Here is a 144,179-nt window from a genome sequence, read left to right as displayed (position 1 = left end):
TTTAAATGATTCAATAGTTATTTTTATAGTTTGGATTGTCATCTTTCACATAGTTTTTGAATCACTTTAATCCAACGCCTATAACTTGAGATACATCCATTTCTTGAATCTGCCCATTAATAATTAATGGTGGTGGGCATAAGGATGGTAGTAGTAGAGGGGGAGGTGGGGTGGAAGAAGATAGGGACGGAGGGGTAAAATTGGATTTGTAAGTGAGGTGGCATGCCACATAATATTTATTTTATTAAAATAATAATACCATGTAGGATTGGGTCAACTTTAACTGTGAAGGGGTGTATTAACTCAAAGTATAACGGCAGGGGGTATATTTAGACCCAAAGTATAACGAAAGGTATATTTGACTCTTTTTCGATAGCACAGGGATATATTTGACCCTTTTCCGTAACTAGAATAATGATGTTTTTGAATCTGAACTTTCACCTTAACGTGACTAGTGGCTGAAGTAGTGGGCCTGACCTACTAATTTAGTCTTAATTAGTTCACCATCTAAAATATTATATCATATAGATAATATTGTCAACAATCAATATATACATACATACTATATGGATATAACTAGTACCTGCTATGATATGAAACTCGTTACAACTAGTAAGATATAATTAAAGAAGTAACTTTAAAATTCACTTAGCAGGCGTTTGGCCATCAATTTTCAAACCATGGTTTCAAACCAGCGTTTTGTCACGACCCGCCTAGAGGGACGCGACGGGTACCCGGAGCTAGATACCGAGCACTATACATCATACCACTATCGTCTTAACGTGTGTTCATATAAGCTTCATAAACATGTACACATATCCACACATACAAGCATTCATGACAGCAAAAGAATAACGTACAGAATCTACATCGAGGGACACTTGACAACTGCTACCCACATACAAATATCTACGAGCCTCTAACTAAAACTCTGAGGTCATGACGATGGGACAGGACCCCATCATATCTAAATATGTACACAAAAGAATATATCAAAGACGGTACCTCCGGTCTATGGAAGTGCTTTGGTCCAATCTGGTCCGACTCCTAGGAGGTGCAGGTCGTCTCCCCGTGTCCACCGTAGCATACGCATCCAAAAAAGGAAAGGATGTCGGTACGAACAATGTCTCTTGAGTATGTAAGGCATATATGCGTAAAGTAACGGAAAGAACGATGGGAAGGCAAGACAAAGATGAAGAGATAGGCGGTAACCGCTTGCCTCTTAAGGCGAGCCATGCGTACATACGCGTAACATATCATATCATGTATTCACGCGGAACGTGCAGCCCGATCCATATATTGCCGTGGAACGTACGGCCCGATCCATTATCCATATAGCCCGCGTCCGGACATCCCGCGTCCGGGAGGATATTATAATAGGCTAGCTGATGAGGTGGCTGTGCATCTATAGCATATATATAATATACGTAGCATGCATAAGAGCCCAAATAAAAGTGCGCCCTCTCGGAGTGACATAAGGTCGTAAACCTCCGAGTGCGTTATGCCATCATCATTATTAGATCGTGTCACAGGTGATCCATGACGTAACCTACGGCCATATGTAATATAGCTCAGACGTAAGCTGAAGCCATATGCTTTATAGCCTGGGGCCATATGTAATATAGCTCACTTAGACACGAGCAGTGGCCATATGCTTTATAGCCCACTCAGTTGCGTCAGGAAGTCATTTAGAATGTTAAGCTTGAAAATCTTTCAAATTGGAGCCATTGTAAGATTCTTTAGGAACTATAAGCTTTTGGCATTTCTGGGAGTGAAAATATAGAGAATAACATATACAAAATCAACATATAGGGGTCATGCCTTTGAAAGAAGAAGGGGATAGCCTCACATACCTTTGTATCTCCTTAACGACGTCGACTAAAAGCTCTCCTTCCGACTTACAACTCTACATATAAGAGGGTTCGTACGAAGGTTAGATTGTTGAGGGCATACTTACGTTTAAATTAAAGAGACTAAAGCTAACGAAAATTGGGCAGCATTTCGTTTGTTTCGACAACTTTTCCTCATATAACCAAACAGCTCCCAAACAACACAGCAACATCCATAATATCATAATACGCAATTTACCCTCAAGTTAAACATTATTCCATCTCAAAACTCATGTCCGGAATCCTCCATAACCATTACTAGAATACAACTTCTTACTTATTTGTAATTCGAGTTCTTCAACTACTCAACACCCTTACTATCATAAAATAATTGTAATGCTCACCTTGATTACGTAAAGATGATCTTTGGATAAAAAATACTCCTTGAGAAGAACTCCACTTGACTACCAAGGGAGATTTTCAACCTCTATCAATCTTTGGAAGCATTTACACCCTTGATTCTACTAACTTTTGGTGTTTGATCCTTTAATTTCCTACTGGATGTGTATTAATGTGATATGGAGAAAATTCTAGAGGTTTGGAGAGTGTTTGAAACGTGAAATGAGAAAGAAGGAAAACCGTGCCTTTATAAAAATAGAATTTGGACCCGATCCGGAATATACGATACAATATACGGTCCGTACAATTTATACGATCCGTATATTAGACCGTATGTTCCTTCCAGAATCTCCAGAAATTTCACCCTTCACTGAGAAGGTTCTCTCGCCGGATATACGGGCCGTATAAAATATACGGTCCGTACATTGGACCGTATAATCCCCAGTTTTTTCGATTTCGCTCTCGTCGCTTCGTTTGATCTCGAATCCTTATGGGACCTTCTTGGTACTTGTGCAACACCCCCTTAACGATCTAATGGACATTATAACTTATCCTTAAATCCTTGCTAAACATTACTTATACTTCACTTTCACGACGAGCCTAGTTTCGCCAAGTCCGATAACCTAAGAAGCTTATCGTATATACATTAAGGTTGCCAATCACCCCCTTGTAATCGTGAAGGTCTCGTGTCCACCTTGACCGATGTTAGTCCATTCACGACACAACATCACGAAATTACTGAGGTATAACATTCTCCCCCCTTAAGAACATTCGTCCTCGAATGTTAACTTCTCGGGAATCATGTGAAAATTTCGCCAGAGTTTCCCCTGTAATTTGGCACTACCGTCCTGTCACAGCAACCCAAAATAACATCGCCACACAAGGCTACAACACCAGCAATAAGAAATATGGCCACACACGGCTCAGAAGTAATAAAGTAAGGCATTTCATACCTGCGAACACTGGTGTTTCATCTTGAGTCTCCGTTGGGGGTGGAAATAAATGCGGATACTTGATCTTCATAGCTTCTTCTACTTCCCAAGTCATTTCCTCTCTGTTATCTTTCCTCCATAATACCTTGACTGAAGCGACCTCTTTATTTCTGAGCTTCCGCACTTGTCTATCTAGTATAGCAACAAGAATTTCTTCATAGGTCAGTCTTTCAGTGACTTGAACGTCACTTACGGGTACTATTTTGGTCGGATCTCCAATGCACTTGCGAAGCATTGATACATGAAAAGGCTTGAATGGTCCGATTTCGGCTACGGGGGTAAGTCCAACTCATACGCTACTTGGCCCACTCTACGTACAATCTTGTACGGCCCAATGTATCGAGGACTAAGCTTACCTTTCTTACCAAACCTCATTATTCCCTTCATTGGCGATACTTTCAAAAATACCCAATCATCGACATGAAATTCCAAATTCCTACGGCGATTGTCGGTATAAGATTTTTGGCGGCTCTGAGCTGTCGCCAACCGGTCTTGGATAAGCTTAACCTTCTCAACCGCTTGTTGGATCAACTCTAGACCGATTAGCCGTGCCTCTTCCACTTCAAACCATCCAATAGGGGACCTATACTTCCTCCCATATAGGGCCTCATAAGGAGCCATTTGAATGCTGGCGTGGTAACTGTTGTTGTAGGCAAACTCAATAATGTGGCGTGGTAACTGTTGTTGTAGGCAAACTCAATAACTGTTGACGTACCGACGACGAAGAACTTTCTTTGAACTGTAGGCTAGGCCTCATCTCGGCCCGCTCACTCGGCTGGACAATCGCGCATAATGTGGCCAGCACCACCACGGGCATGGCTTGCATGCGAGCCTCGGCGACCGGCCGAATGCTGTGTAATTGACTGCACCACCCGCAGGTAGTGCCGGCGGTCGCCTGCGGCTAGAATCGCCACGGTGCGGGAACACAGGCTCACCGAGCCCTTTGACTCGGCCCACGAATAGGTGGGACGATCAAACTTCTCAACCGCAAATCGAGGAGGAGTGCACTAGAAACGGACGCACAGATATCTAGAATCACATTTGCAACTCTGTGTGCTCGCTAGCACCCGGCCCAGTCTCGTCCTCTTCGTGTCCCACATCCATAGCCGCTCTCCCCGCCAGCGAGTACATTGTTTTTCTTCGAGTTCGTGCGCTTGAATGCAGCGAGATATCCATTCATCCCGATGTGAGGTGATAGCAGTCAGCAAGCCAGTGTGGTCCCAGGCCTCTGCATCGCCTTGGGTGTGCAGGTCACACGTATCACACTACAGCTGGCAGAAACACGTCTAGCGATGAATTGAATCGGAAGCTATATTCAGGGCTTTCCCTTCTTCCTTGTAATTAGAGGAATCTGCTCTGTGTAGTCCCGACGAACCTCGGGGGAAATAATGCGAGATAAACGCATCCACGGACTCTTGCCATTTTGGGGAAGGTGCATTTTCCCTCTTGAAGAAATTCAATTATTATGCCATAAAACGAAGCTACGTCCGGAGTCTATACGAAGCCAACTCCACGAACTCGGTATATCGAGAAGCATGGATAATCCTCGAAAACGTCCTCAACACCTCGTCAATAAAGCCTGCGATTCTTCATTTGGTTTTCGACCCGAAGAATTTTGGAGGATTTAAACTTATAAAATCACGGGCTCGGACGCGGTCGCCCTATCAACGAACCCACACTGCTGCCGGCCCCGAGCACAGCGCGGCTAATTAGTCGGCTTAAGCGGAACCGCATCCCGTAGATCCACGATGCGAAATGTGGGGGTAGGAGGGCGGAGCCCTCTCATGCTCCTGCGCTAGAGGAATAGGAGTGGGAGCGATGCGGAGGAGTGGCACTCTCCGCCTCGCCATGTCCCGACTCAGGCGGAGGCTCTCAGCGGGTGCCTTGCCCGGCGGCATCTAATATGGTGCGGATTTTTCTTCCTTCTCGTCGCGCCGGGAAATCATAACGCATGGTTAGGATGAGAAAACCTTACATTATGGCTCTATCGCACGATCTATGAGAAGAAAGACGGTCATTACTCCTAGATGTCCCGCAGCCTCTAGTTTATAAGTGTGTCTGGCTTCACACCCATAAACAAGACTCTACCGGACACGGCTCGGAGACACGTCCTAGGACAGTGACTGCTACGATACCACTTTTGTCACGACCCGCCTAGAGGGCCGCGATGGGTACCCGGAGCTAGATACCGAGCACCATACGTCATGCCTCTATCGTCTTGCACGTGTTCATATAAGCTTCGTAAACGTACACACATATCCCACACATACAAGCATTCATGACGACAAAAGAATAACGTACGATCTACATCGAGGACACTTGACAAACGCTGCCCACATACAAGTATCTACGAACCTCCCTAGCGAAACTTTACGAGGTCATGACGATGGGACGGGACCCCGTTATATCTAAATATGTACACAAAAAGAATATATCAAAGACGGCACCTCCGGTCTGTGGAAGTGCTGCGGTGCAATCTGGTCCGACTCCTAGGAGGTGGGGTCGATCTCCTTTTGTCTACCGGCATAAGCACAGCATCCAAAAGGAAAGGATGTCAGTACGAACAATGTACTGAGTATGTAAGGCATATATCGTAAAGTAACAGAAGAACAGGAAGGCAAGACAAAGATGAAGAGATAGCTGGTAACCGCTTGCCTCTTAAGGCGGAGCCATGCATGCATACGCGTAACATATCATATCATGTATTCTTCTTGAAACGTGCAGCCGATCCATATATTGCCGTGGAACGTACGGCCCGATCCATTATCCGTATAGCCCGCGTCCCGGACATCCCGCGTCCGGGAGGATATTATAATAGGCCGGCTGATCGGTGTTTGTGCATCTATAGCATATATATAATATACGTAGCATGCGCGGGAAACCCCGAATAAAAGTGCGCCCTCTCGGAGTGACATAAGGTCGTAAACCTCCGAGTGCGTTATGCCATCATCATCATTAGATCGTGTGCGGTGATCCATGACGTAACCTACGGCCATATGTAATATAGCTCGGACGTAGTGAAGCCATATGCTTTATAACGGGGCCATATATAATATAGCTCACTTAGACACGAGCGGTATATGCTTTATAGCCCACTCAGTTGCGTCAGGAAGTCATTTAGAATGTTAAGCTTGAAAATGCTTGAAAATCTTTCAGATTGGGTCCATTGTAAGATTCTTTAGGAACTATAAGCTTTTGGCATTTCTGGGAGTGAAAATATAGAGAATAACATATACAAAATCAACATATAGGGGTCATGCCTTTGAAGAAGAGGGGATAACCTCACATACCTTTGTATCTCCTTAACGACGTCGATTAAAAGCTCTCCTTCCGACTTACAACTCTACATATAAGAGGGTTAGTACGAAGGTTAGATTGTTGAGGGCATACTTACATTTAAATTAAGGCGACTAAAGCTAACGAAAATTGGGCAGCATTTCGTTTGTTTCGACAACTTTTCCTCGTATAACCAAACAGCTCCCAAACAACACAGCAACATCCATAATATCATAATACGCAATTTCCCCTCAAGTTAAACATTATTCCATCTCTAAACTCATGTCCGGAATCCTTCATAACCATTACTAGAATACAACTTCTTACTTATTTGTAATTCGAGCTCTTCAACTACTCAACACCCGTACTATCATAAAATAATTGTAATACTCACCTTGATTACGTAAAGATGATCTTTGGATAAAAAATACTCCACTTGAGAAGAACTCCACTTGACTACCAAGGAGATTTTCAACCTCTATCAATCTTTCGGAAGCATTTACACCCTTGATTCTACTAACTTTTGGTGTTTGATCCTTTAATTTCCCTACTTGGATGTGTATTAATGTGATATGGAGAAAATTCTAGAGGTTTAGAGAGTGTTTGAAACGTGGGAAATGAGAGAAAGAAGGGAAAACCGTGCCTTATAAAAATAGAATTTGGACCCGACCCGGAATATACGGTACAATATACGGTCCGTACAATTTATACGGTCCGTATATTGGACCGTATGTTCCTTCCAGAATCTCCAGAAATTTCACCCTTCACTGGAAGGGTTCTACGGCCAGATATACGGGCCATATAAAATATACGATCCATACATCGGACCATATAATCCCCAGTTTTTCCGATTTCGTTCTCGTCGCTTCGTTTGATCTCAAATCCTTATGGGGCCTTCTTGGTACTTGTGCAACACCTCCTTAACGATCTAATGGACATTATAACTCGTCCTTTAAATCCTTGCTAAACATTACTTATACTTCACTTTCACGACGAGCCTAGTTTCGCCAAGTCCGATAACCTAAGAAGCTTATCGTATATACATTAAGGTTGCCAATCACTCCCTTGTAATCGTGAAGGTCTCGTGTCCACCTTGACCGACGTTAGTCCATTCACGACACAACATCACGAAATTATCGAGGTATAACACGTTTGGTCATCAATTTTCAATCATGATTTGAAACCAGGTTTGAAACCATGGTTTGAACCCAAATCATCCAAAAAGCATGGTTTCAATTTTTTTAAATACACATTTAACCCATAAGTTAATATTTTATAAAAAAAGACCCATAAGTTAGTAGATATTTTTAACAATTACCCCCATCAATCATTTACCAATCTCATTAACTTCCACCAACCTTTATTTATGTCTACCAACCTTTAATTTATGTGGGAAGATTATATTAAATAGTAGTTACATTACTATTCATGTTAAATTTTCGATTTTATTGAAGTAAAGTTTGATTAATTGATGTTGCATTTTTTTAAAAAGTCTTCTAGTAGTGTACTAATTTTGTTATAAACATGATTTGCTCATTTGGTAAGATTGTATAAGAATTGAGAATGTTTTGATAGTTTTCACAATTTATGGGGATTTTTTTATAAAAAATCATATTAAAATATCCAATTTTATTTCCAAAATTATTTCAAATTTTTCCAAACGGGAGCCTAAATTTGGAAAATGATAGGTGGGTAGGTCCCATTTTAGCTCTTTCAAACTTTGAAAGAAAGGGATGAACTTTTTGTGAGGATGATATGGGATTCGCCTTATGTCTTTAGAATGAGTTCAGCAATACGTCATTGTGTGAGATTTTTTTTTAATTTGGATTCATGACTTAGGCAAGTAATTTGGATAAATAAAGAAAAAAGTGTTATTTAGAGCAAAAATAAGTTGGGGTAGTCCCTTATTTTTTTTTTTAAGATTAAGTATTTAATAAGATAAATGTAAAATCATATAAGAAGAAAGATTTTTTATTTTAAGACAAAATGGTTTTTAGTAAGATAAAAAACTCAAAAAAAAGAAAATATTTTAAAGCAACTTATAAGTTTTATCCAAGATTGGCTCTTAAAAGCTTATTAAATTAGCTTAAGAGTGTAATTCGTATGAAGAAAAGTGTTTTTCACGAAAAATATTTTAAAAAATAAGTGAGTTTCTAACTTGTTTCTAATTAATGTTTGGTAGATAAAAAGAAATATTATTTCAAAAATATTTTATATAACCTGGTGTATATATGGGGGGAGGGTAGAAGTAGGGGCGGACCCACATGTGTTCAAGAGGATTCAAATGAACCCACTTGACGGAAAATTTCGTTATATATTTGTTTATTATACGTTACAAAATTAAATTTCGCCAACATTTAGAACATTTGAATCCACTTGACACAATATAAATACTTGGCAGAGTGGTCAAGTGGGTTCATTTTTGGTCGAGCGGGTACATTTGTTTGGGCAGTCTTCTTACGCCAGTGCCTTTTTATATGCTGCTTGCTTCTACAGTCAAATGCTCACTAATTTCTCATGAGGCCCTTTTGTATTCAATTTATATTTCAAAATAGGAATTCTTTACTCAGATCCAATAAAAAAATATTCTAAAGTCTTTTTTACGGCAAAAATTAAAACTTCCAACAAAGTTTATTTGTTTCCCTCCTTCGTGACCTTTGCTAAACTATCCAAGTGTATTAATTTGTTCCTGTTAGATTTTTTCTTTTTTGCATATAGGTTGAAATTGTTAGTTTATTTTATAAGTTCTCTTTCTTTAATAATTTGATTCGTTTCGTTTCCTTAATTACTCCTTATTTTTTGTTGTGCTCCGTAATTTGTATATAACAACTTTTTATTTTTACACAGGAGAAAGAGTTTAAATTTCTTATATTTTTTAGTTTAATAAATTTGTAAGTTGGTTAAATAAATTTTTGTTAAAGTTTAAATAAATGTTAAATTTATTGAAATAAAATTTGTTGAAATAAATAGATATATCGGTATTAGAAATAACTAGATTTACTGTAAAATTCTCAAAATTTTCCGACTTCTTTTAAAGAAAAAAAAATAGTCAACTCCAAAATGTCTTTCACTGAGGTCGCGTTATGAAAAAAAAAAAAAAAAAAAAATATTATTGTATTAACATTGCGAACCCACTCACGTTGTTGGAAGTGTAGAGGTTTTGATGATGTAGGGGTGTTCATGGTTCGGTTTATAAATAACCAAACATTTAGTTGGATTTAACATATGTTTGTACAAGTAAAATAATAACCACCGGGGTGAACCCACTTATTTTTCAAACTAAAATTCTCTCTCTCTACATTCTTATATTATGTATACAACTTTGCTGTATTAAGGGAAAGACATGCTAATGGCATATGTAAAATAAAAGAGATAGTAGGGTTTTTACTTTTTACCCTTATGGGGTTGGGGATCGTTGGACTTGACATATTCTTTTAAGACATGGGCCTTAAAAATAAGTAGACCAAAATTAAATTAATAATTAAAAGGTATAAAATATCTTTAATTATTTATGAAAAGTTAATATTATACATATAAATAATTATAAATTTTATGTATATAATTTGATTTATTCGGTTATTAATGTCGAAACCAAATGTCGGTTTTTTTATTCTTTGGTTAAATTTTTGGAACTTATTTTCCCTATTGTTCATGTCGAATGTCACTTAAAATCATTTTCATAAGGGAAATCATTTTCTCATTTTTAAGGAACTTGCTTTCCTTTAAAAAAAAAAAAAAAAAAATATTTTGACCAACCAATCTTGGAAAAGTTGAAAAACATCTTCTCCATTCCAAACACACCCTAAGATACTTTTTTATTTATTTTGGTATTCTATTATGGCAAGCGAGAGTTACATTAGCACACCAATTGTGAGTAGCTATTCTGATGAATGATTAATACTATTACTCAAATTCAAACTAAGGCCCCGTTTGGACATGGTTTGAACATACAATTTGGATATTTTAAGTTGTATTTTCTCTTATAAACATAAAAACCCCACAAAATTGTGAAAACTATCAAAACATTCTCAATTCTTATACAATCTTACCAAATGAGCAAATCATAGTTTATAACAAAATTAGTACTACTAGAAGGCTTTTCTAAAAATGCAATATCAATTAATCAAACTTTACTTCAATAAAATCGAAAATTTAACATGAATAGTAATGTAACTACTATTTAATATAATCTTCCCACATAAATTAAAGGTTGGTAGACATAAATAAAGGTTGGTGGAAGTTAATGAAATTGGTAAATGATTGATGGGGATAATTGTTAAAAATAGTTACCAACTTGTGGGTCTTTTTTTACAAAATATTAACTTATGGGTTAAATTTTGTATTTAAAAAAGTTGAAACCATGGTTTCAAACCCCAAACCATGCTTTTTGGATGATTTGGGTTCAAACCAGGTTTCAAACCCTGACTGAAAATTGATGACCAAACGCTGGTTTGAAACCATGATTTGAAAATTGATGGCCAAATGCCTACTGATTGAATGCAGTACCTTGCGCATAGCCCTTTCTCACAAGCCTTTATCAAAGCATAACTGTAGAATGGATATTCTTAATATGACTTGCTAATGACATTTTTAATATTGGATGCTTGTAATTGTTAAAGGATTTTCTATTTTGCACTATTTAAGCACCCTATTTTTTATTTTTTATTTTTTTTGTTACAAGTTTTAGTCAATTATTACTTATTTATATGTTTTTATTTATAGATAATGGTGAAAAACACACCTAAAGTATCATTTTTTTGCGAGTTTCTACCTGAACTTCATGTGCTTGCTTTTCTCACTTGAATTATCAATAACTATTTATCAAAAAATACATCGAAATTAATGAGTCAGCTGCCATGTGGACTGAGAAGAACTTTGTTGTATGTCTACATTTTATATACATCAAGCACTTACCAATACATTGAATCTACCTATTTTTGGTAAGTAGATTTGTCTACATTTTATATACATCAAGCACTTACCAATACATTGAATCTACCTATTTTTGGTAAGTAGATTTGTCTCTTCATGTGAAAAATACACTTCTCTTTTATGTTGTAAGACATCAATCAACCATAAGATCTGACAAAAAGATGCAAATTGCTGTAGTGTAATTTATGTTCTTAATTAGATAAAGCTGTATAAACATTTCTCTTGCATTTTCTTATACACTAGTTTCTGGACACGTGCTTTGCACGTATATATCCTAAATTATCTGGTACATGATTTGCAATAATCACATAAGATATTAAAATATTTCCTTGAATTCTGAAAAATAAAAATTAAAGAATGCAGTACAAGTCTTTGAAAATGATGAATATGATTGTTGCCTAACCCAGACCCCACTTGTGAGATTACACTGATATGTTGTATGATTGTTACCTAATCACAAACTATATTTGACAGTAATCTAGATATAATATAAAGTTAGGTATAGACAAGGTGATGTGGCACCTCTCTATAACCTAGAGTCATATTTATCTTTTTTCTCCTTTTTTTGGCTTTTTCTCTCATTGTTGTTATTTATTTTATTTTAAAAAACCATCTCCATAACTCAAATCCATTAGTCTTTATAACTTCTATTTTTAATTAATATAATATAATTAGTGGTATTCATAACTCCCAAGCCTTTCATGTTATAACCCCAAATGACTTAATGTGCAAATTTATGAGCACTTTCATGGTCATCTAACGTTGGAAAATGTTACTTCATGTCTTCTGACATTCTTTGTTTATTAGAAAACTCATCTCAATTGGTATCTCTTTCCATTCCCTATAATTAATTGTTATTAATAGGTATTAATATTGAGGTATTAATGTTGCACTACTTAAATTCTTGCACTCAGTAAAATCCTAGAGGCTTAGACACAAACAGATGTTCACAAACAATTATATACAGTTCCATTCTTACAAGGAGAGAAGCTCACTCTAAGAACACTGGTGGATCATTCAATCGTGGAAAGCATTGCACAAGGTGGAAGGGCAGCTATCACATCAACAGTATATCCAACAAAAGCAATATATGAAGATGCTAAGCTCTACTTATTCGACAAGGCTACAGATGTTAGCATTACTACCACAGTCAAGATTTGGCAAATGAATTCTGCAAATATACAATCTACTTGAATTTAATTAGTTCCTCCCATATTTACAATGTATCCATTTCTTGATACTTCTTAATTTTTTATTTTTGACCATGTATTGTTATGTGGCATTTTTTTATTTTTTACTTTCCTTTTTATTGTAATTTCATCCTTTTCATTTTTCCTTTTCTTCTCCCCAACTATATATGTATTTCATGTATCTTCATTAGTGATACAGAAATAATGAAGAAGAAAAAAGGATCTGAAAGGTTGCGCAACTAAGCAACTGTTGATAAACTCATGACATTACATTCCATCGGGTAATTTTAAATTATCTTTACTGGATAATTTCATTGACATATTTTCTTGCACAAATCAAAGTTGTTATATTGTTCAGCACGGAACCCGCAAATACTATCATTCCAAGCAAAACTCTCAAACCGTCAATAATCCAGGTATAATGTTGAAAATTTCATATTATATATAATTTACTGTAAATCAATTAATTTTTTAGATCTATTATATCTCTTAGTATCATGCATTCATGCTAACTATTTAGACTTATTATGACATCTTCTGTGGCACCCTAAATCTGTTCTAGATGTATTCTGGTTTAATTAATCAGCTACTCATAATTTTCTAGTTAGTTAGAATGAACCTTACTAAATTTGTTCTAGATGTCTGGTTTAATTAATCAGCTACTCATAATTTTTTGGTTAGTTCGAATGAACCTTATTTAACAATCAGATTCTGGTTAAAGACGGATCGATTGGATTGATTATGTGATTTCTTATTGTGTACATTGAATCATCTTGGTACAAGGAAAAAAGAAAATAAAATTGTAGATTAGATGGTAGGTAATTAGTTTTTATTTAATTTTTAAAATTTAGACAAATTAGTTCTTTCATTTGAGTTTCAGAGAAGATCAGTAACAATGTTTAGAATTTTTTTACCTTTTTGTTTCACAGCGAAGTTCATTCTTTTATCCCATAAAACTCCAGTAATACTAATTTGTTTCTCATCTTTTATTAGTGTTTTTGTGAAGTATGAATATTGATATAAAAAAACTACTTTGCACCTTCTTTTTTTTGGCTTTTAAAAAAAAAAAATTAACTCACTTTATTCTAAAAATTCCATAGATATTTATTATTTTGATACTTTTCTCTTTCCATCCTTACATATTCCATGTTAATCAAAGGGAGGTGCTCTTCAATCCCCCATGTTAGATTATTCCTCCTGGTTAAATGCTCATAATAATTATGCAACGTTTAGCTTCCTCTTTTTTCCTCAACCATTTAAATGTTTTTAGAACTTATTAACTTTCATTGTTCATAATAATTTCCTCCCGTTGATCTTCTTTTTCTTTAATTTGCAAGTGGTTATAAACGTATAGTAACATAAATAACATGGATAAATTCAAGTAAAAACTATCAGAGAGATACAGTACAAGGGAATTAATAATTCTTGAGAGATAAACAACATAGATTTTTATGAGGAAAGGTATATAAAAATTATTATCAGTTTTCCTATTTTGTTCTCTAGAGTTATTTTCTTATTATTTTATTACAATGATAATTCATTTTTTTGCAATTACAATTAAATAAATATTGATTTATGTCATGTTGAAACCGATAGATTTTTTTACCTTAATTGGAGAGAAGCTGGTATTACCAAAATAAGAGAAAATTTTGACGTATATACATACACTCTTAACGCCATATTTTGCTCGAGCAGAACCTTAATGGAGCATTGCATAGAAATTCAAGGGGATTTCATATTTAGTTTAATGCTCAGAAATTCAAGGGGATTGCATATTTAGTTGATTTTTTTTAATTTAAAAAATATTGCATAAAAAAATGTAGGTAATAAATAGGGTACGATTCTTGAGTGATGTATATACATATATATTATAGGTTACTATTGTTATTATGACGACTCACATTTTTAAGCTCTATTCTGATAACTCTTTTTTGTGATTTAATCTACGTATAGAATTAAATTTTGCATGCATATATATGAAAAAGATCATCTCTTATATCTCAATTAGATTTCTTTTTATAATTGATGATATGGACAAATTCACTAGTCAGTAATAATATGAATAAAAGACTTGCTCTCTGTAATCAATCAAATGTGTAACTTGTATGTATAAGAATCATTTTATATTACATTCAATTGATCAAGATGCACGACGGAAATCTTGTTTGACGTTCCTTATCTTCTGAATTTATATAATGAGCTTTACAAGCATGCTTAATAAATTTCCAGATTTTGCATGATGATAAAAGACATAAAGACTGTGAGAAGTTCAATAAAGAAGAACCTTAGGGTAAGAACTGTAGGATTATGGTCCGCCAACATAGTTCATTGGTAACTGTAAGTAGCTCTTTATATATGTATCAATTTATTGTATAGAATTTGCAGTCTGAGTTAATCCCTCTTAATTTTTTTCGAGATTAAAATCTTCTTCTTTTTTTCTTTTTGGTGAATATGCACTTCCAATCTCTGACCAAGTTTCGAGCGAAGATATACAAAAATATTAGCAACTACAATATGACCAGATAATTAAAGAATGATAATTGTTGAACATAGTAATACTATATATAGATCAGCAGAAATTTGAATTGTGTGTTCTGAAATGCAAGAAGTATATATGTGTTGTCAAATAATTAAATTATCGACTCAAAGAAAAATAGAAAGAAACAAAAAATTAATTATGAAATTATGAACAAAACACACACGTCCAGATCATAACACATATAACAACCATATCATGAAGATGGATAGAGGTGAAGAGACAATATACCAATTGATTCTTGAATAAGGGAAGTGGGTGGCAGAACAAAGCTTGTAAAAGGTATTGATTGTAACTAATTGGACGAATGCAGGCATTGTCGATGTTAGAATGAGATCTGCTTATCCAAACTCCCCTTATATATATGAGCTACTTCTACATCACCAAATAGCAGACATTGCATATAGATGCAAATTAATTGCTAATGAATTAAGAGTGTACAAATAATGTCGTCGTACCAATTAAGAAGACACTACAAGAAAGTATAGAAATCGCAACAAAAAAATTATATTTGGCAACAACTTAATTTTATTGTTGGCAAATGATTTTTTTATTGCCAAAGAATTTAATTTTGTTGTCATATTATTGATTATTGTTCAAAAGTGCTTTTGGCAAACAAAAAAAAGTTAGTTGTTGCAATAACAGTCGTTGGGAAGAGTTCATGCAACAAAATATTTTTTTTTGTTGCCAAAAGTACTTTTTGCAACAATAATTAGTCTATGGCAACAAAAAAAAAATGTTGCCAAATATATTTTTTCTTGTAGTGAGAGCGAGAGTTCCGGATAAAAAATTGAACGATCAGTTAATGTAATTATTAAGATTCAATGGGAGAATAGGGATGGTTTTGTCGTTGGAGTTATTAGTATTTAAAAGACAAGGTTAATCTGTAATAAAATAACGAATGTCTATTGAAAGGGCGAAAACTCCTAGCATCAGTTTTTAAGAGTTTCAATGCATGGAAAATGCAATAAATTTTGTAATTAATTTTTTTTAACGCTTCATTAATGGGTAGACGGAACAAATTCTCCATATTCACCCAATTCAATTGTAATAATTGTGTAATGCATTTAGACACTTCAAGAATTTTTAAAATAGGTTAAATTGTAAATAAATGAGGAAAAAAGAATTTTTAAAATAGATTTTTTTTTTCAAGGATTATAAAGGGCATTTTCGTAATCCAACTTTTAACTTGGGAGCTTCCCACTTTAGTATACTATATGATGATTATTGAAAATCTAGTCAATAAAAAATAGGACAACGTTTGCATTACCAACTTATAAGTACTTTTTGACTTATCTACCGAGGCATTATGTAATCCGGAACATGAAAAGTGTCATTGAGCCAAAGGTAATTACCGAAAAAAATGGAATTTGAGAGGCTCATAAACTCAACATAATCTCAACAATCACAACTTAAAACAATGATATAACCATCCAAGAACACCACTGGCGGAAACTGGATTGCAATAGGTTTATAGTCAGACAGGAAAATTGATCATCGAGCCCAGTACCAATCGCCAATGGAGTGGGTAAACGGAACAAAATTAGGATATGTAAAACAAATATGCAGGAAGCCACAAAAATTCTTATTCCACAATAGATCATTCATTCTTTCAAGAATTAGACTATTATAAGTTTCTTGACTGGGATCAAAAGCACATAGTTGGTATAAGATCCAACTAGTTCACCTATTTTCCTGAAACAATAGAAGCAGCCATTCGTCGTTTTGAGATTTTAAAGATACTAGGGAATTGAAATCAAGCACAATAACCAAATTTGGTATCCAACAACCAAAGTTCTTCTTAACACTATTAAGGGTCATTATTTTATTACAATAGAGTTAAGATAAATATTGATATGTCATGTTGAAAGCAAATTTTTTACCTTAATTAAATTACACCATGTTTGGTTTGAGTTATTAATTAGTACAGGTACAAAATTATACCATAAATTGGGATAATATCATCCCCTTTTCTAGTTGGTATAACTAATACCTTCAAACCTAATATATCTTGGGATAACTTTATTAAATGACCATCTATGACCCTTAATCTATTTCATATATACGTATTACGTTGTTCTAGAATATCCCTTTCTGATCTTCACTTCTCCCACCAGAGCTGATATGGTTAAATTCACTAGGAGATTGATAAAAGACTCCAAGAAATCCAAATGATTGATACTCCAAGAAATCCATCTCTGTAAGTTTGTCCTTTTATTTTCTTCTCCTTTTCTGTTACGTTACCATGTATCTATTATCATAAAAAATTAAAAAAAATTAAAAAATAAAAAACTCTTTACCATTCTACTTACAAATTGATAAGTTTTTAGTATACGTACAAATCCTCTCCCTTTTTTCATGTTTTCCTCCTTTTTCTCAATATTTCCTCTTCTTGTAAATTTTTATTTTTTATTAATTATTTTTTCAATTTTTTATGTTGATTGATCATTGAATAAAGTAGTAGGTCTTATTGTTTAGTTTGAACAAAACACACGTCTTCAGTAACACCATGCAAATCATATTCCTCTAGATTTCTTCCTTCACATCTCTTATTTAGAAACATGCCTTTTAAATCAGCACCGACATCACCAATGGTGAAAATGCCAAAGTTAACTTTTTTGAACGCTAGAGGAAGATCCATATTTTTTGTAAATTGAGACGAGACACCAATGTTGGGGTTTGATTTTTATTTTCTTGGATTTTGATTTTTTTTGTTGAAGCTTCAATTTTTTGATGTTATTTTTATGTTACTAATGGAGATTGAGCGGGATATTGACGATTTTTTTTTTGTTCTTTTGATGTAATGATTCAACTAGAACTATTGTGTTTATAGATGAGTATACTATTTCTAATTGTCATCGGTTATAAAAGAGGAGTATTGCGGTGAAGAACGTAACTCTTTTTGAAACTTATTTGTTCTAGTGACCAATGGTGACAATGGTGAAATTTATTTGTACATGAGAAGAAACAAGAACTTAGTTTTATATTATGTAATATATATGTTTCAAAACATATATACTTTTTCAGAATAATGATTTTGCAATTTTCAAATGACAAATAGGTGTCTAGGATCCTCAACAATTGTGATGAGAATCAATGAATGCTTTATCATCCTTAAAAGATTACGGTGCATTCATATGTTGTCTTTATTTGTCTTTTTATGGCTATTTATAGCATAATTTTAAGAAGACAATCTATAAATAGACGGGTCACTCGATATAGCACTGGTGCTAGAATTCCTAAAATCATGTCTCATCTAAATTCTATCATTCACGACAGTGATATTGCATGTATTGATAAGATTTGGATGGATAGAAAGGCCTTTCAATTTTTGATTTAGCCACGAATATTGGAGGATTGACGGACACTAACAATATGTCAACAATCGGTGTAGCAATGCTCTTAAATATTTTGGCTCATCACGAATAAGAACGACTAATTAAAGTTGATTATATTAGATCGGGGTGGAGGAAGTCCCTGTGTTTAATGAATGTCTAAGAGCTATTCTCAAAACTAACTCCATTAGATGTACTTGTTAGTCTATCTAGTGGCCTTAAAAATGAGCGCCTTATGATCGATGGAAATGGTTTAAGGTAGGTGAATTCAATATAACATTTGATTTACTATAGAAAGATTTAAAACATTATCATGTAAGCATTTTGTTAATTTATTTTATAGGGTTGTCTAGGTGCGTTGGATGAGGGGACATGTCTAGGTGCTGATGATGGTACTTCACATTCCATTAGAGTTCGAACAAACAATAAGCTTGATACGTGTACCGGAAAAGGAGATATAGCAACTATAATCTGATATTTTGCTTCTCAAAGAAGCCATTTTTTTCAAACAAAAAGTTTAAAATGCTACCATTTTTTTGCATTTTTGCCCAGATCATTTTTGCACGGTTGCATTTTTTGGCTTCGATTTTGCATTTTTTTGCACAGTTTCTGCATTTTCTGCATCATTTCTTTTATTCCGCATCATTTTTGCAGGAGGAGCATTTTCTGTTTTCTTACATTTTTTGGCTTGAGATTGCATTTTTCGGCCATATTTTGATTCATTTTAATCATTTCTGCACAATTTACGCATGTTTTGACTTCGTTTTTGTATTTTCTCATGTAGTCTGTTTTTGCATTTTTATTTATAGTTTACAATGGGAGAATTTTGCACACTTTTTGCATTTTTGAAATTTCCAGATTTTTCTATATGAGTTTAGTAAAATCATCGTTATGCACAATTTTTGCATTTCCGTATTAGTTTCGCTTTTCTTTTTCTTTTTTTTTTGGTTTCTAGGCAATCAATTTTCCAGCTTGAGTGACTAACCAAAGTTATAAGAAGAAAAAAAAAAAAAAAAAAAGGAAACAAACTAGTGAGAGTTCATTATATTGGGTAATTTATAACCGATGCACCAGGCAAGATCTCTTGCATGTTTTTGCACTTATGCGCAACATAATCTCAATAATCACATTAAATATCAAGGTTAAAATCCAAATGAAACTTTATCCAGGTTTATCCAACTTCAAACCAAACACATGCTTTGGATTATACATGTATCCCACCTTAATCCAATAGATCCAAACAAAGGACTAGTACTAAATAATCCAGGGTATAAGATTATTTATTTTCCTGAAACTATAATCCCAAGATAAAATATTTGTCCGCATACCAAATGACCACTTAGGGCTCACAATAAAGTTAAAGCGGACAAGAGAAAGCAACACAGTAGCTAAACTGAACAAAACATTAGACATTCGACAGGACAAGATATGGTAAAGGAACACAAGTTCTTAGAATTCTCTAGTACCTAATCAATCCAAGAGGGAAAAATAAACATTAAGCATTGCACCTTCAAACCTACAAACCTGAACTCCCTACTTAAACAATTGAGTACCAATAGAGCAGATAAACACTCCCAATTTCCAAATGAAGCAATGTAACTGATTAATTCAGAGTGTGGACAGTAGGCGTCTACTGATAGATTCAATCGCTTGCAAAGCTGCAGTCTTCCGCTCAATTTCCTTCTTAGCTGTTTTAGCTGCCTCCACTTGGGAGCCAACTTGTTGGCAAGGTTTTAAACACTCAATAGTATTTGAATCTCTTCTTCTACCTTCTCAATTTCTCTCTTCAGTCCACCTCTTCAAAAATCTCCTTTCCTTTTTGATCGAACAACAACCTCTTCATATTTGCTCTCCAGTTCTGAAAAGACGAATATATTTCTTAAAAATCAAATCCTTTTGATAAAACCGAACCGAAAATTCAACATGGTGAAAGCACCAACAGCCCATGTCCCACCTAGTTCTGATAACAACTTTAACATTTATGCTTCAAACTTTCTCTTTGGATAAGATTAAGACCATTATTCTTAAACTTGTTCCGGAGCATTTGAGCTTTTTGTGGGACTGTCACATTAACTTTGAATATTAGAATCTCTTAAATCTCCAACTAACAGTCCTAAAGCAGTTTCATCAATGTAAGCATCAAAAGATTTCTGGAACAAGGTAAAGTATAACCACTAGATAAGTCCACGTCCTATTGACTATAACCACTAGGTCTCCTATTGAATAACCTTGACTCATATTATTGGATTAAGACTGAATGTGCTACGGAAAACTGTGTTAAAAATATTCTGAAATGGAAGGAACTTCTTTAGATGTAGTAATTTCTAGGGCTATTGAATTTAAAATGATGTACTTTCACTTCAGTAACAATACTTGTATAACTTCAATTAGATACATCAAATGGGAGCTTACTGATAAAAATTTCTATAAATTTATTATTGTTGGGGCCTCAATGGAAAATTCGAAAAGGGAGGCATTGGTAGAATTCATTCAGATGTGTAAAGAACAAAAAAATCTTGTAACCAACAAAGATGAAATAGTGCTTAAAGAAGCCAAAGACAAGCAAAAAGTGCTACAACAATAATAATATTTTATTGAAGCGATAAATCTGAAAAGACAAATTTTGCCAATCTTTCTTTTATCTCGGGAGAAATACGATCTGGAGGAACTAATTCAAACCCCTCTAATTTAGAGATCGATCATTATCGTAACTGGATAATTGGATATAACCAGACAATTCATGTTATCACCAATTTGCCTGCTGATTTAAGAGCTTTACATGCAGGACTTACATAGCTATACAAAATAACCTTACTCAACTAATAATTGAAACAGACTAAAGAAAAAATCATCAGTATTAATCACTTTATATTAGTATTAATATACTACTATCTATTCTACCCCAAAAAAATTACTGCATACTACAAAGACTTCTAAACAAGGGAAGAAAATGTATGTTTATGTAGGAAAACTTACTGCGTATCACACGGACTTTCTTGGAATTCCTTTTTTACCTATTATAACGACCTTTGACGTTGTGTGTGACCTTGTTGCTACCATGTTCTTATATTTTTCTTCAAACCTCCAATTCTTTAATTTCTTTCTTTCTGTTGTGTTTTATTAGTAGTATGTTAGGACTGAAGTTGATTTCAAAATAGGAATAGTTTCCACTGAATGAGATCAATTGTATAAAATATTTTCTTTTAATTTGTCATGCCACTTTGTTTTTACCTTTCTTTTCTGTTGTCCTTTCTTCTTTGTACTTGCCATGCATGAAAAGGTGCCAAATTGCTAATAAAGCACCAAATGGGTGCTATAATTTCTTCATGCTTATAAAACTTTCTCATGTCAACTAGTCAAGTTAGGGACATAAATGTCTAAGCATCGTGTTAAAGTTAGGGACATTGACATATATATACCAGTGCTAATAACTATTGGCAAGGTTTTAGCCAAATATTTGACTTAGCAACTATAGCCCAACCAAAAAATGGCAGCGGATAGCAAAATCCTAATTTTTAACAATACTGCACGATGTATCCACCAACTACCGCGGCTGATATAATTATTTCAATTTCTCTTAAAGTTACTGGTTCAGTTAAACTTGGGAGTCTGGTAGCTACACTCGCTCGCCCCTGAAAGGAAAAGCTCTATGCTACTTAATGTTTGATGAAAAGTGGCGATTTCAAATCCATAATTGCTTCAAAATTCAACCCCTAAAATATTTTTCATATTCCAAAAATTTTACACAGAATCAGAGTGCCAAAGAGCTAAAATAAGATAATAACCGGTCCTAAAATCAAATGTTCATTTGGACTATTGACAAAAATTACTCTACTTCACCTGTATCGGATCCTCGAAAATACACTACTTTTTAAAAAAACATCTTAATATTTTTGAAGAATCTGAGAAAATAGGCAAAAATAAGATAATAACCGGTCCTTCCATATTTTTTGCAAATGTAGTGTTGTCATTTATCAAATGAAGGACTATTGACAAAAATTAAATCCTCCTTCCTCTGCTGTAAAATCACTCATTATCCATTCACATTTAACTAAAACTACTACATAATCAACCCGACTACTCAACAATTCACCACACTGTTGGGTATGCGAATAAAAAAGTACAGACTTGGTAGGCCGAAAAGAAAAATGAACTATTAACAAAAATTTGGATACTCAAAGATGTGTGTATGGGGGAGATATATATTTAGGGAATCAGGAGACAATATGTGTGTGTTAAGAGTATCTTTGGGCCGTTAATAACCCAAAAACTTTGTGTGTAACTTGAAGTCTTTGGCGGGACGAGTGATGAAGATGGCGGAATGTTTTAGCATTATGTGATACTATTTTCCCATAGTTATTGTGTCTTATTTTCCTTTGCCGATCCCTTTCTTATAGTATATTTATATAAGACGCATACACGGCCTTTGGTTTCGGTGTTGAATATGCGAATAAAAACACATATATATTCGAAGACGCATACACAGCCTTTGGGGTTCCGTGTTGGGTGTGCTACCTCGGGGTCACCATTGGGGAAGCAGGGTATACATAAGATGTTAATATATATATACTAATTTTTATGTATCCATTATAAATCGTAGGGATTTTTAGCATTGAAACTACAATATCACATCAACCCGTACTCTTTAACAATTAGCACCAACACTTCCAGGGGATGTTATCCGGATAAGTTTAGGCTTTAATCCGTGGAAATCGCCTCATTACAAAGTTATCTGTCTCTGAATTTCTGAACTGGAACCTGAGAACGACCAAATTGAGGTTTACTTATCCAAAACTAAGAAATGGAGTGCCTTTGGTCCACCTTTTCCTATACAACACCATATAAGTTTCAACCACGGACTAGTTTACTGGAATGGAACCATTTATGTGTCATTTAACAAACGTTTCAACACGGAACACGAAAAGTTTGAAGAAATTCCCATTTGACCAACTTAGAAGTACTTTTTGACTTATCTTGTGACAATTGTGATAGTTTAAACTTCAGCTTGAAGTATATTACTTAACATGAATTCTTTTTGTCATTAACAAAATATGGAACTGAGAGATTATTCATTCTTTGAAGTAAAAGAGCTAGTGTGCTACAAAAACTTCTAAGAATACAGTAAAAAAATTAATTTGACAAAAGATTATTCATTCTAGTAGACAAAAATCAATGACTATTGTAAATAGTTGAGTAGTACCAGATCCAACTTACCTATTTTTCTGAAACAAGAAAAGCCGATATTCCTCTTCTTTGAAATACTAATCCAAGGAAAAACTGAATTCAGTCAACTTAACCAATTTTGGCATCCAGCCACCAAAATTTCATGTCAACGCCATGACCCATGAGGGTTCATTTGTCCTTTGACATTTGGTTTGTATTTTATCAATCTATGATTTCATTATCAGCTTGTCACGCTAGTTGCTTATCATAATTGTAGATATTCCCTTGTCGTTTTCCTTCTTTTTCATTCGATGTCCGTATCCACGTTAGGGCCTCGATTAATTTGGATTTGCATCGCATAAAGTCCTTTAAAAATAAAAGCACTCACTACTACGATTTTTTTCATACGCAAAACTCCAAACCAAGACCTCTAGTTGAGGCTCTGGCTAGAAATACCCCATTCTCTGTCAAAGGAGCTTTTCTTTGTCCGCGTTTTTGCAGATACATTTTAAATATTTTAAATTACTAATTATTGTTACGCTTAAACATACTTTTACATAATTTTCAATATATAAATTTTACTTCAAAGACTTTGAAGATTCTATATCCGAATTTTACATAGAAAATTAGTTAATATACTTCGAACTATGTCACAGGTTAAACTTTTATAGGCTATTTTGGAGACATGAGAAAGACCGGAGAAAAGGTATCTAGATGTAATTCCTGATATGAAGTCTAAACTCACCATTAATTCTTTAATTATGTCACTTGTATCGCCCCTGGATTGACAAGAGAAATTGAATAAAAGATTTTTGTGTAAACATTGACAATTCGACTTTTTATAGACAGCCAATAGTCAACAAATTGCTGGCCACATCCACTGTGTTCAAAGTCATATATAGATATTAAAAGGAATTCCTAATAATGTTAAAATGTTTCTTTGTCTTAAACTCACCATTAATTCTTTAATTATGTCACTTCAAATTTTCAAATAATTTTTTACTCACTAAAATAACTCAATCCTGGTACGTCGATTTTTTTTTTTTGGAAAATTTCGGTTAATTGAATTATTTTTATATTTTTTGTGTTAAAGTATTATTTTGACAAAAAAGCAAGTTCGATTTTTTAGTAGTAAAAAATTATTTGAGGGTAAAATAATTTTGAAGGGCTTGATGACAGCCAATGGCTGACAAAGTTATTCGAAGCACAAAATGAAATTAACATTTTAATGATAATGTGTCATAATTGGACATAAAACATAGCTTGACACATCCACTGTGTTCAAGTCAGCTTTTGGCATATATAGATATAGAATGAGTATTAAAAGAGAGAGATACTCCAACAAGTAGTAGTAAACTAGTAAAATAACTGTTAAAATGTTTCTTAATCTTGCAAATTGAAATACTCATTTGCATAATGCGGTTCTAGTCCCTAGACCAGCTCAAAGTTTATCTACATAAATTGATCAAGAAAATCCATCATTAACTATACCAACATCTTGCACAAATTTGCTAAAGAAAGAAAAAATACTGAGTGAAAAATGGCAGAGAGTGCTGTAACGTTTCTGGTACGTCGACTTTCCACCTTACTTAATGGTGGACAGAAATTTCTTGAAGGAATTCAACAAGAGATTGTGTATATCAGAGATGAATTTGAAAAAATGAGGGCTTTCTCTAGAATAGCTGATGCAAAAGAAGAAGATGATGATGACGTACAAGCATGGATCAAGCAAGTAGAAGATCTTGTTCATGATGTCCAGGACATTCTTGAAAAACATGTTGTCATTATGTGCAACAATTTTCAAGAAAAAGGACCATGGTCATGGAAAAAATCCCATCATTCGTCGATGTCTGAAAAGTTATTCGAAGCTCAAAATGATAACATTTTAATGATGTTGGAAGGTGTCAATGCCCGAACTATTGTCATTTCTCAAGGACAAGAAACATTTCTTGAGAAATATGATGTTATAACAAGTAATACATGGTGTAATAACCATGAAGAAGTAGTTCTTGATGATGATGCAGATCTTGTAGGCGTTGAAAATCATAAATCAGCGCTTGTCGATTGGTTACTTTCTGATGATCCCAAATGGAAATTGCATTGTGTAGTTGGAACTAGAGGAATAGGGAAAACCGCCCTAGTCGAGAAAATCTTTCATGATCCAGAGGTGAACAAGAATTTCAGTCATGCAATATGGTTTGAGATTTTGCGGTTTACCAATCTTGAGGAGCTAATGATGAGCTTTATTGATCTAAAAAATGACAGTACCTCTCGAGCAATTGAAGCCATGGATGCTAATACGTTGGCACAGAGGGTCCAACAATTCTTCGAGTCAACAAGGTACTTAGTTGTCCTTGATGATGTCCCTGATATTGCCACATGGAGGACGCTCAAATGTTTATTTCCTATTAAAATTCGTGGCTGCAGGGTTATCACCATCAAGACTTGATGTTTACACAAAATGCACAAACAAGTACATGACAACTTTTAGCATCTTTATAGTATGAATAAATAATTGTTCTTAACTTTGGATAACGCATGGTTAATACCTCAACTTATGAAATAACATGTATACAAGTCATCAAAGAACCCTACATGACAATTCGCCTGGAGATACCTTCACCTCACGCGAGTTAGAGCTCAAATCAGAAGGGTCCCCAACAATAAAAACAAAATTAAGAAATGACCATTATACCCTTAATGAACCCCTCCTAAATTTATCCCCAATTCTCAAATCAAATTTCTACCTAAACCTAATCCCCTTATTTCTCCATCAACACTCTTTCTTCCCCATTCTGCAAATTTCTCCCAATTCATAAAATACATATGAGTGTAAAAACTTCACGTATTTTTTCAACATCGCATTACAACCTTTCCTATGTAGTGAAATATTTCACGTGAAAATGAAAGAGGAGAATCACCCCTTATCCCAAAAACTGAGTTCCGATCAGTGAAGTTTTAGTGCGAAATAAGGATGGTGAAGAACTTGAACGGAAGCAATTTTTACTCACCCAAAAACTTCTTTTCTTCATCAAATTTATTCAAAAATAATAATAAAAAAAAAAAAAAAAAAAAAAAACCTTTCTTTTATTCTTTAATCTTCGTGTAAAATAGTTGGCAGCCTCTAAATGGGTCACTAATCCACTTAGGAGCCGACGTAATTCATGCCCGTGACCTACCAAAAACTCAGTTATACGTGTTGAATTTTAGCTGAGATAGATTAAAGGTGGAAGACTACTTTTGGTCGCTTCAATTGCGCGAAGTTGGAAGTCATACTTTGAGCTTTGAGTAAGCTTAAATCTTTCACTGGAGACACTGAAAAGTTTTTATATATTATGTCATTTTCTTTTAGAGAGACATGATATGCTAATATTATTTTTTAGCCTATATTTATTACTAATATTTTTCAACAGTTGTACCTTATGCCAAATGGATAAATTATACATATTCAACAACACGATTGAAATGCTTCGGATATACCTCTTAGCAACTAAATAGGTTCAAGTATGCCCCCACATCACTTACGTCGTTGGTGCGAGGGTATTTTTAAACTTTTTTAATTTTTAATGGGTATAGGCTTGAACTAACTATTGACCTAATGGTAAGTGCATTTATGATCTAATACGTAAACGAGGGATATTTTAGCCCCAAGCCAATAGATCGGGGGCAGGTCCTTTTCTTATTAACTTATAAGTTGTGGCGTATTGGGAGAGAGGGTGAAGGGGGGGGGGGGGGGGGGGGGCTTCATGAATTCAAGTGAATCCATGCTCCCCTCGTAGATCTACCTCTTCGTAATAGGGTATTCATTTTTTCGAAATCTTGAATTTGTTGATGCTTATAGTTAGATGAGTGAAGGTTCATTTAATTGACTACGAACTGGAACAAAGTATGTCATTTAACTAATTTTGCAATCAACAGAGAGAAATTCAAAAGATGTTTGCTTGATTTGTAATCAATTAATGTGCAATGAATATAATAGTGTGTTAAAATATAATCGATAAAATTCTATGAAGCAAATGAATGATATAAATGATTCAAATTATAATAACCCTCTAAACCTAACTGTCTAACAAATTTATCAAAATAATAAAGAAACTAGGAGAAAAAAAGACAATTTCTAAGGTTGTTCTTGGGATGAAATAGTTTTTGATCTATGGAGTTCGCCTCAATTACAAATGTGGTTTGATCTTTTTGGTATTAGTGAATTTCACTACCCGATAAATTTAGACGCGTATCATGCCGTTTGGCCATAAGAATATTTTACTTTTTTTCATAAATTTTTTCACTTTATTTGAAAATCAGCGTTTGGCCATGAAAATTTCAAATACAAATTGAAGTTGTATTTGAAATTTGAAAAACACCTAAAACCCTATTTTCACTTTCAGTACATTCAAACAACCAAATATTCTTTGCAAAAACTATAATCGTGTTCAAACACAAGTTGAGGTACCTCCATCTTCAACTCTAAAACCCGTACTAAAGTGAAAAAATATTTGATTTTCAATTACTTACTAAGAAATTATTTATTTTCAAAACTAAAAATGGAATACCTCTAATGAAGAGTGGATGAATCCAATCATTCTAACATATCCTTTAATAGTATAATTACGATACTTAGTTGTAACAAGGAATTGATTGGTCTAAAAACAAGTTATGCAAAAATTGTAATACATGAATTAATAATGTAATGTAAATGAGATAAGAAACGACAAGGGGCCCCACCGCATCACTTTTTTTTTTTTATGAGAATTATTTACTTTTCCCGGAATAATATTTCATTATGAAAATATCATCTTTAGTTCTAGTTTGTGTTAAAACACACCTATTATTCTTGAATGGTATGTAGTTATGCACATTTAACCTTTTATTAAAAATGTTGTGAAGTTTAGTCCTTCCTACGAACCCAATAAATAATTGTTAAAATTAATGAGGCAATTCAGTACATGGAAATTTAAAAAAAAAAACTATTTGTTTTAAAAATCAAAGTAAAAAAATATCAAAAATTATAGAAAATAAAAAAAATAGTTTAAAAAATGGAAAAGTTATTTTTTTTTTTTAAAAAAAAAAAAGAAAACTGATTATTTAGTTTTCACATTTTGTTAAAAAATAAAATTTTCCATTTTTTAAATCTTTTTTTTTTCTTCTGATTTTCTAAATTTTTTGATATTTTTATACAAAAAAAAAATTTCCATATTTTTTTTAAAAATCCAGATTTTATTTTTTAACAAAAATGCTGATCTTTTAAAAAAAATAATGTAGTTTTTTTTTAAAAATATACATTTTTTTAATAAAAAATATTATTTTTTAATTTTCAACTCCATTTGTTTGACGGTTTTTGAATATTTTTTTTCCGGATTCACAATTTTAGTTCCTGTGTTTTGCAAATTAGTGATAGGGGTTGTTTTCAACCTTTTCAATTTTGTGAAAAAAGTGAATTAGGGTGTGTTTTTTTACCCTTATCTCTAATGTAAATATTAAGAAACGCCCCCCACCTTCCTTTCAAACGGGTCAACATCTGCAAGAATGTTAGGAAAAAGTAAAGAGAAAAAGATCCCAACAAAACAAGCAAAAATGATTGCAGAAAAAAGAAACGTTCTTTTGCTTTTCTCCTTTAATCTAATGATGTTGTGTTAGCCATTCCTCATGTTTTACCCTTTTTTGTGAAAATTCATAATTGGGTGACGCCTTTATTTCTCTCTTCTTTTTTTTTCATCACTGTTAAAAATCTAGAAAAATAAGTGGATCTTGCAACGACCCTCCAGCATAGTTTCATAAAAAGTTCTTTTTTTTTTTTTTTTTTTTTTTTGCCCCATTTATTTGAAGTTGGATATTTTTGTTGGAATTTTATTGATGAATTTGAGGTTCATCTTTGCATTATCCATATTTAGGGTTTGAAATTTCGTTATTTGATTTAAGCCTTTTTTTTTTAGGTTTAATTAAATTGAATCCTATTTTAGTGCAGAGGTTGACCCTTTTGAAGGAGGAAGAAGATAAAAAATGGTTTGGGGTCCACATTGAAATTAATAGAGTAATTACCAAATTGCCCTCTCTAATATTTAACCGGATTATTTGGATTTTTCGATTCATGTTGATTTCAATTTAAAATGACATGAAATCGCATGTTTTTAAAGTTTTATTATTTCATAATTGAAGGTAAAAAAACCAGTTGTAAAACTATCAAAACTTTCCTAGGAATTCTTATAAATTTTACTAAAAGTGTTATTTCCCCTTCACTTTATTTTAAAATTAGTGTTTCGTTATAAAATTTTCAAATCCAACTTGAAATTGGATTCCAATTTGAAAAAAGTGTTTTAAACCTATTTTCGAACTTTAAGTTCCAAATAAAATTTCTTCTAATATAATTAAAAAAAATAACTCCAACTTCATAAAGGACCAAAATAGAAAAAAAAATTTCGTAATCTCCAAACACCTACTAATAATGTAAGAATTGTAATATAAAACTATTTTTTGTCCAACGTTTAGTTAATAATGTCCTTGAATCTGTAATACAAAGTTCTTTGTCCATTTGTTCTTGTTCTTTTATATATTTAGGGGTCGTTAGGGATCTTTCCTTGGAGACTAAGTTTTCAACAATTTTCCGTTTTCACATCAAATGAAAAATACTGAACTTCAACTAGTGACAACTGACAAGTGATCCCTTGGAGACCAAGGTTTCAACAGTTCTCTCCACATCACTGAAAAATCACACTCATACAATTTCACTAGTGATATATTGGATCGTATTTAGAGAACATCAAAAAATCACTATAATGTAGGATATATTGGATCGTATATTTAGAGTCATTGTTATAGTAACGCGTTCGGCAAAAAATATAGTAATTTGAGTTCAAATTTGTATTCGAATTAATAACATCATCCAATATACTTGGATGATAGTATATCGTAACTAAAGAACCAAAAAAAATATATATATGGTCTAGAACTCACTAATTAAAAATCCTGAATCCACAGTTATTGATAACCAAAGGCAAAGTGTGCCGTTTATAAACTTTGTACAACACGAATTTAAATTAATTGAGCTAGTAAATTTCAAATACAAGATGATTATAATTTTTTCCTAAAAAAAAAAGATCTATAAGTTGTTAGACGTCATTTTCGTCAAGAACAACAGTATCTTTCCTTTTTTCATTTTTGCCGTAGAACAATTGAATACTTTTTTTCTCTGTTTCTCCTCGAAGACTTACATGACACTGAAGAACATTCCAAAAAATTAATGTTATTTTTGTAATGAGTGTGTAACTATTTAATTGTCTATATTAAATAAATGAATGTAATGATATTTGCATCCTCTTTTCTTGCTTAGAACCAAGATAAACAAATTTCAAATTTGTAAAATAAAAAAAAATTCAAATGGTTATTAGAACATTGATAATAACATTGTAAAAAAGCCAATACAGTCAAACCTCTTTATAATTGTCATTCATTATAACATTTCACTATAACAATCTGATTTTCTCCAGAACCAATTTTTCATGTTATATTTTACTTCACTATAACAAAGATTTTACCTATAATAGTAGTGACATTCATTAGAGCGGTACACTTTTTGTAAAATTACTTCTCTATAAAGCATACTCAAATATTTTGTAAGAAATATATGATGTATAAAAATAAAATATTAAAATATTTATTATAATCATCATTAATGTCACATACATAGTGCAATAATGTCTCCTTTTCTTCTTAATTTGATTGAGTAAAGTAGTGAAGTAGTTTTTGGAGTAAATTTCACGGATGGTCATGCAGCTATTGTTTTTTTTTCACAAAAGTCACTTAACTAACTTTTCTAACACAAAAGTTACTAAACCATTTTTCGGTATCACTAAACCACTTTCCGATGAATAACTCATTTTTTTTAAAAAAAAAATTAATTAAAAAGGTTCAATCCAACCCGACCCAAAACTCAAAACTCATATTAAAAAATGCACTAACTAAGAAAGCAAAGTTTTAGGATGAATTGATATAGCTTTTTTATGATTCAATTTGAGGGAACTGATCAAAAAGGAAATTGGTTTAGCTGGGAATTGAGAATTTAGTAATTATAGTTTCAACTGTAATTTTGATTATTGTAGGAAGTGGGTAACGTAGATATGTCCAATTGATGTTTTTTTTAATGCTTCGAAGAGTAGAATTTTAGCTTTTCATTTTGTTATCCGTTGATTAACTAAGTCAAGATTTTTTCAGGCAAATTGTCTGATAACTTATTCTTAGTTTCAATCATTCAAGATATGTGGATTAAGATAATGCTTTAGTGTATGAGATAAGCTACAAAGTAAAAAGGAAAAAGTAATTTTTTCATGCTTCTACTGGAAATTTTGATCTTGGATCAATATCTGAGTTATTATGCCATCTCTGGACTTTAGGTACATCATTGACATGATGAGATTTTACTGCTATATACCAAGTTGCAATGTGTAATGGGTTTTGAGTTTTGAACCAGGTTGGGTTGGATCTTTTTAATTAAATTTTTATTTATTATATTTTTTATTATTCACTAGAAAGTGGTTTAGTGACACCGGAAAGTGATTTAGTGACTTTTGTGTTACTATACTCAAAGTTTACTGACTTTTGTGTTAGAAAAGATAGTTAAGAGACTTTTGTGAAAAAAGGTTTTAGTTAAGTAATCATATGTGAAATTTACCCGTAATTTTTTGTGTGTGTGTTTTTCTTTTCTTTTTCTAAATGTTTAGATGAAGTGAACTGATATTTCATGCAAAATATAACAACTTTCACATTTAAAGGCGTATTCAACTACCTATCCATCCATATTAAGTAATAAGTTATTGTGGAGTGTAAATATGGTTCCATTCTTCAGTTAGACATCTTTTTAAAAAAAAATAATAATAAAGGCCTGAGGGCTAATTTCTTCACTATAGAAAATGAGTAGTTTTGAGCTCTGGAATAAAATTGCCTTTGATATAAAAAGCTCTATTGCTAAAGTGGAACTTCTCGACTCGAATCCAAATTAATCTGATTTTAAAATTAATGTTGTGCATCAGGTGGGAAACCAAAAAAAAAAAAAAAAAACTCATAATTAGTGCTTAAATTTAAAAATAAAATTGCAAAGAAAATTTAAAACGAACTTCTTTTTCTGGGTTTTATCATCTGGAATTCGAGATTAGCATGACCAATCCAAATTGGAATCGCATAGGATCCATTTAAGAGAAAACGCTTCCTATTAGGAAATTTATGTATTATAGGGTGCAAACTCGCGATATTGGACTAAAAAGTCACTTATTTTAGTGGTTAAAAGAACTTCAAATTGTCACATTATCTACACTAGAAAAAAAGACTTTCGCATTCCATGAAACCCGATTTCGAATTCATCAAAAACATTTTATTGGGTTGCAAACTCGTGAGTCCAATGTTTAAAATTTAGTTTTAAGAAATTAAAATTTTATTTTTAAAAAAATAACTAGTTAATTCTCAGTGTCACTTTATATGAAAAAATTGGCACGTATAAACATAAGTGCATGAAAATATCGGCACATGTAAACAAAGGTGCTCTCTCATTTGAATTTTAAATATCTAATGACTCGGCATTGGTAACCATTGTTCTCTTTTAAATGACATTGGTTAAACTACCATTCCTCATAAGTAATACGGTATAGAATCCATGGAGAGAATACATTAATTTGGAAAATAATTCTATATTATTGATTCTAGGATTTAACGTCTTCTGATCAGTGTCTAGGATTTAATGCCTTCTGATTAGTGATTCTAGGACTTAACTCCTTATGATCAATGATTCTAGGATTTAACGCCTCTTATCAGTGTCTAGGATTTAACTCCTTCTGATCGGTGTCTAGGATTTAACGCCTTTTGATATGTGATTCTAGAATTTAAAGCTTTCGGATCTGTGGTTCTAGAATTTAACGTCTTCCTGATTAATGATTCTAGAATTTAATGCTTTCTGATTACTGATTTTAAAATTTAACACCTTCTGGTAAGTGTTTCTCCTATTCATTTCCAAGATTCACGAACCACGTTGAAAGCCCAAAAGACTTATATGCATTTAGATTTGAGCGAACAAAGAACAAATATAAGAGGTTTAATTACTCCTACATATTAGTGCTACATATTTATTGTCATTGACTTTGTGATAGTATAATTAATTCTCAATCCTTTTAAACTGACAATATATTTACTTTAACATAGCGTATTCTAAATGATATTTTTCCTCTGTAAAAACAAAAATAATAGTAATGTCTTCTTTTCTTCTTAATGTGATTGAGTAAAATAGCTTTTGTGTATGTTGTGTGTGTGTGTGTTTTTTTTTTTAATGTTTGGGTGAAGTGAACTGCTATTTCATGCAATTTTTGATGAATTCAAGTAGATATATAACAACTTTCACATTTAAAGGCGTACTGAACTACCTACCATCCATACTAGTATTAAGTTATTGTGGAGGGGTAAATATCGTTTCATTTTGAATTAGAGGTCCTTTTTTTTTTTTTTTTTTTTTTTTTTTTTTTTTTTTTGAAAAAAAATAGAAGCCACGAGGGCTAATTTTATTAACTCAAATTAAGTCTTCACACATAAAAGGTATAGTTTTGAGCTCTAACAATAAAATTGTCTTTGATATAAAACGCTTTATCGCTAAAGTGGAACTTCTTGACTCCAAATTAATCTGATTTTAAAATTGATGTTGTACATCAAATGAAAAAAAAAAAGACATGTAATTAGTGCTTAAAGTTTAAAATGAAATTGCATAGAAAATTTAAAACACACTTCTTTTTCCGAGTTTTATCATTTGGTTTTCGAGATTCTTTAGCATGACTGATCCATATTGACATCGCATGGGATTCATTTAAGAGGAAACACTTCATATTAGGATATATATGTATTATTGGGATCAAACTCGTGATATTAGACTAAACAGTCACTTGTTTTGGTGGTTAAAAGAACTTCAAATTGTCACACTATTTGTACTAGGGAAAAAAATTTCGCATTCCATGCAACCTGATTTCAACTTTTATCACATTTTATTGGGTTGCAAACTCGTGAATCCAATTTTTTATATTTAATTTTAAGAAACTAACATTTTGTTTTTTAAAAAAGGTAACTAGTTAATTCTCAGAATCACTTTATATGAAATATTGGCACGTATAAACACAAGTGCATGAAAATATCAGCATGCGCAAACAAAGGTGCTCTCTCATTAGAATTATAAATATCTAATGACTCGGAATTGGTAACCGTTGATATCTTTTACATGACATTGTTTAAATTAGCATTCCTCATGAGTAATCCGATATAGAATCCATTGACATGATATATTCCATTTTGTTCTTTCAGAAATACAATAACTTGCTTACCACCCGACATAAACTTGGAAAATAATCTTATATTATTGTATTTTTATGGGGAGTCATTCAGGCAAAGGATCAAAAAGCACTCAAATAAATTTAATTTTGTTAAATCTTCATTCTTTCTTTTTCACAAGAAACCAATTTTATTTTAAACGTTTAATCTTTGATCTCTTTGAATGACATTATTTAGATTCGCATTCCTTATAAGTAATACGATATAGGCTTTTCAAAAATATAGTAACTTGCTTACCTCCCGACATAAATTTGGAAAATAATCCTATATTATTGTATTTTTTTTATGGGGAAGTCATTCATGCAAAGGATCAAAAACCACTCAAATAAATTTAATTTTGTTAATTCTTCTCTTCTTTTTTTTTTTTCCACAAGAAACCAATTTTATTTTAAACTCTCAATCGCATTCCTTGTAAGTAGTACAATATAGAATCTATCGACAGAATGCATTCTGTTTTTTTTTTCTTTTTTCAGAAATATAATAACTCACTTACCTCCCGACATTAATTTGGAAAACAATCTCATATTATTATATTTTTATGGGGAAGTCATTCATGCAAAGGACCCAAATTAATTTATAACCACATAAAATATATGTGACTCATTTTAAATCATAAGTTCAAAAGTCTTCTGTTTTTTCTTAAAATCCGTGTCCAATCAAATGAGTTCACATAAATTGAAAGTGTATACAATATGAAGGGAAATATGGACCTTTTTAATTCTTTAGGGGTATATTTGGATCATTTCAATTGTTCAACGGTATGCTTGGAGTCACACTGTTGATGAATGTATGTATAGTTTAGATACCTACTTTGACTGAGAAAATAAAACACGTGAAGCTAATAAAGTAAAGATTAAATCTATTTGAAACGCATTCACTTAAGCCCTGCTTGGACATGATTTGGAATCATGATATGAAATCAGTGATTTGAAATCATGATATGAAATCGTGATTTGAAATCAGAATAATTTGAAGTTGAAGTTTTGTTTAGACATGCAATTTGAATTTCTTAAGTTGTATTTTTTCTCATAAACATAAAAAACCCACAAGTTGTGAAAACCATAAAAAAAAAATCAATTCTTATACAATCTTACCAAATGAGCAAATCATTGTTCAGAACAAAGTTAATACGCTAATAGAAGACCTTTCTAAAAATAGAAAATTTATTGATGAAACCTTAGTTTAATTTTAAAAAAAAATGGACATGAATTGTAGTATAACTATTCTTTAAATGAGTTGGTAAATGATAGATAAGAGTAAATTTGTTATAAATATACTACCAACTTGCAGATCATTTTTAATATTTGATATAAATAGCTGGTATTCATATAAATATATCTACCAACTTATGAGTCCTTTTTACAAAATATAAACTTATGGTCAAGTTTTACATTTTAAAAAATTTTAAATCATGATTTGAATCCCAAATTATGCCTTTTTGGAGAATTTGATATTTGAAATCATGATATGAAGTTGAAGTTGAAATTTTTGCGCATATTTCATAAATAAACGTTTATTTGAAATCAAACTATGAAATCGTGATTTCATATCGCGTGGTCAAACGCCTACTTATTTTACGGTTCTAGGGTCAGACTGTGAACCCTGCGTGTCGAAGGTGTCCATGGGGTGATCTCGTAGTTTAGATGGGGTTTTGGTCTATGATTCTATTCCATGTCTTACTATTTTAATCTTGTTGGACATAATATTCTTTGGCATAATGCATAAATAGGGCCTACAATTGGGCTTCAGCTGGCAATGATGAAGTCCAATTTTGAATGTGCACAAGTAGATGTCTCAACTTGTCTAAAATTGAACACGTGTCCTACATGGCAATTCACGCGAGATACATCCGAACTCACGCGAGTTAGAGCTCAAATCTGCGGTCCCTAGCAGTTAAAAAGCTGAGAAATGACCATTATATCCTTAATGAAACCCTCCTGAATTTACCCCCAATTCAAATCAAATTTTCACCTAAACCTAATCCCTTATTTCTCCATTATGGAGCACTCTTTCCGTCACGACCCAACCCCGTAGGCCGTGACTAGTGCCCGACTTGGGCACCCAAGCGCACCTATCAAATAGAGTCACACACGGGTGGCTTATACAAACACTATTATCAAACACTTCCAGATATATAACAGAAGCCGACAAGGCTGTGTTTCAAATATATACAAATTTCTAGAAAAATTTCGGCGCATTTCCTTTGTTTTACGGACTATCCAAAATCACCCCGCACGCAAAAAATACCAACAAAGGCCACACAAAATCCAACAAAACAACATATATACATATGCGGCCGACACATTACGAATGGAATCGCCCAACACAACATATACAAACACAACCGTACATGTAAGTAGGCACAACCCACAAACATGTCCACGTACTTTTACGTACACGAATCACATTACGGGACGTGGCCCCGCCGTACCCCCGAATAAATATGTACAATGCAACGAACGAATATATACCAAAAGCAGTTTTTTTCAAAAATGAGGGTATCCTAAACGTCATTTCCTCAAGTCTCCGTACCGGGCATGAAACGCTAAAAAGGGGGTCGCACGGAATATGTACCGAGCATGTAAAGGTGAAATACACAGGCGTAATCGTACTTTAAATAAGGAGGGAGCCATGGATACGTATAGAAACCACAAAACTTACCTTCGTACCATAATTCATACATGTTCATATCATATACCAATCGACAATCACATGCGTATACATATAGCGTGTCCCGGCCTCTAGCGAGAGACCTCGGTAAGTAAGATCATATCATCATCTCATATATACATACATATAGCAGTGTCCCGCCCCTAGCAGGACTCGGTGTATAGCGTGTCCCGGCCCCTTAGTAGGGTCTCTTGTATAGAATCATGTCATCATCATATCATCATATACATAAAATGTCCCGGCCCTCTAGTGAGGGTCTCGGTGTATAGAATCATCATATCATCCTATTATCACATATCATATTTTTCGAACCCATGGTTACGTACCAAAATCATATGCATAGAAATCTTCATGTCAAACTCGACAACGCTTAAGTAATCATGCTCGGGGGTTGAAATCATAGCCCCATGAAGTTCTTTTAAAAATAGGTCGTTGGAATCAAACATAGAAAGGTCGCGGGACCCACGGACGAGCGTCAACCCAATCCGTGCCCGCCTGTGAAATCTAAGGTCATCATATGTTATCGAATCATTATTATAAACTCAAAAGACAAGTAACCCGTGCTTGAAATCGGGATAATAGTCACATCAAGTTTTCCTCCGAACGTCACTCGGGAATTATCAAATAGAATTTTGAAATCATAGTTACGTATAAAAATCATATGCATAAAATCATTGTCATAATCCAAAATATAAGTAAAATAGTCATATTTGAAATCGGAATAATAATTACAACATTTCCTTTCAAAAGTTGTCGAAATTATATAAAAAAGGCGTCGCGGGACCCACAGACGGGTATAGATCCGAGCTGGGCCCGCCTATGAAAAACATACTCGTCTACCATCATACAATCTCCTACGAAAATTTCAAGGCAATCCGAGCTTTTCTGTGAAAGTTATGAGCGTTTGAAATTTTGGAATCGCTAAAGAATAATCTTTAAAACAAAAATCAGCTTTCATGTAATCTTTATAACTTATGAATTCCAAGAACATAAGGATCAATGTTTTGTCATGACAAGGCAAGGATGCCAAAGAACAAATGCGATTCATAAACATGCTCGATTACGAGAATAGAGTTTCCTCGAGGCTTATATCATAGCCTATTTTAACTAAGGCATCTTAATTGTAGAAGGAAGGTTACTTTACATACCTCAAACGCTCTCCAATATGATCCAACTCAAGCTAAATCCAATCTATGATTCGGGCTGCCCACAATCTATAAATAAGTCATAAAATGCCAAACATTAGCTAAAGACTTTTGGGCATTAAATTCCAATTTCGCCTTAATTCTACGTAAATTTAGATTTCCCCCTTTTGTAAATAGGCCACCCCGAGAATTTAACTCGGCCATATCAATCAACAACAACAACAACAACCAACTTAGCAACATTAATAATCAATCCGAAAGGCAAAACAACAATAATAGCTGTTTCCATCATTCAACAACTTTCATAAATTCACTTCGACGACTTGCATTCAAGCCAACATCGACGTTTATACATTCACATACTAACCCGAACCCATACCAACAATATTTAAAGACCTTCTAAGCAATTCATACAACATTTCGAACAACCCAAATTTTTCTCCAACATGGCCGAATTCAGCAAACCGAGAACCTCACTTTAACCCGTTCCTTATTTTCAATTCATGATTTGTATCCACAATTCACATTCTAACAATGCTATTCTCGTCAATATATAATTTACATTAAATATACAACAACCTCCAAATCAGTCCGCAACATTTACAACATCAATTTGAGTCAATAAACATTCATTTCCAATATAGAATTCATAGCGACGACGACTAAAATATTAAGCGATATTAATTCGTTCATTGTCATATAATGTGACCCATTTCGACCAACACTACACATATACATATATGGATGATTCTCAATCGTTCTTCACCTTACAATGATCATAATAAACTAACTAGGCATTAATTCATAATTTCAACACAACACAACAACCACCCATTTGCACGGCTCCAACACCACACACACAACTCACTTCCAACATTCCATATTTCATGATTTTCCTCCATTATAACATACTACAACAAGCATACAACCTTTATAACATACAAAACATAATGAATTCTTACCATTCTTCTTCCACTTTCCAATAGCCTAGGGTTTCCAATGGATGAAAAATAATAGGTTGATCGCTCCAACGACACCTCCACGCTACTTAGGAACCTCAATATAGTGGGTTTACACCAAGGAACAAATTTTGGAAGAGCTTGAAATGGGGATTTTTTTTTTCTATGGTCGGCAAAAATCTTCAATATTTTTTTTTCTAAGTGTTATGGATGAAATGAAGTGAAGTGGTCATCTTTTGATACTTAAATGAATTGTACACTTGCCCCTTGGCCTACACTAATGTGTTGTCCCAATTAAAAGATGACACAAAAATTGTGTGGGCCACTCCACATTACACGGCCACCAATGGAAATGGACGATTTTTTTTTTTAACTTCCAATTTTATCACTTTTGGTCCCAAATTCTCCTAATTATTCCATACCAACAAATTCATGAACGATTTATGTCTTAAAAAAAAATCGAAGGTCAAAAATCCCGACTTTGTATCCCGGAATAGTTTTGTCCTTAACTTATCATAATTAATCCGGATTGTTCCAATGTACAAAAATACGGGTTCTAACACTTTCTTCCCCATTCTACAAATTTCCCCCAATTCATAAAATACATATGAGTTTAAATTTTCACGTATTTGTTCGATATCTCACTACATCCTTTCCTATGTAGCGAAACATGTCCCCTGAAAATGAAATAGGAGAATTGTACACTTAATTGTACAAAATTTACCCAACCCACACCCATTTCATCAAAAGTTCAATCTCTAAAATGCAATTCTGCAATTTCTAAGAAAACCTACAAGCGTCAACCCATTTTCCTCAAATTTATCAAATACTCTCTACTTCGTTGCGCATCAATCACATTGACTCAAAGGCAACTTAGATGACTCAGCTAGTTTGACTCAGTGAAGTTTTAGTGTGAAATGAGGAAGGTGAAGAACTTGAACGGAAGAAAAACGACATAAATGATCCCTTAACTATGAGTAGGTTCAAAATAGTCTCTTAATTATGCACTTAACAATTTTGGTCCTTTAAGTTTGGCACAATTTAATAAAAATGGTCCCTTAACTATCAAAGTAGGTTAGAACTAGTGCCTGAAGTATGCACTTAATAGCTTTGGTCCTTTAAGTTTGCCAAAAGTTAATACTTTTAGTCTCCAACAAAATATTCATCGAACTTTATTTGTTAGATTTGACAAAAAACTATGAAAAAAAAGGGAAAATTAGCGAGAACTCATATTTAGAGATACTCAAAATCTAACTTATGCTTAGAGAGGCATAAGTTCTTTAATGACGCAGACATAACTTCGATATATATGATGCGTAACTTATATCCTCGGGACATTAGTTTGATTAAGAAGATGAAAAATTAAAAACCAACCCATATGGAGGCCAAAAATTAAAGACCAGCACAAAGTAGGGACTGAAGTGCAAATGACCCAACAAAAAATCAACTAGGAAGCAGTGCTCTTTGGAGCAGGTAAAAAGGAAGGCCAGTTGATTAAAAAGCGACACCACATATATACAAGAACGTGTTACATAGCTTAGTAGTAGTCTAGTATTTGCTCACACCAAGAAATCAGAACTGATCCACCTACTTGATTGACCATATATACTGGGTTGAGGCTTAAAACATCCTCCATTTATCTATTGGACCAAAAGTATCCTCACTGGTATCCAAGGCGGAGCTAAGTCAGCCAAGGGAATTTATCCGAATCTCCTTTAACAAAAAATTACACCGTATATCCAAGGTTAAAATAATTTTTTTATGTATATATAGTAGTTGTCGAATTCCTTTGACTTTTTTGTGTGATTACTTTTTTATTTTTTTAACCCCTTAATAGAAATTCTAACTCTGTCCCTGTGGGTATCTTCTAGTTCAATTTTTTTTTTAATCATTAAGAAAGTCAAAAAATGTCCCTCACACTAATTACAGAAGGCATGTGGGGGTATATTTGGACCACGGGGGGTGAGGGTGCAATATCTACACAAAAATATTATATGAATCTGTTGAGTGATTTTGTAGGTGAAATGACAATAGTAAGAGTGATTTTTCTATTACAAAACAAAGAAAAGGGACTTTATGAAATAATTATCTTTAGTTGAGTGACCATCTAAGAAATTAACTCATGGAAGTTGCCTTACAGAGATATACTTATCTCTTAGCTCATCTAATAATACATATAATACTTTTTCTTTTTCCTATTTGATCTTCTGGGATTCGTAATTGATAGCCCGATTAATTTAGACGCGCATCAGGTAGGGCCTCTAAAGCGGGTGAAAATTAAGTTGTCAACTGCTTCAGTTTGAGAGCTCAAATTCTTCATAAGTCATTATACTTAACAATGGATTGTTTGATTTGAAAAAAAAATTATGCAAAATTTATAATATAAGAATTAATCGTGCAGACATTAATATAAGAATTGTAATTATACATTAATTTTTATCGGACGTTTGGTTAGTAATGTCCTTTTCAGTATGTAATATAGAAAGTTCTTTGTCCATTTGTTTTTGTTTCCCCACACACGGAGCTTTCCTTGGAGACTAAGTTTTCAACAGTTTCCCTTTCCACATCAACAGAAAAATATTGTACTTCAACTAGTGACAAAGTGAATTCTTGGAGACCAAGGTTTCAACAGTTCTCTCCACATCACTGAAATAAAGTAATACTTACACTATTTCACTTTTTTTTTTTTTTGAGGGGTTTTACATTCGATGCTTGATGTTTGGGAAATTCGAATTCGTACCGAAAAGTCTCACATTGAGGGGTAAAGGGCTCCCTTCCTTAGAAAGGGATTAGAGGTATTGGATCCATATTTAGAGAACTAAAGAATTCTCGTAAGGTAGGGGCGAAGTCATTGTTATAGTTACCAGTTTGGCAAAAATTAGAATTTGAATTCAATTTTTTTTGTTTTGTATTAAAAAATATCATTCGGTATATTTAGATAATATATCATAACCTAATAAGCAAAAAAATTGTGATCCAGCAATAAATTAAAAATCCTAAATCCACCTCCATTGATATGCAAAGTGTCCGTTTATAGAATTTGTACAACACGAATCTCAATTAATCGAGCTAGTAAATCTCACATATGGTATGATTTAAACAAAACAAAAAAAATAATAGAAAAAGGGTCCTATAAGTTGTTAGACGTCATTTTCGTCGAGATCAATAGTATCTTTCCTTTTCCCTTTTTGCCATAGAACAGTCGAGAATGCTCTAGAACAATTGAGAATGCTTTGTTCCCTGTTTCTCCTCAAATACTTGTATAGTTGTATGACACTCAACGACATTCAAAAAATTGATGTAATTTTTGTAATATTATCTGTATTAAATAAATGAATGTAATGATATTTTCATCCTCATCTCTTACTCTTAGAACCAAGATCAAAAAATTCAAATTTGTAAAATTAAAAAAAGTTCAAATGGTTATTAGAACATTAATAATAACATTGTAAGAAAAAAAATATTATACTATTATTTTTTCTAGGTTTAGAGGCGCTTAAATGTAGCTTTCTAAATATATATGTAGTTGAATTCTCTTTCACAAACAAATGTATGGAAGAATACCGGCATCATTATTTCAACAAAGCCATATAAAGTAGCATTTGAAAACGTTAACTTCATAGTCTTGATTTGATTGGATTTAACGCCTTATTATCACTATTCTAGAATTTAATGTCTTTTGATCAGTGATTCTAAAATTTAACGTCTTCTGATCAGTGATTCTAGGATTTAACGCCTGCTGTTTAGGACTTAACGCCTTCTGAACAGTGTCTAGGATTTAACGCTTTCTGATGAGCGATTCTAAGATTTAACGCCTTCTGATCAGTTCTAAGATTTCACGCCTTCTAATCAGTGTCTAGGATTTATCGCCTTTTCATATGTGATTCTAAAATTTAACGTCTTTCTGATCAATGATTCTAGAATTTAACGCTTTTTAATCACTGATTTTAAAATATAACGCCTTTGGATAAATGTTTCTCCTATTCATTTCCAAGATTCATGAACCACTTTGAAAACCCAAAAGACCTTTTGATATGTGATTCTAGAATTTAACTATTTTATCAATGAGAGATTAGATAAAATAATACCAAGCTAGATGAGATAATATGAGTTATCCAAGATTAAATTTGGAATAAGTTTTATATGTTATTTGATTGAAGGTATAAATTTATATTTTTATCCAAATAAGATATAAATTTTATCCCAAATTTAATTTCGAATCCACTTTGAAAACCCAAAAGACTTAAAAGTATTTAGATTTGAGCGAACAAAGAACAAATATAAGAGGATTAATTACTCCTAGATATTAGTGTTACATATTTATTGTCATTGACTTTGTGATAGTATAATTAATTCTCAAACCTTTTAAGCTGGCAATATATTTACTTTAACATAGAGTATTCAAGATGATATCTTTCCTCTGTAAAAACCAAAAGAATAGTAATGTCTCCTTTTCTTCTTAATGTGATTCAGAAAAATAGTTTTTGTGTATGTTGTGTTTTTTTTTTTTTTTTTTTTTTTTTTTTTTTTTTTTTAATGTTTGGGTGAAGTGAACTGCTATTTCATGCAATTTTGATGGATTCAAGTAGATATGTAACAACTTTCACATTTAAAGGTGTACTCAACTACCTACCCATCCATATTGTTAAGTTATTGTGGAGGGGTAAATATCGTTTCATTTTGAGTTAGAGGCCTCTTTTTGAAAGAAAAAAAGAAAAAAATAGAAGCCACGAGGGCTAATTTTATTAACTCAAATTAAGTCTTAACGCATAAAAGGTATAGTTTTGAACTTCTTGACTCGAATAAAATTGTAATTTGATATAAAATTGATGTTAAAGTAACATCAAATGAAAAAAAAAAAGGACGTGTAATTAGTGCTTAAAGTTTAAAATGAAATTGCATATAAAATTTAAAACACACTTCTTTTTTCGAGTTTTATCATTTGGTTTTCAAGATTCTCTAGCATGACTGATCCAGATTAGCATCACATAGGACCCATTTAAGAGGAAACACTTCATATTAGGACATTTATGTATTATTGGGTTCAAACTCGTGATATTAAACTAAACAGTCACTTGTTTTTGTGGTTAAAACAACTTCAAATTGTCACACTATTTGTACTAGGAAAAAAGAATTTCACATTCCATGCAACCTGATTTCAACTTTATCAAAAACGTTTTATTGGGTTGCAGACTCGTGAATCCAATTTTAAAATTTAATTTTAAGAAATTAAAATTTTGTTTTTTAGAAAGTAACTAGTTAATTCTCAGTGTCACCTTATATGAAAATATTGACACGTATAAACACAAGTGCATGAAAATATCAGCACGTGTAAACAAAGGTGCTCTCTCATTAGAATTATAAATATATAATGACTCGGTATTGGTAACCGTTGATTTCTTTTAAATGACATTGTTTAAATTAGCATTCCTCATGAGTAATCCGATATAGAATCCATTGACAGAATACATTTCGTTTTATTCTTTTCATAAATACAATAACTTGCTTACCGCCTGACATAAATTTGAAAAATAATCCTATATTATTGTATTTTTTATGGGGAAGTCATTCATGCAAGGGATCAAAAAGCACTCAAATAAATTTAATTTTGTTAGTTCTTCTTTTTTCTTTTTCACAAGAAACCAATCTTATTTTAAACTTTTAATCTTTCATCTCTTTGAATGGCATTGTTTAGATTCGCATTCCTTATAAGTAATACAATATAGTCTTTTCAGAAATATAATAACTTGCTTACCTCTCGACATAAATTTGGAAAACAATCCTATATTATTGTATTTTTTTTATTTTTTATGGGGAAGTCATTCATGCAAATGATCAAAAACCACTCAAATAAATTTAATTTTGTTAATTCTTCTCTCTCTCTTTTTTTCCACAAGAAACCAATTTTATTTTAAACTTTCAATCGCATTCCTTATAAGTAATACGATAAAGAATCTATCGACAGAATACATTCCGCTTTTTTCTTTTCAGAAATATAATAACTCACTTACCTCCCGACATTAATTTGGAAAGCAATCTTATATTTTTTTATGGGAAAGTCATTCACGCAAAGGATCAAAAACCACTCAAATTAATTTAATTTTATTAATTCCTTTTTTTGCCCAGAAGAAATCAATTTTATTTTAAACTTTAAATCATATTCCTCATAAGTAATACAATATGGAGTAGAATCTATCGCCAGAATACATTCCGCTTTGTACTTTTCAGAAATATAATAACTCGCTTGCCTCCCCACATAAATTTGGAAAACAATGTCATATTATTGTATTTTTTATGGGGAAGCCATTTATACAAATCATCAAAACCCATTCAAATAAATTTAATTTTGTAATTTTTTTTTTTTTGCCGACAAGAAACCAATTTTATTTTAAAATTTTAATCACACTCCTTATAAGTAATACGATATAGAATCTATCGTCATAATACATTCCACTTTTTTCGTTATAGAAATATAATAACTCGCTTACCTCCCGACATAAAATTAGAAAAGAATCCTAAATTATTGTATTTTTTACGGGGAAGCCATTTATGAAAAGGATCAAAACCACTCAAATAAATTTAATTTATTAGTTCTTCTATTTTCTTCTTTTTTGTTTTTCATAAGAAACCAATTTTATTTTGAATTTTTAAAATGTTTAATATTTTTTATTTTTTTATTTCTTGCTCACGTGCTGGGCACACTGAGGTGACATTGATGAGAACTAGAATCCCTGGTCCATATTCTTATGTTAAATGACATAAATATCCTTGTTCTTTATCACAATTTCCATCTGTGCAATAAGAAGTTGAATTGTCATTAAATAAATTATCATGGCTAGTATAGGAGAAAAATAACAAATGTATTATATGGAGTGTTTTTCTCCCCTAGAAATTCAAAACAGAACAGTACAAAACCTATATAGCAGGCCAAAAAGATTCTGTCTTTTCATCACTCTCTCTCTTTTTTTGGAAAAATAAAATAAATAAAAATAAAAATTTATTAATTTGATCAAAAATTGTACTTGTGCTATTTCTTGTAACCTCTATATATAGTCCTTTTATATCTCTCTTTTTTATTCACTCAACACTCAAAAAAAACTACTTGAAAATACCATCTTCAAAGTTTTTGCTATTCAACTCTAGCCAGTGAGTTTTTTCCATACTAAACTTGTGTGTTTTTCTTTATAAAAAGGTTACTCTTTTATGCATTTTTTTTTGTGTGTGTTTATAATGGTGGTTTAATCTTTGATTATATGTGCTTAACTTACAAAATCTTGAATTTTTTCTGGTTAGATTCTTAGTGGGCGTTTGGCCATAAAAATTATTCATTTTTTTCGGATTTTTTTTTCATTTTTTTTACTTTTAGCGTTTGGCCATAAAAATTATTCACTTTTTCCGGAGTTGTATTCCGAAATATTAAAAACAAAAAAAAAAACTTATTTTTTAAAAATTTTCAACTTTTTTCACTACATTTCACCAAAAACTACAATTTCAAAAAATTATTTTTTCTTCTAACTCTAACTTCAAAAATTCCAAAAAAAAAATAAAAAAAGATTGGTATTTATGGCCAAACGGGCCCTTATACTTTTCTTGAATTTTTACAAATGTGTACTTTTTTTGGAGCCCATCTTGTCCTAAGATTGTCCTATTTTCTACGGTTAAAGCTACACTAATAGATATAATTGTATTAGAGGTGCCATTGTATTTTTTCTTCAATTGTATTTTCCTATATATTAGGCAAAAAGATTCTGTCTTTTCATTTTAATCACCCTCTTTCTTATATTGATTTGGAGCCCGTTTGGATTAACCGAAAAAAAAATGATTTTTAAAAATGTTTTCGATATAGCGATTGACCTTATTGAAATTAACGAAAAAAGATTAATTTAATATAAGAAGGAATAAAATTATTATTGGTCAAATCAAAATAAATTTTAAATAAAAAATAAATTGGAGCTGAGCAATTTTTTAATTTTGACTTATTTTAAGTATTTTTTAACTTAATTTCAGCTATTTTTTATTTTTATCAAATACCTAAATAAATTAGAAATAGTTTATAAGCTAGTTTGATTCACTTATAAGCCTCGATCTTAAACTGTAGTGCTACTATTTTTGTTTTTTTCCCTTGGGGGGGTGGGGGTAGAGGCGTGGGTTGGGGGTATTCTTCCCTTGTCATAGAAGCTTAAAATTTAAAACCTCTACATATAGTCCCAGTGTATCTCTCTTTACACTCACTCTTTCTTATTCATTCTCTCACTGAAAAAAAAAAAAAAACTGTTGGAAACATTCTCTTCAAAGATTTTGCAATACAACTCTAGCCAGTGAGATTTCCTAACTACTTTTGTGTTCTTTTTCATAGATATGGGTGTTTATAATGGGGGTTAAATCTTTGATTATATGTGGTTTTACTTACAAAATCTTGTTTTTTTCTCTTGGATTTTGGTTTTTCTTTGTGTTTGTTTAAAATGGTAAAAAGGGTATGTAGATAAATAGGTTGCTTTATGTGTGATCACATGGTTGTCATTTTCTTGGAGTGTTTTATATTTCATTTTTATAACTTTGTTGGTGTCTTTATGTTTGTTTGGTCCTATGTTAATGTACATAACAATCAATGGGGTGTTTCTTTTTCACAAAGATTACTCTTTTATGCATTTTTTTTTTGATTTGGGTGTTTATATGTGCTTTTACTTACAAAATGTTGTTTTTTTCTGGTTTGATTAGTATATTTCTCTTGGATTTTGGATTTTGGTTTTTCTTTGTGTTTGTTTAAAATAGGTTGCTTTATGTATGATCACCTGGTTGTCATTTTCTTGGAGTGTTTATATTTCATTTTTATAACTTTGTTGGTGTCTTTATGTTAGTTTGGTCCTATGTTAATGTAGATAACAATAATTTTAAATCTGTGTTTATATGTGCTTTTACTTACAAAATGTTGTTTTTTTTCTGGTTTGATTAGTATATTTTTCTTGGATTTTGGTTTTTCTTTGTGTTTGTTAAAAATAGGTTGCTTTATGTATGATCACCTGGTTGTCATTTTCTTGGAGTGTTTTATATTTCATTTTAATAACTTTGTTGGTGTCTTTATGTTTGTTTGGTCCTATGGAGTGTTTATTTTTCACAAAGATTACTCTTTTAAGCATTTTTTTTTTTTTGATATGGGTGTTTATAATGGGGGTTAAATCTGTGTTTATATGTACTTTTACTTACAAAATGTTGTTTTTCTCTAGTTTGATTAGTATATTTCTCTTGGATTTTGGGTTTAAAATAGGTTGCTTTATGTATGATCACCTGGTTGTCATTTTCTTGGAGTGTTTTATGTTTCATCATTGTTGTTATGTTGGTGTCTTTATGTTTGTTTGGTCCAGTGTTGATGTAGGCAACTATAAATGGAGCCAGCTGACTATATCTGTGTTTGTTTTTCATAAAGATTACTCTTTTATGCATTTTGTTTTGAAATGGGTGTTTTACTTGGGGGTTAAATCTTTGATTATATGTGCTTTAACTTACAAAATCCTGTTTTTTTCCTGGTTTGATTAGTATATTTCTCTTGGATTATGGTTTTCCTTTGTGTTTCTTTTAAATGGTAAAAAGGGTGTGTTTCTTTTTCACAAAGATTACTCTTTTATGCAATTTGAAATGGATGTCTTACATGAGTTAAATCTTTAACTTACAAAATCCTGTTTTTTTTTTTCTGGTTTGATTCATGTACTTTTCTTGGATTATGGTTTTTCTTTGTGTTTGTTTGAAATGGTAAACTGACTGTGTTTCTTTTTCATAAAGATTACTCTTTTATGCATTTCTTTAAATGGATGTTTACCAGGGGGTTAAATCTTTCATTGTATGTGCTTTACTTACAAAATCTTGTCTTTTTCTGGTTTGATTCGTATACTTCCCTTGAATATTGTTTTTTTTATTGTGTTTCCTTGAAATGGTAAAAGGTCTTTCTGTCCTTCCCAAGGTAGGTGTAGGTTTCTTCTTCCCTGTTACACTTTTTTTATTTTTTATGGTAACTAATCACTTTGTATTAATCACTAAGTTTGAACAGTTAAGCACCACAGCTAAGCCACATCCCAGCTTGCTGTTCATGAATACAATATCACCTAAACATCAAACCTCATAAAGCTATGTTGTTGTTGTTGGTGTGTAGATAAATAGATTGCTTTATGTATGATCACCTGGTTGTAATTTTCTTGGAGAGTTTTTTCATTTCGTTTATATTACTTAGTTGGTGTCTTATGTTTGTTTGGTCTAATGTTAATGTAGATAAAAATCCATGGAGCCAGCTGATGTTGAAGTCTCGGAAAACCAACAGCTCTCCGCTGACCCTCTGCCTTTTGCAAGAAGGTTGGCATTTTACATTGATTTTCTAATGGAGTTAGAAAAAACATTAAAAAAAAATGAGCTTTTGTAATATATGTGTTCTCTATGTATGATATTGTTATGCAGTTATCAGTTGGAAGCCCTGGAGACTTCACTAAAGCAGAACACCATTGTTTACTTGGAGACTGGTTCAGGAAAGACCCTAATAGCGATAATGCTTCTTAGAAGCTACGCGTACCTTCTTCGAAAGCCATCTCCGTACATAGCTGTTTTCTTGGTCCCGACTGTTGTTCTGGTGACTCAGGTAGTACTTCTAGCTTCTCAATCTAGTCCCTAACATTTTTACGGATTGATGTATCCACTTAAATTAATATCCTGTCTAAAGATTGTAGAGCTGTTTGTTTCCCATTAGTTTTCTCATGTTTTGCAGTTTGATAATACTCTTTGAGGTTACATGCTTTTAGGTTGAAAATTGTCTATTTGACTTGTTCTAATGTTGTTGATCTTGTGATTTGATAATTACAAGCAAGGAGATTCTATCAGTATGCATACTGACTTAAAAGTCGGAACATATTGGGGTGAAATGGGTGTTGATTACTGGAATGCTGCGACGTGGCAACAAGAAGTGGAAGACCATGAGGTGTGTATGAACTATGTTTTATCTTCAGTGATAAATTATTAAAAGTTGCTTAAGTAATCACCGGAGGGTTTCGTCTTTCAGGTACTTGTTATGACACCAGCGATACTACTTGCTGCTTTGAGGCATAGCTTTCTAAAAATAGAAATGATAAAGGTTATAATATTTGATGAGTGCCACAATGCACGAGGCAGACACTCCTATGCCTGCATAATGAAGGTACGTTGTTCGTGGTAATTGTTGGTTATATTTTATCAAGTGCAATTTCTTCACCGGGATGATGCTGTTATGTAATACGTGTCACTCTCTCGGTTCCAAAATACTTGACTAAATTTGGTTATCGCGTATCCAAAGCAAATTGTTTGAATACATTATTATTATTATTATGATGGAGTTCCGTAAGTAAGTGTGTTTGCTGAAATGAGTTGATATATTCTCAAATAGTGTAAGTTTTATGTCTGAGTTATCAACTGGAAATATTACATGCTAGAAAAGAGTTTAACTATAAAAACTTATAATGTCAACAATTAGCAAAAAACTGTCAACCAGGTGATGCTATTCATAAAGCAGAAAGAATAAAGCAGCATTATATCAACAACATTTGATTTCTTTGTTAATGGATATTCATTACTATTTTATAGTTACTACTTACTACCACTTTAACAATATCTTATTTTAGTACATTTGATCACTTGATTTTATTTGTCACATGTCTGATACCACTTGTGAAAAGTTGACCAAAATGAGATATCAAGAGGATATGTACATTTACCTGATGTGGAGTCCTTATGGGCACACCGTTGCTTCTTTTGTACATACGTACCCTACATAAGAAAAGACTAACTAGAATCCGGCTTGATAAGACTTAGTATGGTACTTGAACAATTCTTGTCTTAGAGGATTGATTTTCTTTCAGGAATTTTATCATCGGCAATTAACCTGTGTGAGAGCGCACAACTTCCAAGAATATTCGGGATGACTGCTTCCCCTATAAAGTCTAAAGGTTGGTGTGATTTGATTTTATAGCTTTGGACATCTTTTGATATATTTCCACATCATACTGTTAAGAAACTGGTTTCTCTCTTTCTGTGGATTCTCATGTTTATACCTTTTATGCAGGTTCTGGCACGGCAGATAGTTATTGGCAAAAGATTCGTGACCTCGAGAATCTTATGCATTCCAAGGTTCTCGCAATTAATCTTCTCCATTTATCTGTTTTTGTCATGCACTCTGTGCTTCAGCGTATTTCAGAGAAGAGAACCATGTTGTTTCCCTTTCTTTAAATTTTGTTAGTGATGACATCAGCATGATTTTTGCAAGTGTTTCTTTTTGTACTTCGAGTTCATATTTGTGCTGTGCAAGCATTTAACTTTTAGCTTTTGGATGTTTGTCATCAAAACATTGCACTTACTTTCTTGCTGTCATATCTCTTGTATAAGCTGAAAGGCATAAAGACATTTATATACATACATATATACATATATATATATATATATATATATATATTCGGTTCCTCTTATTATGATCTTCCTTTGTAAATGAAGGTATACACGTGCGTAAGTGAATCGGTTTTGGCGGAGTATATCCCATTCTCAAATACGAAGCTGAAGATATATCAAAATGTGAATATTTCTTGCACATTGTTTCATAGTTTAGCTCATGACCTTAAAAGGTTGAAAGAAAAGGTAAACATCTATTCTTTAGCCAATGGATTTTGTCTTTCTACTTTACATATGGGTCAGACATTTTTGCTCTTCCAATTTTAGTTGTTTTAACCTTTTTCTTATCATTGCAGCATGAATGCTCGATTTCAAAGTCAAATCTGTCTTATATGAGTGCTGGATCTGCAACAAGAAGATTAACAAAACTTTATTCGGCTTTCCTATTTTGTCTGAGTGAGATGGGTGCTTGGCTGGCTTTCAAGGTAAATTTTGTTCCTTGCTGGTGCATAAAAAAATTAAACGGTTTGTTTGATCATTTTCCTAACATGGCTTTTGTTTTGAATCAGGCAGCTGAGTTTTTGTCCTGTGCAGAAAATGAATTCTTTTCATGGGGAGAACTAGATGTATGTGCCCAAACAATTGTTAGAGATTTCAGTTTGGGTGCATCTAAGGTTTTCTTGGCTCGCTTACCATCTGGTATATCGTAGTTAGCAATATCCTTTTTCTTTTCTCCCTGAGCTGTGAGCATGTTTTTCGATTTCTTTCTGACCTCTCTTCCCTGTTAACATAGGGTCACGTTGGTCAATTGGTGGTGATATTCAGGCAAATACGGATGCTGGATATTTGACATCCAAAGTTACTTGTCTTATAGAGTCTCTTCTCGAGTACAGGTGAGAGCGTTTGGATATTCAATCTATCAATTAGTCAAAAGCTTTAATGTCAATTCAATCTAATGGGAAGTTTGTAGAATAACTGGAAAAAAGAGAAGTGGTCAGTTATATTCTCTTAACTTTTTGTGGCTCTTTGGTTTCACTTATTTTAATTGATTGTCTTTCACTTATTGGCCCAAAAATTATGTATAGTAGAGAACATACTTTTCTGAAGCCTTTCTTTTCTTTCCCCTAGTTATATTCCCATAATTTGGATTGTTTGCACAGGATCCAAATTATTTTCCCGGAATCTCGAGTTTGAAACTTTTTTGGCATTCGGTTTGTGGATTTTATTTATTACTTGATTATATTGTGTGTATTGTTCTAGAGCCTACTTTGGATTGATCAATAGCTGTATGAACTATTCCTTTTATGTACATGTTGGCACTTGCCCTGGGATTTAATTGGTCAGTGACTGAGATTATCCATTATGTCGTTGGGAAATATGATTATATATTTAGTGATTTACTGACCCACAAACTTCGTTTTTAATCCGATAGGGACCTGAAGGATTTGAGATGCATCATATTTGTTGAGAGAATTATTACAGCAATTGTTCTTCGGTCTCTATTGAATGAGTTGCTTCCGGAACTAACTGGTTGGAGAACTGAGTACACAGCAGGGCATACTTCTGTGGTGCAGTCACAGAGTAGGAAAACCCAAAATAAAATTGTCGAAGAATTTCGCAAGGGTCTGGTAAGTCAATTTTTTTTTTTTTTTTTGCTTTCTATATAATTTCTGAAGATTTAAAGTATGGTATCCATGCAAAACGCTGCAGGTGAACATTATTGTAGCGACATCTATTCTTGAAGAGGGCTTGGATGTCCAAAGTTGCAACCTTGTCGTTCGGTTTGATCCCTCAACTACTGTTTGTAGCTTTATACAATCTCGTGGACGAGCTCGAATGCAAAACTCCGACTTTCTTCTGATGATCGGAAGGTATATTTTGTCCATCCATTCTAATTGATACTATGATTGTTTTTCAGATTTCTGTCATGATTGTTTTTGGTGTATTATTTACTTAAACATTCTATTTCTTATCTGGTTAATTACTTTAGCTCTTGGCATTTTGTGCATTTATCATTGATAAAATTTGGAAGATTTAGTTGTAACAATGGACTGATCATTCTCATTTTTGGCTCAAATCCTAGTGGGGATTCTTCAACCCTCACTCGCATGCAAAACTATATGGCTAGTGGGGAGATAATGCGGCAAGAATCATTACGTCATGCTTCTATTCCATGTTCACCTCTAGACGATGAATTGCTTGTTGAACCTTGCTACAAAGTTGAAAGCACCGGAGCAGTTGTCACCCTCAGTTCTAGCGTGTCATTGTTATACTTCTACTGCTCTAGGCTACCTTCAGATGGGTTTGTACTTCATATTTCTTGCTATCTTTTGAGTATTTTACGTGTTAAATTTTTTTTTTTTTTCGTTTTTGGCCCGTCGGCCGGAATTAATTACGGGCGCTAGCCAAAATATACAAAACATAGTATATACTCCTTCCGTTTCAATTTTATGTGTTTTAGTTTTGACTGGCATGGAGTTCAAGAAAGTAAAGAACATTTTTGAATCTTGTGATCGTAAAGTAAAGATATGTTTAATGTCCCAAAATGCCCTTTAATCTTGTGGTCTTAAACATGCCGAATGAATGTCAGAGTTAAAGATTTGCCAAATTAGGAAAGAGGCATAGTTTTTTGAAACAGAGTAAGTAGGCGTTTGGCCATAGGATTTGGGGCTTTAATGCGGTTTATTAATGCGACGCCTTAGGATATTCCTATGCCTTGCTTATGAATTATGGTTTGCTCATTTGATAGGATGTTAAGAGTTGGGGAAGTTTTGATAGTTTTCACAAATTATGGGATTTTCATGTTTATGTTAATACAATTTTATGATGTCCAAATTTTAACTACACAAATTATGGGATTTTAATGTTTATGATAAATAATACAATTTTAGAAATTCAAGTTGCATGTCCGAATAAAATTTCAACTTCATATCAACCCGATTTCAAATCATGTCCAAACGGGCCCTAAGAACAGACAAATTGAAACGGAGGGAGTAATTTGTATATTTATGTATATTATATGTATATATATATACTTAATATATACAAAACATATATATTTTCCGGCTATTATTTTTAGGACGGCCGGAAAAGGTAAGCATCCCTTAAATATTGCATTACTGACTGACATTCAATTCATTTGTAGGTACTTTAAGCCCAATCCTAGGTGTGTGATTGATAATGAAACAGAAACCTGCACCTTACATCTTCCCAAAAGTTGCCCACTACAAAGAACTATAAGTGTACAGGGGAATGCCAAAATATTGAAGCAACTTGCATGCCTGGAAGCTTGTAAAGAACTTCATCACATGGGTGCCTTGACTGACAATCTTGTTCCTGATATTGTGGAGGAAGAAGCCATCAACAAAGAATTGGGTAACTCTACCCTCTTTTATATAAGGGGCTTTGTTTTAGACTGTGGTACTTGAGTTCTAACCTATTATATTGTGCAGAATGTCAAATCCATACTGTTGAAGAATCAAAATACTTTCCACCAGAATTGGTTAGCCATTGCGGCAATGATTCAGAAGCGGTGTACTACTGCTACCTGGTTGAGTTGGAACATGAGTCTTACAACGATTTCCCGCTTCATGGGATAATACTTGCTGTTAGGAAAAGGCTCATGTTTGATGATGAAATATTGGCTTTTGACTTAGACGTTGATAGGGGACGACGCTTGCAAGTACAATTAAATTATAGTAAAGTTGTTACGCTTACTTCTGAAGAGGTGACTATAATTTTATGGCTTTTATCATCTCTTTACTTGCCACCTGTAAAAATGGTTGGTGATACTTTTTATATAGGGATTTATCATTTTTGGCTTGTCAGCCGAAATTAATTACGGACGCTAATCAAAATGTACAAAACGCATACACTGTTTATGTACATATGTATAAAATATGTTTATCATATGTATATTTATACTTGATAAACAATACCTATACGTTTGTGGACTCTTATTATTTTAGCGGTCCATAAATTTACTTATCCCTTTTATATATCTATCTCTTTCTCTCCAGATTCGACGGTGTCAGAGTTTTCAAGTCAGTGTCTTCAGAATTCTTCTTGACCGTGATCTGAGTAAAGTGCAGGGCGCTTTGGCTGCTGCAGTTCAGTCGCCTATTGGTTCTGCAGTTTCTGATTATCTTTTGCTTCCATCTTTGGGTTCAACCCCTGAAATAAATTGGAAATGTGTGAATTCTTTGCTGTTTCCTTCTCATGTTCTTGTGGATAAGCATATGGATTGCTGTTCTACACAAGGTAGCAAGCGCAGTGTGAACACCAAAACTGGGGTGGTATGTAGCTGCATGTTGGAGAACTCATTGGTCTGTACACCTCATAACGGCCATATATACTGCATTACCGGTTTTTTGGATAATTTGGATTGCAACTCATTGTTGGATATGAGAACTGGAGAATCCTTTACCTACAAAGAATACTACAAAAAACGGTTTGTACAATTAGCTACTGATTTTCCTGGTGCTCCTTTTCCATATATCATCTTTTAGTTTAAAAATATTAAGTAATTTGCGGTTTACAGGCATGGGATCAAGATATGCTTTGAAGGAGAACCACTTCTTCGGGGGAAGCATATTTCTAAAGTGCACAATTACCTTCAGAGATGTAGAGCTCAGAAGGCTAAAGGTCTGATCAAATGGTTCTCCTTTTTATATAATGCTTATATATGAAAATTCACCATTTCATTTTGTTTGACCTCTTTGGCCTCCTTTGCAGATTCAACTGATTCATCCGTTGAGTTGCCTCCTGAACTTTGTTCCCTCATCATGTCTCCTGTCTCTATTTTTACCCTTCATACCTATGCATATGTTCCTTCGATCATGCATCGGATTGAGTCCTTGGTTATGGCCTCAAATTTGAAAAGAATGCATTTGGATGACTGCACTCTAAATGTTTTTATCCCAACCGCTAAAGTATGTGCTGCTATGATCTCATCTCAGATCTTTGTTCTAATTAAATCAGTCTTTCCATCAGTTGACTAGCGTTCTTGCAACTTACTCCTTGTTTTGTTATTTTAGGTTTTGGAAGCAATGACAACAAAGAAATGCCTCGAGAAGTTTCATTTGGAATCACTTGAGACACTTGGAGACTCTTTTCTCAAATATGCTGCCAGTATACAGCTGTTCAAGACTTATGAAAATCATCACGAGGGTCTTTTAACCGTTAAGAAAAACAAAATCATTTCCAATGCTGCACTCTGCAGGCTTGCAATTGCTCGTAAAATACCGGTAGGTATTTCTTGGTGATAATTTTTTTTTTTGGTCCTTCTGATATGTCTCACTGAAGTTTAAGGACAACCAGGGGATATTTGCATGTCACTTTAATCAATGATCCGATATTGACTGTTTGTTTAATGGGAATTAGTAGTTATTTTCCGTTGTTTATTCATATCTGTAAAACATGCATATTCCGTCAGTGCATCAATTGGAGTGCGTTTATTTTGGGACATGTCAATTTTGAGCAACTGCTTTTGGATCCTTGAATAAGTTAATATCCAGTGTAGTCTTAGAGAGTTACTAGGGTCTTTATATTTTGTTTGTTTAACTGCATATTGCTGGATGCAAATGCTATCTGAAATTCTGACTTCTTTTTCCTTTTTCTTCTTTTGGTGTCCCCTTCAATAAAAACTGTGATTACAGGGATTTATCCGTAATGAACCATTCGATCTTAAAACATGGCTCATTCCTGGAGATAATTCTCAAGTTCACAAATTCGACGAAGAATTCCTGATGCCGTCAGTAAAAATGTATAGTAGGGGAAAACTGAAGATTAAAAGCAAGAGAGTAGCTGATGTGGTTGAGGCTCTAATAGGTGCCTACCTCAGCTCGGGCGGGGAAGTAGCGGCTTTATCATTTATGAAATGGCTTGGGCTGGACATTGATTTTGTTGATGCACCTATGCCCAGGCACTTCCCCATGAATGCTGAGAAGCTAGTCAATGTCAGATACTTGGAATCCATGCTACATTACAAGTTCAATGATCCTTCTTTGCTTGTTGAAGCGCTAACTCACGGATCTTACATGCTTCCTGAGATTCCACGATGCTATCAGGTTATTCTCGCAATTAAATATTATCTATCTTATTGTTGTTAAATAGTTGGATCTATATTTTGCAGTTTGATTACTAAAATATATTGCTGCCTATGTGAACCTGCACATTACATTATCTATCTTATTGTTGTGAAATAGTTGGATCTATATTTTGCAGTTTGATTACTAAAATATATTGCTGCCTAGTTTGGGAAAGTTGTGAACCTGCCCATTTACATTAACCAAAGGCTGCATAGTATTTGATGGTTCTTCATACAGCTGCTAGTGATGATGAAATATTTATTCATTCAAGGAAGTTCCATGCTTTTATATATGATATGATAATATGAATCCTGTCTCGCTCTCTTTGCATCTTATATTAAGTTCAATATTCATTTCCCTGTTCTGTTTGATGGTAATGTTCTTATAATGGTATGAGATCTCCCATAAACTTATTCTATTTAAGCTCAAAATGCGTATCTCACATTTGGACCAATCTTTGTATGAGCTCAGGATGTGTAATAATAATAATGATTGCATAAAAGCAAATGATTTACAGCCACACAAATATCTAAGTTGTTTTGGACACATTTCAAAAATCTTCCTTTATTTCTTAAACTTTGTGCACGTTCCCTTTTTCCCTTTTGACTTCTGTCTTCCATTGGGAATCTTTTTGTATGGGGCTTTTAGGACACCTGAGAAAGAAATGAACGCAAGTGGAAGTTCTTTGTGAACATCTACATTGTCGATATCGCTAAATGAATGGAGATGCTTAAATGGTTGAAACAGTGTCGAGATTGAGAAAGTTAATTTTGGCCTTTCCTAAATAGATGTTATATAATGGAAGAAAATCATTTTCTGCTGCATCGTGGTTTCTTTGCGGTATACTGAGCCTTCCTTGCATACTGACAATATAGATTCGCATTTGAATTGATTTATATTAAGTGCTTATATTCATAGTTTGTTCTTTTAAGAACATTAGTTGTGGCTTTTTAACTTTATTGATTCAAATGGTGATGATCACCTGGCTATGATGCAGCGCTTGGAATTTCTTGGAGATGCAGTGTTAGATTATGTTGTTACAGCACATCTCTATTTCAAATATCCGGGACTGACTCCAGGACTCATTACTGATTTGAGGTCTGCCTCTGTAAACAATGAATGCTATGCTCATTCTGCAGTTAAGGCAGGCCTGCACAAGCATATTCTTCATGCCTCACAAGAGTTGCAGAGGCAGATATTTGGTACTGTTGAGGATTTCGAGAAATTGGATCTTGTGTCCACATTTGGATGGGAGGCTGAAACTACTTTCCCAAAGGTATTGCATACTTGCCTCGGAGTTAAGACATAACACTTTATCCGAACAAAATTAAGATACAAAAGAAAAAGTTACTAAGTCATTTTTTTTTTTGGGTTCGCTATAGGTGCTTGGAGATGTTATTGAGTTTTAATCATTTATTCTTTTGGGTTCGCTATAGGTGCTTGGAGATGCGATCTTTGTTGATTCTAGCTTCAACAAAGATATTACATTTCAGAGCATACGACCTCTTCTGGAACCGTTGATTACACCTCAGACAATAAAGCTCCATCCTGTAAGAGAGTTAAGTGAACTATGTGACCAGAAAGGTTATATAAAGAAGAAGAATGTCGTCTCTCGTGAGAATGGTGTGGCATATATTACAGTTGAGGTTGAAGCAAATGGTGTTGTTTACAAGAGCACGTGCTCGGGGCGAGACAAAATAATAGCCAAGAAGGTGGCTAGCAAAAATGTGCTCAAGTCTCTAAAGGAATGTGCATCCAATGCATAGCAACAATTGCTTTTTTGCACAACTTCAATTTACAAAATTTCCAGAATTGCTTAAATGCTTGAAGAAGTTTCATTAATATATCATTAATAGAGATTCTTCATTTTTAGCCCAAAGCATTTAGCTTATGTCCTTTGATAAATTCTCTAATACCATGCTTGTTCAAAACAGTAATGCTTTTTTATAGTTTGGTAGTTGACCATTTATTTGATGTACAATGTTCTCTATTATATCATCAATCGTAATGTACAAGAAGATTACAAATAGTTGGTGGGGCACTCATTAAGAGAACCCTCTAAAGCGTAGTTTAGCTGTCCAATCAGCTCTGCAAGCTGCTGGAACTAAAGTGAGCTGCGCACGAAGCTTATTGACGTTTCCCAATTGAACACACAAATTTTAATAATCATGTCTAGTGGAAGTATTAAAATAACCAGTAAATATGTATCCACAGGTAGTGTGTGGATCATCCAAGTGCCTTGAACATAGCCTTGACAACATTGACTCTAAAACTTCTCATTTTTATTTTTAATGAGATGAAATCAAGAACGATGAGCATGTTTCGGATCATAAATAGGTTTAATAAGTTTGCAAACATGTTGATGATAGTCATAATGAACAAAATAACAAAATAAGGCTTCATAAAAAGTTTATAACGATACCATGTAAAATTGCATTTTAACATCTAATTAACAAATTGCCAAGGGTCGTGCATAGGCTAGCGGCACGGACAACAACACTAAAGGTCTCAATAGTTTGCTTAAAATATATTTATTGTAATAAACGCATTTACAACCGACTAAGTTAATTTAAGACTTATAAGGAACGAGGACCTGTGTTTGATTAGAAAATAAGGCGTTTCAAATTATTTATCGTGCTTTATAAAAATAATTGTTTCAATTTATTTGTCATTTTAGAAGTTCAAGATAAAATTCATTATTTTTTCCATTTTGCCCTCAATAATACTGTTATTGAAGACTACAAACACCTCAATTATGGAAAGAGGACACATAAATAAAGTAAATAATAAATGAAGAGAAATTATATCTTAAGATATAAATAAGATAAAATAGTCAATAAAATAGTCAAAATCTCTTCTAACTAATATTTTCTTAAAAGGATGTAAAAGAGAAATACAAATAATTTGAGACAAAGGGAGTAGTCAGTGGCGTACGCAGGATTTTCATAAGCGATGTAGATATTTTGTAGAAGAGACAACAAAAATATTAATATCACATATGCAGGTACGAGATAGCCTTGATCGTTGAGTTATATTTTAAGCTACAAGGTCGTGGGTTCGATACTATATAACCACAATTTTTAGCCACAGAGGTCATGTTTTCCAAAAATATGCTTAGGTTTGGGTTCAAACTTGCAAGCTCGGACAACAAATTCTTGCTCTGAACCAACATTGCAAGTGACTCTCAATGTTAAGGGTTGTCATTTTCTTTCTATATATCAGTTTATGCTCAGTACTAATATATATAATAAAATTTTCTGACGAAGCGGTGTCACTTGAGACCCCTTGCTTCAACGTGGTCAAGCCCTGGGTGTAGTAACTTGTTATGATCAATATATCTAGTCATTTGTTTCATTTTTTTAGTTCAGAAAGTTGTAGAATTCTTTGACTCTAAATTGGCAAAATGACGTTTGCTTTTGGTGATGGTACGTTCGTATATTATATCTAGAAATAATGATAGTTATCCATTTCTTTTATTTGGTCTATATTATTGGGGGCAATTCGCCCTTCTTTTGGGGTGGTCTTTAAATTTTCTTTCATATTTGCGTCTAAATTTTGCCCTTCAATTTTGGTCTTTAAGTTTTGCCCTTAGCTTGGATACCGAGGTTTTGGGTTCGAATCCTCGCTTAAGCATAAAATAAAGAATAATTTGGATTGCGCCCCTCCCAAGATAACTTCCTTAAGGAAAAATTAAAGTTATGCGAAACATTGCAAGCTTATGAGCAACAACTAAAAGTGTGCCTTGAAAAGTTTAAAAAAAAAAAAAATGTCTCAAGGCGAAGTTTGAAACTTCAACTAAAGTTTTTAGTTTTGAAAACTTTTCAGAAAAGTGTGCCTTGAAAAGTTAAAAAAAAAAAAAAAATTCTATATTATCTATAATTTAGTTTTGCCTTATGGGGCAAAATTTTTCCTTACTAATATATTTTAATTAAGGCATAACCAAAAGTATGCCTTAACTAAAAGTGTGCTTTTAAAAGTTTAAAAAAAAAAAAAATGTCTCAAGCAAGTCTGCCCTCCTAACTTCCTTAAAAAACTAAAGTTATGCGGAGGGCATAACTTTTCCTCAAGGCATAATTTAGTTTTGCCTTATGGGGCAAAATTTTTCCTTAAGGAACTGGGTCAATTAAGGCATAACCAAAAGCCTTAACTAAAGGTGTGTAAAAGTTTTTTTTTTAAAAAAAAAATATCTCAAGGCAAAGTCCGCCCTAACTTGTTATGATCAATATACACTCTAGTCATTTATTTTTTTTTTTTTATGTTCAGAAAGTTCGAGAATTCCTTATCCACTCTAAATTGACAAAATGACGTTTGCTTTTGGTGATGGTACGTTCGTATATTATATCTAGAAATAATGATAGTTATCCATTTCTTTTATTTGGTCTTATATTATTGGTTGCTTGCGGGACTTTATTTCATTGAAAGTGTCTTGTGCTTCTTTCAACGTGTCACATTTTATCCAAATCTATGCGATTCAAATTCTTTAAAATAACAAAAAGGAATTAAAAGTAACTCAAAAACCATATTTGAATAAATATTCTTGGAGAGATGTTTTTAAAAAGACTGTGATCACTTTCGGAAGCCTTTTTTTAATCGAAGGTCCTTTATTCTAAGAGCTTTTTCTGAAAATATATCAATAACGTAAACAAAAAAAGGAAAATAAGGTCAAGCAAAAAAAATATAGGAAAGTAATTTTCAATTATTTTTGGGAAAGATTCCATGCAGACACCTAAAAAATTCATTGCAAAACTATAAATTTATAAGGCTTGTTTGTTTTTCTAATTCTCTATAATTAAAGGCAATAACACATACACTGAAAAAAGAAAGAATGTTAAATATTTTTCAAAAATATTGAAATAATTAATTTTGTTGTAAGACTATCTTCTTCATTTTTTCCCTTCTTCTTTATGTAGAATAAATTTAGTTTCTCATTTGAGAGATAATTCTAAAAAAGATTGTACTTTTTTTTGGCTATTATTAAAAGACATTTTATTAATTACCAAAGCAAGCTACATACGAGGAGCAACCTAACCAAACTAGCCCCTCCTTATTTCGGATCCTACAGTGCAACACAATGACCAAAGACAGACTCCAAACACCATCAAACTACAACTAACAAATGAACTCAAACAACATATTGATATCCCTACTCGAAAACATAAACTAATTTTTACACTATGTAGTAGTTCGTCCATGCTCTGAGCCTTGTTTTGGAACACCCTTAAGTTCCTTTCAACCGAGTTCCTTTCAATCCACAAAGTATGAATTACAGCAGCTAAACCAGCCTTCAGAATCATTCCTTTGGCTCTTCTGCCTTTGGTTTGCTGAATCACAAATATTGTACTATCAAAGGTATAGTGAAATGATAAAAATTCTTCACTTTTAATTAAAGATCTCAAATTTTACTAATGAGAACCAAATCCTCTTAACTCTTGAGTCTTGATAAAGTGCACTAAAATTTTGTAATAATTTTTTTACAACATAAATTTAAATTAATTATTATTTTTGATACAAAATGAATGGAAAAAAAAAAAAGAGAAACAAAAAATGCGTAGTTCACACTTGTCATTATTTTATTTTAAGATATATACGAGGTGCTTTCTATTTATCCAAAAAAAAAAAAAAAAAGGGTCCCATTTCCCTGTTCTTTTCCACCTTGTTTCTTACGTATACTCCATTTTTCACGTTATTTTATACTTTCTTGCCAAAGAAAAACTGAATTTGACTAAATTTTGCCAACAAACTTTGACAAAATCCCCAATTTTTTAGCTTTCTCCTTTATGCTTTCTCCTTTATCCAGTACACGTGTGGGTATTAATGACCTTTGCTTTATTTATATGAATATCCATCATTGGTAAGTTTGGTTAGACTTACTAATAATACTAGTCAAGTATTATATAAATTACATACAAATTTAAAAATCACAACAGGGGACCTCAACATCCAAGCCTCGTAACATAATCCTACATCTCTAATCTTTAAAAGTGATGTAACACATATTATAATTTTCTATAACAACGCATGCTTAAATTTTATCATTTTATTCTATACATAAGAACACAAAATAAATGTTAAGACTTTTTTTTGACATATTTTAAAGTTAACCTTAATTTTTCAAAAATTTAAAATCTATGATTGCAAACTCCACTTTTGAATGGAAGAGATAATAACACAACAAAGTAAGCATACAAAAAAAAATTAGTGTTGGGTGTAAAATTTCATATTAATAGCTGAAAAGAAAACTTACATATAAGTTGTATGAAACTTCTTGTGTGAAGTCTCCGGAGAAAATTATGTGGACTTGGTTCAAAACGATCAATATCACACCAAGTTAAGAGGGTAAATCTTACCCGCATAGTGTGTTTATATCAATTCAATAAATGCATGACACATGTTAAGAGCGTGTTGACTTGTTTTAGTCCAACATATAATATTAGAACCAAACGCCAAAACAATTAGACAAATATGAAAATAACGGAGTGATAACAAGGACTCGACTTTAGTATACATCTTTGCTTGCCTACGAGACTATTTACTACCTTAACCTGAAGCAGAAGAGCAAGAATAAAAACAACAAATGCAAAACCATCAATGTGTGTGTTGGATTGGATCCCTCTAATCATAATCAGAACTGATCTCATGTTTGAATGAAAAAGACCTCAGGCACATAACAACTTTTCCTTTAACAATGCGAAATTGAATTACTTGAGAGTGAATATTAAATACCAGATGATTACTGCCTTTAGTCCATTTTACTTTTTGTCCTTACTCAAAGTAGATGGTTCAAAATAGTTGTCATTTTAGAAAATCAAGATTTAACTATAGGTTTTCACTTTTACCCTTACGCAATTAATGTGGTGAAAAAGAGAGCAGTATTAATAATTGCATTGAAAGCCTTATTTTTTTCTTTCCAAAAGTGCTTATATTTCAAAAGTGAGATATTTGACTGTTTTAGGAAAAATAAAATGCTTTTAGGAAATAGAAGATGTTTTTCGAAAAAATAAATAACCTGCCTAAAAGCACTTTTTTAAAAATACACTAGAAGCCTTTTTAAAAGATCAAGAATCAAACACTACTTGCTGTTTAAAAGTATTTTTTAAATTAATTGATTAAATACAAACTGTTTTTTGTCAACAATACTTTTTTGAAAAAAAACACTTTTCAAAATAAACTAATTTTAAAAGCTTGACCAAACACATTAAATTGAGATAAAAGAATATATAAAGATAATTTAGCAAATTATCCTTTTAGTCAATATCTTCTCAAGAGGCATAACAAAAAAATACTATATAATAACAAGTCAAATAGACCGAATGGAATATCTATTATACGTAAACGAATAGTGTCCAATATAGTATAGTACAACTAAAATAGGTAGTCGCCCCACACACCCTATGACTTTCAATTATTACACTGTTCTACACACTTCTTTCAATCAAAACACTTTAGTTGGTCCATCAACTTTACCTCCAAAATAAAAAGGGAAAATGGTCAAAAATATCGTATCCTTCGTTATAAATTTAGATAAAAAATATTATTTTCGTGTTTTCAAATATATTTTCCAATATAATCTAATTTTATGTTTAAACCTATTTAAATTCAAACCAATTAAATTAAAAAAGCATATGAGTTACCTGTAGGACTAGGGAACATTTATGCAATTTCACTTCAACTATCACACCGAAAGCTAAGTAACCGACACTTTTCGGAGCTCCAAACGTAGTTTCAAATGTTCGGAGATTACTGCTGTTGTTTCTTTCCGGGTCGGAGCTCCGACTCAGTTAACGATGTTGTAGCTGATAGAGACCCGGTTTTGTTGGTTTCGGGTCTTGCCGGGTCAATTCTCCATTCTAAGAGCAAGAAACTTGTTGGTTGCGAAACCCGAGTTTGGGTCCGATTACTCCTTGCTGAACTTGAGTTTAAAAAAAAGTTATGGTCCATTTACAATCCTAAAACAGGTAAAAAAAAAAAAAATAGATAGTGTATATTATATGTATATGTTGTATCATGTATGTTATATGTACGTAATATGTATATTTAGTACTACCTCTGTCTCAATTTATGTGGTACAATTTATCTTTTAGTTTGTGCCCAAAAGGAATATCACCTTTCTATGAGTAGAAATAATTTAACTTTATGAGATATTTTACTACTACATAAATATCTAAAGCTTATTTTGGACTATAAATTTCAAAAGTCTTTCTTTTTTCTTAAACTCTATGCGTAGTCAAAAGGTGCAACATAAGTTGGCACGGAGGGAGTATAAACAAGACACTGTGTGCATATTTTGTAAACTAGATGGCTGAACGGTATTTGGCTGTAAGGTTCCCTTTTTTTATTCTGAAAGTTTTATAAGGTAGAATATAGAGTATGATAACAGTGTTTTGCTAATAATTTTAAGTATTTTGGTTCAAAAAAAGTGATTTTGGGTAGTGTTTGGATATCTGAAAAACAAATGATTCTGTGAATAAGTACTCCCTTGGTCTCAAAATAAGTGTTGCTTTAGTTCATTTCGCTCCCATTAAGAAAAACAATAAATGCGAGGTGTAGTCAACTAAGATATCCCTATTTATAGATGTTTCTTGAGAACTGAGCGCTATTAAGAAGAAATAATTCTTTAATATAAGGGTAGAGTTGGAAACAATTACTATTATTTGTCTTGAGTTCCTAAAGCGACAATTATTTTGGGACAATTTTTCTTTTTTCATTGCTAAAGCATACTTATTTTGGGATGGAGGGAGTAACATGAGTGATTTTCCTACTTGTGATGGAAACGGGTTTGACTCAATTTGTAAATAATCAAACACTGGAAGATTTTGTAGATTATGGTTTAAAGTTTTCATTTTTTCAAGTTCTTGGGTAAATTATTTATGTTATTGTTGGTTTTGGTGTGAAATTTTCAGGGTATACAGAGGCATTGGATGATAGCACAGAAATAGTAGTGCCACAAGATGATTATGGACTATATGCCATTGACATTTTGGATCCTTCAGTGGTATGTTTTGCATCATCAAGTGGTCACAAATGTATATGTATGTGCTTTAGTATCACGTTTTATCAAAAATTTCTTTTTGTAGTTTAGTTAGGACCTAGGTACAGATTTGTATGGGGAGAATATGTAATCTTGAGAATAGTTATAGCACTTATATATATAGATATATATATATATATATATATATATATATATATATATATATATATAGATATATATAGAAGCTAAATAATTACTTGAGTACACAGTACACCTAAGTGGAAAGTAAAATTCCTTGTCCCCAAAAAAGATTGTAATAAATGAAACTGAAATGTGAGTATGGGTGTGTCTGGTATGAAGGAATATGTTCTCCACGGAAAATGTTTTTCTAAAAATAAGTGGTTTTCTTACTTATTGTGTTTGGTAACACGTAACAACAACAACAACAAACCTAGTGTAATCCCACAAGTGGGGTCTGGGGTGTGTTGAAAGGTGAGGAGGAGACAATTAATGTGGAATGCTACTTATGGAACTTGTTTATCCTACTTCCATTAGGGAAGTCATTTTCCTCATTTTTAAGTTATTTGGTTTCCTATAGAAAATGATTTCCAAAAAATTTAACCAACCAAACATAGGAAAATTGAAAAATATTTTCCAAAAAATGTTTCATCCTTAACAAACACACCCTATGTGAGTAAAATGAATTTCAAGATTACCATTCTGGATCTAATAATTTCCTTTAAAGAAGAAATCACTGGATTATACATTTGATACAGGCAGTAGCAGAGCTAATAGGGGCAAGTAGAGGCAGCAACCCCTAGTTTTCCAGTTTCTGTATCAATAAAGTTCTTGAAGTTTTCAAAGAAAATAAATTGATAAATTTGTTTGGCTAATTGTAGAAATTAGTTTCTATCCTTTCCGACAAAACTCCCACTCTCTTTTGTCTCAGATATTGGCTCTGGGCCACTGGTTTCATTTCAGAAGTTGTCTGTACCTCACATCAAGATCTTTTATGAAAGAAAATTGGTCAATTAATAGCAAACTATTTGCTGAATACATCTACCAAAAGAAATGATTGAAATAAAGGTTTAATAAACAGGCTTTGTTTTCCAATGAGAAAAGTCTCTGAAAATGAGCTTTATTTAGATTGTGATCCATTTTCAGTTACTTTTGGAAACTCTTACACTTTCAAGAACAAAATTACACTTGTGAATTCGTACTCGACACAACTGTACTAAAAAAGTAGTAATAATGGAGGTCTCAGGTTCGAAACCCCCCGCCTACGAGAGCAGGGGATTTGCCTTCTGGGTCGAGCTCGTCGCACGGGGCTTGCCTAGTGCGGGTTATCTCTCCCGTGTGGTTTGCGAGCTATTGCATAGAAGCGAGCCTTTCCCTGTGTGCACCCGAAAGGTAGCGGCTGCGGGTTCCCTTGTCATCAAAATAATAATAATAATTAAAAAAAAGGGCAGCCCGGTGCAGTAACCTCCTGCTATGCGCGGGGAAGGGCCGGACCATACGGGTCTATTATATGCAGTCTTACCCTGCATTTCTGCAAAAGGCTATTTTCGCGGCTCGAACCTGTGACCTCATGGTCACATGGCAGCAAGTTTACTAGTTACGCCAAGGCTCCCCTTCCAACAATAACAATAATAACAACAATAATAACGAAAGGAAGAACAAAAGAAAAGAGCAAATGTTATTGCCTGGTCATCTGGTTAAGGAAGAAATGAGATTGTTAGTACTCATGCAGCTAGAACGTTAAGGTATTTGTTCTCTGTGATAAGTTTTTTTTTCATAGACACTGCTGTCGGACGAACCATTTGTTGGTTGATTAAACAAAGTTTTAAGTGATTATTGTCATCAGAGTGACGATGAAATTAGCTAACTAGGCATGCAACATGGATGATGAATACTTAGTTACCTTTATCTCATAAAAAAAACAAACATGGATGATGAATAGTGAGAATTAACCCGCAAGGGTGGCTCAGTTGGTTGAGCATGAGGCTTTCATAATGGAGGTCTAAGGTTCGAAACCCCTTGCCTACGACAGCAGGGGATTTGCCTTCTGGGTCGAGCTCGTCGCACGGGGCTTGCTAGTGCGGGTTACCTCTCCTGTGTGGTTTGCGAGCTATTGCACTGGAGCTGGGTTTACCCTGTGCGCACCCGAAGGGTAGCTGCTGCAGGTTCCCATGTCATAACAAAAAAAAATAGTGAGAATTACTCGCTTGCATAATTGAGGACATATTGAAGTTCTTTGACTTTTTTTTTTTTTTGATGAAATAAGATGTTGTATTAGGAAGGCATCAAGTAGATGCAAGTTAAATACACAAAAGAATCATGGTTAACTCCTGAGAACAAAAACTTCAATTCTAAATCAGGGAGTTAACCAGAAAGCAAAAATATGGTCTCTAAGCCATATTGATGGAGCTAATGAAGTCTAAAAGGGATAATATGTCATTTACAGGGGATAGATTGCTCCAACTGAAAAAATTAAAAAGACAGAAAGATTTTAAACTACTGTTTGGAGTTGAGATACCATCAAAACATCTGCGATTCCTTTCCTTCCAAATACTCCAAAAGATACTTGCAGGAATCATCTGCCAGGTCTTCTTGATGGAACTATCAACTTCTTTTAGGTTCCAACTTTCCACTGCTTCTTTGACATTCTGAGGAATAGACCAGTTGATACCAGATATTGAGATGAACATATTCCATAGAGTTGCTGCCTCTGGACAGTGTAGGAACAAATGATTCACTGTCTCCAAACTATTGTGACACATGTAGCATCTGTTAACTAGCTCAAACTTCCTCCTATTTAAGTTGTCCACTGTAAGGATAGCATTTCTGAGGGTAGTCCAGGTGAAACACTTAATCTTAGGAGGCAGTCTAGTCTTCCAAAGTAATTTCCAGGGCCAGAGGTCTATCCTATCATTAGAAGAGCATAATTTGTTGTAGCCTTCCTTCACTGTGTAGATACCTTTTTCAGATCTGCCCCTTCTTTGAATTTTGAAATAATACTAGTTAGTATTACCTATCAAATAGATAATACTGGTTAGTCTCATCTATTATACTCTATATGGCCTGCGAAAAGTAAATATATTTTCTCGTCTTTTGTGTCTTTTCCTTTTCTGGAGTACTTTTTTTAATGAGATCATAATCTCTTCTACTGTTGTTTGATTTCCAGATGGTGAAGTGTGTACACTTGAGCGGTGTATACCATTTTCATGAAATGATTGATATGCTTGTCGAATGTGGATATAAAAAGGGGACTACGTTATTCGGTTTTGGTTACGACTTCCGCCAAAGCAATAGGTATTATTTTAACCGCTGAAATTTCCATTGCCACTATGCCATATCGCACTGTATTATAGCTTACTATTCGACAAGTTGGTTGATTGTGATGGTAGCAAATATGAGAAGTTAAGTTCTGTTTTAACTTAGTTGATTCTTTTGCTGAAACTATCATCGCACTTAAGGGACCTGGTTAGCATATGGTTGCAGGATTGACAAGGCAATGAATGACCTGAAATCAAAGCTGGCTGCAGCTTATAAAGCTTCTGGGGGAAGAAAAGTCGATATTATTTCGCACTCCATGGGTGGATTGTTAATCAAATGTTTCATTTCTCTTTATAGTGATGTAAGTGCAATATCTTTAGACTCATTCAGTTGCAAATCACCTAGAGCATTTGATCAAGTTATATTAATCAAAAGAAGATAAAGTCTGATGTGTCATAAGTGGCGTGCACAAGGGGGTCGGTTTGGCCTGTTGTTTCTGTTTGTCACTTATGTTTCTCCAATTTAAGATAATGTCTTCCTATTTGTTGTGCTCATTTATCTTTTCTATTTTGCTTTCCCGTCTCCTTCATTCCTGCCTAGCTTCTTGATTTGGATTTGTCACTCTTCCGTGATTGGCATCGCTAAATGCAAACAATTACCTTTCAGGTATTTTCCAAGTATGTGAAGAAGTGGATTGCCATTGCCTCTCCCTTTCAAGGTAACTTTTCTTTCCTTCTCTTTACAACTTTTTGCAGACGTCCATTTTAAATTGCTAGGATACTAGCTAAGATATCCTTCTTGCCAATATGGGGTTGCATAGATAATGCAGATAGTGATATAAAATTGATTATCAAATTTTAGCACCACCTCCCCTTCAACCAAAAAAAAAAAAAAAAAAAAAAAAGAAGAAGAAGAATTAGATGATCAGTGTAACTAGAGAAGGCCAGGCAGCATCAGAAGCTTATCTTTTGGTGGTGAAGGCACCAGTTCAAAAGTATAAGAAAGAACCAATAACTAACTGGTAATAATTGAAATGAATGCAATCTAAATCTGTAGCTTCTAGTTCTGATTCTGAATCATTGTCAAAGAAAAAATTGTTTGTAAATAGTAATACTGTCACATATAATTGGAGGGTGGGGCCACAACTATGTATTGCATTGTTGTTTCAAAAAGATATGCTGCCTACATAAAACTGTAGTATGAGCAGTGAGGGAGAGGCCATGGTCCTGCCCACTTTTTTGCCCCTACCCACACTAAAAGAGAAGAGAACCTAATTGTGCTTGGGAGGGGGAGGGGCAGCTTTATGTAGAAAATGTTCCTATGAAATTGTTCTCCAAAGAGCCTTTACCTGGGCTACAATTCATACTCTTTGAGAAATGTCCCTGGACCTTGAGATTGCGAGTTACATGTGTGCAGAATGCTAATTGTTCATCTCTGGTAAACAGGTGCTCCTGGATGCATTAATGATTCTCTCTTAACTGGAGTGCAGTTCGTTGATGGATTTGAAAGCAACTTTTTCGTGTCAAGGTGGACCATGCATCAATTGGTAAGCCTCTCTTGGTCAAACTTTTGCTAGAGCCCCCATTAATAACTTCTATAGAAAAACAAAGCTTAACTTTACGAATAGCTCCATATTTGTCATTTGGCTGGAAAACATGCCTTGATGATGAATTTAATCTACTTGCCTCCTTATTTACTGAAGATGAGACTTTTCCGTCTGGTGAAGCTAATAGATATAGATTACGCTAGATGCATGTCTAACTTCATATGCATCATCCTGTACATAGATCTACTTCGGCGTTTTTAATTATTATATTTTTTTAATCTTATCTTCAATGGCCCTATACAACAACAACAACAACCCAGTGAAATCCCACAACGTGGGGTCTGGGGAGGGTAGAGTGTACGCAGACCTTACTCCTACCAAGGTAGGACGGTACATTTCCGAAAGACCCTCGGCTCAATAGAAAGCATAAAAAGAGGTCAGATAAGGCCAAGAAATTCAAAGTGATATGGAAATGAAAATAACGAAAGCGACTAAGCCATGATGAAGCAGTTTGCAAAGGGCAGTAGCTATCACAGATAAAATAAGATAATCAAAGTACAGGAAATAAAAGATAGTAGCAGAAATCAAAGCACAAGAACTTATATCGCGATAATGCGACTACTAATATGAAAGGATAAACGATACTATCTATTAGCCTTCTACCCTAATCTGAGTCCTCCATACCCTCCTATCTAAGGTCATGTCCTCGGTAAGCTGTAACTGCCTAAGTTACAAGAACTTTTGGCAAAGCCTAGCACTACACTGAACTTGCACTCCAAGTACTCTGTCTTGGTCCTACTCAGCTTGAACCCTTTAGACTTCAGAGTCTATCTCCAACCCTCCAGCTTAGCGTTAACTCTGCTACGAGTCTCGTCATCTTCAATGGCCCTATATAGTTAATAAAATATATTTGAAGAAAATTTTCGGAAAACTGAATGTTCAAAGTGTAGTGCTAGGCTTTGCCAAAAGTTTTTAACCTTACTGATACATCTTTCAAATCTGGAAATGTCGTTTGATTGGGGATGACTGTTCTTTCCCCTGTTTGTTCTTGTATCTTATTTTTTTTGTAATACTCACGGGCACATAAAAGAATATTTTTTAGTTTTTTTAAGGATATGGTTTCTGTCACTGCTGCAAATAATTGTCTGTTTGTCTATCTTCTCATCCTTAAGATGCCGACTAGAGTCATAGTTCCATTTTTGTCTTTAGAGTTCTCCTAATATGACATTTGATTTACGCCCAAGTTTAATCTTTTGCAAGTTGGTTGAGTGCCCGTCGATCTACGAGATGTTGCCAAATCCTGATTTCAAGTGGGAAAAGCAACCTGAAATTTTGGTGTGGAGGAAGAAATCTAAGGATGGGAATACAGTGGCTGAATTAGAACGTTATGATGCTAGCACAAGTGTGACTCTCTTTAAGGAAGCGTTGAAGAGCAATGAGGTATATCTCCAAGCTATCTTTAGCCACTAGAATAATTAACTTCATATTACGAGTTTTAAGTTTCATGTTTCTACATCTCCCCAGCTCGCCGATTAGCTGTTAAAATGAGAAGGCTTGATGCTTTTTGAGAAAGCATTTCGTGATCTCATGCATGTTTGAACTAGTCAAAGCCAAAGTAATGAGGCTTTAGTAAAATACGTGTAACATTTTGTCTGGAGCAGCTTCCCCAATGCTGCTGAGAAGTGCCACTTGGACGAATTGTACTTTTAGGTGAATAAATATAATCCGACCAAACGCAAGTGTCTTAACTGCTGCATACTCACTTCACTACTAGGTGCGGTTATAACTAACCAAAATATGCTCTGTGCTGTAATACTTCATATTGTTTGTATAACACTTTGAATACCATGAGGTTCTCCTTGCATGCCTTGTATCAAATACTCGCTAAGCTCACTGTTATGAGACAAAGGCTGGCAGGGCTTAGAGGTTAGGATTAAAGTTGACTTATCCGTTTTCTATTTGTCTTGTTAAAGGACAAGATGAAATTGTTCTACTCACTTTTCTGTAAAAAGTTGCTTTGGCACCAATTTAAAGAATGAACATGCTCTATGCATTTGAAATTTAGAAACTTGTGGGTGATATATCTGTCATCATCTTTAGAAGTGCAGCAACCATTTAAGGATGGCCAAAAATAGAACATTCATCTCATACATAAGATAGATGGAATTTGTTATTATTACCTTTTGAGTTTGTCAGTGGTCATTATTGGTTTTGGATGATACTGTTTACAACCCGTTTCTCTTATGCATATCTATGACTAGAATGCAGTGCCATAGCAAGTGATTGTTTATTTTTCCTTTTCCGTGAATTGCAGCTCAACTTAAATGGTAAAACAGTGGCTCTACCTTTCAACTTATCAATTCTTGATTGGGCAGCTAGTACTCGCAAAATTTTAAATGATGCTCAATTGCCGAAAGGAATTCCTTTCTATAGCATCTATGGGACATCCTTTGATACACCTTTTGATGTTTGGTACGTAACTGCATCTTATCATCTTATCGTACAATAGGACAAGGTAGTTGATAACAGGTTCGTACCTTGTCTTTAAGGTTCTGCACTGTTTGATGTGTATGTGTTTCTGTTGTAGTTACGGTTCAAAAGCTTCTCCAATCGAGGACCTAACGGATTGCTGCCATACAATGGTAACTAACTTCATTTCTTTTTCCTTGCGAGTAAGAGTGATATTATGACGTTCCAACTCTTCTGCATTTTTTTTGGGTTTCTGTTTGCTATCAAGGGATCAACAAAACTATAATACATCTGGAATCACCTTTTTATTACACTATACGTGTATGAGATAACAATACATGCATTCATAATCAAAATTTTCAATAACAAACTAACTGTACGGCGCAGACCCCTACCAGTTCATTAAATATAAGATAAGAGTTTCATTAGGTATGGACTCTCCGTTAGAACTGACTTTGATTACATAAATTATTTCCCCTTTATAATAAGAAAGTTACTTCCTACATAAATTCTGGAAAAAGGATAATGCATATTGTCAAGATTCATAAGGCCTTTTGCTTTCTGAGGTAGATTGGTACGATTATGATAATTTTGTGGCGCATGTAATAGTTGACCCTATCTTGCAAGAGAACCTGCGAATAAAGATGTGGTGCATGTAATCATTGACCACGTTTAGCAAACGAACCTGCAAACACATATGCTTCCCTAAGACAATGTTTGTATTATTTTTCCAATTGTTTGAATAGATTTCCTCCAAAGATGTAAGTCCACACCTTGAGGAGGATAGTACGTTTTTTTCCAGAGGCATCATCAGTGACATGCGATAATTGTTGTGGTCACTCACGAGGATTTAAACAATGACCTTTTCAATCTTATTTAGGGTGCGGTAGGGGAGTATCGACTAATGTGTGAAATGTGCATGTGGCTGAAATTTGTTCTATATTTAGAGATTACAGGTCTTTATTGTTATATAATGCTTTCTGAAGCTTTTCTACTTACTATTACCTATTCCCATTTTATTCTAGCCTCAATACTCCTACGTGGATGGTGATGGAACTGTTCCAGCTGAATCAGCCATGGTATTATTCTTCACTTCTCTATTTTGTTTCTTACTCTTCTTTTAATATTATAAGATTAACGGTATCTTGGCCGGTGGGTGAAAAGCAAGTACACCGTGGAATTAGTCGAGGTGTGCGCAAGCTGGCCCGGACACCACGGATATTAATTTTTTTAAATGATATCTTGGTACCCAAGCTGGCCCGGACACCACGGATATTAATTTTTTTAAATGATATCTTGGTACCTGTAAGTAGACAGAATCTGATACTAATAAATTAAAAGAAAAAAGATCTTCGTCCAAAAAAGAAAAAAATAACTTCGTCAAAAAAGAAAAAGAAAAATAGCAGTATTAATTTTTCTGTGGTGACATTGGAATGAAGTAAAATGACAGCTTGTATATATTATGGTTGACTTCATGACTATGAACATTGGATAGGTACTTGTGAAATTCAGTCTTATATGTAACAATTTAATATGATACAATGCTATTACCTTCATCTTCTGCTTTTGCGTCCCTGCCGAATGACTATTTGCTTCTTATTACCTCAAGTGGTAGATTTTACCTTCTCCAAGAATTCAACAGATATGAACTAATACTTCACGTTATGTTGATCTTGATGTGACCTTTTTCTTTGACTAACTACTTCATTGTTTCATTCACTCTCTGTTTTACGTTTTCATTTGATGAAACCAATTAGAGATTAGGGAAATTGTTTACCACTGTATAACTGACTTGAACTCAAAACAGAGAGATGACTGTACATTGTGATTGATACCAGTGAGTCGAGATTGGAGGTAGTAATATCGGATACTAAAATAGCTCTTCAAGAAATGTGGTAAAATCATTTATGTTAATTCACTTGTTTATCTTATTAAAATAAAGTGCCAATGTAAAAATTTTGGTTTTCCGTTGAAACTGAATCTTATTTTTGTGGAGAGCATCGGATAACTCCACTAGGCTAGAAATTTCCATGTACGAAGATCAGCGTCTATGGTGATGCTATTGACAAGTACTCAATTGTTGACCCTCTGCTGATAATTCTGCAGGCTGATAATTTTGAAGCAGTGGAAAGAGTAGGAGTTCAGGCTGGTCACAGGGAACTATTAAGAGATGAGACAGTTTTCGAGCTTATCAAGATGTGGCTTGGCGTATCCAATAAACAGAAGGTGCATTCCAGGACCTCTAGGGTGATGGACCTTTATTCTGGTCAAAACTTGTAAACACAATGTTTTACTCATTCTTAGAGCATGTTCCGTATTTCTTGTCTCTCATTTTTAATTTATCATAGTTAATAAGTATATACACGTACATTCTTCGAGAATGTAGAAAATAGCTTCTGCATGAATCATCGTTTATAGTAGCAATATGTATTAGGCAGTCCAGAAAATTCGAAAAATCGAGCCGACACTTGCTGTAAGAATAACGTTATTAGTGTATATATACACAAAAATCCAGATGTTTTATCTTTCTTTTCCTTTACTTTCTTTTCTTATCAATTATTTGTTTCATCAAAGAGTACTTTTATCTGCCTATAGTTTTGTAGAATTTGAGAATGTAGCCTCTTAATGAGCTTGCTTTATTAGAACTTGAGGCTCTTGCTATCTTGTTGAAGTAATGTCCAGGCTCAAATTTTTGTCCATATTTTCAATTTTCTTTTGGCTTGCTGATGGCATTTAGTTACTTTTTTCTTGCCTCCAATATTAATTTTGTCTATCGTCTCTTTTTTGCCTGTAACAATCCAAAGAGACAGAGAACCATTAGGCACTATAAAAAAGTTTCTCGCAAGTCCCTTGTCATTATATTTATTGTTGATTGTTTTCGACTGACTAATTCATAGTAATCTGATACAGGTTTATTTTTAACACTCGCAAGTACATAATCTCATAAATAACGTTTGTTTACAGATTACAATCCAGGTCATTGAATATCATAACCAAAAAAAAAAAAAAAAAAAAAAAAAAAAAAAAAAAAAAAAAAAAAAAGAGAGAGAGAGAGACCGAAAAGAAGAAAATAAGATTTTAGAAAGTACGATTAGGAGAAAAAATAGTATGAGTCATGAAACCAACTAGAGGTCAATAAATATCATACCCTTAAAAAGGAGAGAGAAAGGAAGAAAAATAAGACGTTAGAAAGAACGACTAGGAGAAAAAATAGGATGAGTCCTTCCACTCTTAATCAAAGGTTTCAAGATCAAAGGAATAAAGTTAAAATTACTACAAGAGCCAAATTTTAGCCAAGGTTGGATGCACTAGGAAATGATCACTCCATTTTGTTTTGTCTCTCATTCTATTTTACTCTAGTTTTTCCCTTTTCTCTTATTTCTTTCATTTTTCATTGACATTAATTGTTTATAACAATGATCAATGGTTCACAAGATTTGAAAAAAGTGAAGAGCTTATTTAACCTTAAATTGCAGTATTAGAAAAAAGTGAAGAACTTATTTAATCCTTAAAATTACAGTAATAGAAAAAAGTGAAGAACTTATTTAAGCCTTAAAATTACGGTGCTAGTAATTGGAAATAAGCATGTGACTGTATACAACTATGTACATAGCAAATATACTAACACAATAATTGGAAAATTCCCATTATCTGCATTGTACTATGTTAATCCAAAATTACAAAGCATTTACTTTCCGAGGATCTTTAAGAATGAAGTTCCCAAAATTATAGCCAAGGAGAGACTATTCATGAACTTCAGCCTTCAGGTCCTATTAACAAAATTAGCATTTGCATTAAAGCAACGAAAAAACAAAAAAAAAACAAAAAGAACCCTCTAGCTTTCTTGAGTTGATTTTTAAGCAAAAAGAAAAAAAAATTGAGAACTAAAAAAGAAAGATTAGAGATTAGTTATGTATACATCCCCCTTGCTAGCTAGCTAGATTTCCCCCTAGTCCAAGTTCCTTGTCATGAGAGGTCTATGTGTCATTCCACACGGTGAAAGTTGGGGCCGCACCATGGCAAACAGCCATGGTGCTATTCCTCGACGCGAGAGCCACAGGAACAGCTGTTGACATCCAATTATTGCAAGCGGGATCCTGATGATCATACAGACCAGCCTTGGCCGAGCCGTTAGATGTTGATTGTTGGGAATGATAGTAACCAAATAAGTTCTCATGACCAAGTTGTAATTGCTTCACTTCATTCTCTCCATATCCATTTGCTTGGCTTTGTTGATTGCTTTCTTGATGAGCCATAATTGAACTCAATTGTGGCAACACAAATCCACCACCACCATGACTATTACTTGCATATCCAACTCCTTGATGGTATGTAACATTATTGTGTTCCATTGAAGAAGAATTATCCAAGCCCATTAGATTGTGCAAAGCTGAACTAGGCTGCAAGAAATTGTGAGCAATATTCCCATGTTGAAATTGATGACTAAAATCTTGAAAATTTTGAGTAGTCATATTATGATCAGAAGAATCTTGTACTTCTTGCTTGCACCATAACCTTTGTTGGCTATAAGGGTAACTATGCATAGCGCTTAACGGTTGAGCTTGTTGAAGAGCGATGTTAGGCCAGCAGTGGCTGGCGCCATAGCTACCAATTGAACCATTCATGAGATGTGTACCGATATTTTCTTGGCTCGTTCTTTGATAATCCAGAGCGATTTCAGCTTGCTCAGCGTCTTTGAGACGTTTAGCAGCTCCTCCAATGGGTAACGTGCTGCTCTCTAGTATGCTTTTTACGTCGTATCGGTTGATCTCAAAGTTAGTTACTGCATTGAGTCCACGGAATTTGATTGCTGCAATGTCATAAGCCTCTGCAGCTTCTTCTTGTGTGCCTAAAAGAAGGAACAAAATTAGATGGGAACAATTAGGAGCCAAAAAAATCCGACTAATTAGTAATCCGTGCAACCTGTCCAAGTTTAAAGTAGTTGGGTTACCACCAACTTGTTTACTAACTATTTGGTCAAAATAGTGTAACCTGTCGGGTCTAAATGCCGTCCAAATCCAAACATACAAAATGAAGTTGGAAATTGAAAACTAAGGTAAGTTCGGTGGATAATAAGCTAATAATTTAAGAAAAGTATATTAGCTTTTACTTTCCTAACTTGCAAAAGTCAAAAAAAAAGAAAGAAAAAAAAAGGGATATATGGAGCAAGTGGGATCATAACTCGTTATTTAACTCATATTGATCTGAACAAGCTTTGAATGAGGTCATGACTGTTTATTGATTTGATCTGTTTTGACCCGCCCAAATTTGGCTCTACCCGTCCATTTAATTTGCCACCTTCTAGGAACGATCATAAAATGATTTCCAGGAAATTGGTTTAAAATTCAAGGGAATTAAGGGAGCACTTACTGAAAGTGCCAAGATATAGATCCTTGTTTCCAGCAACTCTTCCAATTCTTGCTTGCCATCTTCCATGCTGATGGTGCCTATTATATATCACCAAAAAATTCAAAACTAAATATGAGAGAGAGAGAGATTTTGACCTTGTATAGTGGCAAAGTCGGAATTTTCACTAACAGGATATAAAATATAAAAAAGTAAATATACAATGAAGCCAAGAGGATTCAACATTACTATATACACATAAGAAATAATTGAGCTTAGATGTTCGAATAAACCCCCTTACGTTACCCTTAGCTCCGCATGTGCTTGTACTGAACTGTAAGTCTTGGATAGACAATTTTTGAAGGGTAATTTCCAGATAATTTTATCTTGTGCACAAGCTCATGCCATTTGATATAAACTTTATCATAAAATAACTTTGGTTGGAGATTTTGTGCAACAGCCAAATAATATCATGCACACAAAAATAAACAAAAAGGCCAAGCTGAAATTGAACATAATCTTATTGTTACACGATAGTTTCTTCAAAACATGTTGTACATGTACACCATGCGATCTTTTTTACCATTATCATATCATCGATCCAACGATTAATATAACCAGAAAGAAGTCTATATTCACGACTGAAAATTTGGTCTTTAAGTATGTTTTTGGTCCCTAAAGGTTACATATATATCATACCTATGGTTATACTTACCATATGGAAACGCAACTCGAGTAGAAGAAGTATTTTCTTGAATGATATTATAGATAAATAGGAGTTCGAGGAAACCACCCATCACCTCAAGTCAAATAGTTTACTTTAATTCATTTATAGTCGACATGAAATTGTATGTTACCTTGTAACACCGCGGTAAATAGATGCACCACGAGAGAAACCACTGCTCTTCCTATATTACGGACCAAAGAAAATATAACGTGTTAGATTCTTACATTTTCTTGAAAAGTTTTAACAATTTTTTCCTCTTAAAACAGCTTAACGTAAAACTCTAAAATGTACCTTCGTAAAGATGCAACATATTCCTGTCTAGTCATATGCTTCATCTCCTCAAGCTCTTTCTCATAATTGCTAATCTGAAAATTTTCATAAGACAAAAAAGCATAAAATTTCATGTACGGAATTAATATTTGTTCTCCCACTAACTAGACAAATTTCCTAGGAAATCGAAATGATTGAAATTTTCCATGTACTTACTGGGAAATTCGTGGTAGTTGTCGGACCCCAGTACTTAAGTGCAGCTAAATCATAAGCACGAGCTGCTTTTTCTTCCTTATCATATCCTCCTATAAAAAATATTTAAAAGAAAAATAAATCAGCCAAGATAGAATTAAAAACCACACTACCTGAGTGCATATATTGGCAGAGACTTTAGTTTTGTATGCACTATTCGTATAAAAGAATTTTCACAATATTAGTATGTGTAAATTTATTGTAGCAGGTACCTTAACTTATTTTCTAAATTACCAAAATAACTTTTTATGGACGGTTACAAATATATAACTTTTAGGTGGCCTAACCTTATACTATAATTATTTTTTACATTGTCAGTATGTAAAAGTTAAATTTATGGACTAATTACAGTGATTTGCTGTATTATTTTAACACTTTGAAAATATTAACACGTCGAAATGTACCCCCTAGGCTTGTATCTAGGCTCACTCCCTTCTTAAACAAAGGTTTCATGTTCAAGATTCAAGAATGATATTGAATGCCGAAGGAAAACAAAAACAAAAACCCTTTGAAATGAGTGTTTTATATACATGAAGGAAATCTATAACTTACCCAAATAAACTGCGGGAAGTTAATTTGCAAGTGGTGAATCCATCAGCATTCAATAGAATGAGAGAAAAATGAAAAAGACAAATTCAAGTTAGTGATCTTGAAGCAGTAATAATCAAGTAAAATGAAAAATAATAGTAATAATTGAAATTTAAAGAAGCTAGTGGGAGACAATGAAATATACCTTGCCTTCCTTTGCGAGTTTGTCCCTCTCTCCTACAACTATTATCCCACAAATGTGCCTCATATCTCCCCGTCCACCTATGCCTACACTCAAAATAATTTATATTAGGAAAAAAAAAAACTTAACTCTCACTCAATATCGACTATGTACTCACTAAATAAATCAAGAAAAAAATGTTCTTCAAATAAAATATGTTCAACAAGAAAGAGATTCTTAAAAAACAAAAAAAACAAAAAAGTTCTTTAAAATAAAAGAAAAAGAGAAGCTAGAGGTAGCACTAAAGAGAAATAGAAAAAAATCATGTACTAGCAAATAGACTTGCAAAAACGAGTGAAATTTGAAGCATCAACTTTAATCTAGAAACTAATTATGATTTCTCATCTTTTATGATTTTATTAAGGGTGTTCTAGATTTAAATTATATCTATAAAAAGTAACTTTTGACTTATATGTGCAGTATTATTGTCTATATATATAGACATACAGTATAGTGTGTCTAATTTTTTGATTAAGGATATTTAACTGATCGCCTTTCAATCTATGTAGCTACGCTACTGTAAATGACCTGAAGAGGATGAATTAAACAAATATCTATTCAAGAAAAGAAAAAAGAGAGAAAAGAAATGGAGAAAGAATGGGGAAAAGGGAAAAAAGAGAAAAACCTTGTAACACCACGGTAGATAGAAGTTCTTTGGCCAAAAGTATCAATAGATTTCCTTGGCACTGCTTCTATTGCACCACTTATTTGTCCTTCAATAGTACTATTATTCCCATTCACAATCTCTTGTTTGTTATTTTCAGATGAACAACTATTCTCTCCACCACCGCCACCAGTACTCATAGAAAGTGACAAGGATTGTGCATTATTGCCTCCACCACCCACCATCCCCACCCCCACAACATCCCCTTCTTTCTTATCATCTTGTGATGATGGGGTGGGGGTAGTGGTGTTAGGGTTATTTCTCAACCAATTCTTGATCATTGAAAGCCCTATAATATTATTAGTGTTATTTTCACTAATATTGCTAGTGGTGCTACAATAAATACCATAGTCTCCGTTGTTGTTGTTATTTTTATTGTTACTGCAGACTTGTTGAAGCTTTTGTTCACCAATACCAAGAAAGTTCTCTAGCTTTGGTGGCTCTTGATTATTTTCAATATGTTGACTATTGTATGAACCACCCATTAGCATAGACATCTCAGATGTGGTCTTGTAGTTAGTATCATGAGAGTTCCAATCTGCATACAAAAAATATCAGGGTTAAAAAAGAACTTAAAAAATACCATATATCCATCATTCAACAAGAAACACAAGTTATTCAACTTAAAGAGATGTTCTTGACACTTAGAGCCAATGAATCTCTGTACTTGTCATATATCTATGTCATAGAAAACAAGTAGAAACAAAAGGTAGCGAGAGCTTAGTGCGCCATACTGCGGTTTTTCTCTCTATTAGTCGTAACCAATAATTCCAATGGCAAAAGTGTAGATTCAAAAGCCATTTTTTGATACACACACATGATGACCATTAATATTCTTGATCTATTCTCCTCCTTTTTCTTTTGAAGAGTTAGTAGGGTTTTAGTAGTTCATCATTGATATAGGCATCATATGAGCCAACCAACCCAAAAAAGTACGGTTAAGTCCAAGATAAGTAATATGTCATAGTGTTTTTAGTAGTTTCTCATTGATGTCGGCGTCGTATGAGTCTGACCAGCCAAAAAGGCACGGCAGGTTCAAGACGAGCACAACCGTCATAGGGTTTTTAGTAGCTTAGTTCAAGAAATGGCCCAAAAATTAAAGAAAAGGAGACAAATAATAACTCACCTTGTGATTGATGATGATTTCTGTTGAAAGCTTCAAAAATACCAAAAGGGGTATCATGAGGAACAACATTAAGAGAAGGAAGTACTACTGAGGAGTCATCATGATGAGAAGTAAGATCAAAACATTCTCCAGATATTTCTTGATGTGAACTTTGTTGTGATGTGAGGACTTCCTCATGTGGTGAAAGTGAAAATCCAAGCCAGTTGTTCATTGAAGAAGCCATCAAGAAAATATCTTGGCTAAAAAATAAATATTCCTATTGTTATATATATAACTATTGAAACACTGTGGAGTAATAATTTTTCCACTCTAAAAGTACATGCATGAAGTTCTACTAGAAATTAAAAGACTTATAGACTAAGTTCTTTGAAGAGGGGAGGAAAAAAGAAGAACAGGAAGGGTCCAAAAAAATATGAAGAGGAATCATTTCTCCCAAAGCATAAGGTGAAGATTTATATGAAACTCTAACTCAAGTTTTTCACCCACCCACCCCTCTAGCTACCCCAATGTACCCCTCCCCCCACCCCACCCCGTACCCCCCCCCTCTCTCTCTCTCTCTCTCCATTTCTTGTTGGTCATAAATGGGGTGCCCTCTAAATGAGGGGCAGTGTTTTCTCTGATCCCAAAAACATCTATAGGTTCAAAATGAAGAGCAAATATAGGGTTGATGAGGGGTAGGATTGTAAATGAACCGAGTGTGGCTATAAGATGGATATTTCTATTTGATTCTACTAACCTTCCAAATAATATTTCTTTTGAGCTTAATTTCTGTGTACTGTGATTAATATTTTTACACTATTGGATTAAGATCATATGTGATAACATATAGAGTTACTCTTTTAAAAAAAAAAAAAATATACTGATAACATAACATCGATTATATTGTCACTATAAAAACGTAAATAGCAAATATGTAATGAGTTCAAAACTGAATTCAATATGTTCGACACGAAATATGAATATATATACGAGACGAAGCCGTGATAAGAAGGGAAGGGGGTCGATTGAGTCTCTTAATCCCTCAAAAAATGTACTTGTGAAAATAGGGTAAAAGTAAAGTTCTATTGGTTTACATATAAGTTGATGATTAATCCCCTTGACGTGGGGTAATTCTAGTGTATGTCGTAAAGATCTAGAGGTTCAAAAATTATTTTAAGTTACAAGTTTAATTTTCAATTATGATATTTTAGTGTTTTTAAAATCAATTTTTCAGTAGCCTTCTGGGTATTTCATTATCACAAAAAACCAGTGCTTTAAATAGAGGTGGATTAAACAACCATGCCTCCAACTTCACAATTGCATAACAAAAGTACAACCTACTATACAAAGGTTATATTAACAGTCAAAAGCAGTTAGTTATTCACTAGGCTTCTAGCACAAGAGTAAGTATTTTTAGTAAGTATTTTTTGAATCCCTCATATAATTTTATGCCCATAACTATTGAAAAAATGGAATTATCCAAGAACTTCATTGCAAATCGGACGCTAAATTGCTTGTAGCTAACAACTTTTTTAGATAATATGTGGCTAAATAGAATTAATGACGAATTTTTGTTGTGTAGTTATAGAATTAGTTCATTGATAATTCCTTTCTTTTAGTAGTATGTCATTGGGTGTATAAAAGTTAAATTCTTGAACTTTGATTTAATATGCTGCTGCGAAATTCTATACATATCAATCGAAAAATAAAGAATAATAACCAAAAATGTATCTATGAGGACTAAATTAAAAAATCGTCTGAATTTATATAGTCTGCTGTACGTACTAATAGTTTATTTTGGCAAGATCCTAATATTTTAGTTGTAATATCTAATCCTTTTCTTGTGTAATCTAAAGATAGGGCAAAGTGGTATATAGCATGTTGAGGAGACACTTGACCCTATCTTTTTCATTCTTGCATATATTCTACTCCATTTGTTTAAAATATAAAATAGGATTTCTAAAGACATTTACATTATCATGTTATTTAAAAGGTAATAACAGGTAGCTGTAATAAAGTCAGACTTTTCAGTTTTTGGTTCCAGATTATAACTTATTTTTACTTATTATGTTCTTGATAAAATTATTTGCATAGCATATTAAATATTTTTCCTACATAAATACAAAATTTAAGTCAAAGTTACTGAGTTATGCCAAATCCGCACCATTGTGGATTCGCCCCTAATTACAAGTAATTCTCTGTACATAAACATTAATTGAGTAGTTTTAAAAAAGAATTATTTTATATAACATATAAAATTTTACTGATAGTATATATTATAATCTTTACATCGTCGGGTTCTTTTAGTTAAATGTTGTTAAAGTTTAAAAGCATCTCTTATATAATCAACCAATTAAGCGGGTCGGATCAAGAATTGAGTCAGATTTAGGGTGGGTTGAGTCCTAAAGAAATTTAAATATTAATTTTAATTTATTAAATATTTGTTTAATTTCCTTTTACACATGTCACATCATTAAATTGGTAAGAAAATTGTATTTTCGGCTAAAATGGTCATTGAAGCTAACTAAACAAACTTGAGTGATTTTTAGAAGATAAAACAAAATTGAGTGACTATACTGGTCAATTACCACAAGTTGAGTGACCATATTCCAGGCCACTAACTCTTACATCGTCAATGTATATAACTTAAATCCTTATATATATATATATATATATAGTTATTGGCCTAACACATGGAGTCATGCATATCCTCTGGGCGCATGTGGTTTCGTAATCTTGAAACAAAAATATACTAATGTTCTTTGAACGTTCAAAGAGTATCCAAGTAGTACTCTTATTATACATTTGTTTTCGCCTATATTATTGGCTAAACTCATCTGCAAGAACTTTATGAAAGTCATTCCTTGTTTCTGTATACCAAATCTCTTAAATAGTTTATTATTAGTAATTAATAGGTTTTTTCCTTCTCTATTATTTGTGTTTGTCTGTCCCTCCCTCCTTATCTTTCTAATTCGTACTGGCAGCGCAAAAAAACATTTAATAATCATATCATTTTAAGATGATTATTACTAGTAAATTTCATTGATAATTGATAAAAGTAGTAACTTGTCACATGTTAAATTATACTAATAATGTAAAATATTTACATTATCGATGTGTGTGTGTATAAAACCTAAATCCTTCTTCAAAAGGCAAATAAAAAAAATTGTCGTCTGAAGGTAATGTTGAGTAGAGTGGAAAATTGTACAGTCACTATTGACAAGTTCATTAATTGTTGGACACTACTGGCCAGGAAAAAGATAAATCGATTGCAAGTTGTGTTTCACTTAATCCAAGATCAGAATTAATACGTTAACCCCATAAATTAATGTAATCTTTCTACGAATATAGACTAATTAATTGGTACGCTTCATTAGTCAACAATTTTGCTATACCCTGACATAAAAATAGAAATTGTTACCACATTTGTGTTTTAGGAATCTTTACTCCCTCCGTCTCATATTACTTGGTCACATTACTAAAAATATATGTCCCAAATTACTTGTCTATTTACAAAACCAAGATAAAATTAATTAAATATTTCTCATATTACCCTTAGTATTAAATGTTTGTAAAAGGGGAATTGGCCAAGTAATATGGGACGGAGGGAGTAATTATTACTCCCTCCGTCAGATGTTACTTGTCTACATTATTAAAAATATATGTCCCAAACTAATTGTCAATTTACAAAACCAAGATAGAATTTATTAAATCTTTCTCATCTTACCCTCAATACTAAGTGTTCTTGAAAATAATCAATATTAACTAGAGTGCAATTTATTGGAGAGAGATAAAGATAAGGTAGTAAAAATACACGTTTATGATTTCTTAAGGGGCATGTAAAGAGAAAAGTGGACAAATAATATGGGACGAAGGGAATAATTAAGATTTTTGTTACTCTCTCGGTCTCACTTTATATGAGACATTTTCTCTTATATAGTATGTCCCAAAAGAATCATATCATGTATATTTAAAAACAATTTAATTTTAAATTTTTATCATGTCCTCAATGAGATAATTTATAATCATTTAATATAATGATGACCTGTAATTTCTTTTAAAATAATCTAATAATATAAATTTACATCGCTAATACATTTAAAAAAAAAAAAAAACTCTTGTTAATAAAGAGAAGGTGTGATGGTGCAAGAACACCTGTAGAGAGGAAAACTGATATATCTGACAAACAGTGATGACAAAAAACCCACACGCAGATATTTAGGGAGTTATTCTTATTCAAGAGGTGTCAATTGACATTTCATATAGCAACTTATATTTTATAAATATGTATATTTTATTTTATGCATGTACACAAACTATAATTTGAAGTTTTTTAAATTCGTCGTGTATTTACTTGTTTATATTTTGACTTTTCTTGGAGAACATACTAGTTCTGATCACTTCTCCATTGGCCCTTTATTTTTATTGTGGTTAATTTCTCATTCCGCGTGACAATTGCATTAGGGCTAGTGGTGGGCGTTCAGCTTTCTGTTTGGTTTCGATGATTCGGTAATCGGTAATTAAAAGTAGATATCAAATATCGAACTTTAAAGTTCAGTTTAGTAAATCAAATTTCGGCAATTACCTATTTGAAGGAAAAGATATTTTGACAAGATATGTTCATAATCTGTCCAACATTTGACATGTTAGCTTTTAGAGAAATCACATATAAAGGTAATTAGATTTTCACTCTCAAGCCATAACATTATGAATTTGACGTCAAGGGTCAATCAAGATATCCAAATCACTCGTTAGTGTTACCCATATATATGGTAAACAATACATTAGGTGTGGATGTCCGGTATAAGATTCGATATTTCCAAAGTTCGATCTCGTTAATTCGGTGAGTAAAAGTAGATACCAAATACTTAATATAACTTTCAAAGTTTGGTCCGGCATGCTAAATCAAACTTCAGTACAGTAATCCCAATTCGGTTTGGAATTCAATTTTTGGTAATTTATGCCCACCCATAATTAAGACCCGATTAAATTCAAATTCACATTAAAGATAAAACATTTTCAACCAAAGACAACTTCATACATATGGCGGCAGGGCCCCCTTCCTTTCTCTCCACACCTATATATATATATATATATATATATATATATATATATTCACTATATAATTTTGTAGTTGGACATAAGTCATTTCAGTGTCAGAAATCCTCTTCCTCTTCATCTTCCTCTCTTATGTATATCTGTCCACTGCCACACCCCTTAACCTAACCAACCCACTACTTTTGATTTAATTTTTCCTTTTTTTGCCTTTAGAAAACCCATAACTTTCTCACATTCTTTTGTCATACCAAAATATTCATTATTCTAAGCTTTTATTATCCTCAGCTTGTCATAATCATCAAACTGCTCCCCCGCTAGAAACGGGGGACTTTTTTTCCCCTTTTTTTAACAAAAATAATTCATTTGCATGAGACTGACACTTCTAAGTTCACCTTTTTTAATTTATGCAGATCATTTCACAGAGAACACAGTCTTTGACACGTGGCAGTACCAGGGCGGATGTAGGCTTGAAGTTATGGATTTTGGAAAAAAAAATCACTAAATATCTACATAATTTAAAATGTAGAATCTAATAACTAGCACTTGAAGTAACTGTCTTAAAATTAAAAAGTTATCATAAAATTTAAATTCTGAATTCGTCTATGGGCAGTACGTATCTAACACAACTTATCTTATAGTAATCTTTGGGTGTGTAATGAGTTAACCATAAATATTAATTAGTATAGTACTTTCTCCATTCCAAAATAAATGAATTTATGGGGTGTTGTCTACCCTTAAGAAAGTTAATTAAGGACATTAATTAAATGGAAATTTGCAGCATTACCCATTTGCTTCTTTCCAAAATTTTCTTAAAACAAGAGAGCCAATATTGAGATATTTGGAAGACCGATTAACGAGAAAGGTAATTTTGAAAAAAATTATTAATACATCTTTTTAAGAAATTCAGTCATTTTGGACCATTAAAAAAGTGCTAGAAATTTATTTCTATTGAAATGCCTGGAGTATGCCTTAAATTTGGTCAACCGTGAAGTTAATTAAGGGTAATGTGAATAGTGAAAGGTTTAATAAATAGTGTGAAGTAAACACTTAGTAAAATCATTTTTTGGGTATTCACACGCAACATCTTTTTAATATCGTCATCGTTTGAAAAAGAATTTCAAAATTAAGAACAAAAATAAATATTTTGTTCAATTCATGCTTAGGTCTTGGTGGTCAATGTCCTTAAAATGGAAGGATAGCAATTAGCAACAATGCTGCAAAACTAAAGAAAATAAAAAGGCATTTAATTAATTAAAAAGAATAAAGAGAGGGATTATTTTCGGAAACAGCCTCCCTACATTGTACGGGTAAGGTCTGTGTACACTTTACCCTCCTCAGATCCCACATTGTGGGATTTCACTGGGTACGCTGCTGTTGTTGTAAAGAGAGGGATTAATTAATTAAAAATAAACAAAATACATTATTTAAGGAGAGAAGGTGTGTCCCCAAACGAGGACATTAACCCTTGTCTTACGGTTGTTGGGCTAATTTAATTCTTAACATTTAGGGACAATTTGGAAGAAAATCTTGATTAATTCCTAAGGAATTTTCACTTTCTCACTCTTCCTTTATGTGTATCTAATAATTTCTTATTTAATTCTCTCTGTTCATGAACAACAGATTTGACTGAATTAACTATTGTTGCAGTCGAAAGTTAAAAAAAAAAAAAAAAAAAAAAAAATCCTATTTTCTAAATATCCTCTTCTCAATGTTTTATTTTTTCATTATTTTTTGCAGAGGCAAATAGAAAAAAAGTACATCATTTTTTTCACTTGTCTTAGAATCTCAGTTTCGTTCTTTGTCCTTTGTATGATGGACATAAATATAATATTTGTATCAGGCCAGCTGACAATAGCTAAATATAGTCTCCTCGAATACGACGTAAATATACATTAATGCTGTCTTTAAAATTGAATTTTGAAAATGATACAAGAAAAAGTGTTCCTTTCTCAAATAAACTTATCTTCAAATTGAAACCTTACTATACCTAGGTAAGTTTACTCACAAAATTGTCAAACTAGAGGTGGCAGCTAGTCTTCTCTATTCTTTTGTTAAAATATACTCCTATTAGATTTTAATTTAAGATTCCCATTTGATCAATTCCTCCAAACAGGTGATTATAGATGTCTAGTCGAGAAATACTTTTACTGTGCGTGAGAATTATAATGGTTTCAATTGTGAAATCCATTCATAAGTAAATTAGCTGAACTAGGTCATGATTGCATAATTAGTTAATTCTTGATGCACACCTACTAGATATATATGGATGTAGACACATAGCTAGTTCAATGAATATGACTATCCGTCCATTTCAGATTCGAGTCATGGGTATGAAGTCAGTTTTATTAGAAATGTTTTGCCTCCGATTAGAAATTTTTCGATTTAAATTCGAATTTAATCATACCCCAAACTATTCACCCATTTGGCTCGAATAAGCTAAGGGGGGCACTTTCTTTCTTCCCTTAATTTAGAAATTGATAATTGGATTTTCATTAACTTCTTCACAGGTCGATGCAATCCTTCCGTACCGGGTTCATCCGAAACGAATAATTTTTATGCAGAATATAAATATATAAATGAAAATTAAGTATAATTCTAACAAATATCTAGAACTGAATTCATAATTTTAAAAGTATAATAAATTTAATAATAAAATCTTTAAAATCAAATTCATCAATTTAAAATCCCGAATCGACTTCTTAACTTCGTAACTTTTTTTCTCATCTTCACCAAGTTGCTCTCTAATTACTTATTGTTGCAAGATACTGGAGAAATTGACTAATGCATGCACTAAATCTTGAAAAATCTCAAGTTAGCATGGTTATTATTTAGTTTCTTCTTTTTTCTTTTCCGTTTAAGGTCATCTGTGATGGGAAGAAAATTTATGAAAATTAAATCTTACACCTTTTAAATAAATTACCTGTTTTACTAAGTAAAAGAAGATAGAAATTAAAGGGTACAAATAAGGATTGTGATAAGTGCATTAACGGGGTTACGAAAAAAATGGATTGTGATATAGCGATATGTTCTCTTTCATCCTTAATCAGAGGCTTCGGGTTCAACCACTATGTATGAAGTCACCTTTGTTAAAAATTGTTTTACCCATCAATATGAAAATTTTCAATGCGAATAATATTTAATTGAAACTTAATATGAATACCGAACATATGGTGAAAAACAAAACAAAAAAATAATAGAGAGGGTGGTGCAAATTGAGGGTGGCGTGGAGGAGGGGAGGGAGGTGATTATCATCTCGAAGGATGTAAAAACTCAACAGCAAAGTTTGACCGTCAAGAAAGGGAATCAAAAGACGGTAAAAAACACATGGCATTGCCAACCCTAAATAGGTTCTTTAATTTCTTGTTTATTTAAACAGTTCAATTTTTCTGTTTGTATTTGATTGATTATTAAAAGCCTGTCTCTTGTATGTATCCCCACTATAAATAATCAAATTAAACTAAATAAATGCATCTCGGTAGCATCATCATAATCATGCCTCAAACTTTGCCTTTGCCTTTGCCTCCATGTGTAATTAAATAGGGGATGGAGGAGTAAATTATGACTTTTGACCTATACCATTGACTAAACCTAGTTTTGTTTGAATTGTGAGTTTTCATCAGTAATTTTGGGTCAATCAAGTTTATACATTAGTTCTTTTAAAAAAAAAAAAATCAGTTATATATTTTTTATTAAAAAATGTTTCTACGTGTAAGAGATTTTAAAATAATATACAGAAAACCTTTATAAGATTATTTCTTTTATTTTAAAAAAAATATATTCAACCATTTCCTTAGTAATTTTCTTGAATATAGTATGGCATTTCCTCTTGGCCAATGGCAAATATAATGTTTCGTGTGGGGAATATCAGTTTTATTTTTCATTTATAAATATTTTTTAATTATTATGATCATTTTCGTAAGAAACTGATAAAATAAAATAGAAAAGATTGGTAAATAAAACATAAATATGTTTGTTGCCTTATTTTTCTTTCATTCAACTTACTTATAACTGGTCATATGAAACTTATAATAAGTTACCAGTCTTTACAACCACCTAATGAAGAGCTAATTTTTCTCCCGTTTCCACTCTCTTTAAAGGTCGGTTAATTAAATTAAATCAACGAACGCTAGTCTATTGGGCTTTGTAAATTATTTATTTAGGGGGTGTGTACACGTACAAATGTCACTAATAAATAAATTTACTGTCACTGCAGAATATATTGAAACTGGATTCTATTATTCAAACATCTCTGACTGAGTGTATCCAAAGTTCTCAATTTTTTTTTTTTTTCCTTTCTCTTTTGTATTCTTCACTGCTTCGTAAATTAATCCACGTGTACCTAATTGCGACATGTTCGAGCATTAAATAATTAAAGAGAAAATTGCCACGCTCATATGAGATTTCTTTCAACGCCATTCTTCTTACGACTTATATGCTATCAGCATGTGCATTTGCAATAACAAAAGGGATAAAAAGTCAGAATAATTGAAAGGAAAAAATCACAAAAATGAAAATCTTTCGTGCGATTAATTAAGTATAATTCTTAGAAATGTTTAGTCTAGTACCCCAAAGCCATTCTTGTTACGACTTATATGCTATCAGCACGTGCATTTCCAAAATAACAAAAGGGATGAAAAGTCAGAATAATTGAAAGAAGAAAATCACAAAAATGAAACTCTTTCGTCAGATTAATTAAGTATAATGCTTAGAAATGTTTAGTCTGGTACCCCAACGCCATTCTTGTGATGACTTATATATGCTATCAGCATGTGCATTTGCAATATAACAAAAGGGATAAAAAGTCAGAATAATTGAAAGAAAAAAATCACAAAAATGAAACTCTTTTGTGCGATTAATTAATTATAATGCTTAGAAATGTTTAGTCTAGTGGTACTAGTACGAATCATATATCTATGTACACAATAGGTACAGGCATAGGCAAATTCAAGATTAAAATTTTGTGGGTTCAACTTTTAAGATTAACGTATTGAATCTATTATATTTTTAAAATTATGAAACTATTTATTGTAATTTTAATAAATTTTTATATATATATTAATATTCCGTATCGAAATTACTGAGTTTAAACGTACTCGGTAGTTGGTACTCGGTACCACAAAGCTAAATCCACCTTTGGGTACGGGGTGTAGCTACCTCTGGGGAAGGATGAGATTCAATTGACTTTCTTTCGTCAGAAAATAACATTTAGATATATAACCTATTGAATTCCCTCAACATAGGTTCATTATCATTGTGTGAAATATCATATATGATAATATGATATGGTGACATACAATGCTGATGGAAATTTAAAAGGAACTCATTTGCTTTCTCTTAGATGAAGAATCTCGCCAATTTCCATATCTAATTTTGCCATTTCTCTTAACTCATTAACTCAAATTCCTTGTTCCACCATTGATTATAAGTAGCGGCAAAATTAGCCTCTGAAAACATGAGCCGCCCAATCTCTCAAGTTTGAACGAGTTAATAACCCACTCACCCATTTATTATCTCAGCTCATTTTAACTAACTTTTGGGTAAGACTTTTATTAACTCATCCTATTTTGACCATCTCAAATCCAATCCAATCCGTATATTACCTGATAAAATAGTTGATGTGACGCACAAGTTAATCCTAACACCAAAACAAAAAGGAAAAAGAATGGCAGGATTGGTACTTATACGGGGAAAACAAGGGAAATGAGTCAGTAATTGAAGGATGTTGCAGATGCATACATGGCTAAATACTGAGTGTTCAGATAGGCCATATCAAACCCCATGACCATATTGAGGAGAATATAAACTGATAATAGTTGTTTCAATAAATGACTTAAGGTGTGTACAGTCAATTAATTCTCAGCTATGTACGTGATGATCAGTCTTTTTCTCTTCATTCTTCAGGCTCCACTTAAATTCTCCAGCCTTGCAGCAGATGATATCATCATCTTCTGTATATATACTGTCAATGACCCATGTGAAAACATTAAGCCAACTTGTTTGGTGTCTACGGTAAAACCTTTAGCTCAGAAAAATGGCCCCCTCTTCTTATGACCATTCAATATACTGCCATGCAAATGCAGCATATTCAGATAATAATAATAACGGATAAAAATAAAAATATTAGCAGCATGTCCTGCACGGACATTCAGCTGATGTAGGACCCGGGGCCAGGCACGTTATTATCACTAATTATTATACTTGTAAATTATGAGATATAAAATGGGCAAGTTGGACTACGTTTAGGCTGATTATAACAGCCAAAGTGCACAAATAGACAATTTTAGGATCGTTATTTAAAGAATAATCAAAGTTTATAAAGTTTTTAAAATTTTGCCTCACAATAGGCAAACTTCAAGCAAGTTTGAATGCAGTTCAAATATCATATCTATAGGCGGAAGTTTAGCTTTTTTTCAGACTTTAAGGTCTTAAAATTGGCAGAAGTTAATCTCTTTTTCAGACTTGAAGGTCTCAAAATTTAGTTTTGGTAGTTCAAACTTCTGACTCTTCGAGTCTTATATGACAAGAAACAACTATAGACAAGTTTGAATGCAGTTCAAACTGCAGACTTTCGAGCGAAAGTTAATCTCTGCTTCAGTCTCGAAGGTCTTAATTCTCGATTTTGGTAGTTCAAATTTTAGGCCATGAGATGTAAAATTAGGCTCTGGCAATTCAAAATTCAAAACTTCAGACTCGAAGGTATGAAGGAGGAGGAGGAGGAACAACAGATGTCTAAAGTTGCTAATTTGACTAAACTTTAAATAATTTTTAAGTTGACTAAATTTTAAATAGCATATCTAAAATCGGCTACCTAGTGCTATATAGAGTATATATCTACGATTAGAACGGATCAAAGAAATAATAAGTTGGGTTATAACCCACCCATTTTTTGCTAGGGTCAAGATGAACGGGCCAACTTAAGCTAAATAATGCGTCATAACTCAACTTATTCAATTCAAAATCATTTTCATTTATTCATTTGTTCTTTATAATTTGTTTAACAATAAAAGCTAAATAATGCGTCATAACAATACATTTTTATGTATTGTTACTCCATATTTAACAATAATATAATTTCTAAAATAGTTCAAATATAGCATATTTTCGACATATAGTGATTACAAATACACATTTCTATTAATTTAAGGATAAATATGTTTTTAATTAATGTCATAAGAACTAAATTAAGAATTAACCAATAATTGACAGATCGAAAGCATTATTATATCCTCACACGTATTGCATATAATCGTTCCCCTTTACTAGTTCGTGGACCAACGACCTCTAAAATCTAAATGAATACATGCAGGGGAGAAATTTATGAGTTTAAAAAAAAAAAAAACGATTGTATGCATACAAAATTTCATCATAGAATATGAACAACGATGAATGCATACAAATGGATAATTAGCAGAAAAGATGATGTGTTGTAAGCACAAGAACTAAGGTGGGAATTAAGACCAATTATAAGTATACACTAATATTCATGCAATGCACACATAAATGTATGCATGTACAGAAAAAAAAATAGGAAAAAGAGACAGTAGGTAGGAGTAGAAAAATAGAAGAAGGAAACAAAACAAAACAAATAAAGCAGTGGGAAATGGGAAGTGGGATTTTGCAAACTATAGTACTATACATTGGAGAAATAGGCGGAGCATTCCTAGCAGAAGCATCACCCGTGCCTTCTCGGTATCTATATTTTTTTCTGCAACTATCCAATTTGCACGGTCTTTTAGGCTATTCAACCATGAATCAAAAGCAATCCCTTTCCCAATCATATTTAACTTATGTACCTTCATAATATAAATATTTTTACCTCTTGATATTTTGTCATATTTTTCTTAATATCATACTTCAAATTCTTTTCTTTTCTTTAGTCTATCTACCCCACAAAGGTAAGCTTAAGGTTTGCGTAACATCCTACATCCTACCCTTTTCAAACCTCACTTATTGGACTACATGCACCGGATATGTTGTTGTTGTAGTACAAATATTTTTTACCATCAGTATATATTATCTACTGGTGTTTTACACGGACAGTGTATATAACATAAACTTTTTAACGTATTATAAGAAATATAAGCATTGAGGATTCATATAGCTGATAGTAACTTGTTTCAGATGGAGGCTTAGTTGCTCTTATTGTAGTATATACTAGTACTATATATTAACATGTTGTAGTTGCTGGTTATGTGTTTCATTTTCATTTTACTAGTCTCACTTATTATCATATTATGAATAATTCACCTCTAATTATCTTTTAGATATTTTGATAGGGTTAAAATTTATAAAGTTGAACTCCTCCCAAAAGCTCTTTTCTGCTCCCCAAAAAATTAAATCAATATTTAACTTTGAGGATCTTTGTCTGTCCTCATCTTCGATTCGAAAGAGTTTTTGGAATCGAAAAGATTAAACTTTTGGAAAGAAGGAAAAGAAATAAAATAAAGTTTGCTTCATGTATGCCATGCTTTCCTACAGGTATACCCAATGAAGTGGGGATTTAAGATAAAGCAGCCTCCAGATATTTATCTTTTACTGATATAATGCCTCTGTACAAGAGCAAAAATGATAGTACTTTAATTAATTTGAAGTATATCATGTACCTATTACTTGAATTGCTTTCATAAATCTAGAACTACAGCTTTAGCTTTGATTTGCGGAAATTATGTAATTATGTCCGCCGGAAGCCGGATTCAGAAAGGAGCATGAATCAAGTCATCATTGATAATAATGTACTAGTCAAACTTGTAGGTTACAGGTTCGAACCATGAAATCAACACTGATACTTACATTAGATATGTAGGATTCCTGCAACATATTCCTTACAATTTGCATCCTTTTTCTGACTCTACATGAACGTAAGATGCTTCGTGCACTGGAATTTCCTTTTAAATGCAGAGGGAGATGTATAGGGTTTAAGTTATATACATTGTTAGTGTAAAAAAAATATCATCGATCATCCAAAAGATTTCTATAGATAAGCCTCCTAAAAATGAAATTTGTAATCTTGAAAATAAAATAAAAAACTTACTACAAAAGTAAAGATAACATGATCATGTAAAAATTTCTTACACTAATAATATATAACTTAAACTCTTTATTTATGTGAAAACTAGGGGTTTTGCATGGAAGGGAAGCTGGAAAGAGTGGGATTTGTGCTCATATTTGCACTTCCAATGGGCAGAATGCTTTACAAAATCAAAAGAAAACAAAACAAAAAGCAGATAATATGAACACCAAGAGATTTTAAGCTATGTATATTAATAGTGAAAAAAACTAATAATATATCAATTCTATTTTTATTTTTTTGATATACTGTATCAATTCAATTTAACCGATTATAACAAATTATTAAGGCATTTTTTCATATTATCATATTAGGTGTGATGTAGAAAATATTTTGTTAATCTGATAGAGCAAAAATTATTTACGCTTCCGTGGAATAAATTAAACATTAAATAAAATTACGTAAAAAGAAAAGTAGTATAAAGCCAGTCTAGTGTCACCATGCATGCGTATCTGTGTGACTGTCTATAATTCTGTATATATCTATGGTACTTTTAAAAAAAGAAAAATCATCTCGTAAGCTAACAAATGCCTGGGAATACTCATTTGTTTCTTTCTCTTTTCACTCTTTCTTGGTTTCTGATACTCTAAAATTAATTAATATGTTATCAAAACCCTAGAACTAATAGAATTATAATACTACTGACTGTTCTACTACTAGTAATTACAACTTCAAGAAAATCAAATTAACAATATTGTTTGGGATTCTAACCCTATATTTCTTTTGACCTCAACAGTTTGACCCTTCTTCCTATATATTTCACCCAATTCTTGCACTCAACAAGCAACAAATTAATAAATGCAACCAAAATCTAACAGTAGAGGATGAAGTTAGAACTGCAGTAAAAGGGGGAAGAACAACAAAAAAGAAAGTTGTACATATAAATATATATAGCTTCGGCTCCATAATGTTTTATGTGATACTACTACAATAACACTTAAATCCTAAAGCAATTTGGGATGGGCTATATATATGAATCGTAATTGATCATATTTTTGCATTTAAACTCATAATATATAATGTTTTATTATGTTACAATTATTTTGGATTATTTGCCATGCAAAGTCACCTAGTTGGGCTCTAGGCTATAGCTTTAATTTTCACCAAAATCTTTTGTTAGATGTGGCAATTGGAGCACATGCACCATGGCCCATCTAAAAGAGTGAGATAAAAAGGAAATAAAAAGAAAAAGTTGATTTGTACATCCTCTTTTTTTTTTTTTTTCAAATTAATAGGAGTATATTGTATGGAACCCTTGATAGTTCCCAAAGTTGATAAAGATTGACTATTTAGTGTGATTCGCCATGTGAAAAAAAAAAAATACATACGTTGATAAGAAAAAGGAAGTTAATTACGTACTACATAGCTGAATGCTCCCTAACTCCAATAATGGGCTCATAAAACTTGGGCTCCCTAACACCAAAACCGGGCTTTTGGTTTGGAGCAATTTCTTCATTTTTTTGCGGAAAGGTCTTTTTTTGGTGGATATTTTGCCCCTCATTTATATTTTTTGCCCCCGCTTTACCATTGAAAGTTTTTTTGACGAAATTACCCTTACCCCATTAAAACCCTTTCTATTTCGTCATTTGCCCTTTTCTTTTCTTTTTTTTTTTTCTTCTCCTCCTTTGTTTTGTGTCTGTCTTATCCGTTCCAAAATTTAGGTACGAATTTGGATCTTTTGCTCGTTTCAATATTTGTTTTTATGTTAAATTGTTGTTTGTTGAATTGATATCTTTGTCTTCGTCGTTTTTTATATTTAAGTGATCCTTTTTTGATTTAAAATTATAGTGTTTTGTTAAAGTGTACCGTATGATTTTTTGAACTTTAGTTTTCGTTGCCCATGTATATATTTTGGTTTTTTGAATGTCGTATTATGAATGTCGTAATATGTTTTAGTTGATTTTGATATGCGTTTTGGTTTTCTCTTCGTTGAATCTTTGAAGTTTTGCCTGTGTGAAATTTGTTTATGTTGTTGTTGTTGTTTTTGTTTAATAATGCGTTTTTGTGAAGAATGTGTTTGTGCGAGGCGGCATATGCTGTTCCGTAAATTTTTGTTTTTTGAAACTACATTTATGCCTATTCCTATGATAATTTCGTGATTTAAGTTACTTTGTATGTGTTATGATTTTTGGTTTTTATGATAGTTTATATGTTTTCCGATTATAAGCTTTAGTTTAAGATTTTTGGTGTTTTTTTTGTTTAGTAACTCGTGTTTTCATGAAGACAAGGCAACATATGCCGAGTCCGAAGTTATTGGTTTTTGAAACTGGTTATGCGGTTACTGACATAAAGTTATGCTGTTCGCATAACTTCATGAATTAAGTTAATTTATGTGTGTCTTTGTTTTTTGGTGTTTTCTTGTTAATAATTTTTGTTTTTATGCAATCTTATGTGTTTTGGTTCTTTCTTATTATGCGGTATTTGTGAGTATGACGTGAAAAAAGAGCAAGATCCGTGAAGAAAGCAAAAAAATAGATTGTTTTAGTTGAGCAAGATACGCGAAGAAAGGAAAAAATAGTTTGTCTTAGTTATTTTTGCACTATGTAATTTTGTTTTTTTTTGGTGCGCCCTTGTTTTTTGTAAATGTTATAAGATTGTACGGTTTGTTTTGTGTTATAAATTTCAACTTTAACCACCTTTGTAATTTGATGGTGTTCATTTTTAATCTCAACTTCTCGTTCATAAAAATTTCGCTATTTTGTTGAAAATCCAAGTTATACCGTTTCCATCACAACTTCATGGTTGTTATATAATAGAAGTTTGCCTAGGTCGGCATAGTTTCTCATTATGTAAATAGAAGTTCCGCCCATTCCTAAAATTTAAGTTAAGAAAACTTGCCATAACCAACAACAAAGACAAACCATTTGAAGTTATTTGACCGCATTTATTGGGGATTATTTGTGACGGAAAGAGTTTGTTTTTTTGTTGAAAACCAAATTTATGGTGGTTATTTAATAGGAGTTTGCAAATCGGCATAGTTCCTCATTTTATGAACGAAGTTCCACCATACCGAGAAATCAAGAATAAAGATAAAACGTTTTTAACTTTTCGAACGGTCGAACGCATTTTATTGGGATTAGTTGAGACGCCATAATGGTTGTTTTAGTATGAATGAATTTTTGCTATGAATGAATGAAATATTTTACTTAGTGTTAATTGTATTGTCTTGAATGTTTTATCCAATTTTCCGGATTTTAAAATGTTATATAAGCAACAAAGCCCATAAGTATGCCGCTAACGGCATACTTATTTATTTTGTAAGCGAAAGACCTGCCGGGTCCGGCATAAATGTGAAACATGAAAACAACGAGAAGAGAATAATATTGTTATGTCCCAAGGCATACATCTATTAAACTTACCAGGATGTAGTATTTGAGATACCAATTTTGTTTCCCCGTGAAAAAGCTGTTATACACCACGGGAGGCATAAATTATAAAGCGGATAATTAAATTTGATGATTTTTTTTTTCTTTTTCCTCAATGTTTTATGGTAGAGAATTGTAGATTTCATGTAGGGACATTTATCTCTTTCTCTTATATAGTTTTTTATTATCAACAACAAGAAGATAACAACTTAGTAAAAGAAAATAATAAAAGAAAGAATGGATGAGAAGAATAAATGTGTGATTGATGCTTGAAGTCTCGGTCTTAGTACTACCAAAGTTTTGCCATTTCTTTCGGGCGAGTGCGCATTATGCGTCAAGAATCATAAGATCAATTCATATAAACCATGTATAAGAGTGTGATGTTAGGATGACAATTTCCTCTTCTGTATCGTCTTGAATATGGATTGAGAGGCCGGAGGTTACGAGTTGCCCCTAGTGTGTCAAAGAACTTGCATCTACCACGTACGTGTACTTTGTCGATTCTCTTCTTGGGCGATATCTTTTTGTTTGTTTTCTTCCGAGTCTTATTTTAACATCGAGGCGGCATTATTTTAATATCCATAATGTTTTGTGGAATAATCCATGAGTCTTGATTTCCAAGCGATAGTATTTCACCTTTGTATGTCTCTTGTGAGGCTTGTTTCTTGAACCGATCCGCACGTATGTAGATTTTGGCAAACTTCTTTTGTCTATAAACGCCGTAGCATGTGTGCACGGTAACTTTTGGAACTCCAAACTACAAGTCATATTCTTCGGTATTGATATCCTTCATCTTTCAAGAAAATTTGACGGGAGTTATGTTTTCTAACAGTGGAAATTGACAATATAAATGAGTGATATTTTTTTCGGGCAATTTTCGAGATTATGTGAGAGTTATGCCCTTTCCGCATACGAAGTGCCGCAAATTTATAAAATAGGGTCACGATTGTTCCTTTGTCGGCATAACTTTTGTGTTTGTTTGATTTTAAACTATACATTGCTCGTAAAACTAAGATTTGAAGTGTATGTTGGTAAAATCTACTTACTTTCATTGTGAGTATAAAAACGGTGTCATAATTATGCCTTACACATAATTCCATGCTAGTTAAAAAATAAGAATGCTTGCCTTCCTTGGCGAACGAAGTATAAAAATGGGGTCATAGTTCTTCCTTTATCCAGCATAACTTTTGTGTTTGGTTAAAATTAAACTATGCATTGCTCACCAAACTAATATTGAAGTGTATATTGGGAAAATGTACTTACTTTCATTGTGAAGCCTCTCTTATCTTTTCAAGCGAAATCTTTTCGATACATGTCGGAGTCATGGGACGGTCTGTTGCATCCAATTTTCTACGGTAAAACCAATTTTGCGCTTGTTCGATGTAATCAATACATGCCATTATTGGCACTCCGCACTTTCCTCGATACGAAATTGTCTCGACATTGTTCGTTGTGAGCATGTTGTAACGCCTGCTTGTTGTGTGGAATGAACGTGCCCATCTTTACGGTGGTTCTTCTTCTATGTGATGCAGCTTTTGGGTCGATTTGTTGTATACGTGACATATAGGTACGAAACTCGCACATAGGTAGTTCTTTGCATTGTAGAAACGATGATAGGATCGCTTAGGATGGGGAAATATTTTTGCAAGTTCTTCTCCATGTGGTAGATGCATATTCCATCTTTGGGTATCTGGATACGATTCTTTGATTGCGATTAATTGATGCGTGGCGATCGGAAAGAATTGATAGGTCTTTGCGTGCCAAACACCTTTTTCACGTGTACGAAGAACCACCGTAGATTCATTATTCTCGAGTCGCAATACCAAATGCTAGAGGAAATATCTTGTTGTTTCCATCTTTTGCTACGCTATCATGAGCACACCGCGGTATTTTGATTTCAAGAAGGTTGCATCCACCGTTATTCTTGTGCTGCCGGTGTTTCCAACCCTCAATTGATGCTCCATAAGCGAAAAAAGCATACTTAAACTTATTGTCCCATTTGATGTTAGCAATAAACTCCCGTGATTTCTTAATTTCATCATGTGAAGATATTGCGGTAGAAGTGTGTAGTTATTTTTATTCCTCTTTATGACATTATAAGCGTGTTGGAGGGAACGCCATGCTTTGTAGTAACCAATGTGCAAGCCATATACGCTTCTCATTTCTTCAATGACAAATTTGGGTGTTATCTCTTGTGGTGTATGGCGTACTAGGTACGTAATGTATTCCGCTATGACTTTTGAAGTTGCATTCCTCATGTCGAGAGGTGATGAAATTTATTGAACAACTATGTCTCTTTTCAAAGTTAACTACTTTGAAAAGTTCGATCCTACGAACCTTGAGCTTGCGCCAAATGCGAGGTTGGTTCAACACATCGATGTAATACCGTTGCGTGCATGACTTTTCTACCTTGTCTTGTGATGACGAGTAATTGCAATGTTATTCATGCACTTTTTCACGGTATCTTTGTCTTTGAATAAAATGCCAACTTCTATTTGATCAATCGATGCACTAGGTGTCAAAATTTGTGTATCATTTTGTATCCTCTTCCTCTTGAGTGTCTTTCTTTTGTTGCATGGCTGTGTTTCTGCCTCTTCAACTGTCATGTTCGGAGTAAGTGATACAACATTCATTGAAGTTGGATGATGAGAAAGGTCATTGTTTACAACTTGCTCAATGTTTGGCGATTGCCATTGTAGTCTATGAACAGGAGTTACTATCTCGCTCACTTTCATGTGGAATCCCAGGTTATGTCCACATCATCCAAGCCAATTTCGGACATGTCTTCTTCGCAATGCAAAGTTGTTTGTCAATTTCCTCATGGTTTGTCCTTGTCATTAGGATAGAGTCATTATGATGTTCTTGTAATGGGTTGTTCTCATTTCAATTTGAATTGAACTCTAATATGAAACGGGAATTTAGAAGTTGTCATTGTTGTTGAGCGAGGTACAAGCAAGTGTGAAGATCAATGTCGTTTGTTACACGCATCCCTTTGGATGTTTTCTCACCATTGTCAAACCATATGTTGGTCTCTTTTTCTTGAGTATCTTGTGTATGCCTATATCTGTTGAGTGAATTGTTGAAAATTTACACCATCATTGACAAGTATTAGCTTGGTTTCATGATTAACATAATTGTAGGTGGCGTCCCGTTTCCGTTGAAGGCTACGTAGATGCGTCTTGGTGTCATTTTTTTGTTAAACTTCTGCGTAAAGAAAGATTCACTTGAGAAAAAACCAAAATGAAATGTATTTAAGTTGTTAGTTTTGAAAATTTAAGTTACGCCTTCCCGACGGACTTTGCATGTAAAGTCATGATGTATGCCGGACACGGTATACTCTCCATTTTGTAAACAAGTTCTGCCTACCGTTCTTCAAAAAATGCTTGTTTACACTGGATTATTCAACGAGATTACAACGAATATTTTCATGAAGGCGAAAAACCTCCTCTTTTTATCCAATTTAAATCAAATCCATCAACTTCGTTGCGTTGGTTTATACTTCTATATAAACCAACACAACTTTTGGAAGAAGGAAAAAAAAACACTTTACTTCGAAAATCGGATATAATCACATACAAAATGAACCAAAATCAACATATTGTACATGTTAATGGTGGCCACGGGCAACACATGAACATGCCCATCTTCATAACCAAATTCATCCTAATATTGCAAATTTGCAAATTACTCGTGAAATTCTTGATATCAAAAGAGACATAGATTTTACGAGGGGCTCTTTATGGTGCTCTACGAGAGAAAATGATGATGCGAAGAGAATTACGATTTGTAAGGCGAGAGGTTATTCCGACTGGCCAAATTGACGATGGGGCAATTTGGAATGGGTACACATGAAATTAGAGCGATGTACTTATGAAGTTAGGATTTTATGTTTTGTGGACATATATATATTTAAATGTATGTGTAATGAAGTGTAAGTATACGTAGGTTTGTAGAATTTTACTTTAATGGCTTCTAAATAGAAGTATTGCCTTCTCCGTCATACTTGTTCGAAGTTTGTTCACAACATTGCCGATAACGGCATGCCTATACTCTTTTTTTGTAAATTTAACTTTTGCCTCAAATTTTTGTTTTCTTGATGATAATGCACTAAGAAAACCTCCTCTACCTTCATCCAATTTAAATCAAATGCACGCAATTATTGCAATTAGAGGATTGACGCCAATGTTGGACTAATTTATACTTCTATATAAACGGTAACTTTTGCCTTCTCAAGCATACTTGTTATGAAATTGGTTCACAACATTGCCGATAACGGCATACTATTCTCTTTTGTAAATTGAACTTTTGCCTCATAGGCATGAGCACTTTTTGTTTTGATGATGATAATGCAATAACCGTTTTTGGTTTAAAAAAATAAAAAAATTGAAAACCTCCTCTACCTTCATCCAATTTAAATCAAATGCTCAAATTAGAGGATTGATGCAAGCCGGACTAATTTATACTTCTATATAAACCGAGAAATTTTGCCTTCTCGGCATACTTGTTATGAAATTGGTTCATAACATTGCCGATAACGCATACTATTCTCTTTTGTAAATTGAACTTTTGCCTCTCCGCATGAGCACTTTTTGTTTCTTTGATGATAATGCAATAAGCGTTTTTGGTTTAAAAAAATAAAAAAAATTGAAAACCTCCTCTACCTTCATCCAATTTAAATCAAATGCAAACTTGATTATTGAATTAGAGGATTGATGCAAGTGGACTAATTTATACTTCTATATAAACCAAATTTTGCCTTCTCCCAGGCATACTTGTTATGAAATTGGTTCATAACATTGCCGATAACGGCATACTATATACTCTTTTGTAAATTGAACTTTTGCCTCCTCCGGCATGAGCACTTTTTGTTTTGTGATGATAATGCAATAAGCGTTTTGGTTTAAAAAAATAAAAAAAATTGAAAACCTCCTCTACCTTCATCCAATTTAAATCAAATGCACCTGCAATTATTGCAATTAGAGGATTGACGCAATACTAATTTATACTTCTATATAAACCAGAAATTTTGCCTTCTCCGGCATACTTGTTATGAAATTGGTTCGGAAAGTTGCGGAAATAACGATATCGTACGCTTTTGTAAATTGACCTTTTGCCTCAACACGGTTGCCTTAATTCAAGTTTAAATCGATAAGCATTGCACGATTTAAATTGAATTTATTATTATTACAATTTCAAGTAAATAAGCATTGTATACTAATTTAATTAAGGTATAAAGTAATTAAAATCGGAACAAAGCAACAAATCCAATCAATTCTATTTTTGTTGATTAATTTTTATCATCGCAATTTTCAATCGAAATTTGTATGTCATCTTTTCTTAATAATCGAGGTCGTAGAAGATGATTTTTTCAAATATTAACAATCTAAACTCAATAAAATCGTTAAATTGAGTTGAATTAAGATTTATTACCTTTTTACGGATGTTGCAAAAATCAATTGAGAAATACGGCTTGGAACAATGATTTGAATAATGTGAAAAATTGGGAACGAAGTTGGCACAGGTTAACGATATGAAAGAAGCAAGGATTTGAGAATAACGATATTTGTTTTTATATGTAACGGTCAGGGGTAATAATGTCTTTTTACTATGTTGCTTTTGCTCGGAAGGGCAATAATTAAAGACCACCATTTTGAGGGGCAAAATCTAAAGACCAGCCCAAAAGAGGGGCATTCGCGCCAATTGCCCCAATTTCTTCTCATTTTTTTGCGTGGATTATTCTTCTTTTGGGTGGTCTTTAATTTTTTGTCCCTCAAATTGCTTTGTCTTTAATTTTTGTCCTTCGCTTAAAAAGCTGGCCGAAAATACCCCGAGGTTCTAAGTTCGAACCCTCGCTCAGTCCAAAATAAAAAATTGCAAGGCAAGGCTTTTGCCAAAAGTCTGCTTTATGTGGCAGACTTTGCCTTAGGCATTCCTAAAAGTTTGCCTTACAAGGCAAAGTCTGCCATCTCTGGCAGAAGTTCATAAAAACCTATGCCTTACGAAATTATTATTATTTTTTACTCTGCTGGGTTTTGAACCCAGAATCTCGAGATACTTTCGGCCACCTTTTTAAGCGAAGGACAAAAATTAAAGACTAGTCCGCATGAAGGGAAATCGTGCAAATTTCCCATTTCTTCTCCATCATTTTTTTGCACGGAACGTCCTTCAAAGGCATTGGTCTTTTTAATTTTTGTCCCTCAAATTTTGGTCTTTAATTTTTCCCTTCGCATAAAAACTCATAGGTTCCGGATTCGAACCCCCGCTCAGTTAAAAAAAATTTAAAAAAAATTTGCAAGGCAGAGTTTGGACAAAAGTTTGCCTTAAGGCCTAACTTTTGCCCAAATAGGCTTAATTTTGGGCGAAAGTTAGGCTTTAAGACATAGGTTTGCCTTAAGGCTTAATTTTGAGTAAAAGTTTATCTTAAGGTCTAACTTTTGGCCCGAATAGGCCTAATTTTGCTACAAACCTCTGACTTGCGAATTCTTTTTTTTATTTTTATATTAAGTCAGAGTTCAAACCCAGAACCTCGGGATATTCGGCGAAGGACAAAATTAAAGACCAAAAATTTGAGGGTCAAAAATTAAAAACCAGTGCCTTTGAAGGGCAATCGTGCAAATGACCTCTTCTCCATACTTATGGAATTGGCCAGCGACGAGTTAAGTACACAAATAGCCTCCAAAAGAAATTATCTTGATTTTTCAGCCCTGCTTAACAAATTTTATAACAAAATAGCTTTCTCTTTAGAAAATATGCTAGGCAAAGTTTTTGCTTTTAGCTATAAGGCAAGAGTTCATAATATTTCTAGACAGTAAACCTGCTCAATTAACCACAAGTGCTCAGAGGCAGACCCAAATCGAAAAAAAATATGTATATATGTATATACATTGAGAAATTAGTATATATTTAATTGTGCACTCTAACAAACAAAAGTGTCTTTGGGGCACGTTGGTTGCAACTACTGCTTCCCTTACATGTCACCCGGATCGAACCCGAATGTCACTTTTAATTATTTTTTTGAGCCTATTTTTAGGAAAACAATAAGCGTTAAATGAGCTCTTTCAGATCTTTCATTTGCTTCACTGTGTTAAATTTTATTTATTACACATATTTGACCTATGTACTTGTATTTTCACTACTGCTACGCTATTAGTGACCGGTCCGACACGATATTGTCCCTTAGTCGTCATTAAAAAATTTGTTGTCATTTATGTTAAAATAATGGTGCCTCGTCGTATTAAAATCTTGAGTCCTGGCAAGTGCCTTATAGGCAAAAGCTAGAATGTATGTCTCATGGACAATAGAGGCAAGACTTTTGTTACTCATTAGGCATAAGTTCTAGCTATAAGGCAGAAATTGAGGATATTTTAAGATAGTGAACCTGCTCAATTGACCACAAATTTTTTCTTACAGGCAAAAGCTAGAACTTATGCTTGATGAGCAAAATAAGTGCTTCCCAGCAAATTTTTTCAAGTTAAGGTCATTTTTAAAAATCTCATTTAAGTAGGAACAAAAATTCAAAACCGAACACTTTTAGGAACACTATGCATCATTTTTTGGCGGGTCATTCGCACAAATGTCCCTATTTTGAGGTGGTCTTTAATTTTTGTCCCTCAAATTTGTGGTCTTTAATTTTTGCCCTTCAGCATTTAATTTGGTGTGGCATAAGTTTGGATTTCGCTTGGTATAAGTGTACATTTAGCTTCAACATATGTATCATAACCACAAGTTATATCGGACAAGGCAAAACTTTCAACACTCAACACAATACGAAAACCACTAAACTTATGACGCATAACATATTTCCTACAGAACTTGTGCTGAGCGAAGTAAAAATTCCGTTTCCGAAAATAAAACATCACAGAACTTGTGCCGAGATCAAGCAGGTGTGAATATTTTCATTAAATAAGCAAAATTGTGTCCATAAGTGGGCCCATTACAATTACGGTTTATTTGGGCCTATAGATCCGACCCGTTTCTCTGTCCACTCCCTGAGAGCAACAAGAAGGAGAAGAAGCAGGAACAGAGAAAAAAAGAGGAATCAAAGGAGAAATATGGGTATTCTAAATCTGTTCATTTTTTTCTTCATTTTATTGCATTACAGTTCAGGTGAAAGAGAGGTAATAGAAATGAAGGAAGATGATGTGGCATGGGTTGTTCAGTTATCTGATCTCCATTTCAGTGTTCATAATCCTGAGAGGGCCCACAGTTTCTCCAAAATTGTGGGTCCTACTCTTTCCATGATTAATCCTTCATTGGTCTTCATCACTGGTGATCTTACTGGTAATTTAATCCCTTCTTTTTTGGTCTTACATTATAATGGATTTGATGTTAGGATTTGTGGGGTTCTGTTGAAATAACTTGTTTGATGCTGGATAATGATAATGGAGGCATTTTAGTGGAAAATAAAGGAAAAAGGGCACCAAAAATGTGTTCTTTTTGTTTCTTGAAATTGTTGGGTTGGAAAATGTGGTTGGTGGGTTTTATGGGTTTCTTTTAAAACTAATTTTTGATGCTGGAAAATGATTAGAGAGGCATTTTAGTGGAAAATTAAGGAAAAAGGGAACCCAAAAAAATGTTCTTTTTGTTTCTTGAAACTGTTGGCCGCAGTGGCTGAACTAGAATTGTTACTAAAACTAAAAGGATTCAAATATAATGATGTAAATGCACGAAGAAGCCAATAGGATTCAACATTTACTATAAATACATATAAAATAAAAAATGGGCATGTATAGATAGTATTTTGCAACAAAGTGCGTTCGGATAAACCACCTTGTGGTACATTAGCCCCCCCATGCAGTGTTGGGTGAAATGAGGTTGGTGAGGTTTGATTTGGGGAGGGTGTTGAGGGATTCGAGCGGATGTTTAATATTAATTTCCGGGAGAAAAAGATGAATTGTTATCAATGTGAAGTAAAGCTACCTTATTTAAAAACCGAGGAAACTAAACAAGAAACAAGATTGAATAAAAAATATATATATATAAAGTAGAAAACATAGTTACGTTTCTTTTGTCGTTGAAGGGGACCTCACACTATAGCATTAGTGCAGGCTATAGCGTCTATGTAATGCTCAGCTTTACAAGGCAGTAATGTTTTCAAAATGTTGCTTTTTTAAGTTTTGATTATACATGATTATGGTGTAGTTGCAAAAGTAGCTTATTTTTGTTATATCTCCTCTATATCTAGTTCTATGCAAATTATTACACAAGGTAATTCTAGAACTTAAGATGAAGTTTGGCAACCAAAAGCTATATTTTGATTATTGTTGGTTCAGTTTGATTTGTAAATCATAAATGAGATCATTGACCACTGGTTAGAGTTTCTGAACTGCTGTTTAAGGTATGATGTTCGCATGTCATACTTCATGTTGTTGACCACTGAGGGGTCGTTTTATTGCTGGTTAGAGTTATGCAGGTATTAGTAATGTAAGGATTAGTTATGCAGGTTTTAGTTATTCCATCTTCTTCCTGCATAAAATAATACATAGATTTCCTCATAATTTATACATGCAGCATTAGTTTAGTTATTCAGGATTGCAAACTGGTAACAGAACACCGTACTTGATGTGCGGAATTTTATACATAACAACTAAAATGCTACCAAATATGGTATTAGTTATACTAATTCTAATACGTGAATAATTTACTTCTTAGCTAGCAACCAAACGACCTCAAGTGACCTGTTAATTGTTCAGATGCTTGTTAGATGTGATGCATTTCCACTGTAAAGTGGTTTCCGTCTAGTTGATTGCTAATCATGTTTGAATAAAGTAATTGTGAAAGTATAAGGATTTTCAATGCTCTTTGCTCGTATACGACTGATAAGTTCAACTGTCACCAGATGGAAAGAGCAAGGATTTACTAACAATGAAGGAAGATGAAGAAGAGTGGCTGGAATATCAGAAAGTCCTGGAAGATGTCATTAAACGAAGCGGACTGAAGAAGAACGTGTTTTATGATCTCCGAGGAAATCATGATACTTTTGGTGTACCAGCCATTGGAGGTTCATTTGATTTTTACTCAAAGTATAGCATTAATGGGCAGCTAAATAGAAGTGGACTGGTCAATAGTGCCACTATTCAGGTCTGTTATAGATCTTATGTGTTAGCTTCTTTGAGAGTTTGACTATACTCACTCTTTTTTCTGTGTATACAATATTTATGAATTCTATTTGGTATTTATCACAATTATATAAAGGAAAATCTTAACAATCAAAAAAAAAAAAAAAAATACGAATTCTATTTTTGAAAGTTTGAGCCAATTTTATTTCTAATCTTTTTTATTCTGCGTGTTGGAATTTTCTCCTTTTCTTATTGTAACCATTAGTAAATGTAATATTCCAAAATAAAAGAAAAAACACTATCGAGTTAATTATTGCTAATGTTATCACCATCATTATTTAGACACCCATAGCCTTCAGAATGAAGGGTGAATTATCACTGAACTTTATTATAAATTAATCAGCTAAGACTCAATCGCAAACATCAGAAACATTATGTGACTTGAGTTTATCCATTTAATGTATAAAACTTTGCTATCAGCCTTGACCTCTTATGATGGCTATTCATTGTTCTGTTGCTTGCTTCCTTCGAAGTTCTTTCCAATAAATTGTTTGGTTTTAAAACCTTCTGATAACATATAATTATGTATGCTTTTCTTTGAGCACTAGCAATATTGAATTTTAAGTTTCTGGATAGATGCTAGCGTGTGTTTATGTAATTCTTTATACTATCTGCATTTTTATCATTCTTTAAAGCACGTGCTGTATGAATACAGACTGGTGAGCGCAGTATCCGGTTCGTTGGGTTTGACAGTGTCACGTCTTTAGGTCTGCGGGGCCCAACAAATCTATTTGGTCATCCCACTGATCAACTATTAGATGAAATAAGCTCTGAGCTCTCAGTACTAGATTCTCGACCAGCCAAACCTGTTATCAAGATTGCTTATGGGCATTTCCCACTTTCATTTTCTGCAGCATCACTTTCCGGAAGAACCCTAAAAGATACATTTCTGACACATAACTTGTCAGCTTACTTATGTGGGCATCTGCATACAAGGTTTGGTAAGAATTTAAAGAGGCATCACGAGTCAAATCAAAAACTTGTCCAGTTAAATGGACATGGATCACTTCCGAATAATTCGAGAACTTGTTCAGATGAGGCTACTGAATTTAAAGAGTTCTGGGAGTGGGAAATGGGTGACTGGAGGAAAAGTAGAGCAATGCGGATATTGGCCATTGATAGAGGGTCGATGTCTTTTGTTGACTTTGACTTTAAGTTGGGAGCTAAGAATGTTATTATATTGCCAACGTTTCCTTTGGACTCTCGTTTTACTTTGGAGAGATCGTTTCACAAGTGCAAGATGGATTCCTTGTACTTAAACAGTATCAGAGCTCTCGTATTTTCTTCTTCTCAAGTTGTATCAGTTGTGGCTAGGATATACGATTCAAGGCCTGGAAAACTCGTTACGGTGTTGGAGACTCCTATGACAAAAAGTGAGGGGAACCTTTATACATGTCCCTGGAACTTTAAAGCATTTGAAGATCCATCTCCTGATAGATTTTTGTTGCAAATAGAAGCAGTTGATATTGGAGGTAAATCAACTTTGACTGAACTAAGGCCATTCTCTGTTGACAGTTTTCGTGCTAAGCTTTCATGGAATTGGAAAGAGTTTATAGTAATGGGTTGTCAGTGGGAGGCATTATATTACCCAATATTATGGTTCTTTTATTTGTTAACTCTTCCTATTCTCGTCTTTCCAAAAGCTATCTTCGTATTTTTTAAGAAGCAGTATACTTACAAGAATTTCGTCGGTAATAAAGGACTGGTAACTTGTGTGTCATGGATTCTATCGGAGTTGTATAATATTCCACTAGTATGGTTCTCGATAATTGTTTACTTGTTTTACCTCATATTATGTCCTTGGCTTTCTGGCCAAGTTTTCGCCGAAGGAGGTGAAAGGGGATATATGACTTACCGGGGTTGGGTGCTGAGATTAAACGAGAAGGCAAAGCTGTCTTTTCATGGATTTCCAGATATTTTGGTGGTTGTTTTTCCCCATCTTTACTTTGTGGTGTTGCCTACTATAATTGTTATTGGAGCGTTGGTGGCTGAGAGGGCGGTATTCCAAGATCATCTTCGAGCTCTTTCTGCTAAAAAGGAAGATGATTATTTGGTGACGAGTAATGTATCTGCATCTACTAATGCAAGAAATAAGACGCTGACACTCCTCCATAGGCGGTGGATTAGGAAAATGCTCCTATTAATGTCTTTGGCAATTTGTGGGAAGCATGTTTTGGTAAGTTTAACTGTGATCTGTTTGATGTCTATCTTTCTTACGATTTAGTGTTTTAATACTTTTAGAGCATTGCAAGATGATGTTTCAATTCTAAGCTTTCCTTGATCAGCATATGCAGACAATAATACCATCTTTTTGTTCACTTTTGAACAATCTGCTTTTTGCTAATTTTGTTCCTTTATGATGCAGAACTGCCGAGCTCTTATCAAAGCTTATGCAATGAACCCGTTAATCCATTTTCCTGTCTATAGCATGTCAATTCCTCTCTTGTTGGCTTATACTATCTACAAAACCAGCAAAGCTGAGTAGACTTTTCGGAGCTGAACTACATGTAGAGCTATAAGTTCAATATGTCAGACTGAAACATACACCGGCTTATTAGTAAGAAGGAACCAATGCTGCTGCTTCACCGACAGTTGTAGATTACATTTAGCATCTCATGAGGGGCAACACGAAGGCTTCAAAGGCCTGCAGTTAACCCAAAGTGTTGGCTCCAGATTAATTTCTCGGTCATAAAGAAAAAAGCCTTCAAATTCCAGTTGATAGACTAGTAGACGAATGTCCTTTGTTTTAGACATTGGATTGCTGGTACAAGACTCGATCTTTATGTAGTTTTACTTTTACAGTGAAAATTTAGCATCTTGTTGCAGCAATGTAGAACTTCAGATGCATGTAAATGTATTTACACTATAGGAACCAATTGAGGAAGTTTATCAGGCAGTGAAAGATAAGGTTAGTGATTGTTAAATAGATTGCTGACTGAGTTTCTGATGATAATCATTTCACATAAGCAAAATTGGAAATGCACCAATAGAAAGAGAAAAAAAGAACAGAAAGAGAAAAAAAGAATCCTGGATCATGCCTGGAAAGACTCAAGTCAATTAGGAAGCAGGGTCTACGGCAAAGAACATTCTCTGAGAATTGTCCATATGGACAATCTGGAAGGAGAAATTCAAGATGTTTTATTAAAGGTAAAAACTTTTGCTACAGGTAGAAAACACAATTGTAAATATACCATCTGGCCACCTAGTTTACAAATTATGTACACAATGTATAGGTAGTGTATGAAATATACTAAATATGCATATACTATGCATACCAATACACAACATATACATACCTATACAACATATACAACCTATGTGTATAGGTAGTAACATAATTGGCCATATGTGGTAAGCTAGATGGCCGCTCCATTTACGTAAGTTTCCCATTATTAAAATGTACAGCTTGAGTTTATTGAAATCACAATCTGGGTCTAGTGATATATCCAGCAAATTCTTGGGCCTTGATTAATGATCAGCTCTTTTTTACATTAGAACAAAATAAGGGTGGTGAACCAATTGGCATGAGTGTAAGCTTTGTTGTCTGATCATCTAGTTCTTTTTTATTTTTGGTATAACGATCCAGAATTTGAAGCCTATTTAATTGCCTATGTGCATCGATATTTGTTGTTGCACTTGTTTTGTACATTATTAGTTTGTTGTCTCTTTTCTCTTTCCTACTTTCTTGCGTCGATTACATCTCTTTTGAGCAAAAGGTCTATTGGAAACAACCTCTACCCAGCAAAGATGGAGGTATGGTCGCCGTACATCCTTCCTTTCCCAAACCCCACTTGTGAGATTACACTGGGTATGACATCGTTGTGTTTGAAGCCTATTTAGCTTAACTAACTGGGATTGGGTCCACAAGAAGAGTAAAATTGCAAGAAAGATGGCCTGATGAAAGCTACTCCCCCATCCGGTTCAAAACGAAATTTCATACTACTGTTGGATCCTCTAAACAATTCAAACACTTGAGAGTGCACTTTAGCTAGTGAAACAGATGCTCGCTTTGTGCAAGATTTAGCTATCCATTCAATGCCTCGCATTGTTTTCTTAGTTCGACTTTCTACTTCATATGATGTGATATGCTTAAAACTTCCGCACTTCGGTTTTATAAAGATTAGCCCGTGGTTATTACTGAGCCCATTGCTAATCCAGGAGAAACAGTAGATAAGAGTTTGTCAATACACCCGTGAGCATGTTTATATTTATACGTAGTTTAGGAGCCAATGGAGCAGTCCCCTAAAGTAACACTTTACTAACACAACAGCGTTGTATAATCAGGGAGTTCAATATTTTAAAAGAACATGTTTCTGGCACAAGTCAGGTACAGATAACAAAGATGACAACAAACATTATATACATATTCATCTCCAGCGGTATGATTGGCTTTCCAACTTATGGCCATCTTTTCATCCTTCTCCATCATACTTCTCGACTGCTAGGTTCCAATTTATTCCAGCATGTCCGCGGGTTAGAAAACAGTATCTTCATCTGGATCTGAACCTCAGTCATAGCAATCAGCAGATAATGAGGATTTTCCCAATCCGAAGTAGTAAACTCAAAAATGGGCTTCAACGGCGCTGCTGGCACATCTGGCATGCGGTAGCGGACCTAACATTAGCATATGTACAATATTCACAAGACCAATGTCCTGAATCATCTATGTTTCTAGAACTGCTTGACCTCGATGTGGTTCCCTTCCCTCTACCGCCCTTCCCTTTGATGCTCCCACCGCCCAGGCTTTTCGAGCTAGCTGCCCTGCTGTAAGCACCATGAACATCGACATCCGAGAGACCATTCTCTAAAGCCCGGACCAGGTTCTCAAAGTAGTTTCTAGTTACACTGTCATCATTTGAACAGAATAAATTACATTAGTACTCTCACTACTCATCTCTACAAGAAAATTATAACAGATGGGATATTACTGCATTTCAGCGAGATGCTCGATAAAATGAGGAATAACCTCCACCGAATTGGCACTAAAATTGAACATAAGCAAGATACATGTACAGACCCTAAAGCTAATGATGCATTACAACATCCTTATTAGAATCTATATTACCTTGTGAGCCCTGCAAGCTTTGTTCGGAACTCATTAAATTCTTTTGATGGACCTTCCGCATCAAGGTATCCCTGGAGTTCCTTCTCCGCGCATTGATGAAGCCGTTCAAGTCCAGACTCAGCCTCACCTACGGCATTAAGGATAAGCGCCTCAATAAATCAAGGAAACCATCTAATGTGATTCTCAAAAAGGGAAGCAAAGGCAAAACCTTGTAAATACTCAAAGAACTGCTTCTTGGCCTGTTCATGCTCGGGTAAGTAATAACCATATGCATATGTCCATTTTAGCACACGTCTACATTCAACTATCTGCATTTAGCCGTTATCATAATCAGCATATATACATGAATCAAGAGAAAGAACACTCCATATTGAGATAGAAGATTTACATTACCTGCAACCAGGCATCTATAATAAATTTGAGCTGTGATTCAGGTTGACACTGTTTGTCACTCAGCTTCTCAAGCTGCAAAGTGCAATCACTATAAATGCTTTCCAGAAATTCAGAAATACAATCAGATAATGACAACTTGAAAGAGAAAGAGTGTCCTCTTTTGATACCCAGCCTTGTATCTGACCACTTTTGTATGGTTGCTGGATGGATGAATATGCAATGTAGGAAGCATGAAAGATAACAAAAAGATTTTTGTTGGAGGAAAGAAAAGCTTTTTGTTTTTATTCACCAAAAAAAAAAGATATCAGGATAGAACACACCGTTCGTACATGACTGCAAGTTGGTAGATAACAAACAGAGAGTTAAAAAACATTCAGAGGAGCAGAGACTAAAAAAACTCAACAATGAAATTAAACTCAGCAGCTCAGTCCCATAGAGATGAGGACAAGACTTCCCAGGGAAAATATTCTGCACATACAATGAAAGTCTTTTCAAGTTTGAATTTGTTCATCCGAAATCTGGGATCTTCTACTTATGAATATTTTCAAATTCTTCAGGAAAGAGAAACAAACACTTCCAAGCGGTTTGTTAGTCAAATTTAAAGTGTATAAGCAAAATAGCAAAAGACTGTTGTATGTAAAAAAAAAAAAAAAAAAATTATGTAAAGGAAATTTTCTTACATGTACTGTTTGCATTTGCTGAAGATCTGCAAGTGCCTTTTGCCGAGACTGAAATAAGACATAAAAAAGACATTACTGACATCAGATAAGCAGTTAAGCAAGGATCCTGCAGCATCTAGAGTAAAACTTCTCACAATAAATAAAAGAATCAGAAACAAAAGCAACGGCATTTTGAGGCAAAATAGCATAATTATACACTACTTGGTCTCTATCCCCAGGATGCAGTCTTCGCCTAGTTACAACATGAAACATACAGAATTTTAACTACTGGAACAGAGAAGATAGTAACAACCCCATCTCCAAATGTGTTCATGACTTTGACATAAAAGAGATCGATTTTTCTGGATCATTACTTCTAATACTTTTCAGACCCACAAATGGGCAAAAGTTTCTAGTGCCTTCACACTGCACAAGATGATTTGAGAAGACAGCAGGAAAGATGATTACAGTAAAAGAATAATAACTGTCATGAAGAATACCCAAGTCCCAGACTTCCAGTTCCAAAGGTATCTAAGATATCATATATGAAGCATAAAAGGGATAAACATCTTTTTGGAGGGGGACATGGGGCTGACTTTGCTATGAAGGAAAGAGGTCATTTTTAGGGAAAAAGTAAAATAGAAAGCATTTAAACTAATGGAGGATTAGTTACATAAATTATTCTCCCTAGTTATATTCACCATACCACACTCTCTTTCGTCCCATTAGATTACATAAAAATCAATCTCGAATGAACATGTTCCATTCAAAATCAATGTTGGAACTATCGAGATGTCGTACAGGTCAACATCATGCTGACAATTGCTTAAGAATATAACTTAACAGTGTTATTACATCATCCAACTTCATATAGTATAAGTAGACCTTTAGATAGGTAATAATAGACTCCCATTAGGAACAGAAGTTATGCAGCATCTACCACAATTTGAGACATTTCCATGGACATTAGACTTTTTTGCTATTATATTTAAGTTGATGACATCAAAAGCAAAATGGTCATGAGAACCGGAACCACAGTGTCCGAAAGCCTGCTGACAGATCATGTATAGAAATTTCATGTGTCATGTCACATGCTAATTTAATCAATCATCCATGCAAGAAGCCATCACCACATATTTAGAATACAAATTAACATCTGAAAGAAAAATTACAATAGTACCTACAAAGAACATGAGCAAAAACCAATCTTTTGTTTTATTATCCTTCTTCTAACAGCTGTAAAGTTGAGATAGTGATAATGAGAAACAACCAAAAATAAACATGTCCTAAACCTCTACTTACCGACTGGTTGGTGGCCCATCGTTCATAGTAATGTGTATATCTTTCTAAAGAATTTTTTGCCATCTCTCTCCTCTTTTCAGATTCATCAAACTGGAACAAAAACAGTAAATAAACATGAGTTAACTTATGATTAAAAGAACTGAATTAGCAGATAGATCTTGAAAATACTGAAAGAGCAACGATCTTACCACCCCCTCTTGCTTTGCTGCCTCATAACGGTTGCATGCATAAAAGCCACCAGTTCTCTCGCCGTGATCCGTCCAAGGGCCAAGGCAGAGCCTGCAAAGATGTCTTTTTTAGTTGACAATCACAAAGAAACAAGATTTGAGGTTGTTCTTTTCCTGCCGCTTGGTGTGTGCATAATAAACGGAATACTGGCTGAAAAAAAACTTGCTCTCTACAGCATATGCTAGGAACAGGAACTATTAATATTTCATGGCAATAGCTAACACACTTACCAGCAAAACTCAAATTTGCAGGGTGGTGTGCATGTGATATGCATGCACCCTTGATTTTTCTCAATTGGCCGCTTGCATTTCGGACAAGGCTTAGAATTAGCTAATATCCTGCAATGTCACCAAGATAATGACGTTTAGTGTCACTCACTGAAAGTGAAAAGCATTTACAGAATGCATATCCAGAAAATGCAGCTTTAACTCGGACATGGAATTCAGGCTTAGATGAAATACACAAGTATAATTGTATAGAGGTTAGCTAGGTTGTCAGGGGACCAAGCTACCACAGATACATAGTTGAATAATGACTGAAATAGCAGGCTATATAACACCAAATGCATCTCTGCTTTGAATCAAGAACTGTTATGTGAAAAAAACAGCTATATGTTGGCACTATACAGCAATTAAAATTGCAAAAAACCTAAATCTCAAGAACCTGAAAATGTTACTGATTCGACAACTTCAAGGAGGGTAAAAACTGGAGTTAACAAAATAGGAAACAGTAACAACTGAAATATGAGCCTAACAGAGACACAAAACATAGAGTAGACAATGGACCATCCTTTTAAATTGCTGGATCGCAGCTTGTTTATGGTGGTAAATTCTAAGGTGTTTAGGACTAGAGTGGGTGATGCCGGGCACTGCAAAAGAAACAATGTTTGGCAGGGACTTTAGAAGACACAGGACATGAAATGTTGCTCCTCTAGCACTTATGAAAACCATAGGGGGAGAGATGAACGGGAGAGCTTCTGATGGAGTAGAGAAAGATTTCGTACACCTTTATTTATGTCTCTCTCTCTCTCTCTCTCTCTCTCTCTCTCTCTCTCTCTCTCTATATATATATATATATATATATATATATATGAATGATTGGTGTTATTCGTGATTTTCTATAGGTATTAAATTGCACATTTTGCCCTCCTTTAAATACAATTTAATACTTTATCCCCAAAAAAAAAGGCTGCTGAACTTTTGGCAATAGCTCAACAAAACTAGTGTGATACTCTGACCTTCACTTGATGAGCGTTACTATAATAATTATTATTTTTTAGTAACAGAGAAATTTCCGGGGTCAGTGGTGCAAGGTTCGAAACTCGATGGATAATGGGCCCGCCCTCTACCCTCCTCCACTTAAATATCAAGCTTTTGTCTGCGGCAAGGTTCAGACCCGTGACATGTGATACTACATTAATTTTCCTGGGTAGCTACTTGATCAATGTTACCAGGGACTTCCAAGTAACAACTAGTAACGATATCCATCACCAAAGGCTCACTTATTCAAATCAAGTAATGATATCAATCACCAAAAGTTCACATATCCAAATCAAAAGCATACATCAACATTAACCATATGTTCTCTCCAACAAATGAGCCTGGTTAAAATTCTACTTCCATGTGTCCTCAGACAGTCACAGGAAGTTGATTCTTTCGAAAACATAAACCTCTCTGTAGTCTATTCAAACTTCACTATTACACAGAAACTACCAACATGGAGAAAGCAAACTTTGAATCAAGACTTACACGAAAGAACAATGGGAACCTTTTCTTATAAGTTCCAAGCAGAAAAATGGCTGCATTATAGCCCTTTTACGAATTTCAAAGTTTTTATGCTCCAACTTTACCTTTGTAATTTTGTTCCCACAGTCACTATTTTTTCCCAACAAAAGGAAGACAACCAAGATTACAATAAGTTACCATTTAAAATTATGCGCCAATTCCATCTATGTCTCTAAGATGGTTTAAACCCATCTATGATGCAACAATTTGACCAGAGAACTTACTAACTAGAATAGCTCCTTCCTCAAGTTATTTCATCTCTCTTCCAAGATTAATTTACCAAATCCAGCTAAACCAAGTAATACAAAAGAAAAAGAAAAGGACAGGATAATAGAATCTGATACTGCATACCAGTTCATGTTTTCAGACTCCGCACTGTTCTTCAAAATCCACTTGGACACAGTTCCACAATCAACTGGGCGGTGAGTTTCCTCGGTACACTACAAATATATAAATCGTGGTGATTACAGAAATGTGGGAAAAGAACAACCATCATTAGATAAAGTAGTTGAGTTTAAACCTTTTTTTTTTTTTTTTTTTTTTTTTGAGAATGGTAACAGTAAGTTTAAACATTGCAACTCACATTCCAGCAGAAACTATAAGAGCACCCGCAAGTAACATCATAGCTTCCGCTACCAACAATATAGTCAACTGCATAATCACATCCTGGAGCAGGACACCACTTTGTCTAAAGAAGACCAGAACAACCTTTAGGCACTTAACAGACATATAGTAAAGATTCTCCCAAAAGACAAATAACAAAAAGTATCACTAGAGGGGGAGAGAAGATTCACGAGGCAAATAACAAAAGCTTTATGCGATCAATTACCTTTCTATTGTCCTCCACAAATGACCTAATAAAGTAGCGGTTATACTTCTTTTTGTCATCGTCATTTGCCAATTTGTTTATCATATCTACTCCGATAGCAGCACTACAAGATGGATCAGGACAGCGCAACGTTAAGCATCCAGGACCATCAGTGATGGCTGTGCTAATATACCCTGCACCAAATAGAGAGAGGATGAGAAGCTCTATGGGATGCCCATACGACAAATGAGACAAAACTAGCCACCACAACCAATTGATAGACATTGGACCAGCCCCTCTACCCTTCTCCACTTAAATACCAGGTTTTTTCCTGCAACAATGTTCGACACGTGACGTGCACCTAACCCAGACATCACGCGTTGCGCTCTTACCACTAAATTGTTCTATGATAACAAGATTAACCAGTAAACGTCTCAGAGACTTAACTGTCATCTTTTCTCTTTAGCTTACCATATCCATAAGCTCTGAAATCAACTTTTCGCACCTGTATTTTCTAAATCAAGTAACAACTTATTTAAGCGAGAAAAGTCCCCGTACAAAGCAGTACTAGAGAATCTAGACAAAAGTATCGCCCTCCAGGAAGACAGTGAATAAACCGTGGTAACAGAAACTTTGTGGGTGCTCAAAAATTAACCAACAACAGCAGAGTAGACCTTAGATATGCAAAACATTTCCACCTCCTAAAAAGCTCTACTGATTCCCCCGAGTACCAAAAATAAGAACGAAAGGACCCACATTTCTAGGAACCTACAATAAAATTTAGAAATCAAGAACAACCCTGAAAGGAGTAGAAAATGTATTATCCTCCCAGTAGTATATTGTTATCTTCTTCTTTCCAACATCTTTTTTTGTCAACGAGCTGGATGAGCTCTAAAGCAAGCCTCAACCCATTACAGCTAGATAAACTAGCAAAGCATGCGTAAGACAGTATAACGTAACTTAAAGATTTTCTCAAGTAATTCTGTCTACTGAAAAAAGGCTAGTTTCATTCATCTAGAATGCCAGGTTTCACAAGGAGAGGGAATGTTTGACCCAAATGCCTTCCAAACTTCCATTAAAGAAGTAGCAATTTTCTAAAGATACCAACCTTGCCAACATGTAAGACAAAAAGGATGACCACAAGCAGCGGCACTGATCTCATTATGAGGATAAATGTCAAAGCAGATCCCACATGTAAGCTGCAAAAAAGTAAATGCACATCTTGAGTTCAAGGAAATAGTAGCGATCAGCCCTAAACCTGTAGCTTCAATCCAACCCAAATCTGCGAAATTTAATTACCTCTGCCTCATTAGGGAGCGGCACGGGATTCTCTAACAAACCAACAATCCTGCGGACCTTTCCTTCATCTGCAAACCATTCATCATTCACTTTGCTGACACTCCTGTCAGTCCAAAAAGGCTAGGATATTTAGCATATAAGCCCTAAAAACCTTAAAAAGCTTGTACATATGTCGTAAATGAGAGCAATGTGTATCAGACTCAACATCCCAGAGCCAATGTTAATTACCATAACTGCAAGCATACTTTTCTTTTTATAAGAACAAATACAAGCATACTATTTGATTACAAGGACCTGCATAGGCTACAAATTGATTGATGCCCACAAAAATCAACTGAGGACTGAAAGAACTTCTAGTTCAGTACCCATCGTCCATCAACGTCTAACATCTGTAATCATAACTACAAAATAATGCTTATGAAAAGAATTTACCAGTTATAATGGCGAAGCAGGATGCCAGCAGCTACCCTTGGAATGGAGAGCACTGTAGATATTTTTGTAATACTATCCTCTTGGCATTTGTGAATATCAGCTTCATTCAAAATGCTATAATTTGACTACAGAAAAGGTAAATCAAAGTAAAAACATGAGTACTTTCTGTAAGCGAGCATTTATTGGAGAAAATAGTACGATAAAGATCACAACAAATGGAGAACCATGGCTAAAATGTAGGAATTCCATAGTTAATTCACTTTATCAAACACTAGCATAATATGCAAAATTTGGTGGTAACTAATGTATTAATACCTAGCATTCCAGTATTATTACCACATTACAACATTTTCTTTGAAAAGGTAATAATTAATTCATAAACAGAACAAAGATAGTGTTGGAGTTTCTCCACAAGTGATCTCAAGAAGAGCCAAAAGTATAATCCTCTTTTAATCTTAAAGGGACTCGATAAATTAATAAAGTTTCTACCTCAATAGCATATTCCTTTATACAAAAATGAAATAACAAGATACAATCTAAGTTAATCCCCTAAACTAATTTTTTCTTCTCTTCAAAACGTCTTGAATTACTTTCTTTCCAGATCACCCACCAAATACAAGCTGAAATCGTGTACCACCAGCTATTTGTTGCATTCTCCAGCCCCTACTTATACCAATAGCACAAAAGATCCTGTGTATTCCCAAGACCATTTGATGCCAACAAAGTTTACTAAATAGCTGCCTTAGCGGGTTGGTGATAGGACAATACAAAGAAAGATGATTAATGGTTTATGTTTGGCCGCCGCATTAGTAACATCTGCCCCATAAATGCAGCCTCTTCTTTGGAGATTATCAATGGTGAGGCAAGCCTCATTCGCCACAATCCAAGAGAAACACATCACTCTATGGGGAGTTCTTGATTTCCGGATTTGTTTCCAAGGCCACGGTTTGAGATGTTGTTCTTCTTTGTTCAAAATCCCGTAAAAAGACTTCACTGAAAAATATCCTTTGCTGTAGCCTTGCCATTGCAACCTGTCAAAAACAGGTGTGCAAACCTTGAGAACTTTCCAAAGCTAATCGAATTCACATACTATTTGGCATTCCCATTCTTTATATTTTCTCCTGAAGTGGACTATCCAAGCCCCACTAACTCTAGATTCAGACACAGTAGCATTAGAAGAAGACAAACATCATACAACTTCGGGAACTGGTCCTTCAAAGGACATGAACAATCCATTCATCCTGCCAGAAAACAGTTTTGCTGCCATTTCCCGAATACTTGTAAGTTGCTTGAACTCAGAGCATAGATTTCTTATGCTTCTCCCCATTGAGACCTTCCAAGTTTTTCGACACGTTTAGTACACCAGTATCCTTCGAGCCCATATTTAATAGAGATCTCCCTACTCCACAAGCTTGTTCCTCTAGGTTGAACCTCCATTACAACATATTTGTAATCATACCAAACTGTTGCCTTAAAAAGAGATATCCTATCGAAGCTTATAATTTGTAACAGTTGCTCAACAATTACATTAACATTATCAAATGTGAGAGAAACAAGCTCTTCCCTCTCTGTTAAAAATTCCCCACCCACCCAATCCCTTCCTCTTTTCTTCTATATCCACTTAAATACTAGCAATATCTTACAGGTGTTCACAAGACACAAAATAAGTCCCTTCCTTCTAAAAAATAAATTTCACAACAAGAGGCCCCCAAAGGAGGCAGAGAACCACACAAATTCTGAAAATTGTTTTCTTATCCACATAGCATGCTTTCAAAAGTGAACCAAAGGGGATGAGCAGCATCAAGAAATTCTGTTCTATAAACAGAATTCATCCTTAAAGGCTTTTTGAACTTACTCCACAAGATATTCTGCTCTATCCTTTCTATTATTTCTTATGTGGATCTACAATACCTTAGGGTAAGAGGTGATTTCAGATCCCTTGTCAAGGTATTAATCTTCAATCTTCAGAACATATCAAGAATCTGAGAATTCAGCACTTCAAGAGGTAAAAACATCAACATTGAGAACCGGAAACAACAGCCATTATCATTTTCCTGCCTAATCAAATTTATAATATCTCCAACTAGAAGGCGGTCGAAGAGATGCTTCTTCTCCATCGATACCTGTTCTTCTACAATTTTGGTATCAAAGAGATACATGTTGCAATTTGGTTTAGTGAGTGGTATTTCTTACCTAGCACCGATAGCAAGAAGTTCCACAACATTACTCAAAACATTCCTTGGAGCACCCATATTCAGCCCAAAAATATATTTTTTTATGAAGAAAAACTTTTCCTTCCATAATCCATAATAAATTTAAGTTTCACAGCATGATGGACCTCTAATTTCATTTGAACTGCCACAAATATGATACTCAGAGTAGCTTTATAAATTCCTTGAGCAGCCCCATCATTATGCCTCATCAGTTTTAATAGTATCCGAATTAATAAACCTCTCTTGTCCATTGTCATTATCCCATATCAGACTTATTGTATCCCTTTAGGAACATACTCTTGGTTGTCAAAGCAGGAGATGAGATATCTTAGTTTCTCAATGCAAGAAATTCAAAAGCTATGATTAGAGAAAACATCTGCACCCGATTTTCTACTCGAATAAGTACTCATAAATCCCTTCTTTTAGAAAAGGCATAATGTGGACACAAAACTCCGCAACCTAAAAGCAAAAACCCAGAACAGAAAGCAAGCAGTAGGAGAACCAAGAAAGGAAATAGTTACTGCTGTCTGTCTTGAATAAACTAAAACGTATCCCCAACACCCCCCCCCCCCTTTTTTTTTTTTTGGCCGACAAGGAACCCGCAGCCGCCCCATCTGGTGCGCACAAGGTAAACCTGCTCCAGTGTAATAGCCCGCAAACCACAAATGAGAGATAAACCGCACTAGGTAAGCCCCGTACGATGAGCTCGGCCAAGAAAGCATGCAAGGGGTTTCGAGCCTGAAACCCCCCATTTGGGAGAATCTATCTAGTTATACTAGATATTTCCCCCCTATGGTTACAAATCTAAAGTTTCAAAAGCCAAAAGAAAGTTTTGGAAACAATAAATATGTCGGTTGAGACTCGGGAAATCTAATAATAAGTATCAAGCTAAAACAATCATCCACTAAATTTGTTTACTAGCACTGAACTATTTCCAGTAATCAATAAAAAAAGACAATAACAGCTTCAAATTCAAAACAGTTCCTAAAATTAAAATTACAGACAAAAAATAAACGAAACAAAATGAAAAACGAAAAAGCTAAAGAATCTTCGATTTTGACTCATAGCTCTATATTTCCCCCTATTGTTACAAACCTAAGTTTTAAAAGCCAAAAGAAAATTTTGCAACAATAAATATGTCGGTTAATCACAGGAAATCTAATAGACAAATCATTTTGATGAAAACAGTAATTAGCAGCTAAATAAATAATCATCCATTAAATTCCTTTACTAGCATTCAACTATTTCCAATAATCATTTTTTTTACTCAAGTATGCATAAAATAAAGGATAAGAATTTCCGGTAATCGATACCAAAAACAATAACAGCTCCAAATTCACAAATATAAAGGAAACAAAATGAAAAACGAAAAGGCTCGAAAAAAATCTTCAACTATACCTAAACAATAGATCATTTTGATGAAAAAAATAATTAGGCTGCTAAAACAATCATCCATTAAATTCCTTTACTAGCTCTAAACTATTTCCAGTAAATCAATAATAAATAAAAAATAACACCTCCAAATTAAAAAAAAAAAATCCTAAATTTAACGAAACGAAAAAGCTGAAAAAAAAAAAATCTCCAACTATACCTAAACAATAGATCATTTTGATGAAAACAATAATTAGCTGGTAAAACCAGCATCCATTAAATTCCTTTACTAGCTCTAAACTATTTCCAGTAAATCAATAATAAATAAAAAATAACACCTCCAAATTAAAAAAAAAAAATCCTAAATTTAACGACAAAAAAAAAAAAATCTCCAACTATACCTAAACAATAGATCATTTTGATGAAAACAATAAAAAAAAACCAGCATCTATTAAATTCCTTTACTAGCACTAAACTATTTCAGTAAATCAATAATAAATAAAAAATAACACCTCCAAATTAAAAAAAAAAAAAAATCCTAAATTTAAAAAAAAAAAAATGAAAAAAAAAAAAATTCCAACTATACCTAAACAATAGATCATTTTGATGAAAAAATAATTAGCAGGTAAAACAAGCATCCATTAAATTCCTTTACTAGCTCTAAACTATTTCAGTAAATCAATAATAAATAAAAAATAACCCTAAATTTAACGATCTCCAACTATACCTAAACAATAGATCATTTTGATGAAAACAATAATTAGCAAGTAAAACCAGCATCTATTAAATTCCTTTACTAGCACTAAACTATTTCCATTAAATAAATAATAAATAAAAAAATAACACCTCCAAATTCAAAAAAAAAAAAACAACCTAAATTTAACGAAACAAAATGAAAAAACGAAAAAGCTCAAAAAAATCTTCAACTATACCTAAACAATAGATCATTTTGATGAAAAAAATAATTAGGCTGCTAAAACAATCATCCATTAAATCTCTTTACTAGCACTCAACTATTTCCAGTAATCAATAAATTAAAAAAAAAAAATAATAACAACTCTAATTCAAAAAGGAAAAATGTAACCTGAGAGCGATGATGTGCAAGGGCAGTATCGGAATCATCGGAGTCATTATCAATGAAATCGTAATCCATGACGTCATCATCATCGGAGTTGTCGTCATCATGTGCGTCACCGCCGCTGTAGAAATCGTCGTCGTCTGTGGCGGCGTCGTGCATCATCAATTCATCCTCCGATGCTCCCATTTCTTTCTCCCTTTTCACACACCCCTTCCAAATATGTATTGTATGTATAGGTTATATTCAAGATAATTTTGTTTGTTCAAAGAAAATGGAAATGGAAAAGGGGAAAGTGAAAAATGGTCACTTTCTATATTGGCAGCAATTTGGATTACCCGTTTCAATTTCCTTTTTCTTTACTTTCCTTTTTTGATACATTCTACCTATATTTAATATAAATATAAAGACTTTAATATTCAAAAGTTTTTTTTATTTTTTTAAATTATATGCTAAATTAAAATAATAGAGTATAAAAAAAAAAGAAAAGGGGTGTTTACGCTCTATGCCAATTAGGACAAAATAATTATTCATTTTAGTCTATATTTATATTTTTACCCAAGCTACCCCCATGGCGCCTAATTTTTCCGGTCTAGCTCTACGAGTTTCACGATGTTGGTGGAGTGTCGCGGGAGATAAGGGCAATGTTGGAGCGGTGGATACGTGCTGGTAGAGTCACGCTTCAGGAACTAAAACTAAAATAGAAGTTTGTATAATGTTGTATACTAGTATAAAAGTGTGGGTATGACACCTCTTATACATTATTATACACTTTTATACAAGATTGATATATTATCTACAGTGGATGTATAAAGTTGTATATTACCGTATAATATTGTATACTGTGAAAATATGGCTATACGAAATGCAAATAAAAAATATGGCTATGTAGATGTAATTTCTTATGGATTGTATATTATTAAAATTTTCTAAAAGAGAAAATAAGGAACCAAATTCTTTTCCCTTAGATTGACGTTACATCAAAAATATACTTTTTTTTATTATTATTATTATTATTATTTTCCTTTGGCTCGTGCCCTCTTGGTATGGGCTGAGGAAAATTAATGATTTGGCAAAAGAAAATGTCTACTCTAATTGATGAAAGGAAATTGTCCATGTTAATGACACATGCATATTGTTCTCGCCAAATCTCAAATTCATTGAATATATCTTTCTTCTCTATCTAGTTCAAATTTATTCCACCTCCATATACTTAATTTTTTAAAAAGAAGGTATATACTCACTCCTTTTTTCCCCTTTAAAATTAGAGTAACTTACTATAAGCACAATTTATGGTAATAATACTAGACCCTAATAGTACACAATGTGTACTTCTAAAATCAACACTACATCTCGTACAAAGGAAATCCAATTTCTAGAAGTGAATATTATATTTGCAGTCAAACATCTCTATAATAATATTGTTGAGTATGAATTTTTTTGTTGTTATACACCTATAAAAATATTAACATTTAAAATATATTTCGTTATTACAGGCAAAAAAAGTCTTATAAAATCGAATTTCATTTTTAATTATCAAATTCTAAACTTAATCACACTTTATATAAATGAAGAAAAATCTTTTAATAATGAAAATATATATTCATATAACATTCTTTGTCGTAAATAGCGTATTAAAGTATCAAAATATTTGATCAAAATCTCTAGACCTATTGTTGATAATTTTAGAGATTCTAAGATGATTAATTAGTATATTACTAAAAAAATAATTGTTAAACTGGGGTAATTTTATAAGTAGCTTATAGTTATATACATAGTTGTTGTTGTTGTTGTTATAGGTAAAAAATTATTATAAAAAAGTAAAATATAATATAAAAGATCGGTTCTGCAAAAAAATTGATTGTTATAAAAAAGGTTTTGTTATATGAGGGTGACATTATAGAGAGGTCTGAACGTATATAAAAGTCAAGCAATCGCATAAAACAAATTTGTGTATGTGAAGTATTTTTTATCATGTTCATGCACCAAGTCGCCAACACCATGCTTCTTGATAGAATGGTCATTGAGGTCGGGATATTCGTGTCAACCATCTCTACTTAGCCCCATTGTGTAGTCACCCGTTCGATTGTTCGATCTTTATATTCAAATGGATTGGTCTTTAATTTTTTTTTTTGGTTAAAATCGAACTTATGCTTAGCAGGACATTAAATTCTCTAAGGGAGCTGACATAAGCTGTGGATATTGATGCGTAGCATGTGCTTATGTAGGCATAAGTTCGATTTTGAAGGAAAAATATTAAAGACCAGCCCACATTCGCACAAATGCCCTATTTCGAGGGTGGTTTTTAATTTTTGGGCCTCAAATTGCTGGTCTTTAATTTTTCCCTACAGCATTTTAGGTGGCCGAAAATTCGTGAGATTCTGGGTTCGAACCCCAACATAGTATAAAAAAAAAAATCGCAAGCCAGAATTTCGTAGCAAATTATGCCTATTTGGGTAGAAGTCAGGCCTCACTTCACTTGTGTAGAAACCAGCATAGTAAAAAATATATATATATATATCGTAAGACAAAGTTTCATAGCAAACTATGCCTATCTGGGAAAAGTTATGGCTTAAGGCATAATTCTGTAGAAATTAAGTTATCATACAACGCTATGCCATGCCTTAAGGCATATTTTCTATATAGAAGTAAAGTTACCCCTTGTCCGGCATAGTTCCGTAGGATTCTACAGAAGTTAGGCCTTAAGGCATAATTTTTGCCGAATCAGCATAATTTGCTACGAAATTCTTCCTTGCGAAATTATTATTGCTGGGGTTCGAACTCGAATCTCTGATTCCATAGACTAGTGAATAAGGTTAATTTGACCCACAAATTTTCATTAAATGAGAAGTAAAGACAAAAATTAAAGACCACCAATTTCCGCGGAATTTTTGAACAGAAGTGCAAATGACCCGAAAAAACTAGTAGATGGGCCAGAAATACTCCGGGTGAGTTTTCAAAGCCCAATCCACAGAAAAAGAGAACCGTCCAAGCCCATCAGCCCTTCCATTTGTTCACACTTTGATCAGTGAATCTGCAAATCTCTAAGCAAACTGTGATTCGGAAGCTTCTCTATCTACAATTACATGATGAAATACTAGAAATTAGGGATCAAATAAGTGTTAGAAAGTGTAATTCATGGCGGCTATCGGAGCAATACCGGATATTAATGGCCTCAAACAGAAAAGCCGAAGGTTTTGCTTTTTTTGCTCTCTTTTATCCTCATTTCACCTGAAAATTACGCGAATTATCCGTGTTAAACTTGTAGAAATTTAGGCTATATTTCCATTATCGATCTAGCGAGCTTAATTCTATGAGTTTTTTTTTTTTGTTTTGTTAAAAATGTATATATAAATGACTGCACTTACTCTGAACTATACACCGGCGCTGCATTATTAGCTAATTAGAGTCTACTGTGTAGCTAATGGCTGAGATAATGAGAAGAATTGCTAATAGATAATCAACCTTAGCTTACTGAGGACATAACCCTAGATAGAAAGGTGTGGAGGTCGAGGATTAGGCTAGAGGGTTAGAAGGTAGCCTAGTGGTCTCCGTACCAGCAGTATTAGGTAGTAGTCGTGTAGTTTCGTTTCTTCAATGTGTATTACTATCTGTTACCTCATTTGCTTTTTATCGTGCTATTTTTGTTGCCATATTTCTCTTGATACCATGCTTTTTACTTTGGTATTTGTTGTCACATCACTGTCTTTCCTTTCGAGACGAGGGTCTATCTGAAACAGCCTCTCTACTCCATAAAGGTAGAGGTAAGGTTTGCGTACATCTTACCCTCCCCAGATTCCACTTGTGGGACCACACTAGGTATGTTGGTGTTGTTGTTGCAATGAGAAGAATTGCTCATGTTTTGTTTGTTGTTTTGGTTTTCTACTGGTTGGAATAGGTCATTTGTAACACTTATTCTGACAGTTCTTACGAGTTCACAATCGATTCTCATTGTGTGGTCGAAGAGAGCTGGGAAGTATGAGTACAGTGTAACCACTGCAAATTTTCTGGTTAGTGAAATGACTCAATGGTTCTTTTGCTGCCTTTCTATGTTGTTTTGAGCTCATAGTCATAAACAATGGCTCAATTGTTACTTTTGTTGTGTATTGACCACAAATATCTGTGTAATTAGGTAGAGGCATTGAAATGTGCGTTGTCGCTTGCGGCCTTGGTAAGAATCTGGAGAAAGGACGGCGTTACTGATGACAACAGGTTTCTAACACTATTTTTATCATTAAATATCCTCTGCCTGGGGTTAAGGAGCTGGAATTGCAAATCTTTGCCTTTTCTATTTGTATTATGAATCCCTATGTGAGCACTGCATGTATAAATTCCTGTGCTTTTTCTAGGAGTTTCTTAACCCTATTAGAGAAATTATTGTACTATTTATTTTTACTGTTATTTTGTATATTGTCTGCATGAAATGCACTTAAATGCAGAAAATGGTCAGTTCATATAGCCGACCCAATTGTTTGGGACCGAGGCATAGTATTTTTGTCATAACGGTGGTGTATCGGAAACAACCTCTCTACCCCAAAAAGGTAGGGGTAAGGTCTGCGTACATCCTACCCTCCCCAGACTCCACTTGTGGGTATGATGTTGTTGTTGTATGGTCCAACTTTTGCACTCATCCACTATTCACGGCTACCTGCTCCCTACCACTAGAACAAGTACCAAGTACCTCTGCAAACCGTGACTTAGGTTGATGAGAAGAAATACCTTGTATTTTTTGTTTCTGCTGAGATTTGAACCCTGGTTTCCAAGGTTTATACCCACTTCCCTGAAACGCTACACCCTTAGCTACGGTGAGAAAATGCATTTTTACATATTAGCAAATTCAGTTGGATACCCTACCTTGTAAGATCTTAGGGGTATTTGCACAATGCTCATGGTTAACTTAGGCAGAGAGTTTAGATCCAAAACTTTGGTGTTTATACCATCTTACACTTTGATTTTCATATGTATATGAATTAGCTTCGGTTTTATTAATCCATTTACTATTAACTTTTCGAATTTTCATCACTTTAATCTGTCTATCAAATAATGATTAATGAATGAAGGAATGAGTTAAATTTGGAATTTCCTAGGTGGATTAGCACTGCAGATCGTCAAACATTTATATTAAATTTGTTTGTGAATAAGAATTTGCATAATGAGGTTTAATTTTAGTTATAAGTACGCTGGTTTCTATCTCCTGTCCAATTAACATGTTGCTGTTTCTAGGTTGAGCACTACGTGGGATGAAGTTAAAGTGTACCCAATTCCCGCTGCACTTTACCTTGTCAAGAATCTACTTCAGGCAGGTTTAGATTTTGTTTTGGTTATCATTTTCTTTGTTCCCAGACTTGATCAGGTCTTCGATCTCACATGTTGTTGATTGACATCACATGGGTCTTTGCAGTATTACATTTTTGCGTATGTAGATGCTCCTGGATATCAGATACTGAAGAACTTGAATATTATCAGCACCGGCATATTGTATCAAATTATTCTTAAAAGGAAGTAAGTCCTTTCACTAAATATTTCAGATACTTACAAAAGAAGGCGTTATTTGTGTTCAAATGCTTAAACAGTTCAGTTTTGGTATGGTCTAGGTTTCCTACTTTTACTTGGTCATCTTTCTGGATAATAATATAAGAATGTGCTCCTACTTGTCTTAAACGCCCATGTGTTTTACCTTATCAAGAAAAAGAATGTGCTCCTACTTGTTTACCTACTTTGATCTTCTATCTTTTGTCCTACTCAAAGCAACTTTCACTTTCAGGTTAACTGAAATTCAGTGGGCTGCTTTCATTCTACTTTGTGCTGGGTGCACCACTGCACAGCTTAATCCTAGGTGAGATTAATGATAGTAATTTCCGCATCTTAGGAACTGTTTATATAGATGGATAGCTGTTTTATATATATTTTTGTGTTTTAGCCTGGATGATAAAAGATGAGAATCATGATTTTTGATAATGAAACAAAATCATGATTCTCATCTTTTATCATCCAGGCTGAAACACAGAAAAATATATAACAGCTATCCATCTATATAAACAGTTCCTGATGAGATTCATGATTTATGCCTTATATTCTGTTGATTTTATATGAGTAGAGGAATGAAACTATTTCAATGTATTTCTTTAATGAATTGATGCTTTCTGTGCAGTTCTGATCATGTTCTTCAGGCTCCTTTACAAGGTTGGGTTATGGCTATTGTAAGTTACAGATATTCCAGGGACTATATTACATAAAGGTTAAAACTTTTTCTTCTAGTGGTTGAAATACCTCTTTGTTTGATTTCAGGTAATGGCCCTTTTGAGTGGGTTTGCAGGAGTTTACACAGAGGTACGTCTTTTCAGATACATTCTATCAGATTAGTAGTTTAAAGATATGCACCTTAAATGACCTCAGAACTGATTCTAACTAAATTTCGCTTTATTAGAGTTGTGCCTGTTGACTTAAGTGTTTAAATTACCATCTCAGGCTTCGTCACCAATGGAAAAATGCTCATCCTAATGTTAAAGTAAACACGACTCAGACACCTTGTGAATAAGTTTTCTTTTAACTTTGCAGGCTATAATTAAGAAGAGACCTTCAAGAAATATTAATGTTCAGAACTTCTGGTTGTATGTCTTTGGGATGATCTTCAATGCTTTTGCAATAATGACTCAAGATTTTGACGCAGTCATGAATGAGTAAGTTGGTATCACTCCTTTCTTTCATTTTACAATGTCCATATTTGCATATTGTGCCGCTTGTAACAATTGATTGTTCTCGATCTAGTGGTTCAGTAACCGTTTCTGGAGTAAATATTAAAAGAACCAATATTGGATGCCTCTTTTTCTCTAATAGAACACCGGTAATATGCTATGACTGCAGGTATTTTGAGCTAGCTTAGTGAATTGATTGTTCATTGGAGTAGAGATCATTCCAATATCTTGCGATTGGAGTTCATTTATAGTTTAACTTCTGGGAATATCATCACAGGAATACCTTGTTTTTCCTCAGTGCTACTGCCATTTCCAAAAGTTTTCTTTTGGAGCTTTTTCTATCTGTCAGTTATATTTTATCATGATTTTCAGTTCCAATCATTACTATGTGATGCCTTCATTCACAAATGGATTTAAAAAGACCCTTTTCAATAGTAGGTTTCGCACATCACAGTTTCAGTGACCACAAACAATAGCTCTTCTTGAAAGGACAAGTATCTCATCAGATTGGGATTCATATTTTGTGATATATGTAAAGTTTAACAGTTTTGCCTTATCTTTCTGCAGTGGGTTCTTCCATGGATATTCACTGATTACGGTTCTCATGATTCTCAACCACGCACTAAGGTTTGATTTCCTCTAAATATTCTTAGTAGTAGTTTATACATTTCAAGATTATGGATACGTTGTCTAATAATACAAGATATTTGGGGAGTACTGCTTTTCTTGTACTAGCTATTTTATGTTCCTGAGGCATAAAACTCATTCAGAAAATTCTGTGTTTTGCAGCTGCTTAGTTGAGTCATTTAAGTTGTTCTCTTGTGTCTTGGTTGAGTTAATTGACATAAAAGATACTCTAGGTAAGAGACAGTTCCGCTAGGTACAAGCTGCCCATGTTGCATTTTTCCCTAAATTGTTTGTTTGCCATATTTGCTCAATGTGCCGTCCTTTTAATTAGTTATATTGTGCACATTCACCCCTTATTATGTTCCTTTGCAATCCTAGTTAACCATTCAACATAAGTTGCCTATATACTGAAACCATTTAACATTCCCTCCTATTTAAGCTGTTTCACTGGGTTATTTGGATAGAGTCACGTTGGGTGTAAGTTTCTATCTGCTGCATTATTCCCTTTTTTCTTTTGCCTGTGGTTTTTTCATTTGACATTCTGTCATTCAATTGTTTTAAATTGGATTGATTGCATCATGGATCAGCGGCCTTTCTATTGTTACTGACCAAGACTTGTCTCTGCAGTGGTATTGCAGTATCAATGGTGATGAAGTATGCTGACAATATTGTGAAGGTAGGGATGACATTCTACATTTTATCTGGTGTTGCATCTGCATTAGTTTGTGTTAAATGGGTTCATCAATCTGGTGCCAAGTATCGAACGCCTGAAGATCACCCTAGAATATCTATGTTGTGAGCACAATGTCTGACACGCTTTATCTTTTCCTAGACTATGCTGATTTTCTAATTGAAGAGTATAAACTGGGCTAGAGATTCCACTTTAGAAATGATGTATACTAAGCTGCTTACTTATTGCTTGAAATGTAATTACAGAGAAAACAGACATTCCAAAATATTTAAGATATCGATAGAAAATCAGGACAATGGTTAGGCAACTAATTTTGGAATGCTAAAACATTGGTTGGATCAGGCATGAAGTTTAGCTACCATTTAAAGAGCCTCTTAGATTCCTCTTATGAAGTTGCAGGATGCACTCATGTCCACACGTCTTTAGAGTATAGGAAAGGATTATGGTGCAGTTGAAAATGAGACTTGCTCTTCCTTTTCTTTTGCTTTAAGTTGGCGCGCTTCTGCGGAGGTATAGCTCCATCCTTTTGGCTTGTGCATGCTTCCAGGGTCTGCTGATTTACCTTCCGAGAGTGGTGGATATTTATCATATGCAGATATAGAATAATCAGTCTCTTTTTCTTTTTCTTTTTAAACTTGAATAATCAGTTGTGCAAAGGACGGACCGGAATGTTAGTCTCTCGCACAGCCTATGAACTGAGAGCTTACAAGATTTTTAATATAGCTTGTGATTGTTTGCAGGTCTATTCAACTTCAGTTGCGATGCTACTGACTGCAGTTGTTTCTGTATTTCTATTTGGGTTTCACCTTTCCCTTGCCTTTTTCCTTGGTTCCACGTAAGTGAAGATTTCTTTTACTTTTTATCTTATCAAAAAAAAGTGTGAAGGTTTGATTTACAGGAAAATTCCACAAATTTGACAAGGCACATAACTGAATAGCAATTTTATGCTTCTTTGCAGTGTTGTTTCTGTAGCGATATATTTACACTCGACTGGAAAAGCCCGAAGATAACAACTGAGTTCACCTTCTGAGTTCTCTTGGTAAAACCCAATAGGCATCCTACTCCAAGTTCTGTTCGATTTTTTCTTGCCAAAAGTGTTAGCAGACAACTATTTATACTACAGCAGCTTAAGAGTTGGCCCTGTATTTATCCTTGGAGTGGAGTTGGCATTTAAATTTGGGATTGAAGGATACTTTTGATTGATTACTAGATGATCTCACATTTTAAAAATCCTGCATATGTGCATTAGCAAGTTGTCGTCTCAATTCTGAATTCAAATAGCAGTGCTTATTGCCCCTTGAAAGGTATTAGGTATATGAATTAGATGATGTTATTAGTGCTACAAGTCACGAACAACAGAATACTCCACTTTGTACCCCGATACATTTGGCGTGGTGCATAATTTCATTAACATTTTTTTGCTCTTTCAAATGTAATTATGGACTAGTAGTATATTATTGTAATAGCAATTGGGGCAATATGTGCTTGTACAATGTAAGTTGATGTTAATACTTATTCTGGTATTAATTTGCGTAGTTATTTGTGTCATGGTTCATCTTACATCCAGTATCAAACCTAATCTTTTGCGAAATTTATTATAATATGAATTGTGCATCTGCTGCTAGTCTAACGCAGCCAAGTCCAATGCGAATGAAACTTCTGTATTCAAATCCAGGCCTATTTTATGATGTACATTAGCTTTGAAATTTTCTTGAATCTACCTATAGTTTTTTGAGAACTGTGAAATCCTTGAGGGTTAGTTAGGTGTACAGTTCAAAATTGTGGATAATTGGATTTGTGTTTTTACCGTTTCCCACTTGTGGGCACTTAACTAACACATCATCTGTTTCACTCTTATCATAAACGAAGCCTCATAGGCGAATCTACTACCAACGTTCCAATGGCGGCTGGAAACTTAAGCTATCTTTGATACCATTACACTAAATTTCGGTACGTTTTTAAAAGGCAAAAATCCCCAATAAGATCAAAAAGAAAAAGAAAACCTTGAATGGTAGCTAAACCTTTATTAAATGTGCATGTACTGTATACTTTTGACCTGTACAGTGTATATGTAAAAATAAAAATAAAAAATAAAAAATTCACACCTGAAGGAATCTATGCAGAATTCACAACCCCCAAACCCCCGCCGCCCCCGCCCTCCCACCCCCCAAAAAAACAAAAAAATATAAAGAAAAAGAAAAAAGAAAAAAGAGAGCATACAAATGAAAAACTGTATGCTCTGTTTTACAAGTTTTAGCAATGGAAATCATCTTTCAGAAAACCAGACTCCATTGCTTTAGCTTTTCTCCATCCTTCACTATATCTATACATATCTGAAAAATGTCGAAAAAGTGATATAGATATTAAATTCTGAACTCATATTTTCGACGAAAGCAGAATCTTGAATCCATCAAATTTAAATCTTGAATCCGCCTCTGCTATTCTGAACTTCTTCTCATGGAGATGTTGAAGATCCAAAACTATTCCCTCTGTAATAACGAAGCTCCAATGAAATTTGCCTTTCAAGTTTAAGTTGATTGTAGAAATTAGCTATAAACATTTCTGCTCTTTTATCAATATCATCTTCTGATGATGGATAACTCATAGTTCTTTGAAGTCCTTTAAATGAGTTACTAGAACTTGATGAATAATCATTTGCATTATTGACCAAATCTTGATCATTCTCAAAACATATTACATTCAATCCAGTTGGCTGTTTTTGCAACTTCCTTTCATTGAAACTCAACTGATGTAATCTTCTTGATGATGATGATCCAATCATATATGATGCTACTTTCCATTTGTTGACATCAAAATTCAGCAAACAAGTAATCTTTTTTACTGCCCTTTTTAGCCTTCCTATCAAAGACCAATTGTCTATCCCCATTTTTGTGTTGAACCAAACAAAAACAGTTGTTCTTTTTCTTGTTGTTGTTGTTGTTGTTGTTGTTTCTTGTTTTGTGTTTGTGTTTGTGTTTTTTTTTTCTACTTGTTGAAGAAGTATGTAGAGGAAATGGATAAAATGGTACTGCTTTGTGTGATTGTGTTGATTGTTTGCGGGTTTTATTCTTAGGGTGGTGGGGTTCTTAGGTATATATAGTTAGGATATGTAGACTCAGTCATATTATGGGGTATTTGTTTTTTAAGTCACTATTCAAATTTTGTCCTTGTTAGTCCAATAGACTAAATTTATCAGCAAAATAAAAAATAATTAATTAATCAACTATTTTTAAAGACGAGATTTAGCCCACCCTATCAAGGGTGATTTTTAACTACAAACATATGACGTCATGTTATATTTAACCTAACTGTCTTGTTGGATTAATCACATATCATATATACATGATCATCACAAAAAACGTATCTTATTACAAAAGCTTGCAATATATTACAAGTGCACATATGTCATCTATTACAAGAGATATTTTTTACATATATATGTCATTTCAATCATGCCATACATGTAAACACAAACATGCATATTTTTGCAACATATATATGTAAAACTAGACAAAAAATGAATATCAAAAGTTTTAATTTTTTTTTTTATCCATTAACTTTAAATTATGAGTACGTAATTAAGCTGATTTAAGCATATGCATATATGAAATTGAGGTGGCTATGGAAGTTGGTAGGGTTAAAATAAAATACGTAGGGAAAAGACACCTTTAACAAAACGTTAATAAGCTAGGTAAATCTTTTCTTGTTTTATTTGGTTTTTGAACAATTCTTTGTGGGCAATTCGAATCCAATATTTTGATGTTAAAAATAAATATAACATATGCGACATATTACTAAAATTTTGATAGGTATTAAATTTTAAACGTATAATTTCAATAGTACAACGTGTTCAGTTCTAAAAGTTTTAATTTTTTTTTTATCCATTAACTTTAAATTATGAGCACGTAATTAAGCTGATTTAAGCATATGCATATATGAAATTGAGGTGGCTATGGAAGTTGGTAGGGTTAAGGAATAAAATACGTAGGGAAAAGACAACCGCGTTATAAATTATGACAGCTACACACGTTAATAAGCTAGAGGCTAAAAGCTTTAAGCAAAAGACTTTTTCGTCTTTTTTTGTTTTGTTTTGTTTTGAACAATTCTTTGTTGTGAAGTTATGTTAATTTTTTGTTTTGTGAAATGTTAAAGTTTAATTGGTCACATCGAAGAATATTCCGTAGGATTAAATTAATGAAAGTTTGATTAGTTTATGATAAGGATAGAGTCATAGTCAAATGCTTAATGATTTACTTGGGTAAGAGTTAAGACCAAGTTATTCTTAATTCTTAAGTTATTTCTTAGTTGTAGGGAACCTTATGGTTATTTTAGAGGATATTCTTGAGAATAGGTCAATGTGCTATTATTACTATTAATTGCGTTTGAGTTATATACATCTTTAATGTATTTTTTTTTTATTAGGTCATCTAAAGAATATTTGCAGTAAGTTTTCTTAAAATGTGAGATTTGTAATTTTCAAAATAAGACATGTTACCTGTTGCAACAAATACAAATTGACTTGATGGTGTAAAAACTCCTTACATTGACAACACATAACTTAAACTTTAATTAATTGGTTTGATGGACTAAGCATTTGCTAAAATACGCCAAAAATGCAATTTTTCTACTTTTTTTTTACAATTTAATTACATAGACTTTTTATGATATTATCACCTAACAACTCCAATGAGGTTATCAATTTTGTTAAATTTTTCAAAGAATTTATGTGACAAAACAATTACAATTTTTTAAAACAACCGAACAAAATATTTTTGGGATAAGGATTTGTTGATTGATCAATAAATAAACTGAATAGACAAAAACATACTATGTCTTAGTTCTAATTGTGTGCTTCATATCCTAATCAATTAGTTAAAATAATTATTTCCCTTAATGATAATTATTGTTAATAAAATCTACACCTTTCATTCTTGACAGCAATTTAATGAACTAATGATACAAGATTAATTAGGCCATAAAAGTTTATATTGCTCCCCGTCTTTGAACAAACTTATATTTAATTGCCGGCTACTTAGAGAGTTAGAGCAGTAGGTATGGTTAAACAAAAATAAAGTAAAAGAGATAGAAGAAAAAGACAGAAAATATATATATATATATATATATATATATATATATATATATATATATATATATATATATGCAACTAGTTATTAAATTATTTTAGGCTCTTAAGTTTTAGCTATCTTGAGTTCTACAATGATATGGTTCTTTTATTAGTAATTTGTTTAATTCACCTCTCAAATAAGAGTATCATGTCGACATTTCTCTACCATCATCATACAATATAATATAATTAAGAGATTATATTCTCCTATTTCAAATTACATGATACTTTTTCCATATTGTATATCTCAAACTTATTTGACATAATTCTACATCTTCGACAAAACTAGTACAATTTTTTACATTCGAATATTGTTAAACCATTCAAAGTTTAGATTATCATGTTTATTATTTCTCTATCAAACTAAATTTCAAGCATACATTCTTTTTTTTTTCTCGACCATCACCCACATGATATACAAGTTAAAATAAATATCTTAAACTTCCCTTCCAATTAAATTTTTTACATAGTGCAGCTTATGTGATAATTAAATGTCTACAATATTTTTTTTTTCTTTTCTGAAGTCAAAGACTTCAATTTTGACTAGTGGGACAAGAACTAATAAAGCATATTCCTTATGATCTTTTTGATCAATTGAGGGGCAATGATAATCTAGTTTCCTCTGAATTTAATACTATTATTTTAGACTTTGGATTATGTTTCAAATTCTGAGCATTCAAAGCTATACCAAAAAAGCTGCGCAAATGGATTAGGAAATGCACGTAGAATAGAATAATGGGTCAATTTTCTAATAATTGGAAGCCAAGTCTCAATTTTGCCACTTTATGTTATCATTAAGTATGTGTGGCAATTTTACACTTTAAAGCTTAAATATCTTCAATTATTCCTTGGCTCATTTGAGTCATTTGACCATTTCACCAAATGAATTGACCTCATGGTACGAGTGCTTAAGAATAAATCAAAAGCCTACCGTTTACTGTATTTTGAATAAATTATTTATACATATTAAGTGAATTTTTAACACAAATATTAAATTTATGTCAAAACTAATGAATTTTGCCGAATCCGTAGCCAGAACTCTAGTCCGTAATACTCCTGGTAGTGATAACGATGTATATGATGATGTATATTATGTGTGTGAATAAGTTTGATCTCCAACGCAAGTTTGAGGCAATTAAAATTATAATCAATTTATTGCATTTAATCTTGAGCTACAATTTTGCTCCTTTCTTTTCCACTTTGCATTAAGGATTCATTGGTTTGAAGTGAAATCATAAGGAAGATAATCCCTTCGAAAAGCAATAACCACTAAAAGATAAAAAGATTTGCTCTTTTTTTTTTTCTTTTTTTTTTTAAAGGGAATAAGTAGGCATACCAATTGGGTTTTAAAACTCTAGCACACCCTAGAATTTTTCATGTAAGAAATTTTCGAATTTCAGCATACAGTGTTGGAGTTTTTTTGTGCTTAGGGAGTTTTTTTTTTTTCTTCAGATTCTATTTCCGCATTAGAATTTAGTTATGTCTCAATTACATTTGAAATGAATATTAATAAGTGGTCCAAAAATTCGCAATCCTACCCTATCTTTACACTAATTCTGTAATAAAAACTTATCCGCATAGAATATTAGATCAAATGATATCAATTTACAATTGTTAATTAATTAAGGAAAAAAATTATATATATATATATATATATATATATATATATATATATATTAATCACCAAAATGCGGAATTACAAACCAATAGCAACTATACACAGCATGCTAACATCTCAATACACATCACACAAGCTAACTAGAGACTCAAAACTATGAATTACAATGTATATTCTAGGATTAGCTCCAACACAGGCAACATACACAATCTCCTTTGCTATAGCTTCCTGATTTCTACTTTGCTTCTCAAATATTCTCGCATTTCTCTCAATCCAGATGGCATATGTGACTTCAGTGCAAACCAGTTTGAAGACTTGAGCTTTCTAGGGCTTACCCTTAGAGTTGAGAATGATCCATTGCTGGTGCTGCTTACCCATATTGTTGCATTTGCAGAGTAGACTTCCTCTGATCCACACCCTTCTAGTAAACTCACACTGTAAAAATAAGTCCATATATCATGCATTTGACTTTATCATACATCCATCCCCATTTCAACAGTAAGTAAATATCTGCCTGATCATGCTCTTGCCATTAGGTTGAATCTGCATCTGGGATACAAAATTTCTTGCTTCAAACATCTTTCTTATCGACCAACATGCTTGCTTATCAAACTATCTTTCTTTCAAATTACATATGATTTAGTGAGAGTGGTGTATGTCAAAGCACCTACTATGTACACATTACATTAATGTAAATATCGAATGTGGGTAAGTTTTTTCTTCGACTCAAAGTTCAAGGCAAATTAGTAATATAATCAATTTCACTGCTCTTAATTTTGATATACAACTTTGCTACTTTCATCTTTTCCCTGCATTAAGAATTCTTTGGTCTGAAGTGAAAGTCATAATAAATATATTTCCTACCAAAAGCAATGACGAAAAAAAGAAAAAAAGGAAATAATTTTTGAAGTGAAAGTCATAGATATTTCCTCCGAAAGCAATAACCAAAAAAGGAAAAATAAACAATTTTTGATCTGAAGTGCAAGTCATAAAAAATTTCCTACTACAAGCAATAACCAAAAAAGAAATAAAAAAAGTATATGATTTACCGTTTTACGCCAGGTAAAACTAAATCGATTTTTTTATTCTAGAAATATTTTTTAGTAATCGAATTGAATTATTTGAAAGGAATAAAGCAAAAACATTGGTTCCAAATAAAGGGAAAAAAAGAATGTCCATTATATTAAAGCAATAAATAGGCAGTTGCTGATTCATTACCAAAGTTTTAATTATCTGAAAGAAGTACAAGCATCGTTCCCCTTTCATGGAAAGTTAAAGTACTTATAGTTTATGCTTTAAAGAAAAACCAAAAGAGAAGTCAATAAAAGCAAACAAATGAAGCTTTCAAAACAAGTGGTCCTATTTTTAAAGGGAAATGGGTCAAATATACCCTCTACTTTAGCTTATTGTCTAATTGTATTTTTCATTAACCAAAGTAGTTAAATATACTCCTCCTGTTACAAGTTGAGGTCAAATATACTCCTACTAATAGTAAAGTTTCAAAAATACTCCTCATTTCTAATATATTCCCTCATAAACA

At 33.4% G+C, this 144,179-nt stretch overlaps 8 protein-coding genes across 9 annotated transcripts; 5 read left to right on the top strand and 3 right to left on the bottom strand.

Moving 5' to 3' along the window:
* The first annotated feature begins 25,192 nt into the window (after positions 1 to 25,192).
* LOC132061047 (probable disease resistance RPP8-like protein 4) lies at positions 25,193 to 26,101 on the top strand. Its single transcript, XM_059453926.1, has one exon. The coding sequence runs from the start codon at positions 25,193 to 25,195 to the stop codon at positions 26,099 to 26,101; it is 909 nt and encodes a 302-aa protein (XP_059309909.1).
* A 21,847-nt stretch (positions 26,102 to 47,948) lies between these two features.
* Positions 47,949 to 60,281, top strand: LOC132059077 (endoribonuclease Dicer homolog 2). The gene is given in 24 exon segments (XM_059451562.1): positions 47,949 to 48,090; positions 50,033 to 50,113; positions 50,216 to 50,393; positions 50,616 to 50,729; positions 50,811 to 50,945; positions 51,643 to 51,666; positions 51,669 to 51,729; positions 51,846 to 51,910; positions 52,271 to 52,411; positions 52,522 to 52,650; positions 52,735 to 52,864; positions 52,959 to 53,058; positions 53,598 to 53,793; positions 53,876 to 54,036; positions 54,249 to 54,467; positions 55,311 to 55,540; positions 55,618 to 55,892; positions 56,185 to 56,615; positions 56,706 to 56,809; positions 56,900 to 57,096; positions 57,202 to 57,411; positions 57,823 to 58,233; positions 59,252 to 59,530; positions 59,637 to 60,281. Coding segments are annotated over 23 exon segments (4,245 nt in total). The 5' UTR covers positions 47,949 to 48,090; positions 50,033 to 50,042; the 3' UTR covers positions 60,021 to 60,281.
* A 5,580-nt stretch (positions 60,282 to 65,861) lies between these two features.
* Positions 65,862 to 77,052, top strand: LOC132059076 (phospholipase A(1) LCAT3). Its single transcript, XM_059451561.1, has 11 exons — positions 65,862 to 66,209; positions 67,155 to 67,246; positions 70,407 to 70,534; positions 70,724 to 70,859; positions 71,165 to 71,216; positions 71,944 to 72,044; positions 73,305 to 73,484; positions 74,359 to 74,516; positions 74,632 to 74,686; positions 75,539 to 75,592; positions 76,620 to 77,052. The coding sequence occupies exons 1-11, from the start codon at positions 65,981 to 65,983 to the stop codon at positions 76,791 to 76,793; spliced, it is 1,359 nt and encodes a 452-aa protein (XP_059307544.1). The 5' UTR covers positions 65,862 to 65,980; the 3' UTR covers positions 76,794 to 77,052.
* A 1,056-nt stretch (positions 77,053 to 78,108) lies between these two features.
* Positions 78,109 to 84,131, bottom strand: LOC132059075 (AP2-like ethylene-responsive transcription factor AIL1). Its single transcript, XM_059451560.1, has 9 exons — positions 83,668 to 84,131; positions 82,503 to 83,079; positions 81,842 to 81,924; positions 81,661 to 81,669; positions 81,073 to 81,161; positions 80,878 to 80,951; positions 80,717 to 80,767; positions 79,884 to 79,960; positions 78,109 to 79,362 (listed from the first exon to the last, which is right to left on the bottom strand). Exons 1-9 carry the CDS (start codon positions 83,888 to 83,890, stop codon positions 78,491 to 78,493), a joined length of 2,055 nt encoding a protein of 684 aa, XP_059307543.1. The 5' UTR covers positions 83,891 to 84,131; the 3' UTR covers positions 78,109 to 78,490.
* Positions 84,132 to 109,187: 25,056 nt separating this feature from the next.
* Positions 109,188 to 114,201, top strand: LOC132061045 (putative metallophosphoesterase At3g03305). Its single transcript, XM_059453925.1, has 5 exons — positions 109,188 to 109,191; positions 109,243 to 109,416; positions 110,975 to 111,216; positions 111,910 to 113,430; positions 113,620 to 114,201. The coding sequence occupies exons 1-5, from the start codon at positions 109,188 to 109,190 to the stop codon at positions 113,737 to 113,739; spliced, it is 2,061 nt and encodes a 686-aa protein (XP_059309908.1). The 3' UTR covers positions 113,740 to 114,201.
* Positions 114,202 to 115,490: 1,289 nt separating this feature from the next.
* LOC132059074 (probable E3 ubiquitin-protein ligase ARI8) lies at positions 115,491 to 128,178 on the bottom strand. The gene is made up of 15 exons (XM_059451558.1): positions 127,893 to 128,178; positions 123,225 to 123,349; positions 122,793 to 122,895; positions 122,602 to 122,692; positions 121,515 to 121,687; positions 121,269 to 121,373; positions 121,037 to 121,125; positions 119,132 to 119,239; positions 118,862 to 118,952; positions 118,674 to 118,763; positions 117,393 to 117,440; positions 116,713 to 116,784; positions 116,528 to 116,627; positions 116,320 to 116,446; positions 115,491 to 116,099 (listed from the first exon to the last, which is right to left on the bottom strand). Exons 1-15 carry the CDS (start codon positions 128,070 to 128,072, stop codon positions 115,829 to 115,831), a joined length of 1,773 nt encoding a protein of 590 aa, XP_059307541.1. The 5' UTR covers positions 128,073 to 128,178; the 3' UTR covers positions 115,491 to 115,828.
* A 2,785-nt stretch (positions 128,179 to 130,963) lies between these two features.
* LOC132059073 (CMP-sialic acid transporter 2-like) lies at positions 130,964 to 137,102 on the top strand. Of its 2 annotated transcripts, XM_059451556.1 has the most exons (13): positions 130,964 to 131,077; positions 131,782 to 131,893; positions 132,016 to 132,095; positions 133,107 to 133,182; positions 133,285 to 133,385; positions 133,648 to 133,719; positions 134,035 to 134,083; positions 134,172 to 134,213; positions 134,442 to 134,563; positions 135,146 to 135,205; positions 135,833 to 135,881; positions 136,637 to 136,731; positions 136,855 to 137,102. In XM_059451556.1, the coding sequence occupies exons 1-13, from the start codon at positions 131,022 to 131,024 to the stop codon at positions 136,904 to 136,906; spliced, it is 966 nt and encodes a 321-aa protein (XP_059307539.1). In that variant the 5' UTR covers positions 130,964 to 131,021; the 3' UTR covers positions 136,907 to 137,102. The 2 variants fall into 2 exon arrangements, with proteins under 2 accessions (XP_059307539.1, XP_059307540.1); XM_059451557.1 differs by lacking the exon at positions 135,146 to 135,205.
* A 1,249-nt stretch (positions 137,103 to 138,351) lies between these two features.
* Positions 138,352 to 138,783, bottom strand: LOC132061044 (uncharacterized). Its single transcript, XM_059453924.1, has one exon. The coding sequence runs from the start codon at positions 138,781 to 138,783 to the stop codon at positions 138,352 to 138,354; it is 432 nt and encodes a 143-aa protein (XP_059309907.1).
* Between the last annotated feature and the right edge of the window lie 5,396 nt (positions 138,784 to 144,179).

The sequence above is a fragment of the Lycium ferocissimum genome, chromosome 6, assembly GCF_029784015.1.
Source record: "Lycium ferocissimum isolate CSIRO_LF1 chromosome 6, AGI_CSIRO_Lferr_CH_V1, whole genome shotgun sequence".
Lineage (NCBI taxonomy): Eukaryota > Viridiplantae > Streptophyta > Magnoliopsida > Solanales > Solanaceae > Lycium > Lycium ferocissimum.
The sequence above is the reverse complement of the archived record's forward strand: the minus strand, read 5'-3'. Positions and strand labels throughout refer to the sequence as shown.

Excerpts from the sequence above, each read along its gene's own strand:
- LOC132061044 (XM_059453924.1), bottom strand. The coding sequence starts at position 138,783 with ATGGGGATAGACAATTGGTCTTTGATAGGAAGGCTAAAAAGGGCAGTA.
- LOC132059075 (XM_059451560.1), bottom strand. The coding sequence starts at position 83,890 with ATGGCTTCTTCAATGAACAACTGGCTTGGATTTTCACTTTCACCACAT. Across the intron at positions 83,080-83,667 it reads AAATCATCATCAATCACAAG|ATTGGAACTCTCATGATACT; the intron begins GTGAGTTATTAT and ends TTTTGTATGCAG. Across the intron at positions 80,952-81,072 it reads CAACTACCACGAATTTCCCA|ATTAGCAATTATGAGAAAGA; the intron begins GTAAGTACATGG and ends GAAAATTTTCAG.
- LOC132059076 (XM_059451561.1), top strand. The coding sequence starts at position 65,981 with ATGTTCGGAGATTACTGCTGTTGTTTCTTTCCGGGTCGGAGCTCCGAC. Across the intron at positions 72,045-73,304 it reads GGTGGACCATGCATCAATTG|TTGGTTGAGTGCCCGTCGAT; the intron begins GTAAGCCTCTCT and ends ATCTTTTGCAAG. Across the intron at positions 74,687-75,538 it reads CGGATTGCTGCCATACAATG|CCTCAATACTCCTACGTGGA; the intron begins GTAACTAACTTC and ends ATTTTATTCTAG.
- LOC132061047 (XM_059453926.1), top strand. The coding sequence starts at position 25,193 with ATGGCAGAGAGTGCTGTAACGTTTCTGGTACGTCGACTTTCCACCTTA.
- LOC132059074 (XM_059451558.1), bottom strand. The coding sequence starts at position 128,072 with ATGGGAGCATCGGAGGATGAATTGATGATGCACGACGCCGCCACAGAC. Across the intron at positions 123,350-127,892 it reads TTGCACATCATCGCTCTCAG|TCAAATTATAGCATTTTGAA; the intron begins GTTACATTTTTC and ends CCTTTTCTGTAG. Across the intron at positions 116,628-116,712 it reads TTATAGATGCCTGGTTGCAG|ATAGTTGAATGTAGACGTGT; the intron begins GTAATGTAAATC and ends GGCTAAATGCAG.
- LOC132061045 (XM_059453925.1), top strand. Across the intron at positions 111,217-111,909 it reads TCAATAGTGCCACTATTCAG|ACTGGTGAGCGCAGTATCCG; the intron begins GTCTGTTATAGA and ends GTATGAATACAG. Across the intron at positions 113,431-113,619 it reads TTTGTGGGAAGCATGTTTTG|AACTGCCGAGCTCTTATCAA; the intron begins GTAAGTTTAACT and ends TTTATGATGCAG.
- LOC132059073 (XM_059451556.1), top strand. The coding sequence starts at position 131,022 with ATGGCGGCTATCGGAGCAATACCGGATATTAATGGCCTCAAACAGAAA. Across the intron at positions 134,084-134,171 it reads AAGGTTGGGTTATGGCTATT|GTAATGGCCCTTTTGAGTGG; the intron begins GTAAGTTACAGA and ends GTTTGATTTCAG. Across the intron at positions 134,564-135,145 it reads TTTGACGCAGTCATGAATGA|TGGGTTCTTCCATGGATATT; the intron begins GTAAGTTGGTAT and ends ATCTTTCTGCAG.